General features: G+C 43.5%; 1 protein-coding gene across 1 annotated transcript; it reads left to right on the top strand.

Annotated features, from left to right (window-relative positions):
• Positions 1–35,439: 35,439 nt before the first annotated feature.
• LOC126204147 (uncharacterized) lies at positions 35,440–132,076 on the top strand. The gene is made up of 7 exons (XM_049938556.1): positions 35,440–35,489; positions 64,746–65,009; positions 75,392–75,532; positions 98,985–99,463; positions 105,982–106,081; positions 115,226–115,339; positions 131,894–132,076. The coding sequence occupies exons 2-7, from the start codon at positions 64,758–64,760 to the stop codon at positions 132,074–132,076; spliced, it is 1,269 nt and encodes a 422-aa protein (XP_049794513.1). The 5' UTR covers positions 35,440–35,489; positions 64,746–64,757.
• Positions 132,077–144,179: the final 12,103 nt, after the last annotated feature.

Genomic DNA, 144,179 nt, shown 5'->3' with positions numbered 1-144,179 from the left:
AAGCTGCATAAATATGCAGTCAGATCTCGATAAGATTTCAACCTTCTGCAGAGATTGACAGCTTGCTCTAAATGTTCAGGAATGTTAAATTTTGCACTTCAGGAAACGAAAAAAAAAAAAAAACATAGTATCCCATGACTATGAAATCAATGTTGAAATCAGCCAACTTATACAAATATCTGGTAGGGATACGAAATGGTATGATCCACATAGTTTCAGTCGTGTGTAAAGCAGGTGCTGGATTCGAACACTCAGGAAGTCCAATCAGTCTGTAAAAGAGGTTGCTTACGGATCACATGTTCGACCCATGCCAGAATATTGCTCAAGTGTGTGGGACCCCTACCAGATAGGACTAACAGAGGATCTTGAACGGTTACAGAGAAGGGCAGCACGAATGCTCACAGGTTTGTTTAATCCGTGGGAGAGTGTCACAGAGATACTAAAGGAAATGACTTGACAGATTCTTGAAGAGAGATGTAAACTATCCAGAGAAAGCCTATTAACAAAGTTTCAAAAACCGGCTTTAAATGATTACTCTAGGGATATACTACAACCCCCGACGTATCGCTCACATAGGGACCGTGAGGATAAGATTAGAATGATTGCTGTCTTCCCTCGCTCCATATATGAATGAAACAGGAAGAAACTTTAACAACTGGTACAATGAGACGTACCTTCCGCCATGCACCTCATGGTGGTTTATTAAGTAAAAATGTAGATGTAGATATACATACGTCAATATCAGTAAAATTACAGTACACGAATCTCTCCTGCAGGTAGGAAAAGAAATCCGCACTGCCTGTGCCGGGGATGAGTAACTTAATCATATTAATAGCATGTGAATTAATTTCACTTGCAAATCTCTACCAGTCGCCACCCACCTAATCGATTCCTCCTCCTCCGACCACCGCTTTACCTCTCCTTGACCCGCGGCTTCAGAATATCACGTCAGAAATCTTAGCTGAATTTCCTATGACCGATGTTTTTGGAATCCAAGCTGGTTTGTATGGAGCTCTCTGCGTTGAAGATATTATCACGGTTGGGTTCAGAATATACTCTAAGATTCTATAACAGGTGGATAATCAGTGGACGTCAGAGAAACACCACTAAATTTAGATCTGTTTTTACTTATGTTCGGGTGATTAAGGTACAAGGAGAACTCGTAAAGACAAAGCCTTGAGACGAGTTAGTCATAATTAATATTTTCTTTTATAAAGTTTGCCTTGGCTTAGAAGTATGTCGGAAACTTTTTTTTGACGCGCTAAGTATTGATTTTTGCATTAAGATATACTCTAAAACATTAATATTTTTCTCACTGTTAAAGACCAATAGACGACCTAAGTTCGCATTGCACATTATTATGACTTGTTGTAAGGATAGAACAGAAATGATTCAAAACAGGAACTTGCTTCAGAAAACGCAGCATTTCGGTACTACGAAACTAACGGATACAGAGATGTAAACTCTGCGGAGCCTGTTGGATGAGTGCACGACATTAAGTCGCTGTGAGTTTGGTACTTGTTATGTTTTCCAGCCGGCTAGCTTGTGAACAGGGTGGTTATAATTAAACTTTCGCTACTTGAGAGGGCCCCATGAAATACGAGTGGTCGTATGACGATGAAACTTTGTAGGAACACTTGTAAGGACGTGCGGAAGAGAAATAAACAATAAACCACTGAAAAAAACACATTTTATTATCCACGTGAGAGGGTAACATTTGTCAGTTACTTACGACGTTTACGTACCAGATTACAAACGTTGTGCAGACCACGATCTGCATCCACGACAGCCTAGAACCGCTGTAGAACGTTTCGAACGGTTGACCATGGAATGCTCAGCTACCAGTGACACAGCTCGTGCACTGTTTGAAGCTTGCACATTGCATCCAGCATTCTCAGCCATGGCGACAGTAATTTTTTCAACGTTTGGTGACGCAATTGCCCTCGGCCTGTCCCAGAAGTAATTCCCAAACCGCCAATTTATTCGAACTTCGGAATCGTGTTCAACCCCAGCGAGGAAAGCGGGCCTTCCCATACTCCTTTAATGCGTCGACACTCTCGAAGAGCAACTGCACTATTGCTGTTTTGGTAAAACAGCTTTACAAGCAAAGCCCTACTGTGTCCAGACCCATGTTGACTATTTGCAGCAGTAGTTCATGCTGATGCTTGCGTTGCAACCCTACATCACCGTACCAGTACTGGCCCATAACAGCAATTCCTGGCAGTAACACTACTAACAACGCAAACCCTGCAGCACACAATCTGAACGTCATTGCTATAGAGTTGGGTAACTACGAGGGTTATTCGGAAAGTAAGGAACGATCGGTCGCGAAATGTAAAATTCAGTGAAAACGTGATGAAGCTTTGCACAGATGCATTGGGCACTGTGTCTAGTACACGTCATGTCGCTCTTTTCAATTCTGAGGTCACAGTGAGAACATAAGGATGGCTAGAAATTAGCATCTCCCGCCAAGTTTGAGGGCCTGGCGAAAGATTTCGCCTGAAGCTATGCAATCCACATAACATAACTGTCATGCGGTTATTTCTACACGACAGTTCTCGGCCACACACTGCAGGGACAATCAAGATGCTCCTGCAGCGTTTTCGATGGGAGGTGTTTAATCACGCACAATACAACCCGTAATTGGGCACCCCTGAGGTTAATCTCTGCTCAAATGAACCACTGGCTATGAAGACAGTATTTTGACATAGACAACGAGCTGCAGTCCAGAGAAGAAAATTTTCGAAAAGCATTGGCGGCTGTCTTCTATAATGAGGGAATTGAAAAGTTGGTACAATGCTACGACAGATGTCTAAGTCGGAGTGGCGACTGGGTGGAGAAGTAGATGGAAGGTATAGCTAACCATTGCAAATAAAACAGTTTTGATTTTCACTGTGGTTTCCCTAGAACGTAGAACTACTTAAACGTAACTAACCTAAGGACATCACACACAGCCGGCCGGTGTGGCCGAGCGGTTCTAGGCGCATCAGTCTGGAACCGCGCGACCGCTGCGGTCGCAGGTTCGAATCCTACCTCGGGCATGTGTGTGTGTGATGTCCTTAGGTTAGTTAGGTTTAAGTAGTTCTAAGTTCTAGGGGACTGATGACCTCAGATATTAAGTCCCATAGTGCCCAGAGCCATTTGAACATTCACACATCCATGCCCGAGGCAGGATTCGAACCTGCGACTGTAGCGGTCACGCGGTTTCAGACTGTAGCGCCTAGAAGCGCTCAGCACGCTTAACCTTGGGCACAACCGAAGTTACTTCTACATCTGACGACGACTCTCCATCGAAGATAACGTGCTGTGTCCTCCCTGCCAAAACGTCCTCAGTCCAGTCACAAATTTCACTTGATGCCCCATGTGATGGTACTTTTGACAATAAGCCTAGGTACGGAACTCAGTTAAATGCTTTTCGGAAATCAAGACACATTGCATCTACCTTGTTGGTTTGATCCAAAGCTTTTAGTATGACATGTGAGAAGGGGCGAGTTGGGTCTCACATGATCATTGTTTTCGAAAGGAAGGAAAAAGGTAACTCCTCCCTACACAATAGTAAGATATATCTGTGGCTAAAAAAAGTGTACCAGAAGTTTACTACGGACTTTAGGAAAGAGTACATCACTGGACTACCAGAACCATATTCAGTATTATTAAGTAAACACCTAGCTGTGGGTAAAGGGTGCCCTGATCTTTAGTGAAACAAAAGAAAAGGAGCACACACACACACACACACACACACACACACACACACACACACACACACACACACACACACATGCTACAAAAGAAACCTAGCTACGTCATATTGCTTTACTGCAGCTAGTCACCCGAGGAGTCTCTTTACTCCTTAGGAACAGCTTAATCCGAGTGGAAATGATATAGTATGCAGCAAGTGACAGCACATCTCGTGGAAGCATGGATGCAGCTTACATGTCGATGCGGCTGTTGAGACGGATTGCAGACGGCCATGTAACTCAACTAAGAACTGCGAAAAATTAAGAGAAAATCAGGAAAAGCAAAGGGACTCTGGTGCTTTTATGGCCCCACCATCTGGCCCACTGCCAAAACATACGGAGACGACCCGAAAGGGCTCCCCCCTCCCCCTCCCCCCAGACTTTTCTCTGGCTAAGCCAATAGCGGACTAACTCTACAGTCTGCAAAACGTGGCCCTCGCGCCAGTCTGTCGAGACTGTAGAATATTCTTCCTCCCGACAGCCGAAATTGGTGCCCTTTTTGCCAGCCTGAAGCTTTTGAGGCAGCTTTCCTGTCCTTATTAACACATTACCGTTTATTCATTTAACTGTACTATCGTTATCACACTTCATGGGATGTTAGAAGTAGTGAGGGAAAATTTAGAGGCAGTTTATAATAAGTCTGTTTAATATGCCAGTTAGTTTCGATATTTAAGCAATAACTTCGAGACCAACTGCTCTTTCGCATCCATTTTAGAAGCTAAGTGGTACAAATAAATAGGGTAGACGAAATAATTGTTGTCTCCAGAAAATCATTTAACACCGTACCACGCCAACGCCTATTAACAGAGTATTAGACGAAATTTGTGACTGGTAGGGCGGATGCATCATGTTATCTTTTTAGATGGAGAGTCATCAACAAAAGTAGAAGTATCGTCTGGCACGCCCCAGGCAAGTGTGTACGGACTTCCGCTATTCAGGTTCTGTATTAGTGACTTGTCTGATGACATTAACAGTAGCATCACTTTTTAGAGCTGATGCATTTATCTACAACTAGCTGTGGACCCAGCTTTGCCCAGGTATGTATTTATTCCTATCTCCGAATAGTCCATCTCCTCCACCCCATCTCTCCGTCCACCTCCTTCAGCCCAACTCTTTTTCCATCTCCTCCTGCCCCTCTCTCCATTCATCTGCTCCTTGCCCATCTATCTATTTCCTCCCTCCTCTAATTCCATCTCCTCTACCCCCCTCCCCCCCCCCCCCCCCCCATCCGTGTCCATCTTCTCTTTTCCACTCTCTACCTGTCCATCTCATCCTCAGCACTCCTCTCGCCATAATACAACCCCCACCCCCACCCCCACCCCTCACCACCCCACTCCTCCAGTAGAAGGCTGATGGTTCATACCACCACAGTATTTCTTTCCTGGTTGTAACTAAAATGTGTACCAAATTTGATTGAAATCGTTCCAAAGATTTAGGATGAACTTTTTACCCGTTGCTTTGGCCATGTCTGCACATGTCAAATACAGGGTGCATCAAAAAAATCTATACACACTTTGAAGCGTCATAGAAAATTTATTTCCCGTTCTACAATGTTAAATTTCTGGAAATGGAAAGCTTAAAGTCCAATTGGAAAAATAAATGTACTTTGCAAATGTGATTAATGTTCAAACTGGTGACCTTCAGCATCAATACATTTCTGAGTACGAGTCACCACTGATTCTGTACATCATACCGAAGTGTCCAATGAGATTTCTGTGCACGCCGCCTGAATCTCATTCCAAAGTGTGTCCAGGTTACGTGGTTTACTTTTGTACATCTCATCTTTTACTGTGTCCCACAAGAAGAAATCCAGCGGCGTGAGGTCTGGAGAGCGTGCAGGAAACTCGATTGGTCCCCTGTGTCCTATCCACTGGCCTGGCACATTGTGATCCAGGTATGCTCGTACGTCCCTATGATAGTGCGGCGGGGCGCCATCTTGTTGGAAACAAAACTCATCATTACCGTATAATGCACGAATGCCAAGTAATATGGGTCAGCAAGCATTGTTAGGTACGTTTCTCCAGTAACAGTACCCTCAAAGCGGAAAGGCCCAGTACACACAATTGTGCCTATTGACGTTCCGACCAAATTACGCTTCCCATAAATCCCGGTTCACGTCTCACCATCTCCTGAACCCATTCACAAAATTCTAACCTTCGATCTGGATCGTCGTCACTTAGCTGTTGCACCAGCCTTGGAATGTACACACAAAACTTGCCTTTCTTCAGAATGCGTAGCACACTACTAGTACTTACGTTACTCTCATGTGCCGCTTGCCTTGAAGATTTTTGAGGCGAACGCTGAAACAGTTCCAAGACCACAGATGTGGAAACGTCACTTGTAGCTTGTACGAGGTCGTCTTGATCGACCTTTATGCACATCACACACTGTTCCATGAATTTCGAATTTGTCTCGTAGACATGTAATTGTTAACCTTGGAGGTGGTTCTGTACCATACTCACTTCTCCACTGTCTTCGAACCGCAGCTACATTCTCAAACTTCCAGTACCACTTAATTATCTGCTTCCGCGCTTCAAAGCTCAAACGCACGTCCGTCATGTTTCAGTTACTTCCTTGCCACTGCTGCCACCTGTTGAAGAAACATAACATTACTTTCTCACAGATATTTAACCTTGTAGAACGGGAAATAAATTGTTTATGACAGTGTGTATACATTTTTTGACGCACCCTGTATATTTCAGATATAATAAAAATATTTCACACGTGTTTCTACTCATATTTCACCCGAATCTCCAGCGAATTTCGCGCTGCAGTTTCATTTTCACGCAGCCCAGCGTTTATGGCGTCGTATCCCCTGAACTATGTGTCGTGCAATGATATACCGTAATTATGCAGGTACATCCAGTGGTACATATCTCTACTGTCTTGGAAGTGTGTTGTGAACAGAGTCAGTAGTAAAAAAGTAATAAATTAACACGTCATGCATGATGCGGTAGCGGTTCACGCTTCTCTCTGTTTCTGACGTCATAACACGTGAACTATTCGTCGTACAATGGTATATTTTTGTAAGTACATTCGGCGATATATGTGGATACTGACTGGAACGTATTGTGCGTAGAGTTAGTAGTAAAGAAGACCAAACTAAAGTGTCATGCATAATGTGGCATTTTTTCACATATCTCTGTGTGTATGACGTCATATCTCTTGAACTATACGTCGTACAATGATATATTGTTGTAGGTACATCGGCGTCATATTTGAGTACGGTCTGCGAATAGAAATAGCAGCAAAGAGGTAATAAATTTGAATATCATGCGTGATGCGGCAGTTTTTTTACGCATCTCAATGTTTATGACGTCATATCTCCTATACTATGTATCGTACAATTTTGCTGATACATGCAGTGACATATGTGAATACTGATGAAGAATGAGTCGCAAATATGGTTAGTAGTAAAGAAGTAATAAATTAAAACGTTACGCTTCAAGCGGCAGTTTTTCTGCGTGAAGAGAGAAAATGTACTAAGCGATAAACTTTTTCCCTTTCATGATTTTTCGGGGCTGTCGACGAGAAAAAGTTTAGTAAATGTTTCAAATTATATGTAAATTTTGTTTTAGATCATTAACTTCTCTCATTCTCAAATAGTGGATGAGTAAAGAATGGTTATTCGCGCATTATACAGGGTGATTCAAAAAGAATACCACAACTTTAGGAATTTAAAACTCTGCAACGACAAAAGGCAGAGCTAAGCACTATCTGTCGGCGAATTAAGGGAGCTATAAAGTTTCATTTAGTTGTACATTTGTTCGCTTGAGGCGCTGTTGACTAGGCGTCAGCGTCAGTTGATGCTAAGATGGCGACCGCTCAACAGAAAGCTTTTTGTGTTATTGGGTACAGCAGAAGTGAATCGACGACAGTTGTTCAGCGTGCATTTCGAACCAAGTATGGTGTTAAACCTCCTGATAGGTGGTGTATTAAACGCTGGTATAAACAGTTTACAGAGAATGGGTGTTTGTGCAAAGGGAAAAGTTCTGGACGGCCGAGAACGAGTGATGAAAATGTAGCACGCATCCAGCAAGCATTTGTTCGCAGCCCAGGAAAATCGACTCGCAGAGCTAGCAGAGAGCTGCAAATTCCACAATCAACTGTATGGAGAGTCCTACGAAAAAGGTTAGTTATGAAACCTTATCGTCTGAAATTGGTTCAAGCACTGTCTGCAGCTGATAAGATTAAAAGAATCGATTTCTGTGATTTTATCCTTGCTCAAATGGAAACAGATGAATCTTTCGTTTCAAAGATTGTGTTTAGTGATGAAGCAACTTTCCACACTAACGGGAAAGTCAACCGTCACAATGTCTGTATATGGGGCACTGAGAATCCGCGGGAAACAACTCAGTATGAACGTGACTCGCCTAAGGTGAACGTTTTCTGTGCCATTTCAGCCAATAAAGTTTTTGGTCCCTTTTTCTTCGAAGGTGCTACTGTAACTGGACTACAGTATCTGGAGATGTTAGAGAATTGGCTGTTCCCTCAGCTCGAACAAGAAGCACAACAATTCATATTGCAGCAGGATGGAGCGCCACCACATTGGCACTTATCTGTCCGTAACTACCTGAACGTCAACTACCCGAGGCGATGGATCGGCCGCCAGGCAGCCCGTGACAGAGCACTTCATCACTGGCCTCCAAGAAGCCCTGATCTTACCCCCTGCGATTTTTTCTTGTGGGGGTGTGTTAAGGATATGGTGTTTCGGCCACCTCTCCCAGCCACCATTGATGATTTGAAACGAGAAATAACAGCAGCTATCCAAACTGTTACGCCTGATATGCTACAGAGAGTGTGGAACGAGTTGGAGTATCGGGTTGATATTGCTCGAGTGTCTGGAGGGGGCCATATTGAACATCTCTGAACTTGTTTTTGAGTGAAAAAAAAACCTTTTTAAATACTCTTTGTAATGATGTATAACAGAAGGTTATATTATGTTTCTTTCATTAAATACACATTTTTAAAGTTGTATTCTTTTTGAATCACCCTGTATATATATTAAGTTTGGATGAAATCGGTCCAGTGGTTTAGGAGGAAATGTGGAACATACATACATACATACAAGGTTTGAAATTATGTGTAATATTTGTTGTAAGTCACTAACCGCTCTCACTCCAAATACTTGATGAATAAAGAATAGGTATTCGCACGTGATATGTGCATCAAGCTTGGATGAAATCGGTCCAGTGGTTTAGGAGGTGATGTGGGACATACATATGCACATCTTTTTTGTAATATGTGTAAACGACGTATTATCTGAAAACATCTGCTCAAAACATGCAGTCAGTTTTTGATAAGATTTAAAATTCGTGCAAAGACAGGAAAAGTGCTATAAATTTCTAGTAATATAAAATTGCGCACTTCACAAAACGCAATAAATTAGTGTTGTAGGACTGCAACAGCAGTGACTCACAACTGTAGTCACTCGACTCAGAACAAATACCTGGATGTAACAACCTGTAGGCTTATGAAATAGAATGGTCAACTAGGATCAGTCGTAGTCAAAGTGGACGGCAGACTTTGGTACATTGGTAACCGTTTTTGTGTCTTCAGTCCCAAGACTAGTTTGATGCTGTTCTTTGCGCTAGTCTGGTCCGTGCAAGCGTCTTCATCTCTGCATAAGTTCTGCAGTCTAGACCCATTTAAAACGTCTTATAGTACTCCCCCCATGAACCATGGACCTTGCCGTTGGTGGGGAGGCTTGCGTGCCTCAGCGATACAGATAGCCGTACCGTAGGTACAACCACAACGGAGGGGTATCTGTTGAGAGGCCAGACAAACGTGTGGTTCCTGAAGAGGGGCAGCAGCCTTTTCAGTAGTTGCAAGGGCAACAGTCTGGATGATTGACTGATCTGGCCTTGTAACAATAACCAAAACGGCCTTGCTGTGCTGGTACTGCGAACGGCTGAAAGCAAGGGGAAACTACGGCCGTAATTTTTCCCGAGGGCATGCAGCTTTACTGTATGATTAAATGATGATGGCGTCCTCTTGGGTAAAATATTCCGGAGGTAAAATAGTCCCCCATTCGGATCTCCGGGCGGGGACTACACAAGAGGATGTCGTTATCAGGAGAAAGAAAACTGGCGTTCTACGGATCGGAGCGTGGAATGTCAGATCCCTTAATCGGGCAGGTAGGTTAGAAAATTTAAAAAGGGAAATGGATAGGTTAAAGTTAGATATAGTGGGAATTAGTGAAGTTCGGTGGCAGGAGGAACAAGACTTCTGGTCAGGTGACTACAGGGTTATCAACACAAAGTCAAATAGGGTAATGCAGGAGTAGGTTTAATAATGAATAGGAAAATAGGAATGCGGGTAAGCTACTACAAACAGCATAGTGAACGCATTATTGTGGCCAAGATAGATATGAAGCCCACACCTACTACAGTCGTACAAGTTTATATGCCAACTAGCTCTGCAGATGATGAAGAAATTGAAGAAATGTACGATGAAATAAAAGAAATTATTCAGATAGTGAAGGGAGACGAAAATTTAATAGTCATGGGTGACTGGAATTCGAGTGTAGGAAAAGGGAGAGAAGGAAACGTAGTAGGTGAATATGGATTGGGACTAAGAAATGAAAGAGGAAGCCGCCTGGTAGAATTTTGCACAGAGCACAACTTAATCATAGCTAACACTTGGTTTAAGAATCACGATAGAAGGCTGTATACATGGAAGAACCCTGGAGATACTAAAAGGTATCAGATAGATTATATAATGGTAAGACAGAGATTTAGGAACCAGGTTTTAAATTGTAAGACATTTCCAGGGGCAGATGTGGACTCTGACCACAATCTATTGGTTATGACCTGTAGACTAAAACTGAAGAAACTGCAAAAAGGTGGGAATTTAAGGAGATGGGACCTGGATAAACTGAAAGAACCAGAGGTTGTAGAGAGTTTCAGGGAGAGCATAAGGGAACAATTGACGGGAATGGGGGAAAGATATACAGTAGAAGAGGAATGGGTAGCTTTGAGGGATGAAGTAGTGAAAACAGCAGAGGATCAAATAGGTAAAAAGACGAGGGCTAGTAGAAATCCTTGGGTAACAGAAGAAATATTGAATTTAATTGATGAAAGGAGAAAATATAAAAATGCAGTAAATGAAGCAGGCAAAAAGGAATACAAACGTCTCAAAAATGAGATCGACAGGAAGTGCAAAATGGCTAAGCAGGGATGGCTAGAGGACAAATGTAAGGATGTAGAGGCTTGTCTCACTAGGGGTAAGATAGATACTGCCTACAGGAAAATTAAAGAGACCTTTGGAGAGAAGAGAATCACTTGTATGAATATCAAGAGCTCAGATGGCAACCCAGTTCTAAGCAAAGAAGGGAAGGCAGAAAGGTGGAAGGAGTATATAGAGGGTCTATACAAGGGCGATGTACTTGAGGACAATATTATGGAAATGGAAGAGGATGTAGATGAAGATGAAATGGGAGATACGATACTGCGTGAAGAGTTCGACAGAGCACTGAAAGACCTGAGTCGAAACAAGGCCCCCGGAGTAGACAACATTCCATTGGAACTACTGACGGCCTTGGGAGAGCCAGTCCTGACAAAACTCTACCATCTGGTGAGCAAGATGTATGAAACAGGTGAAATACCCTCAGACTTCAAGAAGAATATAATAATTACAATCCCAAAGAAAGCAGGTGTTGACAGATGTGAAAATTACCGGATAATCAGTTTAATAAGCCACAGCTGCAAAATACTAACACGAATTCTTTACAGACGAATGGAAAAACTAGTAGAAGCCGGCCTCGGGGAAGATCAGTTTGGATTCCGTAGAAATACTGGAACACGTGAGGCAATACTGACCTTACGACTTATCTTAGAAGAAAGATTAAGGAAAGGCAAACCTACGTTTCTAGCATTTGTAGACTTAGAGAAAGCTTTTGACAATGTTGACTGGAATACTCTCTTTCAAATTCTAAAGGTGGCAGGGGTAAAATACAGGGAGCGAAACGCTATTTACAATTTGTACAGAAACCAGATGGCAGTTATAAGAGTTGAGGGACATGAAAGGGAAGCAGCGGTTGGGAAGGGAGTAAGACAGGGTTGTAGCCTCTCCCCGATGTTATTCAATCTGTATATTGAGCAAGCAGTAAAGGAAATAAAAGAAAAATTTGGAGTAGGTATTAAAATCCATGGAGAAAAAATAAAAACTTTGAGGTTCGCCGATGACATTGTAATTCTGTCAGAGACAGCAAAGGACTTGGAAGAGCTGTTGAACGGAATGGATGGTGTCTTGAAGGGAGGATATAAGATGAACATCAACAAAAGCAAAACGAGGATAATGGAATGTAGTCGAATTAAGTCGGGTGATGTTGAGGGGATTAGATTAGGAAATGAGACACTTAAAGTAGTAAAGGAGTTTTGCTATTTGGGGAGCAAAATAACTGATGATGGTCGAAGTAGAGAGGATATAAAATGTAGACTGGCCATGGCAAGGAAAGCGTTTCTGAAGAAGAGAAATTTGTTAACATCGAGTATAGATTTAAGTGTCAGGAAGTCATTTCTGAAAGTATTTGTATGGAGTGTAGCCATGTATGGAAGTGAAACATGGACGGTAAATAGTTTGGACAAGAAGAGAATAGAAGCTTTCGAAATGTGGTGCTACAGAAGAATGCTCAAGATTAGATGGGTAGATCACATAACTAATGAGGAGGTACTGAATAGGATTGGGGAGAAGAGGAGTTTGTGGCACAACTTGACCAGAAGAAGGGATCGGTTGGTAGGACATGTTCTGAGGCATCAAGGGATCACCAATTTAGTATTGGAGGGCAGCGTGGAGGGTAAAAATCGTAGGGGGAGACCAAGAGATGAATACACTAAGCAGATTCAGAAGGATGTAGGTTGCAGTAGGTACTGGGAGATGAAGAAGCTTGCACAGGATAGAGTAGCATGGAGAGCTGCATCAAACCAGTCTCAGGACTGAAGACCACAACAACAACAACAGTACTCAAGCCTTTTTCCTCCTCTACAGTTTTTACCCCACACTACCTTCAAATTACCAAACTGACGATTTATTAATGCCACAGGATGTGTCATATCATCCGAGCCCTTCTTTTAGTCAGGTCGTACTAAAAATGTAGTTTTTCACAAATTCTGTCCAGTACTTCTTCAACAGTTATTCGAGCTACTCACCTAATTTTTAGTATACTTCTATAGCACCATATTTCAGAACTATTTCTTGTCTAAACGGTTTATCGTTCTCATTTCATTTCTGTATAAGGCTACGCTGTATAGAAATATATTCGGAAAAGACTTCCTAACACTTTGACTGATGATACACCGAGAAAATACAGCCAGTCGACACAGCACACTGCTTACAAAACAATCTCTTCTCTTCTTGTCTGAAATGCTTGTCTTGCAAGTTTCACTTTAATACATGGCTACACTACGTACATAGATATTCAGTCACGACTTCCTGACTTTCATTGGTAGAATACTGATAAAATGCAGTGAATCTAGGAGTAAAACGTGCACTATTTACAAAAGTTCGTGCGTCCCGAACTTAAATATTGCTCAATGTATGGGTCCCAAATCAAACAGAACTGACAGAGGATATGGAACATGTGCAAACAATGCTAGCACGAATGTCCACAGGTTTGTTTTGCTCAGGAGAGAGGGTCACAGAAATACTGAAAAATCTGAGTTGTTAAACGCTTAAAAATAGCCTCCAATTAGTCCGCAAGAGCCTACTTACAAAGTACCAAAAACCAGTAGTAGTTAATTAATCTGCGAACATATTCTGGACTACCTCATATCGCTCCCGGAGAGACCGTAAAGACGACATGAGACCAAGTACAACTGGTGAAGAGCCATTTAAACAGACATTTTCGCCATTCTCCAGCGCGGATGAAACGGGAAGAAATCCGAATATGTGGTACGACAGGAAGTACTCAGTGCTGCGGCCTTTACAGTTGTTTGTGCAGTGTTGTTAGTTAGTTTCATGTCCCATGGATCATTTGCACGATAAATCGTAATGATGTGGAAAGAATCATTTTACATAGACATCACAACTTAATTTTTGAAATATGGCTATATGATGAAAGTTTATAAAGTAGATTTTTTAAATATCTACAGATATGAGTTAGTATTTCCTATCCAACACCCTTTACACTTTACGATAATAGAGATTCTTCTGTGGAATAGAAGAAGTTGTCAAGGAGAAACTTTTTAGTTTGTTAGCAGATTTTACTTTGCTATCTGTCAGACATTTTATATCCCTGGGTAAGTAATCAAAAATTTTTGCTGCAGCATTGTGCACCTTTTGTGCTAAAGACAACCTTAATGCATGTCTTTTTTCCGTTTGGGATTGTAATTATGTTCATCATCGTTCCTTCTGAACTGCAATAAATTACCTAAATCAAACTTCACGAGGGAATAAATATACTGTGAAGCAGTAGTCAGAATGCTCAAGTCCTTAAACGGAATTCTAAAGGATGATCGTGGGTGTGCACCACATATTTCTCTTACAGCACGTATTTGAGGAATGAAGACTTTCATTCTTAAAGATGAGTTACCCCAGAACATTATTCCATACCTCATTACTGAATGAAAATACACTCCTGGAAATGGAAAAAAGAACACATTGACACCGGTGTGTCAGACCCACCATACTTGCTCCGGACACTGCGAGAGGGCTGTACAAGCAATGATCACACGCACGGCACAGCGGACACACCAGGAACCGCGGTGTTGGCCGTCGAATGGCGCTAGCTGCGCAGCATTTGTGCACCGCCGCCGTCAGTGTCAGCCAGTTTGCCGTGGCATACGGAGCTCCATCGCAGTCTTTAACACTGGTAGCATGCCGCGACAGCGTGGACGTGAACCGTATGTGCAGTTGACGGACTTTGAGCGAGGGCGTATAGTGGGCATGCGGGAGGCCGGGTGGACGTACCGCCGAATTGCTCAACACGTGGGGCGTGAGGTCTCCACAGTACATCGATGTTGTCGCCAGTGGTCGGCGGAAGGTGCACGTGCCCGTCGACCTGGGACCGGACCGCAGCGACGCACGGATGCACGCCAAGACCGTAGGATCCTACGCAGTGCCGTAGGGGACCGCACCGCCACTTCCCAGCAAATTAGGGACACTGTTGCTCCTGGGGTATCGGCGAGGACCATTCGCAACCGTCTCCATGAAGCTGGGCTACGGTCCCGCACACCGTTAGGCCGTCTTCCGCTCACGCCCCAACATCGTGCAGCCCGCCTCCAGTGGTGTCGCGACAGGCGTGAATGGAGGGACGAATGGAGACGTGTCGTCTTCAGCGATGAGAGTCGCTTCTGCCTTGGTGCCAATGATGGTCGTATGCGTGTTTGGCGCCGTGCAGGTGAGCGCCACAATCAGGAATGCATACGACCGAGGCACATAGGGCCAACACCCGGCATCATGGTGTGGGGAGCGATCTCCTACACTGGCCATACACCACTGGTGATCGTCGAGGGGACACTGAATAGTGCACGGTACATCCAAACCGTCATCGAACCCATCGTTCTACCATTCCTAGACCGGCAAGGGAACTTGCTGTTCCAACAGGACAATGCACGTCCGCATGTATCCCGTGCCACCCAACGTGCTCTAGAAGGTGTAAGTCAATTACCCTGGCCAGCAAGATCTCCGGATCTGTCCCCCATTGAGCATGTTTGGGACTGGATGAAGCGTCGTCTCACACGGTCTGCACGTCCAGCACGAATGCTGGTCCAACTGAGGCGCGAGGTGGAAATGGCATGGCAAGCCGTTCCACAGGACTACATCCAGCATCTCTACGATCGTCTCCATGGGAGAATAGCAGCCTGCATTGCTGCGAAAGGTGGATATACACTGTACTAGTGCCGACATTGTGCATGCTCTGTTGCCTGTGTCTATGTGCCTGTGGTTCTGTCAGTGTGATCATGTGATGTATCTGACCCCAGGAATGTGTCAATAAAGTTTCCCCTTCCTGGGACAATGAATTCACGGTGTTCTTATTTCAATTTCCAGGAGTGTATGTAAAATATGTCAACTTACTGATTCCTCGCTCCCCAAGATTTGGAACGATGTTGAGTGCAAATGTGGCTGTACTAAGCTGTTTTCTTCTGCTTCTGTATGGATGCAAGGATTGGTTACAATGTTGGTGTCTTCTGCAAAAAGAACTAAGTATATACGTGGGTGTAGATGTATATTATTAAGCTATGTTATAACTAGACCACGGATTTTTAGGTCGTAAAAAAATGTGTTTTAGGCACCTAAAATAGGCTCCTTCAGTAGTTCATTTAGGCTATATAAAACCTAAAATAGGCTCTAGAAAAAATGATGCAGAGAAAATAAAAATAAATTGAAATGCACAGTGTTGACAGTATGAACATCTTATTAGTCATTAAAACAAGGAGAATCAATATTTACACAGTTACAGAGCACAGCAATCTACAACATTAATGTTGAACATAACTCCAAATATTTTTTAGTTGCTGCAAGATAAAGATCTCCGTATAAAAGATGTGGCAATGGTTTAATTAATACATTCGTAGTTTCACATATTCTAACCATATTTGGCTTCACAATAAATAACCAAAATCTTTTCTAGGTTTTCTAGTGAAAAACTGTGGCGCTTGTCAGTCAGAATCAACTTATACGCTGAAAAAGAACGTTCTACATCAACAGATGTGACAGGGGCGTATGTCGGCAGGTACACACAACTCCTTCAGGCCAGTGTTCCTCTGCAAAACCGTTTGCATTTTTGCCCGTACTTTTTCCCCTACTTCACCTGGCGCTTCATTAATTTTCATTTTGACTTCTTCAAGCAAAGAAATCTTGTCGTAGATAGGTCTCCCTGAGCCTTCTAATTGTGAAATTATTCTTGCCATAAATGTGTAGTGGGCCCTAATGTAAGATAAGTCCCATTTTAAAGAAGAATCTTTGAGTAACTCCATTGCTGCAGTTACGGATGCAGCATCCTCCGATATATTTTCAACCACCTTCTGGACAGCTGAGAGATGCCTACTATAGTATTCTGCTGCTATCAGCCACGTACGCCAGCGGGTGACAACAGGCTCTGGCGGCAATGGGATATCTGGAAGCTGTTCTTTGAATGCCTGTATTCTTGATGGTGCCTTAACAAAAAGTTTCTTCACCATAGATAGTACTTTATTTACTTTAGGAAATTGTAGCCTTACTTGCTCTGCTATGCGGTTGATCCCATGCACTACACAAGTTACGTGTAGCATCAATGGGCAGAATACTTTTAATAGTTGAAACGCTGCTATCATATATGCAGCAGCATCAGTGACGGCCAGAAGCACCTTATTCTCATCCACCTTACGCCCATTGTTCACAAACTGTGCTATTGTTTGTTGGTTAGTTTTTTGCAAGCTGTTTTGAGTAAATCAAATGAGCTCTGGATGGAGCATCTGGATCTAGCTTGCCAATAATCAGGTTTACAATGTAACGGCCAAGACTGTCAGTAGTTTCATCCACAGAAATCCATATACAAGATTCTCCAACATCTTCTCGGATTCTGTGCAATGCAGCATTGTAAGCTAAATCCACATAATTCTTACGTAAAGTTGACTCTCCAGGAATAGACTGATGGCAGTACTTCTCATGAAGACCTCTGAAAATAGGGTTTTCTAGTTTCCGAAAGGGGATGTTTGTTGCCACAAGTGCATGACACAAATCACTGCAGAACTTGTTTTTTTCGGAGGATTCACCAGATTTATTGGTTAAAAGAGTTTCCTTCAATTTTGACTTTCGTTCAACATTAGCTTTATGTGCGATTCCATCTGCATGCTGAGTTAAGTGAGATTTCTTGACACTCGAAACCTAATACGAGAGAAAAGGGAAATGCAGTTTAGAATAGCATATAAAGAGTATTTCGTATTACTAAAGGATAGCGATAAAAAATGACCCTAAGTGGCAGGAAAATAAGAAGTCTAAGAAAAAAGATCAACTAACCTCCTAGTTGCATGCTTGGCAGAAAATAATTTTCCCATCTGTTGTATAATGAGGAAAATCTTGCAGCCGCTGCCTTATATGAGTAGACTTTGAACCAGCTGTTTTCGGCATGGCGTAGTATTCTCACACAGGAACTAGAATTTATTTTGCACTTAGAACGTCGGTAACACTTAACACGTCGGTCGCTACACAATGTACTGATTTGTTTTCGCTGGGAAAAAGTGAACGATGACATGGTTTTTTTTTCTTTTTTTTTACTGCGGTGCATGGGAGCGCTACGGGAAGTACCGTACTCGTTGCTGGACATAAGGCACCTGACAGATGGCCGCCCCTTCTGAACAAACGAATGGAATCTACCGGTGCTTCAGATGAAAACATCTCACTACTGGCAAATTATTTTTCGAATCGGAAAATTCACGTATAATACCTTTCACGAAACAGAGTAGTTTGATAGGACTGCCTGTAGACAGCAGCGAGAAAATGCGCGTAGGGCAGTAATTTAGCTATAGAAGGGGTCTACGATTAACATTGTGGTCTTTTAATCCGTGCTCAGCTTAAGGCCTATGAAACCGTTTCTTTGCGAAAATACACAGCTGGCCAGAATCCTACGAACGAAATATTTTCAAATATAACATTTAGTACTCCCACGTTCGATTCTAATGTGTAACTCAAATCTTTGACCGGTTCCCATTCGCTCACCGAAGTTAAGCACTGTCGCGCGCGGCGCGTACGTCCGCAGCTCGTGGTCGTGCGGTAGCGTTCTCGCTTCCCACGCCCGGGTTCCCGGGTTCGATTTCCGGCGTGGTCAGGTATTTTCTCTACCTCGTGATGACTGGGTGTTTTGTGATGTCCTTAGGTTAGTTAGGTTTAAGTAGTTCTAAGTTCTAGGGGACTGATGACCATAGCTGTTAAGTCCCATAGAGCTCAGAGCCATTTGAACCAATGGGCGCGTACTTGGATGGATGACCATTCAACCGTGCCGAGTGCTGTTGTTGGTAGTAAGGCAAGCAAAGGAAGTGTAAACAGTCTCTAACGACCTTCGCCTTCGACGAGACGTAAAGCCCTAAGCTTACTTCCTTTTTCTAATCTTTGAAAACACAAGGACTCTATGTCTGATTAACGAAAGAGGTACTTTTTAGGATTTTGATGCCGAAATACGCAAAATCAGGCGTCAACGTCAAAATGCGCAATTTTAGGTCCTATAGAACTAACTATTCAGTTTAGTTAGTCATGAAACGCATAAGTACCAACTTATATGCAAATTGGAGCTTAGGAAAAAATAGGTTTTAACCTAAAGATCCGTGATCTATTTTTTACATATGAATAATGAAACACCTATAAAGAGTATTTGGTATTAACAGGGTTCAAATGGTTCAAATGGCTCTGAGCACAATGGGACTTAACATCTTAGGTCATCAGTCCCCTAGAACTTAGAACTACTTAAACCTAACTAACCTAAGGACGTCACACACATCCATGCCTGAGGCAGGATTCGAACCTGCGACCGTAGCAGTCCCGCGGTTCCGGACTGCAGCGCCTAGAACCGCACGGCCTATTAACAGGGATAGCGATATAAAAAAATTAAAAAAGACCGAAGTGTTAGGCAAATACGAAGCATGAGCGCATATCAACTAGCCACCTTGCTGCACGCTGGGCAGAAATTTTTTTTTTCCATCTGTCGTATGGTGTGGAAAAACTTGGAGCCACTGTCTTATATGATGAAATAGGCACTTTTTAGGATATTAAAGCCGAAATAGGCAAAAATAGGCACTAACGTCGAAATAGGCTTTTTTAGGTCCTATAGAATTAACGCTATTAAGTGTAAATAGTTAATGAAACGCATAAGTACAAATTTTTATGCAAATAGGAACTCAGGAACAAAATAGGTTTTTACCTAAAATCCGCGGTCTAGTTGGTATGTCCGTCTATGGAATAAGTGGGAAAACCAGTACATAATGTTACGCTATGCGTCACATGGGATTTCTTAAAATACGCTGCCACGTGGAAAGTTAGTTCTGAGGTTGGCCGACGTCACTTCTCTGTTGGCTTCTCCACAAGAAACAGTGGCAAAGACGTGTATGGTGTTGTCACACTGACAACTTTATTATGCAGGGCTCCTGTGACTAATGTCCTACTCGTGTAACGACACACTTGTTTCCAGACCTTTGACTTCCGACACGCATCGCTGCTAACCTCCAAAGTCTCTTTTGTGTGTTTCTAATCACGCACTCCGAAAGAATATTGGTTGTTGTTTGTTCAGCGCTCATCACTCGGAATACGGAACTCGACAGTCAGCGATACGTTGCGTCGAATCCAGCCAATGACGCAAGATTCTCCCCCTCTGACGGTCGGTAGCTCAAGGAATTAAAATCGATTGACGAGGACGTTCCGCTCATTGTGGAAGCATTAAACAAGGCAACGCGACACTCTGGTACCGCATGAGTGAGAGACAGTGAAGGGAAATTCTGGACCAATACATCTCAAGCGGAAAATATCTTCGACATTCCTGAGCAGTTGCCAGTAGAACACGCAAACAGGTATATGGAAATTCTTGTTTTAGAGCTACTTTATAGGATTCTCACACTGACCTTCAGTTATGTTTTTCTTACAACTCTCACACTGAACTTTGGTTATGTTTTCCTCACTGAAGCTATAAAATGCATCTCAGGGAAAACAGAAATTGCCGGAACCTGAAAAACATTCTTATTCAATCTATAACAAATTTAAAGGGAAAAACAAACAAACTTGTTCTATTTGCCTTTGTAATCGAAAATTCGAAATACGGTTGTACGGTATTCCATAAATAGCAGTTAATTTGTTCAGAAAACTAAATTACTGTTTATTTTACCCATAGTTTAGCAGAGTGATGAGAATCAGCAACAGTATGGAGGCTCCGCCAAAATGTACTTGGACGGAAAGACCATGTGGCAAGTGAAATCTTTTAGGTACTTATGAGGAGTGGTGACATAAACTGGAAGCTGTCTGGAGGAAGTATTACCTAGGTGTAAAAGAGACTTTGAGCAGGTGAAGCGTTTATTGAAGATTATGATAGAACTAACGCAGAGATTCGCCAATTGTTTTTTTCTACAAAATAGTATTGCACCATAACAAATCACGAACAGTCAAAAAGAAACACGTAAAATATCTCTATTGAAACTTCCTAGCGGATGAAAAGTGTGTGCTGGACCGGATCTCGAACTCGGTGCCACTGCCTTTTGCAGGCAACTTCCTTTTTTCCTAAATAAGGATGGCCGTACGAGGCTTTTTTTTCTTGTGGAACATGAAAGGGAATATAAACTTCGTTTACAAACATACAACACTCCAGATCAGCAGATAACGGCACAAAATACGAATGAGCAAAAGTGAAAGGTCCTTACAAAATGGTTCAAATGGCTCTGAGCACTATGGGACTCAAGTGCTGAGGTCATTAGTCCCCAAGAACTTAGAACTAGTTAAACCTAACTAACCTAAGGACATCACAAACATCCATGCCCGAGGCAGGATTCGAACCTTTGACCGTAGCGGTCTTGCGGTTCCAGACTGCAGCGCCTTTAACCGCACGGACACTTCGGCCGGCAAGGTCCTTGCAAGCAGACGGAAGACGAGAATGACGGGATATGAGTACGTGTAGGTTTCCTCCAGCTCGATGGCAGAACGGAGTGAGCATGGGTCGACCACACGAACTCTGGCCTCGGCGTCCAACCGGATGTCGACACGACGGAACGGTCAAGGAAGGCGACACTTAAATATAATCATAAAATTTCATCGTGTGACACAGCAGTGGTACGTAGGGAGGACGGGAATGCAAAACACCAACTCAGCAGTGCGAGTACTACTCCCGATCCATCCTTGCAGCGTTACTTGTGCCACTACATCATCTACTACCTTCTAAACTTCATAGAAATTCTCCTGCACACGTTGAGGGCATTGCACTCCTGGAAGAATGGATATTGTGGCGACATGGCTTAGCCACAGACCAGGGGTCTGTTTCCAGAAAGAATTTTCACTCTGCAGAATTTCTGTGTAATTTGGAAGATAGGAGACGAGGTACTGGTGGAACTAAAGCTGTGAGGACGCAGCATGAGCAATGCGCGGCTGGCTCATTTGGTAGAGCAGTTGTCAGCGAAAGGCAAAGCTCCTGGGTCCGGCACACAGTTTTAATCTGTCAGGAAATTTCATATCAGCGCACACTCCGCTGCAGTCAAAAGTTCATTCTCGAAACAATCTCCCAGGCTGTGGTTAAGCCATACTCTTCCTTCCAGAGGGGCTACTCCCGCAAGGAAAGCAGGAGAAATTTTGGACGGTAGGAGATTAGAAACTGGAGGAAGAAATGCTGTCAGGACAGGTCGTGAGTCATACTAGGGTAGGATCACTTGCCCACAAGAGACAAAGGTCCCGGGTTGGAGTCCCAGTCCGGCACACAGTTTTAACATGCCAGGTAGCTTCTTGTCAGCTCACACTCTGCTGCAGAGTGAAAAATTCTTTCTGCAAATTCTTTTGTGTGTGAAATCTAATGGGACTTACCTGCTAAGGTCATCAGTCCCTAAGCTTACACGCTACTTAACCGAAATTATCCTAAGGACAAACACACACCCATGCCCGAGGGAGGACGAACCTCCGCCGGGACCTGCAAATTCTTATATTGTTTTCAAATGTGGCAGGGACGAAAAACGCTTGAAGTGAAATGGACTGACAGAATGATGAAATTAAGAAGTACTCCTAAGAAAATGAGGGGAAAAAAACGAGTGGAAATAATAAGAATGAGGAAAACATCTCGGGTAGGACATATTTTTATTATAAATTGCCTGCAATTGAGTCGTGAAGGGAAAAATTGCAGGGGAGGGAGAGAGAGGAGGAGGAAGACATGGAACACTGGATGGCGTTAAAAACGGACGACGTTGCCAGCAGCTTAAGGAAGGAGCACAGAACAGAGCGTCCAGACGATATCTGTCAAGATAGATGCACCAAAAATGGAGCTTCAGAGGTATTCCATTGGGTTGAGGTCGGGATTTTGGGCATGCTAGTCCATTTCAAAAAAGTAGGAATAGACAACGAAGATATAAAAATGATATGGAACCTGTACAAAAACGAGGCAGCAGTTATCCGTGGACGGACAAAACAAGAAGAGGTGCAGATACGGAAAGGTGTCCGACAAGGTTGCGCACTATCTCCTGTTATCTTTAACCTATACATTGAAGAGGCGCTGAAAAAAGTAAGGGAAAATTCACAGACAGGTGTAGTAATTCATGGCCACCGAATAGATATGATAAGATATGCCGATGATGTAGCTGTCCTAGCTGAAAGTGAAGATCTTGTGGTCCTACTGAATAGAATGGATAAAGTTATGGGGGAAGAATATAAAAATGGTTCAAATGGCTCTGAGCACTATGCGACTTAACTGCTGAGGTCATCAGTCGCCTAGAACTTAGAACTAATTAATCCTAACTAACCTAAGGACATCACACACATCCATGCCCGAGGCAGGATTCGAACCTGCGACCGTAGCGGTCACGCGGTTCCAGACTGAAGCGCCTTTAACCGCACGGCCACACCGGCCGGCTGGAAGAATATAATATGAGGATTAATAAAGCAAAAACAAAAGTAATGGCATGCGACAAAAAAGATCAAGTGAAAGTCCGAGTTCATGTAGGCAATGAACTGCTTGAACAAGTTGATAAATTTACTGATCTGGACAGTAATATTACCAGGGATGGAAGGAGTAAGGCAGAAGTGAGAAGTAGAATTGCTCAAGCAAAGGCTGCTTTTAACAAGAAGAAAAACATCTTAACATCTAAGAGCATCAGCCTTGAAATCAGGAAAAGATTTTTGAAATCATACGTGTGGAGTGTGGCATGCTATGGGTGTGAAACATGGACTCTCGGGACAGAGGAAGACCAGAAGCTAAATTCTTTTGAAATGTGGTGGTATAGAGGCATGTTCAAAATAAAATGTATCGACAAGGTCACAAACGAAGTGGTTCTGGAAAGAGCAGGTGAGAAGAGAAACTTCTGGAGTTTCATTATTAAAAGAAGAGTGCAATTTACAGGCCATCTATAAAGACATAAAGGACTCCTGAACACAATCATAGAGGGATATGTCGAGGGAAAAAGACCAAGAGGAAGACCACGGCTGAGGTACATGGATCAAACCGTGAAAGATGTGGGATGTAACACCTATAAAGAAATGAAGATAAAAGCTGAAAGACGCACAGAATGGAGACAAGCTGCCATTGTAGCTGTTGCAAACCAATCCTTGGATTGACCATTACAGAAGAAGAAGAAAGTCCATTTCAGGAATCTTATTGTCCACGATCCACTGCTTCACAGCTGTTGCTTTGTGAAAGAGTGCATTATCATGCTGATACAAACAGTCACCATCTGCGAGCTATACCTCTACATTACGTAGTACACAATGCTGAAAAATGTATTAATATCCTTGAGCAGTTAGCGCAATAAAGGACCACATCCTAGCCACGTAAAACATCCCCAAACTGTAACACCACCGCGTCCGTACTTCACTGTTGTAAAACCACCTAGTCCAGACCTTCCCAACCTTTTCAGATGGCGGACCCCTTCTTCAGCCGAAAATGTATGGCGGAGCAAGAGCACAGTAACTTTAAATTTCAGAGCGAAACCCATGGGAACTGGAAGCTTCTTAATGCAAGTGCCATGTTCCCAATGACACCTCCTCCCCCCCCCCCCCCCCAGTTTCAATAGTGTTTGGTTTAGAGATGAATGAAAACAACTTGAAATTAACGATCCAATTTGAATTCCCACTGTATCCAGACACTTACTAGTGGATTTACTCCCTTTTGTTCAACACACTATAGCCTGATTAAAATTACTTGGTAATTTACATTTCACACGTTGGAGCTGCCTTCCTCCATGAGCAATCAACGTCACGTCCAAACTGTTCGCTGTTGACAAGCTGCCGTTTGTCCTCTGTTCACTTTCACTGTTTGGGTACGGTTGTGTAAGGAGCATGCATATTTCGTAACAGTCGTGTGTGTGTGTGGTTTTTCGTGAAATCCGAATAAAAATGTTCAAATTTATGTAAAGTCTATGGGACTTAACTGCTGAGGTCATCAGTCCCTAGTCTTACACACTATTAACCTAACTTCCGCTATGGACGACACACACACACACACACACACACACACACACACACACAGACACACACACACACACACACACACACACATATATATATATATATATATATATATATATATATATATATATATATATATATATATGCCCGAGGGAGGACGCGAACCTCCGGCGGGAGCGGCCGCGCAATCCACGACGACATGGCACCCTAGACTGCGCGGCCATTCCGCGCGGCTGTGAAGAAAAGAGGCAGACCCATGATTCGGGATACAAACACATCTCGAACGAAAAGAGGCCAAGTAATTGCCTTTAAAGGACTACTGTGACGTCTGTTGTGAAAAGTGTGGGAATACATTCACCCGGTTTACATGCGTTTCCAAAACCGGATTTCGTAAGCCGATGTCCCAGTTCCGCTTTTGGTTGGTCAGGTAAAAACTTCAAAATTTATTCTGGACATCTGCTTTCATAAAGCCGTTTTCTAGTTACACAATCGATTTTCGTGCCCATGTAAACTGCTCGGAAAGTCTAGTTATTTTTACGTCTTTGCGTATCTACTGAACGGCAGCTGTCAGTAAATAGCCGGCAGCTAGCAGGCGGCGTTGTTAACAGTGTACTGTCAGTTGGTAGCTGGCAACTGGCAGGCGACATGGCAACAGTTTAGCCACAGCTGACAACTTCAACTACTATTTGGACACTATATCGTGGCAGTCAGCCTCGACTGTGAACAAATTAGGAAAACAAACAAACAAACAGACTTTCTTATTTCTATACAGGGTGAGTCACCTAACGTTACCGCTGGATATATTTCGTAAACCACATCAAATACTGACGAATCGATTCCACAGACCGAACGTGAGCAGAGGGGCTAGTGTAATTGTTTAATACAAACCATACAAAAATGCACGGAAGTATGTTTTTTAACACAAACCTACGTTTTTTTAAATGGAACCACGTTAGTTTTGTTGGCACATCTGAACATATAAACAAATACGTAATCAGTGCCGTTTGTTGCATTGTAAAATGTTAATTACATCCGGAGATATTGTAACCTAAAGTTGACGCTTGACAGGATGTTCGACGGGCGTTTCATAGGACGTGGAGGACGCATAAATTGGCCAGCCCGTTCTCCTGATCTTAGACCTCTGGACTTCTTTCTGTGGGGTACGTTAAAGGAGAATGTGTACCGTGATGTGCCTACAACCCCAGAGGATATGAAACAACGTATTGTGGCAGCCTGCGGCGACATTACACCAGATGTACTGCGGCGTGTACAACATTCATTACACCAGAGATTGCAATTGTGTGCAGCAAATGATGGCCACCACATTGAACATCTATTGGTCTGACATGTCGGGACACACTCTATTCCACTCCGTAATTGAAAACGGAAACCACGTGTGTACGTGTACCTCACCCCTCATGGTAATGTACATGTGCGTCAGTGAAAAAGACCAATAAAAAGGTGTTAGCACGTGGACGTAATGTGCTGTTCCAGTCTCTTCTGTACCTAAGGTGCATCACCGTTCCCTTTGGATCTCTACGTAATTCGGTGCTCTCCGATACACACGATCGAACAGCGGAGGAGTGGTACTCAAGCGTCAACTTTAGGTTACAATATCTCCGGATGTAATTTACATTTTACAATGCAACAAACGGCACTGATTACGTATTTGTTTATATGTTCAGATGTGCTAACAAAACTAACGGGGTTCCATTTAAAAAAACGTAGGTTTGTGTTAAAAAACATTCTTCCGTGCATTTTTTTATGGTTTGTATTAAACAATTACACTAGCCCCTCTCCTCATGTTCGGTCTGTGGAATCGATTCGTCAGTATTTGATGTGGTTTACGAAATATATCCAGCGGTAATGTTAGGTGACTCACCCTGTATAAGACAAAGCATTTCGCAGAATGTAAGACTTTTTTTCACAAAAGAAAGAATTCTGCCAGAGGAAGTTTACCTTTTACAAGGTGGCACGTGAAAAGTCCTCATTTGTTTACGCTCGCAGCCAGTTGCCACAATATAGTGTCAGAGTAATAGCAAGTAATTGTTCAAAAATGGCTCTGAGCACTATGGGACTTAACAGCTATGGTCATCAGTCCCCTAGAACTTAGAACTACTTAAACCTAACTAACCTAAGGACATCACACAACACCCAGCCATCACGAGGCAGAGAAAATCCCTGACCCCGCCGGGAATCGAACCCGGGCGTGGGAAGCGAGAACGCTACCACACGACCACGAGCTGCGGGCAGCAAGTAATTGTAATTGAAGTATAGGCAGGTCATATTTTTAACTGAGAGGACGGAATATATTATAAAGAAAAGAAATTAGCTTTACAGATCATTTTAATTTTCGTAACAAAAATATCAATGCTAACAGAATTCAATTAATAATTATTTTGTAAATGATAAAAGACAGAAACAAAATTCCTACAGAGTTATAGTTCAGGTACGTTCACTGAGCATCTACGAAGAAAAATGCTTTCTTATTTACTATAGATGAGTCTGTAGGAATAATAATTGAAACCTAATGTGATGGTTGAGGGCGCTTCTGCTGACACAGTTTTGAAAAGTGGGGTTCAATTCTTGACAACTGGATACGGATGTCTGGATCTAGACAGCTTCGGTACGTAATTTTGTGGGCAGCATAGATCGAGAATACAGATTCACACATGTATGTTGTGGCAAACGGAAGAAGTACACATTTTGCCTTTTCAACAAGGGGTAGTATTTCTTGATATCCAAACGGATCCAAAAGTGTGAGTAACCGTCAATGTCAAATCTTGATTTCAAGGTAGCGTCTGTGGCAATCTCTATCAACAACTCATATTCATTTGATGATAGAATGTTCGGCTTTTTGGATACAGTGAATGGGTTGTCTACCCATTCGTATTTCTGCAGCTTCTCAACTTCAGCTGCTGGGAAATAATGCTCCAACAATGACATCAAGCTTTGGAGATGTTCCAGGATTTGATGAAACAAGTTCTTCCCAAGCGCCAATGTTTCGTTTTTCAAAAACTCCTTGAGAAGAGGAAAACACTCGACCCCCCCCCCCCTCGACACTCTATGACCAAAAATTGATGTTACTCTTGAATGCTCGAACTTTGTCGATAGCAGACCTTTGTTTCACTTTGCCCTTAGAGTGAAATATTCATTTCGTTCATTTTGGAGAAAATATCTGACAAATAGGCAAGTATACACTACCAATTTTCGTCATTAATAAGGTCTGCTAATTTGGTGTTATGCTCCAAAAGGAGAGCTAAGACTTACAATCTTAATTCGTACAACCGAGAGAGTGCATTCCCATGTGAGAGCCACCTCACTTCTGTGTGAAGAAGCAGGGAACGATGAAGGCTTCCCATATCTTCACGCAGTATTGTGAAAAGTCTTGACTTCAACGGCCTTGATTTTATGTCGTTAATAATTTGAATGGATTCGTCTAAAACTTTATTGAACGAAACAGGCATTTGTTTCGTAGCTAAAGCGTATCTGTGGAGAGCACAATGACTACTGCTGCAATTCTTGGCGTTTTCTTTTATTTTTGTTACTGCTCCGACTGTAGGACCCGTTATAGTTTTTGCACCATCTGTGCACACATCTATGCAATTAGACCATGAAACTTCGTTAGTCATTAAAAAATCATCCAGAAGACAGAATATTTCAGCACCTGTTGCGCTGGCAGGTAGTGGTCTGCACAATTCGAGGTCTTCCTCAAAACATCCAGAATATTCATAACGGACAAAAGCCAATAAAACTGCTAATCCTGCAACATCAGTGGATTCATCTATCTGCAGAGAAAATGAATTGTGTTGGATGCGAGAAACAAGAGTGTCTTTCACATCATTTGACATGTCAAGAATGTGTCTCTTGACAGTATTGTTTGACAGTGGCACCGAAGATACAAGCTTTACTGCCTTTTCGTCTAGCATGCAAGAAACAATATCATTAACACGCGGCTTTATGAGATTTTCTGCAACGATGTGAGCTTTGCCTGTTTTTGTCACTCGATAACTAACCAAGAAAGAAGCTTTTAATGAAATTTTCATTAATTGTTTTTGCATGAGTTTTCATGCAATTCTGAGAAGCAGCTAGTTCAGTACACTTCCTTTTGAAAAAATCGATGTCTTTAGCCTGGAAATCCGGGTGAGTACCTTCAAAATGACGGCGCAATTTCACTAGAACCAGTGAACTGTTCGGAAGGACTCGCGCACAAATTACACACTGAGCTTTACCCCCCTTTGTCTCCATAAAGCCCATTTCTAAATAGCTTTTTTTGTACTTACGCATCTTGGTTATTCCACTTCCATAGGATACTGCAACCAATGTAGTACTTGCAGCGTTTTCACATAATAAATCCGGCTGTGGAGCTTCTCGTGATTGTTCTTCCTTTGGTCGCCCTTCGTCCTCATTCATTTCAACTGGAAACTTCCCTTGTTGTGAAGCCGATGGAGAAACTGCACCCTTCTTCAATGATCCTGATTTCAGCCACCGATCCATGTGAGAAGTACTAAATTGGTCAAAAATCGACTTATGAAATAGGTAGTGCACTGACAAAGCAAGTCTAACATTTAATGATGCCTGGGGCCGCATACGTGCCAGCGAGCGCTGTGATTGGTCGACAAAGCTCGCTCCCCGTATGTGTAAAAGGTTTCAGCGCATCTACCGCCGTGAGCCGGCGCACCAACGACCCCCGTATTGTTGCGAAACAATCGATCAGAGAAGCCGCATTCTCCGGCACTAAACTGTGTATGCGTTCTCACATAAAGTACACATGTTTTTCACAGGTAAAATAATAGTGATGTATTTGATTTTCAAATTTTTATTCAATAATTTTACTCGTTATTTTACACGAATTGGTGTAAGGTGGCCGCGGACCGCCTAGAAAGAGCCGGCGGACCCCTAAGGGGTCCGCGGACCACACGTTGGGAAGCCCTCACCTAGTCCGTACTTCACTGTTGGCACTACAAATGAAATGAAATGATTGTATGGCATTGTTGACCGGGAGGCCCCACTCGGGTGAGTTCGGCCGCCGTATTGCAAGTCCTTTTCAGGTGACGCCACATCGGCGACTTGCGAGTCAATAATGATGAAGATGATGATGAAGCACACACAACACCCAGTCCACTGCCGGGAATCGAATCTGGGCCCCCTGCGTGGTAGGCTGTAACGCTACCACTACGCTACGGAGGCGGACTGCTGGCGCTACACATGATGGCAGGTAACGTTCTCCATGCAGTCGCCAAACCCACATCCTTCCATCGGGATTTCGACAGGGTATGGCGTGAGTCACGTCTCTAGATCACTCGTTTCTAGTCATCCACTGTCCAACGTCACCTCGCTCAGACTGAATACATAAATATGTGGCTTATGAGAAGCTTCTCGACTAATGTTCGCCAATCTATTTAACTACTTACGCGCAGTCATTCTACTAGCTGGACTCCTGGTAGCACTTCGGAACTCGCAAGTGATTCCTTTCGCTGATTTCATGCGGTTTCAGCCCCTTCAATGTATGATGGTCCCTGTCTCTCAGTACATGAGGTCTACCTGGTCACTGGTGTAGCTACGTTTGTTCCTTCGCGTTTCCACTTCACAGTCACATAACCACCAGTCGACTTCGGCAGCTTTAGAAGGGTTGAAATGTCCCTGGTGGATTTGTTACTGAGGTGACATCCAATGACTAATCGGCATTCGAAGTCACTGAACTGTCGTGATCGACCAATCCTGCGACCGTAGCAGCCGCGAGGTTCCGGACTGAAGCGAGTCTAGGCGCTTCAGTCCGGAACCGCGCTGCTGCTACGGTCGCAGGTTAGAATCCTGCCATGGGCATGGATGTGTGTGATGTCCTTAGGTTAGTTAGGTTTACTTAGTTCTAAGTCTAGGGGACTGATGTCGCCAGATGTTAAGTCCCATAGTGCTTAGAGGAATTTTTGATCAATCCTGCTGTTACTGCTTATCTGATGACTGCACAATATTCCCCGCCTCCTCTTACACTGGTGGGTCCACCTCTCGTGGCATCTAGTGGTCAATTCCGCATTATACTGGGGTGTCCGGATTCTTTTGTTGATCAGAGAGTGTAGGTTTAGACTCTATCCGTCACAGCACTGAGGATCGCAACTTAAGACATCCTTGCCCCATGACCAACCCACTTGATTCGCTTGCGTCTCTCGAAATCAGCAATCCAATATCCAGCCCTCGTGTCACATACTTCTTTGTTATTCCGGTGTCCATTGTCATCTGTTTTTAACAGGCCTACGTGTTGTCGTCATTGTTTACGAGCTCATACTGTTGACTGGTAAAAAGGTCCCATTCTGCCTTGTCCGTTTCGGTGCAACAGTTTTGGGGCCATGCTACGGTCAGAACTATAAATGTTGTTCTAAAACAGGGAAAGTTGCAAGAGGAAGAGTCCATTGCCTCATTGATATTTAGGCAACGAACAGTATGCCGAAAGGTTGTAAACGTACAATCGTACAACCGCTCCGTAAGAAAGGGAACTACACAGTTGTAATTATAGAGGCATGGCTGGTTCAAATGGCTCTGAGCACTATGGGACTTAATATCTGAGGTCATCAGTCCCCTAGAAATTAGAACGACTTAAACCTAACTAACTAACCTAAGGACATCACAAACATCCATGCCCGGGGCAGGATTCGAACCGGCTGAAGCGCCTAGAACTTCGGCCGGCTATAGAGGCATGTCTCTATTTCAAATCATTTACAAGATATCGCCAAAAGTGCTACAAGATAGTCAAAACTGAGGAAGAATAAACTGATCGGAACCACCAAGTCAGCTTCAGGTTGGGGAGATCACGCACACGATAGGTAACATAGCCTTACGAGTATCCTAAGCAATAAAAAGTCATAGTAGTGTAGCCATTTTTCTTGACTGTGGAAGGCATATGGCTCAACCGACCTTAAGAAGCTATTGAGCAACGTAGTGGAGTTTGGGATAGACAAGCGAGCGAAAGGTCTGGCAGCTCATAGGTTCAGGAAGATCCGAATGGAATACTTGAAGTAGTCACGAGCGCACTGAGGGATGCAGTATCTGCGGTGCCAAGTGTACCATCGATAATGGGAGATGAAAAATCGATGGAGTACGCTTATCATTAAAATACTAGCTAACGCTAGTTTTCATATTAAAATGAATTTCAAAGAGCGGTTCCTAGAATGGCCGTAGCTATTAACAGAGCAGCAATGAAACCCACCAACCATCAAAAACAATGAGAACCATCTTACACATTTTGCACACAGGCAAAAGGTAACTATTGCTGCCATTTATGAGATTTGGGTAACAAGAAACGAGCACTTCATAATCCTGTGTCACAACATAATTCGTGCTGATAGAAACAGTGGCAGTGCGGGTAGGACAGTTTTAATACGAAGTGCAGTCTGCTGCATTAGTCTTGTACTCAATCAGATTTTCCTGTACAGGTGTTGGGATAGGTTTATGTCTGGCAATCGGAAATTACCGCAGAGAGAAGCTGTCGTGAACTACCAGTTGAGAGTTGCTATCAACACGGAAAGATATCATGAAATGTTACTAGCCGTTTTTAATGTTTATCACTCACAGTGGGGTACAAGGATGGAATAAGACTGAACAATGAAGCGAAATTAAAAATGAAGAGAACCCAGTTTTGCTCAACGAAGAAAAATTTGGAAATTTGTGCTAAGGACTATGGGACAAACTGCTGAGGTCATCAGTCCCTAGACTTACATACTAATTAAACTAAGTTAACCTAACTTACGCTAAGGACAACACACACACCCATGCCCGAGGGAGGACTCGAACCTTCGACGGGAGGAGCAGCCCTACACCGCGCGGCTACCCCGTGCGGCGCTCAACGAAGAGTCGTGTGCCCAGATCACTGCGATTGAGCAGCGACTGGCTCTAGATTTTCCTTAATATGCGATCTGAAGTTTTCCTGGCGTATTTCCAATTTGAATAGTTCTCGGGTATCCGACCGGGTATCGTCGTAATTTCTCCACAATATTGCGGCAGACGTACCCGCTGCCAACTTCAGGTGGTTCCTGACGATTGCTGTGCTGTTCCTCTCGGCGCCCTATATATACTAACCGTTACCTCCTCCACCGTTCCTCTCCTGGTGTCTTCGGTGCGGTCGGCGCGGCGGCTGCTGGAGGTGGTGGGGGAAGCGGCGCCTGGGTCTGAACTGGGGTTTGCAGTCTCCCTGATACCGCCGTCGGGGGCGGTCCACGATTTCTGGGACCGCCTCTCCAGGCTGCGTGCAGGGTTCCAAGCCGGACTAAGTTGAAGGCCACTGTCTTTATTAATTAGATCGTCCTGTAGTCGGATTTCGATGGCCTCTTTAGTAACGAAGTCCCAGAAGTAGGAGGATTGACAGTCCTCCTACTTCTGCAGCCACAGGACGTCATGTTACGACTGAAACTGTGAGCAGTAAGCTGCATGATGGAACTTCACGATCGAAGTCCATGGAGAGATCCATCTTTGCAACACAAAGCCACACAGCACGATATAGATGGGCCCAACAACATGCCGAATGAACCGCTAAGGATTGGCATCACGTTCTCTTCACCTATGCTTGTCGCATATGCCTTCAACTAGAGAATCGTCGGAGATGTGTTTGGAGGCAACCCGGTCAGGTTGAACGCCTTAGACGAGGCGAGGCATTCGTCTTCATGGGCGACAATTCGCGCCCCCATCGTGCACATCTTGTGAATGACTTCCTTCAGGATAACGACATCGCTCGACTAGAGTGGCCAGTATGTTCTCTAGACATATTCCCTATCGAACATACCTGGGGCAGATTGAAAAGGTCTGTTTATGGACGACGTGACCCACCAACCACTCTGAGGGATGCACGCTGTATCTCCATTGAGGAGTGGGACAATCTGGACCAACAGTGGCTTGGTTCAAATGGCTCTGAGCACTAAGGGACTTAACTTATAAGGTCATCAGTCCCCTAGAACTTAGAACTACTTAAACCTAACTAACCTAAGGACATTACACACATCCATGCCCGAGTCAGGATTCGAACCTGCGACCGCAGCGGTCGCGCGGTTCCAGACTGTAGCGCCTAGAACCGCTCGGCCACCCCGGCCGGCGGACCAACAGTGCCTTGATGAACTTGTGGATAGAATGCCACGACGAATACAGGCATGCATCAATGCAAGAGGACATGTTATTGGGTATTAGAGGTACCGGTGTTTAGAGCAATATGGACCACCACATTTGAAGGTCTCGCTGTATGGTAGTACAACACGCAATGTGTGGTTTTCATGAACAATAAAAAGTGCGGAAATGATGTTTGTTTTGATCTATATTCCAATTTTCTGTACAGGTTCCGGAACTCTCGGAACTGAGGTGATGCAAAACTTCTTTTGATGTGTGTATTAATCACGGAACGAGATACAAGGCCTATATAATCGTGCAGCCCCCACGTGCTTGGAACGGCGTAATTAAACAGTCTACCAAAATAAGGACGTCACGAGACGTTACGCACAAGTGTCAACTGAAGCAACGCTTGGAATCCAGCACTCACATCATTAACATGTGTGTCATACATCAGAGATGGAAAACATGGAGGCGGTGATCAAATGCTTCAAATGGCTCTGAGCACTACGGGATTTAACATCTGAGGTCACCAATCCCCTAGAACTTAGAACTACTTAAACCTAACTAACCTAAGGACATCACACACATCCATGCCCGAGGCAGGACTCGAACCTGCGACCGTAGCGGTCGCACATTTCCAGACTGTAGCGCCTAGAACCGCTCAGCCACTTCGGCCGTCGGAGGCGGTGATTTGGCGGAATATTGGTATGTGTACAGAAAAACAAATGCAGATTAAAGGTCGTATTAGGCGTTGCGATACCAGCTCAATTATAACTAAGTGAGCGGCAACAACTGTATCTCACATTCTGCTTGCAATTCAGACAGGGAACTCAAATAAGAGTGCCAATCACAGCTCCTCGTGAAGACGAATGTCATCGTGCAAATGTTGTGTGCAAATGTGGAATCTGCAACTACGGTGGAAGCTTCCAAAATGATCATTCATCTACCAAGCTAGCTTTTCATAGAACTCTTGAAAGCTGAACTCAGCATTTTTCCTTTGGGTGAATAATGGTGTAACCGGGCTGCTTTCTATGTATATCTCCCTTTGCGCACTCACAGCAGTATTGCTTTTCGAATGGATGTTAAGTAACCTGCCGCCACCCGTAGCAGGCATTTTTCACGCCGTTTCGGCGTATCATGTTGCGCCCCATCGTCGCTTCATGCTGAACAAGAAACAACAGGCAGAATTTCAGAAGTGATTAGAAAGTTACAAAAGACCTTACAGTCGTTGATACATTGGGCTTGAAACCTGTGAGAGCAGGGATGAGAGACAAATGAATAGACCACACAACAGAGTCGTGAATAATTGACTGCGGCGGTGGGAATGCCAAAGGAAGTGCTTCTGATGTCCCAGCTCAGTGGTGACAAAATCCACAGTAAATTCTTAAGAACACGAGGTAGCTGGCAAGCGACTGGGGCTTTGTAAACGGACTCTGGAATTCGTGGCGTGTTTTAACGAGCCTCCACGACACGACAGGACGCCAGTAGGACGTGATGCAATGACCGGCCACTTAAAAGCCGCGAGCCCTCTGGGCAACTTCGCGACTGACGGCTGGTCGTGGAGCAAGGGAAGGGCCAACAGCAGAGTCTAGTGGAGGCGGCGGGCGTACACTCGCGGTAAGAAAGTTATCCCTTTTCTTTACATCATCACCTAAGTGCTATAATGACGTAATTTTCAGCAAAGAGTCGTAATCTAATAAAACAACTAATTTTTTGCATAAAAATAAATTTTTGGAATACTACGTTTTTAAATAGGACTAAAAAATACAAAATAATTTCTCCTAGCTCTTACAGATTCCTACCGCCATACAGATCGCCCAGAAAATTCGTGATTGTTAATTGTTAATAGTCATCAAAATACTTGTAAATTTAAAGCGAAAAACTTGGGTACATGCAGCAGACAATAGTAAGGTGATGACTTATTCATGCATCAGTGATCTACTGCATGCGCCCCACGTTTTTCGTTTTTAATCTCAAAGTATTTTCATTAATATTAGAAAAGCACAATCACAAGTATTCAGAACTACGTGTAGAGGGTTAGGGAAAATTATTTTGTATTTTTAATCTAATTTAGCAGGTATAACAAAGATTTGTTTTTATTTAAACAGTTATTTTCTTATTTGTGGTCTTGTGTGTGTGAAGTTTTACAATTGTTTTCCAACATTTTGATCAGATCACAACAGACATACAGGGTGGTGCACGGAATGTGTTACCATTTTGTTTTTGAATATAAACTTTATTGTCAATACAATCTGAAAGGAACATATATTACAATGAAGAGCCGTCCATGGAGAGTTGTTCGAACTCAGCACATGCTCAATATGTCCACCATTTCGTTTCCTAACTTCCTTCAAACGAACACTGAAGTTAGTGATTTCCCTACGGCACATGTCTTCCTTAATTTCACTGCAAGCTTGAAGAATAAGTCTTCTGAACTCCATTAAATCACGTGGACGTTTCGGGAAAATTCTTTCCTTTAGGTACCCCCAAAGAAAAAAGTCACATGGATTGAGGTCTGGGCTATTGGGAGGCCAAGTTTGTCCGTCATTGAAGCGACCTGGAAACCTGAGTGAAAGGATCCGCATCTCGAAATGCTCGTGTAAAAACTCCAATGCAGTGTTTGCATTATGTGGCCTTGCTCCATCTTGCATGAACCACTGCGCGTTGAAGGGCAAGGCAGTAGCAAGAAGCTGTGGAATGAAGCTATTGGGAAGCATGCTCAAATAACGCTCACTGTTCACAGTTTCTTCAAAGAAAAAGGGTCCTGGAAATTGCTGCCCACGACGTAATCCTCGGAGCATAATGTTATCGTTCATGAAGCACTTGTGGGTTTTCAGTTGCCCAAAAGCGTACATTTTGTTTGTTAACCACACCGTCTAAATGAAAATGCGCCTCGTCTGAAAACCAAACGTTGTTGAGAGTTTCTTCCCTATTCTCCGCCCACTGAGCAAACAGTAATCTCTACTGCTTGTGTTCTTCAGTGAGCTTCTGTGCGCAGGTCATCTTGTATGAGTACATATGGAGGTCACTTTTAAGAATGCGTGGAACGGAGTGTCTGGATATTCCCAGTTGCACTGCTGCCTCTCTACACGATTTCCCGGAACTTCTCTGTACAGCAGCTCGTACCACTTCAATATTCTCCGGCGAACAAACAGGCTTAGGCCGAGGTCGCTTCGCTTCCAATACTGTTCCTTCCTGTACAAATTTATCGTACAACCTGTGGATGGTCTTCTTGCAAGGGACCTATCGTGTGTTAAACTGTTGTCGAAAACGCCTCTGAGTCACAACAAGGCTTTTCGTTTCATGAAAAAGTAACACAACTGCCGATCGTTGCTGTGTCGTCAGTCTTCCATTGTCAGCCGTTGCTGCTAACTAGCCTCCTAGCGGCAGTATTGTGAATTACACGTCATTTCGTAACTCATTTGTTTTTCCAAGCTGTGCGTCGTAACTTGTGAAAGAAACAATTGGTAGCACATTTAGTGCGCCACCCTGTATGTAATGAGTTTCAGGTTTACTTCAGTTTCTCTTCACCTGACGCAACCAAAATACACTGAGGTGCTAACAGTCATGGACTAGCAATATGCACATGTACAGCTGGCGGTAGTATCGCGTACACAAGGTATATAAGGGCAGCGCATTGGCGAAGCTGTCATTTGTACTCAGGCGATTCATGTAAAAAGGTTTCCGACATGACTGTGGCCGCCCGATGGGAATTAACAGACTTTGAGCGCGGAGTAGTTGTTGGAGCTACACGCATGGGATATTTCATTTTGGAAATAGTTAGAAAATTCATTACTCCGAGGTCCAAAGTGTCAAGGGTCTGCCGAGAATACGAGATTTCAGGCATTACCTCTAACCACAGTGGCCGCCGCCCTTCACTTAACGACCGAGAGCAGTGGTGTTTGCATAGAGTAGTCAGTGCTAAGAGACGATCAGCACTGCGTGAAATAACCACAGAAATCAATATGGGACTTACGAGGAACGTATCGGTTAGGACAGTTCGGCGAAATTTGACGCTAATGGGCTATGGCAGCAGAAGAGCGACGCGAGTAACTTAACAGCACGACCTTGCCTGCAACACCTCTCCAGGGCTCGTGACCATATCGGTTGGGCTCTAGACGACTGGAAAACCGTAGCCTGGTCAGACGAGTCTCGATTGCATTTGGTAAGAGCTGGCGGTAGCGTTCGAGTGTGGCGTAGACCCCACACCCAGGTTGTCCACAAGGCACTGTGCAAAATGACGATGGCTTCATAATGGCGTGGGGCGTTTACCTGTAATGGACTTGGTCCTTGTAATGTTCGGATGCTTGGAGAGCATTTGCGGCCATTCATGGACGTCATCTTCCCACACGAAGATGGAATTTTTATGGATGTCACTGCGCCATGTCACCGGGCCACAAGTGTTCGCGTTTGGTTTGAAGAACATTCTAGACAAGTTGAGTTAATGATTTGGCCACCCAGATCGACCGATATGAATCCCATCGATCATTTATAGGATATAATCGACAGCTCAGTTTGTGCACAAAATCCTGCACCGGCAACACTTTCGCACTTATGGACGGCTATAGAGCCAGCATGGCTCAGTATTTATGCAGGGGACTTCCAACGACTTTTGACTCCATGCCAGGTCGAGCAGCTGCACTACGCCGGGATAAAGGAGGTCCGACACAATATTAGGAATTATCCTATGACTCTTGTTACTTTAGTGTATTGTATCCTCCTATGTATATCTCTCGAAAAGACCATGGCAGTAAAAGTTAGACACGAAGGACGTTCCATATTGATTTACAGTGTATTTTTTCCCATTATTCATGGTACACCATTTGACTCATCATTGCAGTAGCATGCATGTAGAACTTTGGTGTTACCATAATCACTAGCAGTGTAATCCCAGGACAGTACAATCCATTTTCCCAACTGGTGTCGTTATGTGAGCGGACACCATGGAGTGTGATCATCAAGGACAGCGCTCGACAATTTGCTTTTTGTGGAAGAGGGGTATAAACATTGCGGATATTTACTTGGTGGCAGTGTGTGGAGAGTGCGCACCATCGCAACACAACAATGCTCATCCCCACGAATAGGAAGACCACGACTGCCATTGTTCAACTAGAGTTCCAGGTAATGCCAGACCCACCGTATGCTCCTGACTTGACTCTTCTGATTATCAACTATCAGGGACTATGAAGAATACTCCTTGGGGCTGCATTTTACAGACCTCCAAGAACTATGAGCAGCTGTCCTGCTGGGGGTGCAATACACTCGAAAAAAGAAAAAAGGGCGGTTCAAAAAGGACCCACCGAAGTCAAAGGGCCAACTCGGGAGAATACGGTGGGTGTGGCAGTACCTGGAGCCGCATTTTAGCGATGGCAGCCGTGGTTTCCCGACACGTAGCGATGATCATTGCCATCTTGCAAGAGCTCTTTTCGTGAAGGTGGCCACTTTCCACACACTGCCACCAAGTGGACAGCCGCAGTGTTTACAACCTCCTTCCTCAGAAACCACGTCGTCCAGTGCTGTTCTTGATGATCATACTCCATGTTTAACCGTAATGACACCAGTTGGGGAGTTGGGAAAATGAGCTGTACTGTGCAGCGATTAAACTTTTATTATGTAAACTGAAGGAGAAGGGGGAGAAAGGAAAGGGAAGGAACTAATAAAATCAGCTGCATCGGGACTTTGTGCGGAATCAGCAGCGGCGAGTGAAAATGTGTACCGGATCGGGACTCGAACCCGCATTCATATATGGTTAGACTTCTAGTGATTGTCCTGCCACCTACGATTACACTAAAGTACTACATACTAGCAATTGTAACGATGAATCAAACGACGCACCATGAATGATGGGAAAATTAAAGTGTAAGTCAATAGGGAACGCCCTTAATAGATGGGTGCTCACACGGAGGCTTACTAACAATAGTTCTTCCCCCAAATCATTCGCGACTGGAAAAGGAGAAGCGGGAAATGGCAGACAAGAGAGCGAGTTAATATCGCATTGCCATTCACTGCTGAGCTATGTTGAATGTTTCAAGTGTCTAGCTCAGCAGGAAATGATAGTCGTCAACAAAGTACCCTCCATCAACCACTAGACACGAAAGAAGGTTAATATCATATTGACATCCAGTTCCGATCTGGTTTGAAAGTTTCAAGTCTCTAGCTTATCAGGAACTTAGTTTAAAATCAACTACAAAATTTGTAACGAACAGACAAGCAAGAAAGCGACCTAATAAAAACGCTTTAAAGTAGTGTCAAATATTTTATAGTAGTAGAAAGTACACAATTTTGAAATAAAAACGATTGTGACGGTGAATTTATTAGTTAAATTTTAAGTGGTACGTCTTACCTGAAGTTTTAGAGTGTAACAATTAAGTAATATTAGAGGACTCCAGTCAAGAGTGTACCCAAGATCTGAGGTAGGAGGAGGGCTACTCATGTCCATGACGAAACTGTTTCGAGATTTCACTACAGTTGCTTAAGGGTGCTCTTCCTACTAGTTAACATCCATTATAAGTTCTGGCTTTCTTGCAGTTGATGCTGAATCGATACATCTGTTTGACACGGCAGGCTGAAAGTTCTGTTTGATAAGATGGTGGAAAGAGGGGAGTGTAGGGGTGGTGGGAAGAGGTGTCCAGCTGTCCCCTCTGCTCCTCGGGGATACGTCGTTGATTCCAGTGACAGATGAAGACTGGTGATTTGTTGAATTCATAAGCCTGCTGTCTCCCATGCTATCAAATATAAAAGACCCCTCATTTCTTCCTCATCATCAGGACCGTCTAAATTCCATTTCTAACCACATGACGTATGAGGGGATATGAAGAGCATGAAATAGTTGATGGATGTAGTTAAATTAATTGGAATATGTACGTGAATAAACAACATTTTTGGTTGCTGGTGCGGAGGGGATAGTTTAGGTATGGACTCAGTGCATTTAGGATATGGAGGGTTGATAGCTCTGAGGTACAACGGGTAAACAAGCATCTCGTCTATCTAATAGCATTAGTTGACGCCAGGATGAGTTTGGTTGTCTAGAACCCCAAATTAGTTGCAATTGTAGTAGTAGTAATGTTGTTTATCGTGGATTTCTTTTTCAACGAAACTGGACATGTCAGAATATTACAGTTCAAGAGCAAAAAAAAAAAAAAAAAAAAAAAAAAAAAAAGTTTGCTAAAGGTGGAAAATGTCGACCATCCAGGGATTTGCCTGGAGTAAGATAGCGAAACCACAAAACATCTAAATCAGGGTGATCAGATGGTGATTACAGGACCAGTCTGTTTAAAACAGCACAACCTCACCCCTGGAGTACAATATCGTTGCCGGCCGGTGTGTCCGTGCGGTTCCAGGCGCTTCAGTCTGGAACCGCGTGACTGCTACGGTCGCAGGTTCGAATCCTGACTCGGGCATGGATGTGTGTGATGTCCTTAGGTTAGTTAGGTTTAAGTACTAAGTTCTATGGGACTGATGACCACAGATGTTAAGTCCCATAGTGCTCAGAGCCATTTGAACCATACATTATCGTTTTGGAAAGAAGTTGTTTAATAATGTAGAAAAGTTTGAAACTTTCTGGTAGATTAAAATTGTCTGCCTGACCGGGACTTTTGCCTTTCGAAGAAAGGTGCTCTATCGACCATTTTTTTTTTTTTAACTGACTGGGCTATGCGAGCGCGACTCACGAACTGCCTTCGCAGTTGAACTACCATCTGTATCTCCTCTCTGGTCTTCCAGATTGCGGCTGTGAGGGCGTGTCATGAGATGTACTTGGATAGCTCAGTTAAGAGAGCACTTGCGCATGAAAGACAAAGGTTCCAGGATCAAGTCCTGGTCCAGCATAAAATTTTAATCTGCTAGGAAGTATAAAATCTGTATACTCTCTACTGCAGAGTGAAAATTCATTAACTAAAAAGCTAGTGCCACACTGCTCATTCATTTCTCAGTACTGGGCACTGCACATATTACATACACTGTACAGTCTTAGACATAAAACCCGACCGCTCGCCAGCCGCCGCAGACGCTAAGTCCAAGACGTTCACTTAAGGCGTGAATAAAACTGGTCGCTCCTCAGAATAAGCGCTCAAGCACTGAAGCACGACCTAGCAACACTGTGACATCTGGTGTTCCGCAAAGTAGTGTCATAGGTCCTCTGCTGTTCCTGATTTACATAAATGATCTAGGTGATAATCTGAGCAGCCCCCTTAGATTTATTTGTAGATGACGCTGTAATATACCGTCTTGTAAAATCATCAGACGGTCAATTCCAATTAAAAAATGATCTAGAGAGAATCTCGTTATGGTGCGTAAAGTGGCAATTGGTACTAAACAAAGGAAATTGCGAGTTCATCCACGCGGGTACTAAAAGAAATCCGATAAATTTTGGGTATACGATAAATCGCACAAATCTAAGGGCTGTCAATTCGACTACATACCTAGGAATTACAATTACGAGCAACTTAAATTGGAAAGACCACATTGATAATATTGTGGGGAAGGAGAAACAAAGGCCGCGCTTTGTTGGCAGAACACTTAGAAGATGCGACAGACCCACTAAAGAGACAGCCTACATTACACTTGTCCGTCCTCTGCTGGAATATTGCTGCTCGGTGTGGGATCCTTACTAGGTAGGATTGACGGACGACACCGAAAAAGTGCAAAGAAGGGCAGCTCGTTTCGTGTTATCGCGCAATAGGGGTGAGAGAGTCACTGATATGATACGCGAGTTGGGGTGGCAGTCACTGAAACAAAGTCGGTTTTCTTTACGGTGGGGTCTATTTACGAAATTTGAATCACCAGCTTTCTCTTCCGAATGCGAAAATATTTTGTTGAGACCCACCTACGTAGGGAGAAATGATCGTCATAATAAAATAAGAGAAATCAGAGCTCGAACGAAAGATTTAGGTGTTCCTTTTTCCCACGCGTCATTCGAGAGTGGAATAGTAGAGAAGTAGTATGAAAATGGATCGATGAACCCTCTGCGAGGTACTTAAGTGTGAATTGCAGAGTAACCATGTTGATGTAGATGTATAATGCAGAAGTGTCTGGAAGCAGTGTTGTTGTTTTCTCGAGGTTTTCCAGTGATGTGTCAGCTAGTGGTAAACATCGTGCAGTGTAGACACGAAGTCGCGAGGTCGAATCGACTCCTAAAATTACTTTTTAACCTTATTTCGGCTGCCTGCTAAAGGTATCAGGCTCATGGAACCTCAATGATAACTCGCTTCACATTCTAATCCATCAGTAATATCAAAAACTTACAGAAACAGTACCGCAAAACAGCTCGTGGCTGCATCAAGGCTATCAATTTACGCTTGAGAGTTTCCTCGCCCTACAGCGGCCATCTGCTACGCCTACCGGTCACAGGCCACGCACAGCCTGCCGTCAGGCGCCGTCCAATCAGGAGAACGCAGCGCGACGCGACTCTTGAGTGTATTTAACAACTGTCATTTTCTTCTTTGAACTTTTAGTATTTGTCTTGTAGTTATGTACTGGATTTTACATGCTTGAAACTTATGAACTTTGTGTAAGCGTTGTAAAATAGGGTGCAAGTGGGAAAAGGTCTAATGTTTGCGATACATTGTTCGCTTTGGGTTTAATAGAAGGTTGAAGGCAGCGGAGGCAGTTCGAAACCTCTGTGTTGTGTATGAGCCTAGTCTGAAAATGGTTTTCTTGTTTCAAAAGCGATCGTACTGGCATTCCATGCACTATTGCTAGAGATCATGAGAGTTATGATGCGTTAATTTCTTAAAAAGAAATTAATGTCTGAGCCGCAACAGAACACTACTCGAGCAAAGCGCAGTATGAACATAATGTTTTGCATCTGGTGACTGAAGGAAAGGTGTTGTGCACTACAAACTCCTACCCAGGGGTGTGCCCATCGCAGCTGGCATTTATTGCCAACAGCTGAAACAACTGTCAGTCGCAGTGTAGAAGAACCAACCACCAAACTGCATCAAGTGCTCCTACTGCACGATAACGCACCCTCCTTAATTCACAAACAATATAATCTAGGAGTCTGTTTCGGAAGTCATCACTCATGCAATTATTCTATTGATCTTGTGTCGTAAAATGCTTACCTTTCCTGCCCCATATCGAAAAACCGTCAAGAAAATTCCTTTTAGTGCGAAAATGAACTGACAACATCTTTAGGTCACGAGGAAAACACGTCGAATGTCACAGCTCGATCTCCCATAAACTTGGCACAGTGGAATAGGAGTCAAAATAAATGAACAGATGTCTCGGCTTAACCGTAGATACTCGACCGCATCTGAGAAAACGGGTCAAAGATTTCGGTGCGTTTTAGATTCCTTTTGCGCGCTATAATCTCAGCCGAAACGATGGCAAAGCGGATAGCGTCGCGACCTTTCACTTTGTGCCCCGTGTTCGAAACCGAATTATTGTTTTTATTTATTTTTATTTTTTATTTATCTATCCCTGTTGATATGAAATTATTACACGAATGTTTCTTATAACGTCATGGGATACATGGGCATTATGTTAATTGTAAGACCACAACTGGGTTTCACAATGTGTGTCACACATTTATTACGCACTGTATGCGTGTATCATATTTTGAAGGGTTACCATTTCTTTAAAGTCTGTTATTCTTGTATCCTTCAGGAAAATTTGCTGCATACCATTGGATGATACAGACTGTGGAAACATTCTAAACATAGAAATTGCAAACATAGCGAGCATCGCGCGAGAAGGCAAGTTTGCCACAGCGACATTTTTTCGTAAAAATCTCACTCGGGAAAGAAACGTCGTTAACAGTACTGAAGATTTCACGCCTTGACAATAATTTCGTTTAACCAAAAACTGGTGCTTTCAATTGATTTTGAATCAAGATACATAACAGGAGTTTCACCGAAAACAATTGCAAATAATTTTCTCATTAATTTTTTTATATTTTTCAATTCATTCACCAGACATACGCTCAGTAGACGAATGAGGACAACGCTATTTGAATACACAATAGAAAACGTTCGTGTAGTAATGTTCTCTTCCCCCATGAACCATGGACCTTGCCGTTGGTGGGGAGGCTTGCGTGCCTCAGCGATACAGATGGCCGTACCGTAGGTGCAACCACAACGGAGGGGTATCTGTTGAGAGGCCAGACAAAATGTGGTTCCTGAAGAGGGGCAGCAGCCTTTTCAGTAGTTGCAGGAGCAACAGTCTGGATGATTGACTGATCTGGCCTTGTAACATTAACCAAAACGGCCTTGCTGTGCTGATACTGCGAACGGCTGAAAGCAAGGGGAAACTACAGCCGTAATTTTTCCCGAGGACATGCAGCTTTAATGTATGATTAAATGATGATGGCGTCCTCTTGGGTAAAATATTCCGGAGGTAAAATAGTCCCCCATTCGGATCTCCGGACGGGGACTACTCAAGAGGAAGTCGTTATCAGGAGAAAGAAAACTGGCATTCTACGGATCGGAGCGTGGAATGTCAGATCCCTTAATCGGGCAGGTAGGTTAGAAAATTTAAAAAGGGAAATGGATAGGTTAAAGTTAGATATAGTGGGAATTAGTGAAGTTCGGTGGCAGGAGGAACAAGACTTTTGGTCAGGTGATTACAGGGTTATAAATACAAAATCAAATAGGGGTAATGCAGGAGTAGGTTTAATAATGAATAAAAAAATAGGAGTGCGGGTTAGCTACTACAAACAGCATAGTGAACGCATTATTGTGGCCAAGATAGACACAAAGCCCATGCCTACTACAGTAGTACACGTTTATATGCCAACTAGCTCTGCAGATGATGAAGAAATTGATGAAATGTATGACGAGATAAAAGAAATTATTCAGGTAGTGAAGGGAGACGAAAATTTAATAGTCATGGGTGACTGGCATTCGAGTGTAGGAAAAGGGAGAGAAGGAAACATAGTAGGTGAATATGGATTGGGGGGAAGAAATGAAAGAGGAAGCCGCCTTGTAGAATTTTGCACAGAGCATAACTTAATCATAGGTAACACTTGGTTCAAGAATCATAAAAGAAGGTTGAATTCCTGGAAGAATCGTGGAGATACTAAAAGGTATCAGATAGATTATATAATGGTAAGACAGAGATTTAGGAACCAGGTTTTAAACTGTAAGACATTTCCAGGGGCAGATGTGGATTCTGACCACAATCTATTGGTTATGAACTGCAGATTGAAACTGAAGAAACTGCAAAAAGGTGGGAATTTAAGGAGATGGGACCTGGATAAACTGAAACAACCAGAGGTTGTAGAGAGTTTCAGGGAGAGCATAAGGGAACAATTGACAGGAATGGGGGAAAGAAATACAGTAGAAGAAGAATGGGTAGCTCTGAGGGATGAAGTAGTGAAGGCAGCAGAGGATCAAGTAGGTAAAAAGACGAGGGCTAATAGAAATCCTTGGGTAACAGAAAAAATATTGAATTTAATTGATGAAAGGAGAAAATATAAAAATGCAGTAAATGAAGCAGGCAAAAAGGAATACAAACGTCTCAAAAATGAGATCGACAGGAAGTGCAAAATTGCTAAGCAGGGATGGCTAGAGGACAAATGTAAGGATGTAGAGGCTGGTCTCACTAGGGGTAAGATAGTTACTGCCTACAGGAAAATTAAAGAGACCTTTGGAGAGAAGAGAACTACTTGTATGAATATCAAGAGCTCAGATAGCAACCCAGTTCTAAGCAAAGAAGGGAAGGCAGAAAGGTGGAAGGAGTATATAGAGGGTCTATACAAGAGCGATGTACTTGAGGACAATATTATGGAAATGGAAGAGGATGTAGATGAAGATGAAATGGGAGATAAGATACTGCGTGAAGATTTTGACAGAGCACTGAAAGACCTGAGTCGAAACAAGGCTCCGGGAGTAGACAACATTCCATTAGAACTACTGATGGCCTTGGGAGAGCCAGTCATGACAAAACTCTACCATCTGGTGAGCAAGATGTATGAAACAGGCGAAATACCCACAGACTTCAAGAAGAATATAATAATTCCAATACCAAAGAAAGCAGGTGATGACAGATGTGAAAATTACCGAACTATCAGTTTAATAAGTCACAGCTGCAAAATACTAACGCGAATTCTTTACAGATGAATGGAAAAACTGGTAGAAGCGGACCTCGGGGAAGATCAGTTTGGATTCCGTAGAAATGTTGGAACACGTGAGGCAATACTAACCTTACGACTTATCTTAGAAGAAAGATTAAGAAAAGGCAAACCTACGTTTCTAGCATTTGTAGACTTAGAGAAAGCTTTTGACAACGTTAAGTGGAATACTCTCTTCCAAATTCTGAAGGTGGCAGGGGTAAAATACAGGGAGCGAAAGGCTATTTACAATTTGTACAGAAACCAGATAGCAGTTATAAGAGTCGAGGGGCATGAAAGGGAAGCAGTGGTTGGGAAAGGAGTGAGACAGGGTTGTAGCCTCTCCCCGATGTTATTCAATCTGTATATTGAGCAAGCAGTAAAGGAAACAAAAGAAAAGTTCGGAGCAGGCATTAAAGTCCATGGAGAAGAAATAAAAACTTTGAAGTTCGCCGATGACATTGTAATTCTGTCAGAGACAGCAAAGGACTTGGAAGAGCAGTTGAACGGAACGGACAGTGTCTTGAAAGGAGGGTATAAGATGAACATCAACAAAAGCAAAACGAGGATAATGGAATGTAGTCGACTTAAGTCGGGTGATGCTGAGGGAATTAGATTAGGAAATGAGACACTTAAAGTAGTAAAGGCGTTTTTCTATTTAGGGAGTAAAATAACTTATGATGGTCGAAGTAGAGAGGATATAAAATGTAGACTGGCAATGGCAAGGAAAGTGTTTCTGAAGAAGAGAAATTTGTTAACATTGAGTATAGATTTAAGTATCAGGAAGTCGTTTCTGAAAGTATTTGTATGGAGTGTAGCTATGTATGGAAGTGAAACATGGACGATAACCAGTTTGGACAAGAAGAGAATAGAAGTTTTCGAAATGTGGTGCTACAGAAGAATGCTGAAGATAAGGTGGGTAGATCACGTAACTGATGAGGAGGTATTGAATAGGATTGGGGAGAAGAGAAGTTTGTGGCACAACTTGACTAGAAGAAGGGATCGGTTGGTAGGACATGTTTTGAGGCATCAAGGGACCACAAATTTAGCATTGGAGGGCAGCGTGGAGGGTAAAAATCGTAGAGGGAGACCAAGTGATGAATACATTAGGCAGATTCAGAAGGATGTAGGTTGCAGTAGGTACTGGGAGATGAAGAAGCTTGCACAGGATAGAGTAGCATGGAGAGCTGCATCAAACCAGTCTCTGGACTGAAAACCACAACAACAACAACACAGTAATGTTCTACAGACACGGGTAAATAAATGAAAAACAAAAATAAAAATATTAATCGGGTTCCGAATTCGGGGCCCAAAAGTGTGAATTCACGATCACTAGCCCTGTGCCACTGTTTTGGCTCAACTGTTTACACGCTAGAAGGCACGTAAAGTACCTCGAAAACTTCGACATCATTTTGTCAGTATCTATGGATAAGCCGAGACACGTGTTTCGTTATTTTGACCCCTCTTCCACTGAGGGAAGTTTATGGAAACCTGGTTAGTGCACTTGCCGTTACGGCACATCCTCGTCAGAACCAGTGAGATTCTGCAGAGATGAAATCGGTAATCTACCTGAGCATTGTCAGATTGTTTCAGCTAATGTGGGAGAATATACTGTTGATAATGGTATTCTATAAACTAATGGAAAACGCTATTAACTATGCACTGCACTAGTACAAATCTATTACAAGTTACTGTGGTAAACGGACAGCGAAAGTCTATTGTTAACAAGAGTTAAAGTATCTATAACACAAGCAGTCCTATATTGGCACGAATTAGGAAGCAATTATTCACTTTAAGTTTTCAAGTGGTCTCTGTTTACTTCCTGACCTGCGTCATATACAAGCAGCATGGAAATGTGGAATTTCATAAATAAAATTGTGTATTCACAGAAACCAAAAATTATGTAAGCAGAAGCGGAAAGAGACAATATCAAGTGTGTAATATGATACGTTTCTCGCCCTTACACTGTGGGATACTGGAAGTAGCGAGACGATTTTTGATGGACAAATTTTCTTAAGATTTTCTTACTGATTTTCGATATGGCTGCTTGTAGTTGTGTCACTAAGGGAATAAAAATCTGGCCTTCGGCGAGACTGGAATCGCAATCCAATCAGTCTTCACTTTACATGCTACTCTGTTGCTTCAGGTCTAGCGAAAAGCTGCAGCAGTCATCTCTCATTCGTTGGCCCATTGATGACCAAGAAATGTCATGTTCCTTGCTGTATTCGTCCAGAATACAAAAATACGTCCGATCATATCAGAGGCATGCTTACTACTACCTCACTCTACGGTAATAACAATATTCCAAAGGGTTTACGATTTTTCTTAACAAATGAATTTCTATTACTTTAGATTATTATTTTTTAAATGAATCCAAAAATAAACATAACAAACACTTCAAGAAGACTAACCAAAGACTGCGTTTAATTGGTAGGACACTTAGAAAATGTAACAGACCTACTAAGGAGACTGTCTACACTACGCTTGTCCGTACTCTTTTAGAATACTGCTGCGCGGTGTGGGATCTTTACCAGATAGGACTGACGGAGTACATCGAAAAAGTTCAAAGAAGGGCAGCACGTTTTGTATTATCGCGAAATATGGGAGAGAGTGTCACTAAAATGATACAGGATTTGGACTAGCCATCATTAAAAGAAAGGTGTTTTTCGTTGTGGGGAATCTTCTCATGAAATTCCAATCACCAACTTTCTCCTCCCAATGCGAAAATATTTTGTTGACACCGACCTACATAGGGAGAAACGATCACAACGATAAAAGAAGGGAAATCAGAGCTCGTACGGAAAGACATAGGTGTTCGTTCTTTCCGCGCGATATGCGAGATTGAAATAATAGAGATTTGTGAAAGTGGTCCCATGAACCCTCTGCCAGGCACTTAAATGTGATTTGTAGAGTATCCATGTCGATGTAGCTGTAGAAGAAATACGGTTCCGTGTGCTTACATGGTGGTGATAGAACTCTTAATGCACGAACCATAAGTAACAGTCACTCAACACCGAATATACGGATCTATATTCACTATCTTGCAGGTGCTTCTGTCATCACCGTCTGGAATGCAAACAGTCCTATCATCAGATACGTATGAGTGCAAAAGATGTGTAAAAGGCAGCATTCACCACACCTTTCGGCTTATTTGAATACCTTTTTACGCGTTATGGCCCCAAAAACACAGCCCAGACCTGGCAACGGTTTTTGGGCAGCATCCTATTTAAGCTACTCTTTTGCTACACTTATCTTGACGACATCTTAATTTTTTCTCAGGATAGTGACATGCACGACTCTGACCGCAAACAAGTTTCCAATATACTTACTGCAAATGGCGACGTAATTAATGAGGAAAAGCTCCAACTCTGACAGCGTGAGGTTACTTTTCTCAGTCACACTGTCAATGCTGCAGGCATCCACCCTACACCACAACGAAAAGAACTCATTCACCTATTACCACCCCCTCAAGACTACCAGGAATTACATCGATTTCTAGGGATGATCAACATTTAGTGCCGCTACCTCCCACAGGAATCTACAATTCAGGCCCCACTCACCGAGGCCCTCAGAGTGAAAAACATTAACAATAAATGGAAGATGAAATGGACCACTGACATGCAGGAAGCCTTCGACCACTTCAGGGACTATCTGACTCAGGCGATGACTCTGGAACACCCACTTCCCTAGATTTAGCAGAAAGCCTGCTGTAGTTCGCATCTGGTGTGATAGCGTAGTGGTCCAGTCGAATGGCAGCCGTAACAACGAGTGGACGTGCGGCAGCAGTCTTTCGTCCACCACCACAGCTGCTACGTGTTTACGCTTCCCGTGAGGTTCACGATTTAGTGCGTGCCGTAACGACGTTGTAAGCAACATGTAGAACTTAAGTATAACAGATTGTGTCCAGCGCATTTTCGATCGAAACTCTCCACATCCTCTTGCTTTAGACGTTCACAAACTGGTACGTATGGAACATAAGATTGCTCATGAAGATATTATTGGTTTTCAATTGGATTTGATTTTGAACTATATTTTTATGAGACTCAAAACTTCCCAATTATATGAAAGTATTGTAACTTCCGCTGGTGGCAATCGAAGTTTTAAACGTTTTGATGGCTCGGTTAGTGACGTAGAAATCGTACATGCTGGATATGGGATCCGTAACGTACGTGCATTCAATCGACGATTCGAATTTTCGAATGGCGTTATCCCGAGATGGCTACGTTCCTACGGAATCGTACTCAGCATCACTGATGAAATGTGGTTGTCTGCTTACATCTGACAAGTATTTTAGGTTGTCTGCAGATGGTGCTGTCGTTTATCGTCTAGTAAAGTCACCAGAAGATCAAAACCAGTGGCAAGTCGATTTAGATAACCTATCTGTATGGTGCGAAAATTGGCAATTGACCCTAAAAAAGAAAAGTGTGAAGTCATGCAGATAAGTGCTAAAAGGAATCGGTTAAACTTCGGATACATGATAAATCCATCAAATCTAAAGGGCGTAAATTCAACTAAATATCTAGGAATTACAATTACGAACAGCTTAAATTGGAAAGAACGCTGGAAAATGTTGTGGGGAAGGCGAACTAAAGAGACTGACTGCACTAAGCCTTTCCGTCCTCTTTTCGAGTACTGCTACGCGATGTGGGATGCATACCAGATAGTATTAATGGAGTACGTCGAGAAAGTTCAAACAAGGGCAGCACGTTTTATATTATCGAGAAATAGGGGGGAGAGTGTCACGGACACGATACAGGATGTGAAGTGGACATCGCTACAATAAAGGCGTTTCTCGTTGCGACGGGGTCTTCTCAGGAAATGTCAATCACCAACTTTCTCCTCCGAATGCGAAAATATTTTGTTGACACCGATCTACATAGGGAGAAACGATCGTCGTAATAAAATAAGGCAAATCAGAGCTCGCACGGAAAAATAAAAGTGTACGTTTTTTTCCGCGCGCTGTTCGAGAGTGGGATAAAAGGGAATTATTGTGAAGATGGTTCCTCTGTCAGGTACTTGAGTATGATTTGCACGGTAGCCAAGTAGATTTAGATGAGAGACACCGCCATCCCGACGCTTTGACATGGTGGATTCGGCATGTAATGCCTAGGCTTCAGTCAATAGTAGAACAGAACGCTAGGCGGAAAAGCTTCTGGCAAAAGTCGAGCATAAAGTTTTACTAACAATGACCAGGCACCTTTACCGAGAGAACTACTATCACAGACGCTGCATCATATGCAAAGCTCAAAGATTTTAAAGCTAAAATCACTGACATATAGCGAGAGCAGCTGGATCCGTCAGAGAATCACTTGGAAGATTGAATGATGCACCGTGGTCTTCAGTGATGAAAGCGGACTCTGCCTGCCCGCAAATGATGTTCGTTTGCATGTACGACGGAGACGTACCCCCAAGGCCTCACGATCTGGGGTGAGATAAGCTACACTATGTGATCAAAAGTATCCAGAAACGTGGCTGAAAATGACTTACAAGTTCTGGTGCCCTCCATCGGTAACGCTGGAATTCAATATGGTGTTGGCCCACCCTTAGTCTTGATGACAGCTTCCACTCTAGCAGCCGGCCGTGGTGGCCGAGCGGTTCTAGGCGCTACAGTCTGGAACCGCGCGACCGCTACAGCCGCAGGTTCGAATCATGCCTCGGGCATGGATATGTGTGATGTCCTTAAGTTAGTTAGGTTTAATTAGTTCTAAGCTCTAGGGGACTGATGACCTCAGAAGTTAAGTCTGATAGTGCTCAGAGCCATTTGAACCACTCTAGCAGGCATACGTTCAGTCAGATGCTGGAAAGTTTCATGGGGAATGGCAGACCATTCTTCACGGAGTGCTGCACTGAGGAGAGGTATGGATGTCGGTCGGTGAGGCCTGGCACGAAGTCGGCGTTCAAAATCATTCCAAAGGTGCTCTATAGGATTCAGGTCAGGACTCTGTGCAGTCCAGTCCATTACAGGGACGCTATTGTCGTGTAACCACTCCACCACAGGCCGTGCAATATGAACACGTGCTCAATCGTGTTGAAAGATGCAATCGCCATCCACGAATTGCTCTTCAACAGTGGGAAGCAAGAAGATGCATAAAACATCAATGTAGGCCTGTGCAGTGATAGTGCCACTCAAAACAACAAGGGGTGAAAGACCCTTCCATGAAAAACACGACCACACCGTAACACCACGGCTTCCGAATTTTACTTTTGGCACTACACACGTTGCCAGATGACATTCACCGTGCATTCGCCACACCCACACCCTGCCATTGGATCGCCACATTGTGCAGCGGGGTTCGGCAGTCCACCCAACGTTTCTCCACTGTTCAGTTGTCCAATGTGTACGCTCCTTACACCAAGCGAGGCGACGTTTGGCATTTACTGGCGTGATGTTTGGCTTATGAGCAGCCGCTTTACCATGAAATCCAAGTTTTCTCATCTCCCGCCAAACTGTCGTAATACTTGCAGTGGATCCTGGTGCAGTTTGAAATTCCTGTGTGATGGTTTGGATAGATGTCTGCCTATTACACATTACGACCGTCTCTAACTGTCGGTTGTCTCTGTCAGTCAACAGACGAGGTCGGCCTGTACGCTTTTGTGTGGTACGTCTCCCTTCATGTTTCCACTTGACTATCACATCGGAAACAGTGGACCTAGGGATGTTTAGGACCGTGAAAATCTCGCTTACAGACGTATGACACAAGTGGCACCCAGTCACCTGACCATCTTCGAAGTCCGCGAGTTTCGCGGAGCGTCCCATTCTATTCTCTCACGATGTCTAATGACCACCGAGGTAACTGATACGGAGTACCTGGTAGTAGGTGGCAGCACATTGTATCTAATGTGAAAAACGTATATTTTTGGGTGTATCCGGATACTTTTGAACATATAGTGTATATCTCTCGTACACCTTTGGTGTTTCTGGATGGGACACTAACGAACGCTCAGTACGTGATGAATGTTGTTAGACCCACTTTTCTGCCGTCTGCAACAGGATGGTGATGTCTTGCTCCGCCAGAATAATGCTCGCTCACACACTGCTGTGGAACTCAAAGTGCGCTGCAAGAAGGGCAACAACTTCCCTGGCCAGTACGATCACCGGATTTGGCTCCAATCGAGCGCGTGTGGGATATTTTTGGTCGAGAAGTGATTCGCACGACTCGCCAACCAACAACATTTACAGAACTACGTGAACAGGTCGAGCAGTCGTGGCATAACGTAGGCCAGGACAGTATTCGCCATCTGTACGTTCGACTGGATGCCACAGTCAGCGCCTGCATTGCTGTTCGTTGACGCTACGCCACGTACTTAATAATAGGTGTGCTGCAGCATGTGTCGATCGATATCTGGTACCTCACATCCGCTTGTGCTATTGATGTGTAAATGTAATCATTTCATGTACTACATATGCGCTATTCAATAATAAATCTTGAGTGAACTGGAGACCTGCAGAAGTGTGTACTGATTTTTTTCTGGCAGTGTATAACACACAAAGGGATACCGTTGTTAGCAAAGAGCTCAAACAGTTTTTGTTCGAGTTACTTGACAGTTTTACGCGATACTGTAATAAATTTTCGGAAGGACATTTTTATGTGAAACATAAATATGTATGCAATACGTAAAGGGGAAACATTGTTTCTCTAATGAAATTCGGATACAGATAGGCAACGTATTAGAACATATATTTTTTATACAACAAAGTACAGATTTTTTGTTAAATCCGACTGCGAGAACGAAAATGCTGTGCTATGGATGTGTGTGGTTTCGTTTTAAAATTATATAGCACGGCATTTAAATCATTAGACAAATTCTTTCCTACACAAATATTTTTTTCTCTTCATATACAATTCTGAACAAAAACCGTATACTGAACAATACGCTATTATAGTTTCTTCCTGGCAGTCAGTTTTAAGAGGAAAGAGGAAATTTGTATTTATGGCTTATCGACTTATGACTGAAGTACTGCTATGGAATACGTATCATCCGGAACTTTGTAATCCTACCCAGTCACAGAAAAAAATTCGAGAAATATGGTCACTGGACCTAATGTCTTCAGATACCCAGAAGTTGGAGAGATCTTTCCTGCACCTCTTACACTAATGATCCCTTCCGAGTTACCCATTCATTTTAAGTGATTTCATTTCTCAATCAGGATTTCATTAGCGATAACAATAAACAAGGCTTAAGGTCATCGATAGAGAGGGTAAGAGGAGATGGACAGAGAAACCAGTGAGGAGGAGATGGAGAGAGATTTTGGGGCGGGGGGGGGGGGGAGGAGACGGACCTTGAGACAGAGAAGGAGGAGGAGAAGATGCTCTAAGAGGGGAGAAGAGGATGAGATGGACAAAGAAATTGGGCAAGAGTGGATTGAAACAGACGGAGGAGAAGGAGATTAAGATATATACAGGGTGGTCCATTGATCGTGACCGGGCCTAATATCTCACGAAATAAGCGTCAAACGAAAAAAACTACAAAGAACGAAATTTGTCTAGCTTGAAGGGGGAAACCAGATGGCGCTATGGTTGGCCCGCTAGATGGCGCTGCCATTAGTCAAACGGATATCAACTGCGTTTTTTTAAATAGGAACCCCCAATTTTTTGTCACATATTCGTGCAGTACGTAAAGAAATATGAATGTTTTAGTTGGACCACTTTTTTCGCTTTGTGATAGATGGCGCTGTAATAGTCACAAACGTATAAGTACGTGGTATCACGTAACATTCCGCCAGTGCGGACGGTATTTGCTTCGTGATACATTACCCGTGTTAAAATGGACCTTTTACCAATTGCTGAAAAGGTCGATATCGTGTTGATGTATGGCTATTGTGATCAAAATGCCCAACGGGCGTTTGCTATGTACCTGTATGCTGCTCGGTATCCTGGACAACATCATCAAAGTACCCCGACCGTTCGCCGGATAGTTACGTTATTTAAGGAAACAGGAAGTGTTCAGCCACATGTGAAACGTCAACCACGACCTGCAACAAATGATGATGCCCAAGTAGGTATTCTAGCTGCTGTCGCGGCTAATCCGCTCATCGGTAGCAGACAAATTGCGCGAGAATCGGGAATCTCAAAAACGTCGGTGTTGAGAATGCTACATCAACATCGATTGCACCCGTACCATATTTGTACGCACCAGGAATTGCATGGCGACGACTTTGAACGTCGTGTACAGTTCTGCCACTGGGCACAAGGAAAATTACGGGACGATGACAGTTTTTTTGCAAGCGTTCTATTTAGCGACGAAGCGTCATTCACCAACAGCGGTAACGTAAACCGGCATAATATGCACTATTGGATAACCGAAAATCCACGATGGCTTCGACAAGTGGAACATCAGCGACCTTGGCGGGTTAACGTATGGTGCGGCATTATGGGAGGAAGGATAATTGGCCACCATTTTATCGATGGCAATCTAAATGGTGCAGTGAATGCTGATTTCCTACGTAATGTTCTACCGATGTTACTACAAGTCGTTTCACTGCTTGACAGAATGGCGATGTACTTCCAACCTGATGGATGTCCGACACATAGCTCGCGTGCGGTTGAAGCGGTTCTGAATATTTCATGACAGGTGTATTGGTCGTCGAAGCACCATACCATGGCCCGCACATTCACCGGATCTGATCCACCGACAACGCCTGACAACATGCGTCAGCGCACTGTCAATGCATGTGCGAACATTACGGAAGGCGAACTACTCGCTGTTGAGAGGAATGTCGTTACACGTATTTCCAAATGTATTGAGGTTGACGGACATCAAATGGTTCAAATGGCTCTGAGCACTATGGGACTTAACATCTGTGGTCATCAGTCCCCTAGAACTTAGAACTACTTAAACCTAACTAACCTAAGGACATCACACACATCCATGCCCGAGAGAGGATTCGAACCTGCGACCGTAGCAGTTGCGCGGTTCCGGACTGAGCGCCTAGAACCGCGAGACCACCGCGGCCGGCTGACGGACATCATTTTGAGCATTTATTGCATTAATGTGGTATTTACAGGTAATCACACTTTAACAGCATGCGTTCTCAGAAATGATAAGTTCACAAAGGTACACGTACCACATTGGAACAATCGAAATAAAATGTTGAAACGTACCTACGTTCTGTATTTTAATTTAAAAAACCTACCTGTTACCAACTGTTCGTCTAAAATTGTGAGCCATATGTTTGTGAGTATTACAGCGCCATCTATCACAAAGCGAAAAAAGTGGTCCAACCAAAACATTCATATTTCTTTACGTACTACACGAATATGTAACAAAAATGGGGGTTCCTATTTTAAAAGACACAGTTGATATCCATTTGACCTATGGCAGCGCCATCTAGCGGGCCAACCATAGAGCCATCTGGTTTCCCCCTTCAAGTTAGACAAGTTTCGTTCTCTGTAGCTTTTTAATTTGACGCTTATTTTGTGAGATATTTGGCCCGGTCACGATCAATGGACCACCCTGTATACAATTCCCATACATTCTTTTGCAACTGCGAAGCATCACCGGTTTCGATAGTTGATCAGAAACAGTACACACACTGCATTAAAAATATCAAAATAATCGTTAAATGTATGTATATGCGAGTGGTGTCTGTTCTGTCGGGGATGTCCAATAGATCAAACATCACACTTGGTGATGCGGCTGGTTTTTTTTTTTTTTTTGGTCATCAGTCTACTGACTGGTATGATGCGGCCCGCCACGAATTCCTTTTCTGTGCTAACCTCTTCATCTCAGAGTAGCACTTGCAACCTACGTCCTCAATTATTTGCTTGACGTATTCCAATCTCTGTCTTCCTCCACAGTTTTTGCCCTCTACAGCTCCCTCTAGTACCGTGGAAGTCATTCCCTCATGTCTTAGCAGATGTCCTATCATCCTGTCCCTTCTCCTTATCAGTGTTTTCCACATATTCCTTTCCTCTCCGATTCTGCATAGAACCTCCTCATTCCTTACCTTATCAGTCCACCTAATTTTCAACATTCGTCTATAGCACCACATCTCAAATGCTTCAATTCTCTTCTGTTCCGGTTTTCCCACAGTCCATGTTTCACTACCATACAATGCTGTACTCCAGACGTACATCCTCAGAAATTTCTTCCTCAAATTAAGGCAGGTATTTGATATTAGTAGACTTCTCTTGGCCAGAAATGCCTTTTTTGCCATAGCGAGTCTGCTTTTGATGTCCTCCTTGCTCCGTCCGTCATTGATTATTTTACTGCCTAGGTAGCAGAATTCCTTAACTTCATTGACTTCGTGACCATCAATCCTGATGTTAAGTTTCTCGCTGTTCTCATTTCTACTACTTCTCATTACCTTCGTCTTTCTCCGATTTACTCTCAAACCATACTGTGTACTCATTAGACTGTTCATTCCGTTCAGCAGATCATTTAATTCTTCTTCACTTTCACTCAGGATAGCAATGTCATCAGCGAATCGTATCATTGATATCCTTTCACCTTGTATTTTAATTCCACTCCTGAACCTTTCTTTTATTTCCATCATTGCTTCCTCGGTGTACAGATTGAAGAGTAGGGGCGAAAGGCTACAGCCTTGTCTTACACCCTTCTTAATACGAGCACTTCGTTCTTGATCGTCCACTCTTATTATTCCCTCTTGGTTGTTGTACATATTGTATATGACCCGCCTCTCCCTATAGCTTACCCCTACTTTTTTCAGAATCTCGAACAGCTTGCGCGATTTTATACTGTCGAACGCTTTTTCCAGGTCGACAAATCCTATGAAAGTCTCTTGATTTTTCTTTAGCCTTGCTTCCATTACTAGCCGTAACGTCAGAATTGCCTCTCTCGTCCATTTACTTTTCCTAAAGCCAAACTGATCGTCACCTGGCGCATTCTCAATTTTCTTTTCCATTCTTCTGTATATTATTCTTGTAAGCAGCTTCGATGCATGAGCTGTTAAGCTGATTGTGCGATAATTCTCTCACTTGTCAGCTCTTGCCGTCTTTGGAATTGTGTGGATGATGCTTTTCCGAAAGTCAGATGGTATGTCGCCAGACTCATATATTCTACACACCAACGTGAATAGTCGTTTTGTTGCCACTTCCCCCAATGATTTTAGAAATTCTGATGGAATGTTATCTATCCCTTCTGCCTTATTTGATCGTAAGTCCTCCAAAGCTCTTTTAAATTCCGATTCTAATACTGGATCCCCTATCTCTTCTAAATCGACTCCTGTTTCTTCTTCTATCACATCAGACAAATCTTCACCCTCATAGAGGCTTTCAATGTATTCTTTCCATCTATCTGCTCTCTCCTCTGCATTTAACAGTGGAATTCCCGTTGCACTCTTAATGTTACCACCGTTGCTTTTAATGTCACCAAAGGTTGTTTTGACTTTCCTGTATGCTGAGTCTGTCCTTCCGACAATCATATCTTTTTCGATGTCTTCACATTTTTCCTGCAGCCATTTCGTCTTAGCTTCCCTGCACTTCCTATTTATTTCATTCTTCAGCGACTTGTATTTCTGTATTCCTGATTTTCCCGGAACATGTTTGTACTTCCTCCTTTCATCAATCAACTGAAGTATTTCTTCTGTTACCCATGGTTTCTTCGCTGCTACCTGCTTTGTACCTATGGTTTCCTTCCCAACTTCTGTGATGGCCCTTTTTAGAGATGTCCATTCCTCTTCAACTGTACTGCCTACTGCGCTATTCCTTATTGCTGTATCTATAGCGTTAGAGAACTTCAAACGTATCTCGTCATTCCTTAGTACTTCCGTATCCCACTTCTTTGCGTATTGATTCTTCCTGACTAATGTCTTGAACTTCAGCCTACTCTTCATCACTACTATATTGTGATCTGAGACTATATCTGCTCCTGGGTACGCCTTACAGTCCAGTATCTGATTTCGGAATCTCTGTCTGACCATGATGTAATCTAATTGAAATCTTCCCGTATCTCCCGGCCTTTTCCAAGTATACCTCCTCCTCTTGTGATTCTTGAACAGGGTATTCGCTATTACTAGCTGAAACTTGTTACAGAACTCAATTAGTCTTTCTCCTCTTTCATTCCTTGTCCCAAGCCCATATTCTCCTGTAACCTTTTCTTCTACTCCTTCCCCTACAACTGCATTCCAGTCGCCCATGACTATTAGATTTTCCTCCCCTTTTACATACTTCATTACCCTTTCAATATCCTCATACACTTTCTCTATCTGTTCATCTTCAGCTTGCGACGTCGGCATGTATACCTGAACTATCGTTGTCGGTGTTGGTCTGCTGTCGATTCTGATTAGAACAACCCGGTTACTAAATTGTTCACAGTAACACACCCTCTGCCCTACCTTCCTGTTCATAACGAATCCTACACCTGTTATACCATTTTCTGCTGCTGTTGATATTACCCGATACTCATCTGACCAGAAATCCTTGTCTTCCTTCCACTTCACTTCACTGACCCCTACTATATCTAGATTGAGCCTTTGCACTTCCCTTTTCAGATTTTCTAGTTTCCCTACCACGTTCAAGCTTCTGACATTCCACGCCCCGACTCGTAGAACGTTATCCTTTCGTTGATTATTCAATCTTTTTCTCATGGTAACCTCCCCCTTGGCAGTCCCCTCCCGGAGATCCGAACGGGGGACTATTCCGGAATCTTTTGCCAATGGAGAGATCATCATAACACTTCTTCAATTACAAGCCACATGTCCCGTGGATACACGTTACGTGTCTTTAATGCAGTGGTTTCCATTGCCTTCTGCATCCTCATGTCGTTGATCATTGCTGATTCTTCCGTCTTTAGGGGCAATTTCTCACCCCTAGGACAAGAGAGTGCCCTGAACCTCTATCCGCTCCTCCGCCCTCTTTGACAAGGCCGTTGGCAGAATGAGGCTGACTTCTTATGCCGGAAGTCTTCGGCCGCCAATGCTGATTATTTATCAAAATTTAGGCAGTGGCGGGGATCGAACCCGGGACCGAAGACATTTTGCTTATGAATCAAAGACGCTACCCCTCTTTTTTTTTAAAAAATATCTCATTTTGTTCTTTTTTGTTCGTCGCAACTGTTCAGGGCGGACGTCGTAAGACACCCTTTTAAGTTCGTTGTTGATCGATTAACTCAGTATTTTTATTACAGAGGGCAGCTGCCCCTCTGACCAAACACGCTGAGCTACCGCGCCGGCTTCCTAGACCACGGCTGGTACATACATGAAAACACGAAATGTAAGAAGGGAAATAAAAGGGAACAGATTGGTGCGAAATCGCGAAGGGCATCCGCGCAGGGCGTTGTGGTAATGCAATGGCAAACGTGGAAAATTTGTGCCACATCGAGCTTTGAACCCGGATTCCCTGCTTCAGAGGAGCAGTTGCCTTAACCGCTTCGATCATCAGGAGACAGTTCCTGACCGACTGATCACACGCTCCAACGCAGCGTCCCCTGTTCATTAATCTCACTACTCGCAAATTTTGATTCCTGCAGGAGTTTGTACGATGTTTGTGCGTTCTACTGAAGCGAACGTTGAGGAGCGTCCGCTCTTTCTCAGAAATGTACAAACACACACGCGAGCGTGAACGTTAATAAATCGACAAACTGCAGGAATGGATTCCTGCTGACTGGAAATGGAGTATAAAAGGTCCTATGAACATGCATAGTTGTCACGGTAGATGGCACTGACGAATGAAAGTTCCTCTGACGACGTGCTTTGGGTTCTTTGTGTGCTGCAGTCTGTGTGATTGACGCAGTATAATGTAAGCAGCAGAATGGTCCGGCATTCATGTCGGGAACAAGCCGAGATGGTGTTTGTGTGCGGCGAAGCATATATTAACGGTCAAGACGCAGCATGTCGATAACAAAACAAGTACACTCACAGACACCAGCCACATCACACATTTCAAGGGGTTTATGTGATCATGGGTCCTTTCAGACAAACGAATGTGCAGGGAGGCGACAGACACTGCGTACATCAGATCAGGAGGTCCAGATTCTACAGTATATTGAGATGAAGCATAATGCAGACTACAGGCAAGTGGCCCAACAACACTGTGTGGGCCAAAGTACCATTACGTGTACCTTGTATGACAACCGCTACCATCCCTGTTGAATCCTCATTAGCCGCTTTTACGGTGTCACATTGTCTCTGTAGAGCTGTACCATGGGAAGATGGGAGAGGATGTTGGTTGGTGGCCGGTATCCGTTTTCTGTAACACAAACTGCACCCAGTTATTAACTGGGTTCTTTATTCATAAACAAAGAGCTACTTAACTTAAGCTTCCATGTGCTGTGGTACAAGCTCTCCTATATAGTCCACTTTAGCCTCACGGCTGATGCAGTACAAAGTCAGCTTCATAGCGGACTTTGTACTTCAAGGGCAGTGTACTAATAGGATCATGTTCGCTACAGCCTGCCTGATTCTAAACTAGAGACTGAGAGAGCAGCTCTGTCTCGGTGACATGCTAGAACTCACACGACGTACAGACTCGAACTATTTCGAGCTAACTGGAACTAACTGGACTAAGTGGCACTCCGGTCCGCGGCGGCGACCCCAAATACTGGTGGCCGACAGGGTGTTGGCGGCGCGTTTCCAGCAAGTCTGTCGTTGGCCTCAGGTGATCTTGTGAACTCTACGTCGCTTGGTGTGCTGGCGCCAGCTTAACGACAGTGCAGTTGCTGTCCCATGGAGGTCTGTTTTAACATCTGTTGTGACGTGGACGCACTGCAGGTCTGTTTTGTGTTCTGGGATTATTTGTTGTTGTTGCACACACAATGTCCATTTCCAGACACATCTACATCTACATACATCGCAATCCACCATATGGTGCGTGGCGGAGGGTACCTCGTCCCACAACTAGCATCTTCTCTCCCTGTTCCACTCCCAAACAGAACGAGGGAAAAATGACTGCCTATATGCCTCTGTACGAGCCCTAATCTCTCTTATCTTATCTTTGTGGTCTTTCCGCGAAATGTAAGTTGGCGGCAGTAAAATTGTACTGCAGACAGCCTCAAATGTTGGTTCTCTCAATTTCCTCAGTAGCGATTCACGAAAACAGCGCCTCCTTTCCTCTAGAGACTCCCACCCGAGTTCCTGAAGCATTTCCATAACACTCGCGTGATGATCAAACCTACCACTAACAAATCCAGCAGCCCGCCTTTGAATTGCTTCTATGTCCTCCCTCAATCCGACCTGATAGGGATCCCAAACGCTCGAACAGTACTCAAGAATAGGTCGTATTAGTGTTTTATAAGCGGTCTCCTTTACAGATGAACCACATCTTCCCAAAATTCTACCAATGAACCGAAGACGACTATCGGCCTTCCCCACAACTGCCATTACATGCTTGTCCCACTTCATATCGCTCTGCAATGTTACACCCAGATATTTAATCGACGTGACTGTGTCAAGCGCTACACTACTAATGGAGTATTCAAACGTTACAGGATTCTTTTTCCTATTCATCTGCATTAATTTACATTTACCTATCTTTAGAGTTAGCTGCCATTCTTTACACCAATCACAAATCCTGTCCAAGTCATCTTGTATTCTCTTACAGTCACTGAACGACGACACCTTCCAGTACACCACAGCATCATCAGCAAACAGCCACACATTGCTATCCACCCTATCCAAAAGATCATTTATGTAGATAGAAAACAACAGCGGACCTACCAAACTTCCCTGGGGCACTCTAGATGATACCCTCACCTCTGATGAACACTCACCAACGAGGACAACGTACTGGATTCTATTACTTAAGAAGTCTTCGAGCCACTCAGATACTTGGGAACCAATCCCATATGCTCGTACCTTAGTTAGGAGTCTGCAGTGGAGCACCGAGTAAAACGCTTTCCGGAAGTCGAGGAATAGAGCATCCGTCTGATACCCTTCATCCATGGTTCACAAGATATCATGTGAAAAAAGGGCGAGTTACGTTTCGCAGGAGCGATGCTTTCTAAAGCCGTGCTGATGCATGGGCAGCAACTTCTCTGTCTCAAGGAAATTCATTATATTCGAACTGAGAATATGTTCGAGAATCCTGCAACAAACCGATGTTAAGGATATTGGTCTGTAATTTTGAGGATCCGTCCTTCTACCCTTCTTATATACAGGCGTCACCTGTGCTTTTTTCCAGTCACTCGGGACTTTACGTTGGGCAAGAGATTCGCCATAAATGCAAGCTAAGTAAGGAGCCAATGCAGTAGAGTACTTTCTGTAAAACCGAATTGGAATCCCATCAGGACTTGGCGATTTATTTACTTTCAACCCATTCAGCTGCTTTTCTACCCCAGGGATGTTTATCACCATGTCCTCCATACTGGAATCTGTACGAGAATCAAACGGCGGTATGTTTGTACGATCCTCTTGCTTGAAAGATTTCCCAAATGCTACATTTAAAATTTCAGCTTTCGTTTTGCTGTCTTCCGTTGCCAGGCCAGACTGATCAGTAAGTGACTGGATGGAAGCCTTCACAGAACATTTTTTCCTCCATTTCCAGTCATGAGTCTGTATCTACCATTGTCAGTTTCTTTAATTTTCACCTTCTCTGGAGGACATCTAACATCGCTATCAGTCAGTGATGAGCCGAATAACTGCTCGCATAAGGGCTATAGGGGGACGAAAGCGTTATTGACTTGCTCTACTCGTGAAGCTCTTTCTCTCAAACAAATCATCCAATTTTTTTTAAACTGTAATCGTTTGTTTGTCTGTACATATACATCACATCTACCAAATTCCGTCCCATTTGGAATAGCTCTTCGTGGTGCGTCGTTTCTTTATCTTAGGGTGTATTTATGAGTTCCGGTCGTCTCTGACGTGAACCTCCTTCCCATTCTGCCCACACGCCACCCCGCTCCCTGCGCTCAGCTACTCATGTTCCCAGAGACGCTGCCAGATGGAGTGCAGCCAGAAGGACGCAGTCTGGCCACTGAGCGCCGTCCAGCGAGGCCTGCGGCTTCTGGGTCTCTGGTCCCCGTCCCAGACCCGGCGGCTCCCCCAGCTGCTGGCGCTGTGCTGTGTGCTGGCCGCCCACGCCTTTCTGCTGCTCACCAACAACGGCAGCCTCATCATGGACACGCCGTCGGACCTGCCACAGCTCTCCTTCACTGCCTACAACTCGCTCACCGTCATCGGTCTCACGGCAAAGGTCGGCCACTGGAGCACTGCTACCTGCAGCACGCCACTCACCTCCAAAGCAAAACTCTGCACTGGCGCCTGGAAATTTCTGCAGTCTTGTCAGTTCTGTCAGTCTAATCTTAGAAAACTATACTCCGATGCACGTGTTCTTACTCTGAGTGTCAAGTAAGGCGCCAACAAGAAAACAAACTGAAGAGCCAAAGAAACTGGTACAGCTGCTTAATATCATGTAGCACACCCGCGAGCAGGCAGAAGTGCCACAACACGTCGTGGCATGACTCTACTAATGTCTGAAGTAGTGCTGGAGGGAACTGACACCATGAATCCTGAAGAGCTTCCAGAAATCCGAAAGAGTACGAGGGGGTGGAGATCTCTTCTGAACAGAACGTTGCTAGGCATCCCAGATATACTCAATAATTTTCATGACTAGGGAATTTGGTGGCCAGAGGAAGTGTTTAAACACAGAATAGTGTTCCTGGAGCCACTCTGTAGCAATTCTGGACGCTTGGGGCGTCGCATTGTCCTGCACACGTCCCACACCATTACATAGCCTCCACCAGCTGGAAACGTCCTCTGCTGAGACGCAGTGTCCATGGATTTATGAGGTTTTCTCCATACCCATACACGTCCATTCGCTCGATACAATTTGAAACGAGACTCGTCCGACCAGGCAACACGTTTCCAATCACCAACAGTCCAGTGTCAGTGTTGACGGGTCCAGGCGATGGGTAAAGCTTTGTGTCGTGCTGTTATCAATGGTACACGAGTGGGCCTTCGGCTCCGAAAGCTCATATCGATTATGTTTCTTTGAATGATTCGCACGCTGACACTTGCTGATGGCCCAACATTGAAATCTGCAGCAATTTGCGGAAGCATAGCACTCCTGTCATGTTGACGATTCTCTTTAGTCGTCGTTGGTCCCGTTCTTGCACGATCTTTTTCCGGCCGCAGCGATGTCGGGGGTTTGATGTTTACCCGGTACCCTCATATTCATGGTACGCTCGTGAAATGGTCGAACGGGAAGGTCCTAACTTCATCGCTACCTCGGAGATGCTGTGTCCAATCGCTCCTGTGCGGACTATAACACCGCGTCCAGACTCACTTAGATCTCGACAACCTGCGATTATAGCAGCAGTAACCGATCTAACAACTGCGCCAAACACATGTTGTCTTTTATAGGGGTTGCCGACAGTAACGCCGTATTCTACCTGTTTTCATATCCATATATTTGAATAAGCATGCCTATACCAGTTCCTTTGGCGCTTCAGTGTATATGATTTCTCTTTCCTTTTTACTCACATATTTGCAGACAAATGTCACGAAGTGTGCGAAAGGCTTAACGCTTCTGATAAAAGTGATAAACATATGTCATCCAAAGCAGACATCACGCAGTATCACGCATGTGTAAACTTAGAAATCGTTACCAGTGTCAGAGACTATCTAGACTCCGACACACCTCTTATAACCCAATGCTGATGCACTTAACACTATGGAAATAAGCCATCTTAAATTCGGCCATAACATGAGATCCCAAGGTGGGGAATTGCTATAAAATTAATTAACACCTACATCTTTAAAGCAACTGATGACGAAAATACGACGAAGGGAACACTACCCACTTTACATGGAATCCAAATCGCAATAAACTGATGATTTATTGCAAATGTTCGACTTCATACACAAGAAAACCAACAGATTAACAATAAACATCTAACATGACAGACTATTAATCAATACAAGTATGTTGTCCAGGGAACAATAAAGGATTCAAGCTGCACATTCCCTCAATGTTCTGAATAAACCTCTCGAATCTGAATTTTATTATGCGGTGGTTGGTTGTCCGAACTCAAGTGAAAAGAACCTATGTTCTTAACTGCAATCTAACAGCAATGTGGCTTCGCTGTAGCCTTATAAAATCGTAAACTCCAACCTAACGGGGCGGTGCTGCACTATATGCTCACCAGTCTCTACTCGCATCTCAGTGGACGTATAGATGTGGAGTCATCACCAGATCTGCACCAACCAGGAATCTGCGGATCAAGCTAAGTCTTCGGCACGATGTCCCAACGCAGTACATCAGAATGATAGCCCCCTCAGTGATCGAGCACGTGAAGCCGCCTCTAAGACGACCAATTCCAGAGCGTTCACGATCATGCGTTTTTGCATCCGATTCCCCCGTCCGCGGGAGCACTGCAGCAAACACCGATCAGCAAAAATATTATTTACTTCTGTCCAATGACACATCTACATCTACATCTACATACATACTCCGCAATCCACCATACGGTGCGTGGCGGAGGGTACCTCGTACCACAACTAGCATCTTCTCTCCCTGTTCCACTCCCAAACAGAACGGGGGAAAAATGACTGCCTATATGCCTTTGTACGAGCCCTAATCTCTCTTATCTTATCTTTGTGGTATTTCCGCAAAATATAAGTTGGCGGCAGTAAAATTGTACTGCAGTCAGCCTCAAATGCTGGTTCTCCAAATTTCCTCAGTAGCGATTCACGAAAAGAACGCCTCCTTTCCTCTAGAGACTCCCACCCGAATTCCTGAAGCATTTCCGTAACACTCGCGTGATGATCAAACCTACCACTAACAAATCTAGCAGCCCGCCTCTGAATTGCTTCTATGTCCTCCCTCAATCCGACCTGATAGGGATCCCAAACACTCGAGCAGTACTCAAGAATAGGTCGTATTAATGTTTTATAAGCGGTCTCCTTTACAGATGAACCACATCTTCCCAAAAATCTACCAATGAACCGAAGACGACTATCCGCCTTCCCCACAACTGCCATTACATGCTTGTCCCACTTCATATCGCTCTGCAATGTTACGCCCAGATATTTAATCGACGTGACTGTGTCAAGCGCTACACTACTAATGGAGTATTCAAACGTTACAGGATTCTTTTTCCTATTCATCTGCATTAATTTACATTTATCTATCTTTAGAGTTAGCTGCCATTCTTTACACCAATCACAAATCCTGTCCAAGTCATCTTGTATTCTCCTACAGTCACTCAACGACGACACCTTCCCATACACCACAGCGTCATCAGCAAACAGCCGCACATTGCTATCCACCCTATCCAAAAGATCATTTATGTAGATAGAAAACAACAGCGGACCTACCACACTTCCCTGGGGCACTCCAGATGATACCCTCACCTCCGATGAACACTCACCATCGAGGACAACGTACTGGGTTCTATTACGTAAGAAGTCTCCGAGCCGCTCACATATTTGGGAACCAATCCCATATGCTCTTACCTTAGTTAGGAGTCTGCAGTGGGGCACCGAGTCAAACGCTTTCTGGAAGTCAAGGAATATGGCATTCGTCTGATACCCTTCATCCATGGTTCGCAAGATATCATGTGAAAAAATGTCGAGTTGCGTTTCGCAGGAGCGATGCTTTCTAAAGCCGTGCTGATGCATGGGCAGCAACTTCTCTGTCTCAAGGAAATTCATTATATTCGAACTGAGAATATGCTCGAGAAATCTGGAACAAACCGATGTTAAGGATGTTGGTCTGTAATTTTGAGGATTCGTCCTTCTACCCTTCTTATATACAGGCGTCACCTGCGCTTTTTTCCAGTCGCTCGGGACTTCACGTTGGGCAAGAGATTCGCGATAAATGCAAGCTAAGTAAGGAGCCAATGCAGAAGAGTACTCTCTGTAAAACCGAACTGGAATCCCATCAGGACCTGACGATTTATTTGTTTTAACCCATTCGGCTGCTTCACAACCCCAGGGGTGTCTATCACTTTGTCCTCCATACGGGAATCTGTACGAGACTCAAACGGCGGTATGTTTGTACGATCCTCCTGCGTGAAAGATTTCTCAAATGCTAAATTTAAAATTTCAGCTTTCGTTTTGATGTCTTCCGTTGCCAGGCCAGACTGATCAGTGGATGGAAGCCTTCGACCCGCTTACCGATATTACGTAAGACCAGAATTTCCTTGGCTTATCAGCAAGATCTTTTGTTAAGGTATGACGGTGGTAGTGGTTGTATGCTTCGCGCATCGCTCTTTTTACAGCAGCACGAATCTCTACTAACTTTTGCCTGCCCTTATTCTCCCGATCTTTCTTGTACCGCGAGTGCAACTGTCTTTGCTTCCTGAGCATTCTCGGAGTTGCGCTGTTAAACCACGGCGGGTCTTTTCCGTCCGTAACCCACTTTTTCGGCACATACTTCTCTAACGCGTGATTTAAAATGTGTTTAAAATTTGCCCAAAATTCTTCCACGTCCATCGTACCGGAAGTAAATGAAGTCGATTCATTTACTAAGTGGGATGCTAACAACTGCTTATCTGCTCTTCCTAGTAAGAATACTCTCCTAGCCTTCTTGACCAGCTTTTCAACTTTCGTAACCATAGTCGTAATGACAACATCATGATCACTAATCCCTGTCTCAACAGTGACACCGTCGATGAGGTCTGGTCTCTTCGTGGCTACCAGATCTAAAATATTTGCATTACGCGTTGGCTATCGATTTAGCTGCTCACGAAACTGCACTCTTAAATAATTTCCCACCACGGAATATCTGAATCCGGGCACACTCTCCTCACAAAGTTTGTTGCGGAAATTCACGTTCGGCTTCAAGAGACGATAGGCAAATCAGAACGTTGTACAGTTCTGAATTACCAACACGCGAGGGGATGTCTACCAGGTCCTGTTCCCACAGCGGTAGGCCAGGCCTCTTCAAGAATAGTTCAGGTGGAGCAGCCATTAAGACTCAAGCCCGTTGACCGGGAACGGGCAGTACCGTACACCAAAACACCGTAAATGCCGCCCATCTTTGAGTGATGTGCGTATCCAGCAAGCCGCTCTCGAGAGTCTCCACCACTCGCGCAAGCCAGGGACTTACCCCCTGAGTGGCGAGCGGACTGCCCGGTGCTGTGTGCCTCGGCCGTTCCCCAACTCCTGGAGAAACGAACTACAAGGTTCCCACAAATTCTCTCGTCTGAAGCCACATAAGTTCATACAGGAAACCCTTGCACTTTTTATCAAGTACAAAACTCAGAATCAAGTACGGTAATCAGAGTTAAATAAAGATAATCATGTGTCCCACATATCTCCACTCCCGACAACGAGCAGACAGTGGTAGCTTGTTAATGGTAGGAGCCAAGCCAGTCGGCTTGTAACCGTCCACATCGACACTAATCTAAATGATGGCCTCAATTTGGCGACGAAGAGAGTTCACTGGTTCCTCAGGTATGCAATATACATCTAAAACTTTTGATGATTATACACAACCCAATCACCTTAATGTGACCGCCTAAGTTCGACGTCAACGTGCTATAGCCACTCACAGACGACAGGTGGCAGCACTGGCAGTCAACATCATATAAATCGTGTCTCGGAGACACGTAAAACAGTGCAGTCGTTGTCGTAATGTGGAAATGGAGCGATTTATCTGGCGTCCAAAAGGACACGATCATTTGCCTTCTCGCCAAGGATGGAAGAATTTCCGAAACGGTTAAGTTTTTAAACTGGTCATATGTCGCCGTGCTCAAAGTATACCGTGCATGGCAAAATGACACGACCTAAAATTGGTGCTAAGGCAACTGTGGTTCACCACAGACCATAGATGACAGGGCTGAATAACGGCTATGGAAATGTGTATGGGCCAACAGACAGTTGAACAACTGACTGCCCGGATGTACCAATGGGCTATCAAAACTGTCTTCTCAACGACTGCTCAGAGAATTTTGCTGCAAATGGGCCTCTGCAGCAGGCGCCTGGTTCACGCACCAATGCTGACAGCTGTTTATCGGCGACAGAGCTTGGAATTTGCACTACTGTTGGACGTCCACTCAGTGGTGACAGCTGGCCTTTTCAGATGAAATAGCTTTATTCTTCATCGGTCTGAAAACATCTGAAAGCAAACACCTTGCAAGAATTGTCGGAATGTTCCAAGCTGGAGGAGCGAGCGCTATGATCTGGTGAATGTCTGTGTGGCATTCCCTGGGTGACCTCGTCGTACTGGAAGGCACAATGGATCTACACAAGTGTGCATCTAACCATGAGGACCAATCCACCCTACATGAAGTTTGTTTTTCCTTGGAACAAATGCATCTGCCAGCAGGACAATGGAACGCGTCACACAGCTCGCATTGTATGTGCTAGGTTAGAAGAGACCGAGGATGAGTTCACCGTACTCCCCTGGCCGACAAACTCACTGGATTTAAACCCAGTCGAGAATCCGTGTAACCACCTCAACTGCCATGGATTCTCAGCTGGAAATCTAGCACAGCTGGCCTCGAAACTGGAGTTTGCACAGCTCCAAATCCCTGTCGGTATTTCCAGAACCTCACTGACTGTCTTCCTGTACGTCCGCACTGCAAAAGTTGGTTATTCAGGTTTCAGAGAGATGGTCATATTAACGTGAATGGGTGGTGCATCTCATAGATCTACCACACTGTGGGGTTGTCGATTTCTATGAGGGAGAGCTCACAATAATGGCTCCCAATGTTTTTTGTGAAAACTGTGAAAGATTTATAAATAAAACGAAGTTAAATCTATATTTGGTGTCAACTAATATCTCTTATTCAGAAACGCTTTTCTTGCCATTACTAGTCTACGTTTTATATCCTGTCAATTTCGGCCTACATCAGTTATTATGGCGTCGAAATAGCAAAACTTATCTATTACTTCAAGTGCCTCGTTTCCTAATCTAATTCCTTCAGCATCACCTGATTGAATTAGACTACGTTCCATTACCTTTCTTTTGCTTTTGTTGATGTTCATCTCATATCCTCCTTTCAAGACAGTATCTATTCCGTTCAACTGCTCTTCCACGTCCTTTGCAGTTTTTGAGAGAATTACAATGTCATCGGCAAACCTCAAAGTATTTATACCCTGACTTTTAATTCCTACTCCAAATTTTTCTTGGTTTCCTTTACTGCTCGTTCAGTATACAGACAGAATAACATCGGCGGTAGACTACAACCCTGTCTCAATCCCTTCTCAACTACTAATTCCTTTCATGTCCTTCGACTCTTATAACTGTTGTCTGGTTTCTGTATAAGTTGTAAATAGCCTTTCGCTCCCTGTACTTTACCTCTGCTAATTTCAGAATTTCGAACCGAGTATTACAGTCAACATCGTGAAAAGCTTTCTCTTAGGTTACGCATGCTATAAACGTAGGTTTACTGATCCTTAACCCATTTTCCAAGAGAAGTTGTCGGGACAGTATTGTGCCGCGTGTTCCTACATTTCTCCGGAATCCGAAATGTTCTTCTCCAAGGTTGGCTTCTATCAGTTTTTGCATTCTTCTGAAAAAAATTAGTGACATCATTTTGTAGCCATGACTTATTAAACTGATAGTTCGGTAATATTCAAGTCTGTTAGCACCTACTTTCCTTGTAATTAGAATTATTATATTCTTCGTATAGTCTGAGGGTATTTCGCTTGTCTCCTCCATCTTGCACACCGGATGGAAGAGTTTCGTCTTGGCTGGCTCTCCCAAGCCTACGAGTAGTTCTGTTTTCCATTCCCGGGACCGTATTTCGACTTGCTCTGTCAAATTCTTCTCGCAGTATCATATGTCCCATCTCATCTTCGTCTACGTCCTCATCCACTTCTATGATACTGCCTAGCCATTTTGCACCTCCTATCAATTTCATTTGTGAGATGCTTGTATTGCCTTCGCCTGCTTGATTTAATGCATTTTTATATTTTCTCCTTTCTTCAGTTAAATTCAATACCTCCTGTCTTATCCAAGGATTTCTACTAGGCCTTGCCTGTAACCAATTTGATCCTCCGCTGCTTTCACTATTTCATCTCCTAAAACTACGTATTCGTGTTCTACTGTATTCCTTTCCTCTGCTCTTGTCAATCGTTGCTTAATTCTCCCCCTGGAACTGTCAACAACCTCTGGTTCTTTCAACTTATCCAAATCCCATCTCCATAATTTCCTACCTTTTTGCATTTCCGTCAGTTTTAATCAATAGTTCATGACGAATTCATTATGATCAGAGTCCACATATGTCTCTGGAAACGTCTTACAACTTAAAATCTAGTTCCGAAATCTGTGTCTTACCATCATATAATCAATATGAAACCTTCCTGTCTCTCCAATCTCTTCCACGTATATAGCCGGCCGAAGTGGCCGCGCGGTTCTGGCGCTGCAGTCTGGAACCGCGAGACCGCTACGGTCGCAGGTTCGAATCCTGCCTCGGGCATGGATGTGTGTGATGTCCTTAGGTTAGTTAGGTTTAACTAGTTCTAAGTTCTAGGGGACTAATGACCTCAGCAGTTGAGTCCCATAGTGCTCAGAGCCATTTCTTCCACGTATACAACCGCCTTTAAAGATTTTCAAACCAAGCGTTAGGATGATTAAACTATGCTCTGTACAAAATTCTACCAGGCAGCGTCCTCTTTCATTCCGTTTCCCTAGTCCACATTCACCTACTATTTCTCCTTCTCTTCCTTTTCCTAACATCGGATTCCAACCCACCATCACAGTTAAATTTTCGCCTCCCTTAACTATCTGAATAATTTCTTTTATCTCGCCATACATTTCTGCACTGTCATAATGTTTTATGTAAACTTAACTTTTGTGTTCTGCCTGACGGCAGGTCTTGTCATGGGGGAAGCCTCGTCAGAGAGGTCCACCGCATGAGCGTCTAGGGAAGTGATTCCAGTGGTGGTTTCCCCTTACCTTCCACTGATGATGATGAAATGATAACGAGGACAACACAACACCCAGTACCTGAGCGGAGATAGTCTCCGACCCAGCCGGGAATCGAACCCGTGGCCCTTGGCGTGACAGACCGCCGCGCTGACCACTCAGCTGTTTTATGTAATGTTGCGGCCACATGTAGTAAGCGTTGCTTCACGCAGTGGAGAATGGCAAAACAAAGGCAGCCGGCGATCGTGGCATTGCGAAGTACGCGCGGCACAGATAGCCTTGCTGACAGTTGCAGTCTACCAACCGGCTGACGCAAGGACGCATGCAGACCGAGCGCCGAGCGAAGCCTGGAGAGTGCTGAGTAAGGGAAGTGAGACCAGCACGCTAAAATACGCTGCAATATACTGCGGTACTAATGACAAGAAGTTGCCACTGAAGGTAAGAAACGTCCTCCTGACGGATATAAATAGTGGAGCGCAGGCAGCAAAGGACAGAAGCCATTACGAAGCAGTTCGGATCTGAGGACGGACGTGGTCCGTGTCCGAATGTTCAATCTTCGTTGGTGACGATTCCGGAAATCTGTTCCTGCTTGCAGGACTCATCCGTTCGCCGCCAGATGTCTACTTCAGCTCTGGGGGTCGGCCCGGGTCCGGTCGGCGCCATGGCTGACTAACTATAGCGAGAACTTCCAGCAGGACCAGCCGCAGCGCGGTCTTGGGCACAGGCGCCGCCGGGGACTGACGCCCGGATTCCACGGCAACCCGGTCCCACAGCGCGTGGTCCGTCCATGACGGGAGCTCGCGGACATCGCGACTGACGACTTCCCAGCCGCCGGTGCAGCAGGCGGCGGCAGCTGACCTCATGGCGACGCGACTCCGTGGGGGTGCCATACCGGGCTGCCGAGCGGCGACGAGTTCATCTCAACCACAGGGTATCCTGACTTCAGCGGAGCACTGGTGGCGCGCGTTGCACGCATTGTCGGAGAATCTACACAGCAGCAGGCAGGCGGAAGGATCCGCAGGACTGGGCAGCGACGACGAGGGAGAAATTGTAAAAAAAGCTCAATAAATAATTGCAAACTCCACGCCGTCTCAGTCTTTGGCGCAGCCACTGTGTCTGCTGCTAACAAGTACTGCAGAAGTCGTAACAAGTAGCAAACGGCCATAACAAGTACTGCAGAAGTTGTAACAAGTAGCCATCTGTCATGACAGTAATTAGCTAATAAACATCAAATGCTGCGTTACAGGCTTTTAACTCGAAAACTGCTGTGAAATGCTGTTTTTAGGGACAATTATCACAAAGTTCTCCACTGGGGCCCCCTCTACATGCTCAGCCTACGTTCCCACAGTTCCTAAAACCGAGCGAAGTGGCGCAGTGCACACTTAACTTGCATTCGGGAGTACGACGGTTCAAATCACCAACCGGCCATCTACGTTTAGGTTTGCCATGTTTTCACTAAATCGTTTCGGTAAATGCCGGGACAGTTCCCTCGCAAAGGATACGGCCAATTTCCTTCCCCATCCTTCCCCGATCCGAACTTGTGCTCCGTCTCTAATGACCTTGGTGTCGACGGGAGGTTAAACCCTAACCTTGTTGTCCGGTTTTTACAGATCCCAAATACAGCTCTGCGTTTAAAGTGTCCATCAGACTTGGCGTTCCATCGAAAAATGTCACACGGCTGATGTTGTAAACGCGTGCTACCACGTTAAGGTGTTGGCCAGCGACGCGCTGAATGGGAGCCCTCGGCTGTGCAGGTGGTGTCTTTCCCGCTGGAAGGCGCCCGGCTGTCGCGGATGCTGCAGCTGCTGGCCGAGGCTCGCCGGCGCTTCCCCGACTCCGAGGGTCGCCGCGACCACCACCACCACATGGCCCTCAGGCTGCATCGTTTCCTGCAGGTATTCCTGTCTCCTGCAGGAGCAGCTCAGTGACTGAGCTGGTTATACCCGTCAGTGCGGCTGTGGAGGAGCCGTACAGCTGCTGCATCTCTTTGGCGTTCATCTACATCTACATCTACATTTATACTCCACAAGCCACCCAATGGTGTGTGGCGGAGGGCACTTTACGTGCCACTGTCGTTACCTCCCTTTCCTGTTCCAGTCGCGAATGGTTCGCGGGAAGAACGTCTGCCGGAAAGCCTCCGTGCGCACTCGAATCTCTCTAATTTTACATGTGTGACCTCCTCGGGAGGTATAAGTAGGGGGAAGCAATATATTTGATACCTCATCCAGAAACGCACCCTCTCGAAACAGGGACAGCAAGCTACACCGCGATGCAGAGCGCCTCTCTTGCAGAGTCTACCACTTGAGTTTGCTAAACATCTCCGTAACGCTATCACGCTTACCAAATAACCCTGTGACGAAACGCACCGCTCTTCTTGGGATCTTCTCTATCTCCTCTGTCAACCCGACCTGGTACGGATCGCACACTGATGAGCAATACTCAAGTATAGGTCGAACGAGCGTTTTGTAAGCCGCCTCCTTTGTTGATGGAATACATTTTCTAAGGACTCTCCCAATGAATCTCAACCTGGCACCCGCCTTACCTACAATTAATTTTATATGATCATTCCACTACAAATCGTTCCGTACGCTTACTTCCAGATATTTTACAGAAGTAACTGCTACCAGTGTTTGTTCCGCTATCATATAATCATACAATAAAGGATCCTTCTTTATATGTATTCGGAATTCATTACATTTGTCTATGTTAAGGGTCAGTTGCCACTCTCTGCACCAAGTGCCTATCCGCTGCAAATCTTCTTGCATTTCACTGCAGTTTTCTAATGCTGCAACTTCTCTGTATACTACAGCATCATCCGCGAAAAGCCGCATGGAACTTCCGACACTATCTACTAGGTCATTTATATATATTGTGAAAAGCAATGGTCCCATAACACTCCCCTGTGGCACGCCAGAGGTTACTTTAACGTCTGTAGACGTCTCTCCATTGAGAACAAAATGCTGTGTTCTGTTTGCTAAAAACTCTTCAATCCAGCCACACAGCTGGCCTGATATTCCGTAGGCTCCTACTTTGTTCATCAGGCGACAGTGCGGAACTGTATCGAACGCCTTCCGGAAGTCAAGGAAAATGGCATCTACCTGGGAGCCTGTATCTAATATTTTCTGGGTCTCATGAACAAATAAAGCGAGTTGGGTCTCACACGATCGCTGTTTCCGGAATCCATGTTGATTCCTAAAGAGTAGATTCTCGGTTTCCGGAAATGACATGATACGCGAGCAAAAAACAGTTCTAATATTCTACAACAGATCGATGTCATATAGGCCTATAGTTTTGCGCATCTGCTCGACAACCCTTCTTGAAAACTGAAACTACCTGTGCTCTTTTCCAATCATTTGGAAACATCCTTTCCTCTAGAGACTTGTGGTACACGGCTATTAGAAGGGGGGTAAGTTCTTTCGCGTACTCTGTGTAGAATCGACTTGGTATCCTGTCAGGTCCAGTGGACTTTCCTCTGTTGAGTGATTTCAGTTGCTTTTCTATTCCTTGGACACTTATTTCGATGTCAGCCATTTTTTCGTTCCTGACACCTGGCAACTTTTTTTTTTCTCGGAAATGTCTTGTAGCCCATTTCATCCTAACCAAAACGATTATGCGTATTCGGTTTTTACTTTCTTTCTGCTGGGCTGACTCACAGTTGCTTGCAACCGACCTACAACGATTGCACACATTCAGCGCTATTTGCTTCTCTTGTTTACTACCACCCAGCGCCAATAGATCGCAGAATCTGTAATCGAGTTTCAGCAAGGTGAAAGTATCCACGCCCTTGTCAGGTCAGCAGCTCGTAAGTAAATTAAACTGAGCTGTGTCAGCGATGATGACACGGAAAAGCCTGAAACACTAAACGTCTTTTTCCAAACTGTTTCACAGGGGAAAACTGCACTATAATTCCTGCTATAAATCGCCACACGAACGACGAAATGCCCAAGGGATAGAAAAGAAACCGAAATCGCTCAACAGGGGAAAGGCCACTGAACCTGATAGGACATTAATTCAATTCTGCACAGAGTATCCGAAAGAACTTTCTCCTTTTCTAGCAGCAGTGTACCGTAGGTCTCTTGCGGAGCGAAGGGCTCCTACTGATTGGAAAAAAGGACAGGTAATTCCCGTTGTCAAAAAGGCTAGTCGTACAAACGCACGAAAGTCTGATGTCGGCCTATTGTCGAATTCTGGAACATCTTTTGTGCTTACGTATTACCACAAATCTCCTCTGTAGGAATCAACATGTATTCCGGAAACAACGTGCAACCCAGCTCGCTCCGTTCTTTCACGAGAGCCAGACAGCAGCAGATGCAAGCACAGAGCTAAATGCCATCCTTCTTGACTTCCGGAAGACGTTCGATACTGTTCGTCGCTGTCGCCTGATGAACAAATTTCATGCGCACGGAGTATCAGACCAATTGAGTGTATTGAAGTTTTTCTAACAAACAGAACACAGCAAGTCATTCTGAACGAAGAGAAGTCTTCAGACGTAAAAGTATAAGGGGCAGTCAAATGATAACGAGACAGGTCGAAAAAAGTGAGTAAACTGTTTGTGATCTGAAAAGTAAACGGCATACTTGTTGATACGTTAACTCCACTATGAGACAAGCTGTTCCAATGCCCTCATGTAAAAATGTTTGCGGTTGGCTATAGAAACATGATTGAACCCAGGTGTGCATCTCTTCGTCCGGTACCTGCATAGTTTGCGAAAGCTGAAGCGCGCCAAGTCGAAACGCGCAGGAAAGTTGACGGACGGCATCATTCCGTCGCAGGACAGTGCCCGCCCGCGTCTTGCCAAGATTTATTCGACTACGCTGACGAAGTTGCGTTGACAAGTTCTTACACATCCTCCATACAGTCCCGATCTCTCCCCATACGATTTCCATATCTCTGGACCCCTGAAGGAAGATACTCGTGGCCGTCAATTTGCTTCGGACGAAGAGGTGCACATTTGGGTATAATCATGGTTCCGTAGGCAACCTCAGACATTTTTCGAGGAAAGCACTGGCCGTCTTGTATAGCAATAGGATAAATTATTAACAGTTATGACGATTACTTTTGAAATAATAAACAGACAAATTACTTTTTTTCATTTCTCTCATTTTCACTTGACCGGCCCTTGTAACTTTGGGTGAGCCCCAAGTAAGTCTTCTAGGACCATTACTTTTCAAAATGTATGTAAATGACCTAGTAGATAACGACAGAAGTTCCGCGAGGCTTTTATCGAATGATGCAGGTGTATACAGAGAAGTCGCAATGCTAGATAACGATAGCGAAATGCAGGAAGATCTGTAGATAATCGACGATTGGTTAAGAGAATGGCCACTGATCCTCAGCATAAACAGATGTAACGCATTGTGAATACGTAGACAGAAAGACCGTTAATTGGATGATAACGGCCCCAGCACGTGGTCTTGCGGTAGCGTTCTCGCTTCCCGCGCACGATGTCCCGGGTTCGATTCTCCGCGGGGTCAGGGATTTTCTCTTGCTCGTGATGACTGGGTGTTGTGTCTCCTTCATCACTATTGACTCGCAAGTCGCCGAAGTGGCGTCAACTAAATAGGACTTACAATACGGCGGCCGAACTTCCCCGCATGGGGAATCCCGGCCAACAATGCCATACGATCACTTCATTTCATTTTCTATAATAACACGATTGCAGGACAAACACTGGTCACAGTTACTTACATAAAATATCTAGGAGTAGGCTTATGGAGCGATTTGAAACGGAACGACCATATCAAATTAGTTGCGGGTAAGGTAGATGCCAGACTGAGAATCGTTGGAAAAATCCTCGGGGAACGTTGTCGGTCTACAGACGAAGTAACTTACAAAATATTCGTTCAACCAATACTTGCAAATTTCTCGTCAGTCTGGAATACGTACGAGATAGAAGAGCAGGCCTTTTCGTTACCGGTTCATTCAGGAAGCGCGAAAGCGCCAAGAAGATGCTGAACGAACTTCAATGGTTCCACATTATAAGGGTCACATTATAACTCCAGTGACAGATGCTGCAAGAAAGCCGTTCAGCATCATGTTATAGTCTCTTTCTCCTACTTACATATCGCGGAAAGACCATTATGATTATATCGGAGAGATTCGAGCGCTCTTTGAGGTTTACCTGCAAACTTCCCGCAAACCGTACGTGACTGGAACAGAAAAATAGGAAGGCAGACTGGTACACAAAGTAACTTCCGCCACACACCGTGAGATGGTTTCTGGTGCATACAGAGTGCGTTCCATAAGTAATGCGACCAATTTTTTTCTGACGCAACGGTACATCACAACGTGTTGTAAGCGGCTGGGCTAACTGCAGGGGGGTGTTAGCTTCAAAACGCTCTTTGTCTCATTCGGCTGCGAACTGCCGGAGAGTCAGGACGTGCGTTTCCGTCAACCCCGTTTTGAGTTTATGTAACACGGCACAATGGATCATTCTGTAGAGCAACGGTACGCTATCAAATATTGGGTTAAACTTGGGAAGTACGCCACCGAAACGTTTCCATTACTTCAGCATGCCTTTGGGACTGATTGCTTGTCCAAATCACAAGTTGTCTGATGGCCCAAGTCATTCATGGAGGGCCGAAAGGAGATCACCGACGAACCTTGCAGTGGATGGCCATCAATCGCACGAGTCGACGAAAATGTGACGCGTGTGCGCGATTGTTTGAACTGTGACAGACGACTGAGCCTTCAATTGATAGCACAAACTCTAAACATGTCAAAAACAACCGTTTCCCGAATTGTGACCGAAGATTTGAACATGAGAAATGTGTGTACCAAACTCGTCTTAAAAGTGTTGACCGACGAACACAAGCACAAGCGAGTGCTTCGGTGCCGAGAAATGTTGGTAATGTGTGAAAATGATCCTCATTTTTTAAACTCAATTATCACTGGTGATGAGTTGTGGATTTTTGAGTACGACCCTGAGACAAAAAGACAGAGTTCAGAGTGGCACACCCCACCGTCGCCCCGTCCCAAGAAGGAACGTATGAGTAAGTCTAGGATCAAAACCATGCTCAGTGTCTTCTTTGACGTCAGAGGCATTGTCCACCACGAATTCGTACCTACCATGACTACAGTGAAGTCAGCTTTCTACTTGGAAGTGCTCAAAAGACTGAAACGGATGGTCTCGCGCTGCCGAAGTGACATCAAGGACACGTGGAAAGTTCACCACGACAATGCACCGAGTCACAGCGCCTTCATTGTCAACGACTTCCTGGCCAGGACCAAGACCCCATTGGTTCCCCAGCCTCCCTACAGTCCTGACCTGTCTCCCGCTGACTTTTTTTTGTTTCCTCGGTTAAAAGGAGTCATGAAAGAAAAATATTGGGACACGATTGAAAGCATCCAGGCGCATGTTACATCGGCTCTAAAGGACATTCCGGGAAAGGCATTCCAGGATGCCTTCCAGGTATGGAAACACCGCCTCCAGAAGTGTATCGACGCAAGAGGGTGCTATTTTGAAAATTTTTTATTATTTGTACGAATATATTCAATAAATGATTATTTATGAATTTGGTCGCATTACTCATGGAATGCACCTTGTAGATGTAGATCTACTGGGTATTGTTGTTTCGAAAGTATTAAATACTGTTATACAATCGATAATTATCAATAATCTCACGTCTATGCTAAGCAGTTTTTCGCCAAACATGTACTAGCACGATTGTGCTGGTGCGCAAAGTTGTGTGCTCTCTCTATCCCGCTGCTTTTTGTACAACTTTTTATGGGAAGGCCTTGATACTCATTAGCATAGTTGTATGCGGTTTTAACAGAAGACATATTCGTTCTCTCTTAGAAGGTTCTGATTTGAATGATTTTCGTTAGACACATTTCTCCCTTCTTCGTCAAATAATCGCCAAATAGGCAAAGCAATAGATGATGATCTGCACTCCGAGGAAGTTCTGACGCGCAGTGATTTCACTCGGTGTCACAGAAATCGCCAGACAAAAGGCCAGAAAGTATATTCATCAGTGTTGACGTTGAGCCAAAAAGTAAAGTTATCTGGTAGTGTTAGGAAGGGAATCGATTCCACAGATGTACAATGTCCTTCTCTTATTCAAAATTACAGTGGCAACATGGTTGGAGTAGACATTCATGAGCATCAGCTTAAATGTTGCCGAAGGTGGTTCAAAACCAGCAAACAGGCACACAAATGTTTGTTGCACTTCACTGATCTTTCAATTGTCAACTGCTGGTTTCTGTTCAAGGAGCACATTCGTGAGCCAGTCCAAAAAAATAATAAAAAGTAAATATATTATGGATCTTCTGAAATTTAGGATGTATTTGGCAGAGGTTCTTTTGTTTTGTGCAGTAGAAAGAGAAGGGCAGAAGAGTTTAAGTCACTATTATTAGGCACCTCAAAAAAAGGCAAATATACAGGGTGTTAAAAAAAAGTACGGACAAACTTTCAGGAAACATTCCTCACACACAAAGAAAGAAAATATGTTATGTGGACATGCGTCCGGAAACGCTTACTTTCCATGTTAGAGCTCATTTTATTACTTCTCTTCAAATCTCATTAATCATGGAATGGAAACACACAGCAACAGAATGTACCAGCGTGACTTCAAACACTTTGTTACAGGAAATGTTCAAAATGTCCTCCGTTAGCGAGGATACATGCATCCACCCTCCGTCGCATGGAATCCCTGATGCGCTGATGCAGCCCTGGAGATTGGCGTATTGTATCACAGCCGTCCACAATATGAGCACGAAGAGTCTCTACATTTGGTACCGGGGTTGCGTAGACAAGAGCTTTCAAATGCCCCCATAAATGAAAGTCAAGAGGATTGAGGTCAGGAGAGCGTGGAGGCCATGGAATTGGTCCGCCTCTACCAATCCATCGGTCACCGAATCTGTTGTTGAGAAGCGTAGGAACACTTCGACTGAAATGTGCAGGATCTCCATCGTGCATGAACCACGTGTTGTGTCGTACTTGTAAAGGCACTTGTTCTAGCAGCACAGGTAGAGTATCCCGTATGAAATCATGATAACGTGCTCCATTGAGCGTAGGTGGAAGAACATGGGGCCCAATCAAGACATCACCAACAATGCCTGCCCAAACGTTCACAGAAAATCTGTGTTGATGACGTGATTGCACAATTGCGTGCGGATTCTCGTCAGCCCACACATATTGATTGTGAAAATTTACAATTTGATCACGTTGGAATGAAGCCTCATCCGTAAAGAGAACATTTGCACTGAAATGAGGATTGACACATGGTTGGATGAACCATTCGCAGAAGTGTACCCGTGGAGGCCAATCAGCTGCTGATGGTGCCTGCACACTCTGTACATGGTACGGAAACAACTGGTTCTCCCGTAGCACTCTCCATACAGTGACGTGGTCAACGTTACCTTGTACAGCAGCAATTTCTCTGACGCTGACATTAGGGTTATCGTTAATTGCACGAAGAATTGCCTCGTCCATTGCAGGTGTCCTCGTCGTTCTAGGTCTTCCCCAGTCGCGAGTCATAGGCTGGAATGTTCCGTGCGCCCTAAGACGCCGATCAATTGCTTCGAATGTCTTCCTGTCGGGACACCTTCGTTCTGGAAATCTGTCTCGATACAAACGTACCGCGCCACGGCTATTGCCCGTGCTAATCCATACATCAATCGCATACATGAATCGCATGTCAACACAAGTACCGAAGTCAACATTACCTTCCTTCAATTGGGCCAACTGCTGGTGAATCGAGGAAGTACAGTACATACTTGCGAAACTAAAATGAACTCTAACATGGAAATTAAGCATTTCCGGACACATGTTCACATAACATCTTTTCTTTATTTGTGTGTGAGGAATGTTTCCTGAAAGTTTGGCCGTACCTTTTTGTGACACCCTGTATACAAGCCTCATCCAAAATCAGGCTTGGACTAGCAATATGCTGGGTACGATGTGCAGCCCACAGCAGAAAAGATCTTCTCACAGGTATGTCAACATGAGCACTGCATGAGGTGAACTAAAATACAGTGCATAAAGTGCGACCACTACCTTTATCTTGGAAAGGGAAAGGATTCTTTCAAACTATTTCACAAAAAGTGAAGTAGTCTGCACCATATCTTTGTGATTAATAGATTTTTATGATATAGAACATGAGACCTAAATGGTGTAACACTCTGCTAGCATTCGTAGTAAATAAAAATAAAATCAGAACAAGGTTTTATCTATTACTGTTACTCATAATATCAGATATGTTACTAAGTTAGAGTACAAATAAACTGAAATAAACTCTGACCCACATAATTTTATTAGATGCTTTTCCATTAAATTTTTAGTGAAAGAATTTTTTATATATTTTCCATCATCCAATACGCCAAAGTATCTAGACAATACAACTTAAAGTCAGCATTGTCTAGAAAAAAAAATCAGAGTGATAAGGGCTTGCACCTGGGGATATTCGTAGCCACCGTAGTACCTCTTCCTTGTGTCACCCAAGTTTTCACTTCCGGAACAACGCAATCATGATGGACAGCAGTGGAGCTACAGAAAAAGATACTGACGCACTTTGAAGCTAGCTGTACAATTTGTTAGACTTTTGTCGATTGCTTGCAGGGAATCGAGGAAGCAAGATCGGCACAGCCGCCTAACACACACAGTGCTGCGGGGAAAACAGAAGGCAGAGGCAAGAACTTCATCCTGTAGCCTGCCGTTGTGGCCGAGCGGTTTTAGACGCTTCAGTTCGGAACCGCGCTGCTGCTACGGTCGCAGGGTCGAATCCTGCGTCGGGCTTGGATGTGTGTGATGTCCTTAGGTTACTTAGATTTAAGTAGTTCTAAGTCCAAGCGACTGATGACCTCAGATGTTAAGTCTCATAGTGCTTAGAGCCATTCACCCTGTAGTGCCGGTACTACATCCGTGCTTCGTAACGAGCAATTATGAAAGTAAAAGTGGTTCGTTTTACTATTTACTACATATTTCGTGCACTGTTTGTGGCATATGTCATTTAAAACTCGCAAATGTTTTTACTGAAACTATCTTGATCGCAAAAAATAGTAATAATGTTGACCGCTTTCAAATGCTAAGCATCAGAACTAACAAAGGACAGAAGAAACAGAATGTGAATAACTACCGCAAGAATGAGATAAGAAGAGTAAATGAAGGGCTTATTTCAATAGTGGCACAAGTCCATTACCTCCACTTTTCTGCCTGTAATGCTTCTGAAATTAATGATCCAAACAAACAGAAAGAAAGGTTCATCTCTAGCAACAAGCCATGTGCTTGAATATTTCTGGTATCTCAACTGCAGAATTTTGAGCGCCCATTTAACTTTAGGACTCTGTATCTCAATATGAACAAAAATGGACTTGTACCACTATTTAAATAAGCCCTTCAAATATATTAGGGAAAACGTCTACATCTACAGATACTCCGGAAGCCTCCCTACGGTGCATGGCGAAGGGTAGTCTGTACCACTATTTGTCATTACCTTTCCCGTTCCACTCGCAAACAGAGCGACGGAAAAACGATTGTGTATATGCCTCCGCACGAGCCCTAATTTGTTCAATCTTATCTTCTCGATCATTACGCGAAATGTAAATTGACGGCAGTAAAACCGTTCAGCAGTCAGCTTTCAATCCAAGTTCTCTAAATTTTCTCAATAGTGTTCCTCGAAAAGCACGTCGCCTTTCCTCCAGGGATTTACATTTCAGTTCCCGAGACATCTTCGTCATACTTGCGTGTTGTTCGAACCTACCAGTAATAAATCTAGTAGCCCGGATATATTCCTTTAATCCGACCTGGTGGCAACATACTCATCCACCTTATTGCAGAGTCACGTGGCACAGTAGTATCGTGTCACAGTAATTGTCACGAAACACAAACTGCCTTTCGTGCTTGAGAGCTACGCTTATAACAGAGCGAGACACGCCTCATCAGTAGAGGTCGCACGAACATTTTTCCTATTCTCTGTATACCTACTTGACTATGATAGTTTCAGTACCGTGTCACATGTCCTCAACATGGCCCAGGTGAAGGGGAGCGCTCCGATCGTAAACTACAGTTTCATCGGCAGTTTTTGGCAAGACAGAAAGAAATATGTGATGGGTTACAGTTCTTGATCACCACAAATTTGCGCCAACGTTGTGGATTGAGTTCTACAGGTCTTTGCAGCGTTTCCTGGTGTGGGAGAATAAGACATGCCATTCCCCAACGATATAAAAAAGCGCTCTTCAACTCAATGATCCACCGGTTCTTTCGTTTACCTTTGTCCATCTATGAAATACATAAAGGACCCAGTATTTTAAATCTGAGTGCAATAGCCAATGGTTTTTCCGTAAATTATGTTAAGCGCCCGCAATAGTCTGGAGAAACAAAAAGAAAATGGTAAGCAAGTCACACTCAGCCAGAAAACAGCAATAGTAAAGAAAGAATGAAGACCATCCCAATGCAGTTTCAGGAAATATGTCTCAGCAAATACACACATGTTTCAGTAAATCTAAAGTTAGATGTGGTTTTCAAATCAACAACACTCTAAAACTTCGCATAAAAAATACGTTGAGAACTGCGCGTGACAAATTTGTTGGTTGTGGTGTACACAAGAACGAATGTAATAATTGTGATAAGTATTAGATCGACCAGATCGGCCGCTCTTTTAATGCTAGTTTTAAGGAGCATTTACAGCCTTTGGATTGCATTTATCAAATACTAACCATACTATAGAACACGTTGAAAAAAGTGTGCGTGTTCTCCACAGAGCGCAAAAGGCCGTACTCTCGAGTTATTGGAAGAGTCTGAAATTTATGAGGCCAGAAAAAAGAGCCAGCAAAACTAGTCAACAGGCAACCCGATTTTGTACCCAATGCCTTCTTTGCTTTGATAATGTTTTACAGTATTTTTTTTCTTTAGTGTTATTTCATCCCGCCCTCGCGGGGTACTGGGAGGGAGGGTTGCGAGATTGGGCTAGCAGCGGTACAAATAACCCGCTCTTCAGGCAGTAGACATTAGTTTCAAACTTAGACGCTAAAAGGAAAAACAAGGAGAGATATGTACTAAGAATGTAAATTATTTGAAAAGGTGATGTGAATGGGAGATATATAAATAATATAATGCTGTCTTAATGACTTGGTTAAAAACAGTGACAAAAATGTGGACAGACAGCACGGTTAAAAACACTTGAGAAACACTAGAAAAAACACTTGAAAAACATGGATCACGACAGAAGATACACTGACCATTAAAAACGGGACCGAGCGAGGTGGTGCAGTGGTTAGCACATTGGACTCGCAGTCGGTCGACGGTTAAAATCTGCGTCTGGCCATTCTGATTTAGATTTTCCGTGATTTCCCTAAATCGCTTCAGGCAAATGAGAGGATGATTCCTTTGAAAGGTTACAGCCGACTTCCTTCCCCATCCTTCCCTAATCGATGGGACCGATGACCTGCTGTTTGGTCCCCTTCCCCAAATCAACCAACTAACCTAAAAAACGGAACATCATGCACTTTCACCAGGGATGGAAAAGGAACTGCCCTGGGACGGTAGATTCTTAGATTCTAGATGGTCAGTATGGAAGGAGATAGGAGAGTGGTGGTGATGAGGACTGGTAAGAGTTGGTGACGGGTGAGGGTTGACTGTGAGGGATGAGGAGAGAGGATTAACTGGTATTGGCATCTATAGACCGCCGGCCGGGGTGGCCGAGCGGTTCTAGGCGCTACAGTCTGAAAGCGCGCGACCGCTAAGGTCGCAGGTTCGAATCCTGCCTCGGGCATGGATGTGTGTAATGTCCTTAGGTTAGTTAGGTTTAAGTAGTTCTAAGTTCTTGGGGACGGATGACCTCAGAAGTTAAGTCCCATAGTGCTCAGAGCCACTTGAACCATTTTTGAACTATCTATAGATAGCAGAGGAAAGTGGGGTGGGGGGCGATAGCAAAGGGGAAAAGGTGGAGGTGTGGTTGGAGGAGAGGAGGTGGAGGAGGGAGCCTTTGGTAGGGCTTGGTAGGGTAGGGTGGATTCAGTGCTGATAGGTCGGGTATGTGTGGGGCAGAGTTCACGGTCCAGGAGAGGGAGGCAGTTGAAATTTCTTTGGTAAAGGACTTGGAGGGTGTGAGGTGAAGGGTTGATGGAATATGTAGGTAGAGACAGGGCAGCGCACTAGGATTGGAAAGGAGAGGGGGCACAATATGATTGTTGAGTCGAGTTCACGAATGGTGTAAGTTATTCGGAGGTGTTCAGCGTGAGTGAACAGGGGTGGGAATTTGACGAGTTGGTAAAGGATCCTTGTGGGGGAAGGTAAGCGGGTGTGGAAAGCGAGGCGGAGAGCATGGCATTCAAGGATCTGAAGGGACTCATAGAACTTAGGAGGGGTGGCTATCCATGCAATGTATGGGTGGCAAAGAATAGTGTGGATCAGAGATTTGTACGTGTGAAGGATGTAACCCCCATGTTCAGCCAGTTAGTAGTTTTAGTTTACAGCACATTGTATTAACAATACTTAACTTTGCCTTTTCACAATAAAGTGTCGCAAGCAATTGTCGACATGCAAATAATCACTGTCCTTTGATATATACAATTTCCAAGCAAGCAAAACATAAGTCACGAATAAAGAGTTAGGATAACGGCTCGTCTTCTAGTGTGGCTCTGCTAGTGCGGCCGAGGCTATCTGGAGCGGCGCCTAAATTCTCTTCGTATAAGTGCCGCTCCTATCGTGGTGTCGTCCTAGTCAGCGTTCTATTGGCTGATGCCGTCTCACAGCCTTCTCTGCTGTATCGTTCCGGCCCGACGTACTGGCACTTGATGTTACGCCGGAACAGAATATGAGGGTAGTGCATCTTATAATTATTGTCTCGGTTTTGGAGCGGTTAATCTTAAGGAGCAATTGGTCACAACACGAGGTAAACTGATTGAGGCTGATTTGGAGGGATCGTTGGGATTTCTGGAGCGTAGAACAGAAAGCAAGGAAAGCGGTATCATCAGTATATTGGAGGAGATGGACGGGAGGAGGTGGTTTGGGGATATCAGTAGTGTGTAAGAGGTAAAGGTGGAGGGAGAGAATGGGGTAAAGACGGAGGGAGAGAATGGAACCTTGGAGCAAACCTGCAGTGGGGTGGAAGATTTGGGAATTGTTGTCGTTAACAGTGACATAGGATGGGCGGTGGGAGAGGAGAGATACAATAAGGTGGACGTAGTTGATTAGAAGTACATAAGTCTGGAGACTGAAAAGGAGACCGGAATGCCTTATGCACTTGTATGCTTTCTCTAGGTCAAGGGAGACAAAGATGGTGGATTTACGGTTGTTGAGCTGTTGGGAAAGGAGATGGGTGATGTTCAGGAACTGATCATCAGCAGAGGAGGGACAGAAGCCACACTGGGTAACAGGGAGCCGATCGTGCTGGCAAATGGCGATAGATGCAATGGGAGAGGATAGATTCAAAGACCTTGCTAAACAATGAGGTGAGGCAGATGAGATGGTACAAAGAGGTAACAGTGGAGTGTTTGTTTGGTTTGAGGAAAAGTAGGATTTTGGAGGTTTTCCACAGGTCGGGATAGTAGACTGTGGAGAGGATAGTGGTATACAGAGTCGCACAGGTGATGATAACGGAGATAGGGCATTCTTTGAGGTGGTGACAGGTAATATGGTCATGACCATGAGATGTATTGTGTTGTCTTTGAAGTATTTGTTTAATGTAATATGATGTGATTGGGGCGTTTAATTCTGTTTCTGCTATGTTGTTCAAGTACCAGAAGCTGGGATACAGGTGTGGGACTGTGGTATCTGTGCATTTATGGACAGTATGGAATGGGGAGTAGTCAAAGTGAGGGTCGTCAGGGATGGAGAAGACGTTGGAGAGATAGGATGCAAAGTGACTGGCTTTGCTCAGGTCGTCAGGTGAGGGAAGGTTGTTGTGAACGATCGGGTATTGAGTGATGGGATGGGTGCAAGTAAGTGGGAGTGTAGCATTGGGTCTGGTGCATGTATGGTGCCAGTCCCAGCGTTTTGATTGGCAGTGAGTAAATTTCAAATGTGTCACTGTATGTGCTACGGTGTGTGAATGTATCATGGTCACAAGTTCGGAGGAAGGAGCGATATAAACGATAGGATTCACCGAAAAGGAGTACAGCTTGTGGTGGGAGAGTGGGGCGATGTGGATATAAGGCTACAGAAGGGGTTTGTGTGTTGTGCTTAGCATAAGTTAGTTTAAGTTAGTGTAAGTAGTGTGTAAGTCTAGGGACCTATGACCTAAGCAGTTTGGTCTCTTAGGAATTCACACACATTTGAACATTTTTGAGGGATACGGGTGGAGATAATATGGGAGGTCTGTTGCAGGAAGGCTGTGGCTTGGGGCATATCATCACGTTGCTGGAAGATTAGGGGTTGGCTTCCAGTCTGGAAGGCATTCCAGTTGGTACAGTAGTAGTCCTGTACAGAGATTGGGATGTGGTGCATGGGGACAGGATACTGTGCAGGATATGGTGAAGAGGACAGGTAGGTGGCCACTTTCAGTAGGATCGAGGAGTTCTACAGTGAGGCATCCAAGGAGGGTGGGAGATGCCAGGACAAAAATGAGAGCAGTGTTACTTTAAGATCAGGTGTGCTGTGGGATGCAGATGACATCACCTTGGAGGTATTTGGTAACTGACTACCACCACCGGAGGTTTGCAGCGGATCAACTATGAATGTTGAGGTCAGAGGCAATAATGTAGGTGGAAAGGTATTGGAATGTGGGTGATAAAATCATAGGGGATGGGATTGTTAGGTCAGATGTAGATAGCAGCACTGGTAACAATGGGGGTTTTGAAGAAGAGGCTAAGGATAAGGTATTTGGTGGGACTGTTGAGTAAGAGTTCTGAATGAGCAGGGATGTTCCTGTGATGGCCAGCTGCTACTCTATCTCTGGCCAGGGGTTAGGATTATCAGTATGGTGGAGGATATAGGGAGAGGCATGGATGGTGTGGTTTATGGAACATTTTATTGAGAGTGAAAGTATCGATGTTGTGTTGGGACAGGGTATACATAAAAAGGGACTTGTTGATGGGTAGGGGGCGGATGTTGCTGTATAGGATGCTATAGTGCTGTTGTGCCTCGATGAGAGGCTAGGAAGCAGGTTGTGGGCGTTGGTTTTATACAAGGGTGTCGAGACAGGTGAAAACAAAATGTACCTGGTTTCAGGAGTATGTGGCTTGGGTGTTCAGATGAAATACTGAGCAAGCAGCAAGGGAGATTTGCTAAAGTTATGTAGGCTGGTTGGAAGGGGTGGATATTTTGGAGGATGATGGTAAGGAAACGGATGATGTCCTAAGCAGGTTAGTGGAGGGAGTTGTTGGGATGGATCAGATGATCTAGAGGATGGACAGGGACAGCTAATTCCTGTATAATGGATGGGGGTTGACCTTGCACTTCGTGGAGTAAGTAGGATGAGCATCAATGCATGTGTTGCAGGTGGGGAGGGGGTACCAAGGTTGGGACATTGCTTAGGGAAGTGGGATTGTTTACAGTTGGAGCAGGTTGGAGGATTCTTACTATCAGCATTAAGGTGATCGTTTTATAGGAGGCATTCTTGGCATCTGTCGAGGGTAGGGAAGGTGTTGCAGGGAGGAGAGTTCAAATGGTTCAAATGGCTCTGAGCACTATGGGACTTAACTGCTCAGGTCATCAGTCCCCTAGAACTTAGAACTACGTAAACCTAACTAACCTAAGGACATCACACACATCCATGCCCGAGGCAGGATTCGAACCTGCGACCGTAGCGGCCGCGCGGTTCCAGACTGTAGCGCCTAGAACCGCTCGGCCACTCCGGCCAGCTGCAGGGAGGAGAGTGTAAACAGCTGATGTGACTGCAGGTGGGAAGAAATTTTTGGGAGGGGGTGGGTGGACATATGGTAGTGGGCTAGAGGTAGCGCTCCATGTAGTGATGGTGGTGGCAGAAGGAGGGTGGTATAAATGATGGAGGTGGCTGGAATACCCTTTGCGGGTCGAGAGAAGCAGGAAACAGAAGTTCGATGATAATTACCGGCGGCAGAGCGTCTCCGAGATGGTGGGGGATGACAGCAGCGACGTCCGTTGTGATGCGATGACTGCACATGAGGATGGCGACGACTGCGGCGATGAAGACGAAGACGGATACGGAGGCGACGGCAGCAGCGAGTAGAATGCGGCGGTGGCGGTGGCAATGACGACGACGACGATAGCGATGGCGATGAAAGAGGCGGCTGTGACGATGGAAAGTCGGCTCAAAACGACGGCGACGGCGACAAGAAAACGATAACACGCAAGGAGACCATGTACATGCACAGAAGACAGTCTCGACGACACATGCAAACTACGTAGATAAACAGACACAGACACAAAGCACAGGGGATTGGTCCCTGCCAGTCTACGCACAACAAGAGCAGCAACATCCGAAAATTAGAGGCAGAGACGTCTAGTCGGTTGGTGCTGACGTGTACAGTAATCACTGAACGCCTCTCGTATGTATATCTTGACCTGCTGTTAACCGGTATTGACTGAATCACGTATTTGCTCCGTTTTTTTTTACATTAATCGTATTACTCTCATGTTTGATTGTCCCTTCTCTGTTTATGTAATATATTTCATTAAGAAATAATCTTGTCAAGTGGCTGCTTCAATATTTTATTATACTGTGCCTTGGATGATGCTGATGACGTTTGGTTTGTGGGGTGCTCAACTGCGCTGTCATCAGCGCCAGTAAAAAAACCAATTTTTACACAGTCCAATCTAGCAACTATCACGAATGATGATGATAATGATGAAATAATGAGGACAACTCAAATACCCAATCCCCGGGCAGAGAAAATACCCAAACCGGCCGGGAATCAAACCCGGGACCGCGAGATCCAGAGGCAGCAACGCTAGCCCCTAGACCCTTTTCTTGGAACGGTATATCGCAGGTTGCGAGAGGCCCTCTGACGGTTAAGTTTTTCCGACTTCTAGCCTTTGTTGCATTATGGCGGTCTCGCCGACAGAGGGCACATACTTTAGTCTTTGCTTTCTAGCCATTTCGCTTCTTGCCTATTTATATTATTTTATTAGCTCCATTACCTTGTTGTAGTATATGTTACTATTTTTATATAAAATGATCACAAGAATGTCTCAGAATCACACTTCGTCACTTAGCCAATTTTCGTAACAGTTTCAAATTTAATTTTACTCGTGTTTTTAATTATTACATTTTATCGTGTTAATCATAGCTAACACTTGGTTCAAGAATCATAAAAGAAGGTTGTATACATGGAAGAAGCCTGGAGATAATAGAACGTTTCAGACCGATTATATAACGGTAAGACAGAGAGGAACCAGGTTTTAAGTTGTAAGACATTTCCAGGGGCAGATGTGGACTCTGATCACAATCTATTGGTTATGAACTGTAGATTAAAACTGAAGAAACTGCAAAAAGATGGGAATTTGAGGAAATGGGACCTGGATAAACTGAAAGAACCAGAGGTTATAGAGAGTTTCAGGGAGAGCATTAGGGAACGAATGACAAGAATGGGGGAAAGAAATACAGAAGGAGAATGGGTAGCTTTGAGGGATGAAGTAGTGAAGGCAGCAGAGGATCACGTAGGTAAAAAGACGAGGGCTAACAGAAATCTTTGGGTAACAGAAGAGATACTGAATTTAATTGATGAAAGGAGAAAATATAAATATGCAGTAAATGAAGCAGGCAAAAAGGAATACAAACGTCTCAAAAATGAGATCGACAGGAAGTGAACTGCATAAAACACACTGAGGATCTGCTGAAACATTTGAGGTCAGCTACTTATGCTATTAGGGTCATTGCAAATTTTGGCGATATACATCTGAGTAAATTAGCTTACCACGCCTGTTTTCATTCTCTGCTTTCGTATGGCATCATATTTGGGGTAACTCATCAATGAGTAAAATAGTGTTCATTACACACAAGTGTGTAATCAGAATAATTGCTGGAGCTCATCCAAGATCATCCTGCAGACACTTATTTAAAGAGCTAGAGATCTTCACTGTAGCCTCACAATATATACATTCACTTATGAAATTTGTTTTTAACAATCCGAACGAATTCAAAAGTAATAGCAGTGTACATGGCTACAACACTAGGAGAAAGGATGATCTTCACTACTCAAGGTTAAATCTAACATTGGCTCACAAGGGGGTAAATTATGCTGCCACAAAAGTCTTTGGTCACTTACCTAATAGCATCAAAAGTCTGATAGATAGCCATATAGCATTGAAAAGGAAATTAAAAGAATTTCTTAATGGCAACTCCTTCTACTCATTAGATGAATTTTTGAATGTAGTAAGTGGGTAATTTCCTCTACCACCAAAAAAAATTAAAAATTTTAAGTGTCATGTAATATTTTGTGTAATGTAATATCATGTATAGACTGCTTTTATTAACCTGACACGTTCGACATCATTACGAAGTGACGTATTCATGATCTATGGAACAAGTACTAATCTAATCTAATCTAAGTGCAAAATGGCTAAGCAGGGATGGCTAGAGGACAAATGTAAGGATGTAGAGGCGCATATCACTAGGGGTAAGATAGATACTGCCTAAAGGAAAATTAAAGAGACCTTTGGAGAAAAGAGAAATACTTGCATGAATATCAAGAGCTCAGATGGAAACCCAGTTCCAAGCAAAGAAGAGAAAGCAGATAGCCGGAAGGAATTAGCCGAGCGGTCTAAGGCGCTGCAGTCACGGACTGTGCGGCTGGTCCCGGCGGAGGTACGAGTCCTCCCTCGGGCATGAGTGTGTGTGTTTGTCCTTAGGATAATTTAGGTTAAGTAGTGAGTAAGCTTGGGGACTGATGACCTTAGCAGTTAAGTCCCATAAGATTTCACACACATTTGAACTTTTTTTTTTTTTTTGGAAAGCAGATAGGTGGAAGGAGCATACAGACGATCTATACAAGGGCGATGTTATTGAGGATAGTATTATAGAAATGGAAGAGAATGTAGATGAAGATGAAATGGGAGATATGATATTGCGTGAAGAGATTGACAGAGCACTGAGAGACCTAAGTCGAAACAAGGCCCCGGGAGTAGACAACATTCCATTAGAACTACTGACAGCCTTGGGAGAGCCAGGCCTAACAAAACTCTTACCACCTAGTGAGCAAGATATATGAGAGAGGCGAAATACCTTCAGATTTCAAGAAGAATATAATAATTCCAATCCCAAAGAAAAAAGATGTAGACAGATGTGAAAATTACCGAACTATCAGTTTAATAAACCATGGCTGCAAAATACTAACGCGAATTCTTTACAGACGAATGGAAAAACTGGTAGAAGCCGACTTCGGGGAAGATCAGTCTGGATTCCGTAGAAATGTTGGAACACTTGAGGCAATACTGACCCTACGACTTATCTTAGAAAATAGATTAAGGATAGAAAAACCTACGTTTCTAGCATTTGTAGATTTAAAGAAAGCTTTTGACAATGTTGACTGGAATACTCTCTTTCAAATTCTGAAGATGGCAGGGGTAAAATACAGGGAGCGGAAGGCTATTTACAATTTGTACAGAAACCAGATGGCAGTTATAAAAGTCGAGGGACATGAAAGGGAAGCAGTGGTTGGGAAGGGAATGAGACACGGTTGTAGCATATCCCCGATGTTATTCAATCTGTATATTGAGCAAGCAGTAAAGGAAACAAAAGAAAAATTCGGAGTAGGAATTAAAATCCATGGAGAAGAAATGAAAACTTTGGGGTTCGCCGATGACATTGTAATTCTGTCAGAGACAGCAAAGGACCTGGAAGAGCAGCTGAATGGAATGGACAGTGTTTTGAAAGGAGGATATAAGATGAACATCAACAAAAGCAAAATGAAGATAATGGAATGTAGTTGAATTAATTCGGGTGATGCTGCGGGAATTAGATTAGGAAATGAGACGCTTAAAGTAGTAAATGAGTTTTGCTATTTGGGGAGCAAAATAACTGATGATGGTCGAAGTGAGAGGATATAAAATGTAGACTGGCAGTGGCAAGGAAATCGTTTCTGAAGAAGAGAAATTTGTTAACATCGAGTATAGATTTAAGTGTCAGGAAGTCGTTTCTGAAAGTATTTGTATGGAGTGTAGCCATGTATGGAAGTGAAACGTGGACGATAAATAGTTCAGGCAAGAAGAGAATAGAAGCTTTCGAAATGTGGTGCTATAGAAGAATGCTGAAGATTAGATGGGTAGATCACATAACTAATGAGGAGGTATTGAATAGAATTGGAGAGAAGAGAAATTTGTGGCACAACTTGACTAGAAGAAGGGATCGCTTGGTAGGACATATTCTGAGGCATCAAGGGATCACCAATTTAGTATTGGAGGGGAGCGTGGAGGGTAAAAATTGTAGAGGGAGACCAAGAGATGAATACACTAAACAGATTCAGAAGGATGTAGGTTGCAGTAGGTACTGGGAGATGAAGAAGCTTGCACAGGATAGAGTAGCATTGAGAGCTGCATCAAACCTGTCTCTGGACTGAAAACCACAACAACAACAATTCTGTAATAACTTATACACTTGGTAAGCCCACTGTAGACTTTATCTATTCTGTTCTTCATTTTATTGCATTCTGTACAATTTCATAATCGACAAATATGCGCACGATTACAGTAAGCGTTATCTAACGAGTTTACTACACAAACACATGTTGTGACAACTGTACTGTTGTTTGTTATGAACAGTAGTGCTATATATGAGTAATACTTTTCATTATTGCCAATTTTGTTGCTTTAATATGAAAACTGTAGAATAGTTTTGTTTCTTCATTTTGCGGTGTTTTGCTGCAGATCTGAAGCTAGTCATTGCTGACAGAAACCGGTAATCTCAGACCAGAAGTTTTGTGATCATTGACGGAAATAAAAAATAAATTCATTCTACATTTTTTTCATCCGTGACCTTGTTACGCTTGTTAATGAGACGCTCCTGATGGCGATCCGTCCGTCGAGTGGGAATGTAAAGCTCGGAGGCCCTCTCAGCGTTATTCGAGAGAAGTAAGCTACCCACGGGTACTGGTTACTCCCTCTCTACACTCTTTATCGCCGTCAACAACACAAACACAACACTACATTATACACATACGCATTACAGTCACCATCATGAAACGACTACACTCGATACACCTGCTATGAAACCGCCTAAATGGCATAATTAGAAAAGACTTACACCAGACCTTGTGACACTGGAGTTCATTATCACACAGCCCACAGTTGGCACCGAATGTTGTCAATGAAGAGAAGACTGGAAAACAGTTAAGTGTAGGATCTGACTCAATGATGAGCTCAGTCGTAAATTCGTCGTAATTTAGCATCATAGCCACCAGCGTTAATGTGGCAGAAGCCAAAAGGCGAAACCAGAAGCGCAAACTGATACGGATGAACAAATAGTAGAAAAGGAAACGCTGTTTCTCTTAAGTCTCACCGGGTACAGTTTCATGCCTCCTGGTATCCCGGTTAGGGATGCTGTAGACAGTTGTTACCTTAAATGATGGGCGTCTGTTGGTCACGACGAGATTTCCAGTAACGCAGTTGTCTCACGTCAGCTGTCACAAACGGTTGCTTGCCACCACTCGCGCGAACTCATATCCCAGTAGTCTTCTACACATGGGAAAGCTGAACAAAGATACTTAAGCATGGGGTACGCGTTTCGGCAAAGGATAAGTAACAGCTGTCAGCGCCTCCTGTACGAAATACCGTACAGTCAACAGTTGTTAACATTATTTATCCAAAAACCGCAAGGAAACCTCCCTCGCAAAGACACACGAAGGGAGAAGACCAACGAGCACAACTGCGGACTGTCCCGTTGAAACCCGTTCGTATCTCCTCCCACGAATTATAAGCATATCAGTTCTCAACTATCTGACTGCGAGATTTAAACTATCCTTTAAAGTCTCCTAACAACTGTTCTGCAATGTGCCTGTACGCAACTGACAACTTACCTCGTCTTGCCGCTGCAACTGTGTGATCAGCAACATGCCAACATATTTCAAAAAGCAGTACTGCAATCCATGCAGATTGCAATGCATGGCCTAATTGTTACATTTATTGCCATACTTTTATACATAGAAATCGAATGATCAGGAGGGTTTAGTCAACTAACCTTAATTGATGTACAGAAAAATGAAAGAAAGCAATACAAACTTTTAATTGACTATATTTAGAAAACTGATGATTTAAACACTCACCAACTTTAGACAGATTTTTAATTATTCCGCAATATCTATACTCAATAAACACGTTTCTGAACACAACAAAGATACGACTATTGCTCTGAGTGTATCATACACAAATCTGACAGAATTCCTCCGGTGCGTAAGCAACCAACAACTAAGTGCAGAAAAAAAAGGTTGAAATGCCTCTGAGCACTATGGGACTTAACATCTGTGGTCATCAGTCCCCTAGAACTTACAACTGCTTAAACCTAACTAACCTAAGGACATCACACACATCCATGCCCGAGGCAGAATTCGAACCTGCGACCACAGCGGTCACGCGGTTCCAGACTGAAGCGCCTAGAACCGCACGGCCACAACGGCCGGCTTAAGTGCAGCAAAAAGGCAGAAATCCACAATTAATACCAAAGTCTCCTCCGACGCTACTAGCACGATCACGACAGGCTGCGACCTCTCACGTCGCGCGCCTTTCTCCACTACGACCTGCGTTCGACCACTTCCGACTCCCCTCGACAACTCCTCGTTCGCTACTACTCGCGACAATATCTCAGACTCAGAGTCTGTGTATGTACACAGTAGAATCAGAGGCGTCCCACTTTCACCAGGATACTCCCAGAAATGCCTCACGTGGAACTGGCCGCCTGCCCCCATCTCAGGGAAAAGTGAAAAAGAGAGATTCTAGCCAATAAAACTGCATTTTTAATAGACAGTTCCCTTGGCGTCAGTCATAGGTGCTCCGAACCTGTGATCGTCGATTGCAGTGCTGTAGAAATTTCATTGTGGTGCCTCATGTCTCCATAGTTAGTACTGGCAGTACTACACCTCTGTACTACTGTAAGTTTTTGTGCAGTTCCTTTACAGGAGCTGTGTATTTTTTGTATAGCTGTTTATGCTCAAAGATGGATAATACGTAACTATCGAACTTTAGTGTTCGTTGCTTTGAATTTCCTTTTTTTCTGAAGATTTTTTTCGATTAGCAGAGTCCAATGCAAGCGTCCCTATGTAGGGCACACAGCCACCTCAAGTTTCAGCGTTAAGCTTGCAGCAGATAGGTGCTGAAAACTTGCAACGAGTAAAGGTGACTCACAAACTTTATGGCTACAACAACTTGGACACAATTACGAATAACCCAAACTAGCACCACAGGCCGGATTTCTATTATAGTACCAATGCGCTTAGGTGTGTCTTTCACGTTTTGTCACCATAAGCTCGGCACTGTTACGGTCCTTGTGTACCGCGTTGCAGGTGTCGTACAGGATGAACTCGGCCATGTGGACCGTCGCTCCTATCGTAGCCGGCGCCATCGCCTCGGCGCGATCAGAGGGACGCCCGGTAAAGCGGGGCTTCATGATGCCGCTGTGGCTGCCGTTGGACACGCAGTCCTCGCCCACGTACGAGATCCTGCTGGGCGTGCAGGTGCCGTGCTGCTGGATCTGCTCGGAGACGTCGGTGCTGCTGGACTGCGCCATGCTGGCGCTGATGCTGCAGGCCGCCGCCGAGCTGGCCGTCCTCAACGACAGGCTCTCCGGCGTCGGAGCTGGCGGGGCCCCGAGTGCCGCGCTCCCCGCCTGCTACAAGGACACGTCTCCAGCAAAAGCTTCGTACTACTCTAAAGAAAAATCTGCCGCCGCAGCTGAGGCTGAGGCCCAAAGTCCTCTGTATTCACACGATGAGATGTTCCGCAGCCTCGTGGAGAACATAAATCACCATCAGATCATTATAAAGTGAGTCTCCTTCCACGTGTACAGAATAGCCAAAGAAACTGGTACACCTGCCTAATATCGTGTAGGGCCCCCGTGAGCACACAGAAGTGCCGCAACAGGAAGTGGCATGGACTCGACTAATGTCTGAAGCACTGGGTGATCAAAAAGTCAGTATAAATTTGAAAACTGAATAAATCACGGAATAATGTAGATAGAGAGGTGCAAATTGACACACATGCTTGGAATGACATGCGGTTTTGTTATAACAACAACAACAAAAAAAAATACAAAAGTTCAAAAAATGTCCGACAGATGGCGCTTCATCTCATCAGAACACCAATAATTAGCATAACAAAGTAAGACAAAGTAAAGATGATGTTCTTTACAGGAAATGCTCAATATGTCCACCATCATTCCTCAACAATAGCTGTAGTCGAGGAATAATGTTGTGAACAGCACTGTAAAGCATGCCCAGAGTTATGGTGAGGCATTGGCGTCGGATGTTGTCTTTCAGCACCCCTAGAGATGTCGGTCGATCACGATACACTTGCGACTTCAGGTAACCCCAAAGCCAATAATCGCACGGACTGAGGTCTGGGGACCTGAGAGGCCAAGCATGACGAAAGTGGCGGCTGAGCACACGATCATCACCAAACGACGCGCCAAGAGATCTTTCATGCTTCTAGCAACATGGGGTGGAGCGCCATCCTGCATAAACATCGTACGTTCCAGCAGGTGTTTGTCAGCCAGGCTGGGGATGATGCGATTCTGTAACATATCGGCGTACCTCTCACCCGTCACGGTAGCAGTTAAAAAACCAGAATCACGCATTTCTTCGAAGAAAAAAAGCCCGATAACGGTAGATGTGGTAAATCCAACCCATACCGTGAGTTCCTCGTCGTGCAATGGAGTTTCCAGCACAGTTCTAGGATTTTCGGTAGCCCAAATTCTGCAGTTATGGGCGTTGACAGACCCTCGGAGCGTGAAATGAGCTTCGTCGGTCCACAACACGTTACTCAACCAATCGTCATCTTCCGCCATCTTTCGAAACGCCTACACCGAAAATGCCCTTCGCTTCACTAAATCGCCAGGTAAAAAACAGTTCATGATGCCGATGGATTTCGTACGGATAGCATCGGAGGGTACGCCTCAGTGCCAACCAAACAGTAGTGTATGGAATGCCGGTGCGACGTGCGACTGCACGAGCGCTGACTTCCCCGTGCATAGACGGACCCGCTACAGTCTCCATTTCTTCCTGAACAGTCTCAGCAGCATCACGCCTTGTGCTCGGTCGGCCACTACGGGGTCTATCGCCTAAACAACCAGTGGCTTCGATCTTCGAAATCATTCTCGCCACAGCTGCATTTGTCAACGGACCTTTACCCGTTCGAATCCCCTTTCAATGGCTATAGGATCGTAACGCTGAACTAGCACATTCCCCATTCTGATAATACAGCTTCACCAAAAGCGCCTTTTCAGGTAACGTCAACATGCTGCTACCGCTGGTGCATCTGATTCTCTCTCTCATTACAGCTCCTTTTATACACGATTGTCGTGCGCAGTCACTGACGTTTTGCTGTCCAGCGCCATCTGTCGGACATTTTGTGAACTTCGTTTTTTTGTTCTAATAAAACCCCATGTCATTCCAAGCATGTGTGTCAATTTGTACCTCTCTATCTACATTATTTCGTGGTTTATTAAGTTTTCAAATTTATACTGACTTTTTGATCACCCGGTGTATACTTATATGGATATGTTGGCTGTTCTTTCGGACATGTCCGAAAGAACAGACACCATTGATGACCTGCAGCCGTTTATAACGAAATTAGAATAAAATATTAATACCTTCAGCTGCTGACGGGCGTGATATATATCAACCGGGACAGGTGAAAATTTGTGCTTCGACCAGAACTCGAACCCGGGATCTCCTGCTTACATGACAGACACTCTATCCATCTGAGCCACCGAGGGCACAGTGGATAGTGTGAGTGCAGGGACTATCTCGACCACGCCTCCCGCGAGACCTACATTCTCACCTTATACGTCCACACACTACATTCGTAGTGACCCTACCCAATACACTCATTTCTCGTGGAAGACATTCTTACCAAGTCCCGCAAGAGTTCGGGTAATATGTGTGCATCCGCACAGAAGAAGACGGTCATGGGCGGTATTGCCAGAACTATATACTTATATCGATATGCTGTCTGTTCTTTCGGGACTTGGTAAAAATGTCTTCCACGAGTAATGAGTGTGTTGGGTAGGGACACTACGAATGTAGTGTGTGGACATATAAGGTGAGAATGTAGGTCTCGCGGGAGGCGTGCGCAAGATCGTCCCTGCAGTCGCACTATCCTCTGTGCCCTCCGGGGCTCAGATGGATAGAGCGTCTGCCATGTAAGCAGGAGATCCTGGGTTCGACTCCCAGTCGGGGCACACATTTTCACCTGTCCCCGTTGACATATATCAACGCCCATCAGCAGCTGAAGGTATTAACATATAATTCTAATATCATAATGTCTGTAGTAGTGCTGGAGGGAACTGACACCATGTATCCTGCAGGGCTGTCGACAAATCCGTAAGAGTACGAAGGGGTTGAGATCTTTTCTGAGCAGCACGTTGCAATGTATCCCAAATACGGTGAATAATGTTCATATCTGTGGAGTTTGGTGGCCAGCAGCAGTGTCTAAAATCAGAAGAGTGTTCGTGGAAGCACACTGTAGCAATTCTGGACGTGTGTAGTGTCGCATTAAAAAATGGTTCAAATGGCTCTGAGCACGATGGGACTTAACTTCTAAGGTCATCAATCCCCTAGAACTTAGAACTACTTAAACCTAACTAACCTAAGGACATCACACACATCCATGCCCGAGGCAGGATTCGGACCTGCGACCGTAACGGCCGGTGTCGCATTGTCCTGCTGGAATTGCCCGTGTCCGTTGGAATGCATAATGGACATGAATTGAGGAAAGTGATCAGACAGGATGCGTACTTATGTGTACGTATGTCACCTGCCAGAGTCGTATCTAGACGTATGAGGGGTCCCATATCACTCCAATTGCAAGCGCCCCACGCCCTCACAGAACATCCAGCAGCTTGAACACTCCCCTGCTGACATGCAGGGTCCATGGATTCATGAGGTCGTCTCCCTACCCCTATATGTCCATCTGTTCGATACAATTTGCAACGAGACGCGTCCGACCAGGCAACATGTGTAAGTTGGCTATAATTTCGCACCTTGCAAGCACTCACCTACATACTTTGCCGTTATTTACAACCGCAATTTGGTATCATTTGATAGGTTGTGTATCGTATATATGAATATTTAAAGAAGACTGACATTGTCACGTAAACCTTGTAAATAGTTGTTAACGCTTATTGTATGAAAGATGACGGAGGGTCTTTATTATGAAAACGGCGTAATGAATGATTGCCTATACTAGTAGAGGTTGGAACGCCAGTGGAAATGAAACGGTAGGCGTAACTCAAGCCCTGGGTGAAAAGCTCACACAGGTGTGCTTCAGACTGGAAATGTCAAGACGGACGGTCTGGACACCTGAGTGCGGAAGCACAATACAGCGGCGGCCGGGCCGTATTGTAGAGGAGGCTAAAAAAAAAAAAAGTATAATACTTCGGAAACTCTGAAAATCTTGGACGTAGCAGAGAGAAACGAGAAAGCGTTACCTAGGAAATCGCAGGCTGGGTTATTTCCGAGGATTTTTACTCTGAGAAGCGTACCATTGTATGAGTATAGGTATTTCCTCGCAAACGTTCCGTGCTGGACGACAAAAGACTAAAATATGGTTGGTCAGCGTTCGGAAGAATCTGTAGAGAGGGAAAATATTCCGTGGTTTCGAGAATATGGTTCGCCTTCTGAGTTACGAGGCCGGGGAGCCGAGTTTTGATGGGAAGCCAGCGGTGGTGAGAAGAGGTCTTCCGTTTTGAGTGCCCGGGTTTGGCGGTCGCTCAGTATCAATTTTTGTTGGTACAGACGAACTTGCTGTCTTTGCTCTCAGAGATTTTATAGTTAAAACGGTTAGGCACTGTGCTGTTGCGAACTTATACGATTCTGGACTTCACCTCTGTGTAGGGAGTCGTCGTTGAGTACGCAGCGTTCAGTGATTGAGAGCACTTTTTCTGCCTATAATCACATTGAGACGTTACCTGAACTCCGCCCTTGTGGCTGGGAGTTCGCGTTTCTCGTCTGTAGAACACAGAGAGGAGAAGACAGTTTTAGAGTATACTAGTCAGAGGACCGCCTTCTGCAATTCTAGTGTTTGAAAGAGTTTATTTTGTGGCTGCAGTTCTTCCATCGTCGCAGACGTATACGAGAACCGTCACTCCGACACACCGGGTGCAGTACATACGGTGATATTGCTAATTGTTTCGGCTTATTAGGGCTATAAGGCTGTGATCATGTAAGTTTTATTTTCACTGAGGTTACACACCATTGTACGAGGCGCGTTCAGAAAGTAAGCTCCGATCGGTCGCGAAATGGAAACGACTATGAAAATCCGATAAAGCTTTGCACAGATGTGTTGGGTAGTGTCTCTAGTATAACCCCAGTTAGCATCACGTCGCTCTTCTCATTTCTGAGCTCGCAGTGAGTGCGTAAAGGTGTCTAGAAAATAGTGTCTGCCGTCAAGTACGAGGGCCTGGTGAGAAATTTCGCCTGAAGCTATGCAGCTAACATTACATAACTGTCGTGCTGTTTCTTCTTCAAGACAATTCTCAGCCGCATTCTGCAGGGGCAATGAAGATGCTCCTGCATCGTTTTCAAATGGAAATGTGAGATTACCCACAATACAGTCCGCAATTGTCTCCCCCTGAGTTTCATCTCTGGTCACATGAACCGCTGTCTTTGAAGACAACATTTTGACACAGACAACGAGGTGTAGGCCAGCGTGGAGAATTGGTGGAAAGCACTGGCGGCTGCCTTCTATGATGAGGCTATTGAAAAGTTGGTACAACGCTATGACAAAAGTCTAAGTCAGAACGGCGACTACGTAGAGAAGTAGCTGAAAGGTGTAGCTAATTGTTACAAGTAAAACATTTCTGATGTTCACTGTGGTTTCAATTTGGCAATCAATCGGAGCTTACTTTCTGAACAGGCCTCGTAGATCATCTTTGAAAGTAGTGTCTTCTAGTGTTTGGTACTTAGATGATGACAGTTATGTCGCGTTGTTTATATTAGATCGCGTAGCCATAAAAAGGGGCAGATTTGGGCAATTGATCACTGATATTGACTAGGAAATTCATTTGTGTCTCTTTATGTCTATTAGACATTGCTATATTAACATTTGTAGTATATAAAGGGGCTTTAATCTACAATAAATGTACAAGAGGAAACAGCATTTATCATTTTATAGTTACTAGTTCCTTTAATCATTCATTTATGTTTATGTTGTAATTTTTATGTTAAAGAGCAAGGAGGAGATATCACCATTAAGAGATCCTAAGATCTGCTTCAAGGGGTAGTCAGACAGGGCCAAATCTCCATTTTTGCGTTCAGTTTTTCCGTTGCGCACATTCATTTTACACCCGCCTGGAGTAGCATCTTGGACATGTTTCAAGTCATCAACAGTTTAATATCGGAATTGACGGGCCCAGGCGAGGCAGTCATCAAGGGTACACGACTAAGCCTTCGGCTCCGAAAGCCCATAGCGATGATGTATTGTTGAATGGTTCGCACGCTGACACTTGTTCATGGCCCAGCGTAGGAATTCTCAGCAATCTGCGGGAGGGTTGCACTTCCGTCACGTTGAACGATTCTCTTCAGTCGCCGTTGGTCCCGTTCTTGCAGCATCTTTTTCCGGCCGCAGTGATGTTGGAGATGTGATGTGTTACTGGATTCCTGATATTCACGGTACACTCACGAAATGGTCGTACGGGAAAATCCCCACTTCATCGCTACCTCGGAGATGCTGCGTCCCATCGCTCGTGCGCCGGCTATTACACCACGTTCAAACTCATTTGAATCTTGATAACCTGTCATTATAGCACCTGTAACCGATGTAACAACTGTGCCAGACACTTGTCTTATATAGACATTGCCGACCTCAGCACCGTATTCTGCCTGTTTACACATCTCTACATTTGAATATGCATACCTATACCAGTTTCTTTGGCGGTTCAGGGTATTTCCGATGTAGTATGTATCTTTCGTATGTCAAGATGACTAGTCGGAATCCGAAACCGGTCGTGAAAATATTTGATATTGCGAATGAAATATACTTCTAAAATTATGGAACGCACTTGATTTTTACAAAACTCGTGGGCAATACCATTTGTCTAGTTATCATTTTATGAATCTTTACTGTTTTAAAAAGGGGTTAGATTCTTTTTGGTGGACAGAAACAGAACAGGTAAATGATACAGAAACTAACTGAACATGAGAAGTTATGTAGCCCGTATGGATTAATAGATTATACATGTTTAGTTCATCAAACAGTTTTTGTGAATTGATAAACAAGTGTTTAGAGCATCTACATCCTGACGTCAATGAGACTGAAAGGCGTGTGGTTTTGGTTTGTTTCCAGTTACATGCACCTGCTGCAGATGCTTCTCAGTCGCGGGATATCTGTGTTACTCATCTGCAACACCATCTCCATTTGCTTCCACATCGTAGCGACAGTGGCAGTAAGTAGAGAGGGATTAGAAATTGCAACACAATTACAAGTGCACATAAAATACGTTTACCAGGAGAAAATTTCTTTGCCAGGAAGTGGAAAACCACTCCTTTCAGGTCAAAAAACACGTACTTCTCTAATTTATCCCCCGTCGGGTCAGTGAACTTAGTGCAACAATTTTCAGTAAGTATACTCCCCGCCCCAAAGTGGGCTTTCCCAGGTTTACAAGCCACCCTCTTTTGTACTTCGTCCATCCGACTCCTGCTTGCCTGTGGTAGACGCGGGCAGCCTACACATCAAATTGCACCATCCGTGTAAGTGAACTGTCCAGAGTAGGGGGTACCCTCGTAATGTCGTAATGCAGGAATTGGCTGCAATGAGAAGAATTTCATATGTAGAGGCCAAGACAGACTACAAGCTCATGTCAGTATCTATCTCCTCAATATCGTTTGCTTAATCAAGAAGAATACAGATTTTTGTATACATTTTTCTATACTTATTTTCTACTCAGAGGCAGCAGTATTGGATTCTGCAAGTGTACCTGCAGAAGGGCACCCACGGAAAAGTCCACAGTTCTACTAAACCAGAAAACATTGCAAGATCATGCCGAGAATGTTCTATAGAATCAGTTAGTCTCCAGACAAGTTGCAAGCAAAACTAACACGCCTACACATAGAACCATAACTGTAACCCCTCACCGAAGGAGGCTGAAACCAAGTCTAAAAACAGAAGAGGAGGTGGCTGTTCGCTATCGGACTCAGATCATTCATACAGTCAGGTTCTGATAATCCTTCACCAATAGCGCAAAGTATGAAACTTGATCCAGACCAATGTTCCTGACAGCCAGAAAATCTTACAGCCACTCCATAAATGATCACAGTCACTCCACCTGAATGAAAATAAAAGAGAAATTTAAAAATTTAGTCCACTTCTGAGATGGGTCCATTCTACCTTTGTACTAGAACCAATCTATCTGTGCACTGCTTTGGAGTGACTTAAATCATCGATCAATAAAAATGTTGTAGTGTTTCAATGGGTAGTGCTAGACGACTTTGAGTCTGTTATTTAAAAGTCAGGGTCACTTGGTGTTTGAATGTAAGTCAACCATATTAGTTCCACCTAAGTACACAACGTAAAAACGAAGTTACCTCCACTGCACTTCAAGTTCTCTCAGCCGAGATACCTTTTCCCACAGGAGCATAGAGGTTGTATCTTGCAATATTTCCACATCTAAATACGTCAGAAACAAAAACACATACACGCATACACACAGATATATCTATCAACATTACTGCGTAAAACATGACCGTGAACTCTCAAAGCAAATCCCCAACGCTGTTTTCATGCCTAAATAGGTACAAATAACATGCTAAACAGATAGTTGACATTTCAGGTTGAGCCTAACTGGAGTGATGTGGCAAAACTAACTTGACCAAGCTTGTAACTGAAGAGAGCACATGTCGGCTAAGAAGGCAATCACACAAACACACAGACAGTCTGAATTACTGACAGTTACTTGAGGAATGTAATTAGTTCCATTTTTAGGACTACACTTGGCGTAAACCACAATTTACCCTCAAATATTTCCACATCTAAATTTTTCTGTGATGCTTGTCAAATGCTTCAAATCATATCCACGTCTAAAATACATAAACTATATTGGCATTTCAGTCTGAGTCTATGTTATTGGTGGTTCACAGAATAAATGCTATCAGCTGTTTTTTTTACAAGTTTTTCAGTAATGTTTCACGTTATCAGTCACCATTTTAGGGGGAAGAAGATAATGCCAGATGTTTCACTCTAAAAAGATTATAGTCAATGATACTGATTGGCAATTATTGCTTTTTATAAGAAATGATTCAGGCGCACTCGCGGTTATGTACGAAAATAACTTTTAAACAAGCTTGCAATATTCACCGATCGGAACTTTAGTGCCAAGTCCCGTTAAAACGTTCACAGACCAACTTTGCTATAAGCAACCACTAAATAGTATCAAAAATCTAACCAAAGAAAGCGATTTAAAAACACACAATATAGCCAGAGGCATACAAACTCACCAAACAGCGTTTTAGGAAGAAACAAGCTGTTTTGACGAGATCTTTATTCCAATGTAACACTTAAATTGCATATTTTTGTAATACACAAAGAGGACTTCATAATACTACTTTCTGTAGGCCTATAAGAAGTGACCCTTGCTCTACCAATGACCTTGTCAAAGAGTGTAGAGAAGCAGACAGAATTTCACAGCGACCTCTTGCCTTTGACGTGGGAAACTGCCCCTAAAAGGCGGAAGAATCAGGGATGATCAATGATATAAAGCTGTAGACGACAATGGAAATTTGTTTCATGTCAGGAATGAGCATTCGAGGCACCTACTGTGCACACAGTTTTCTGTATATCTGAGTTCTGCAATGATGGCCTGTGCTCGCTCACGTGATATGTCAAACTTACTTGAGAGATGTATCTGCGCCATCTGTCGATTTTTCTCAGTAGAACCTAGTTTATCTGGACCAGATCGAACCGTAGGTCATTCGGATCATCGAAAATCTGGATAATCCGAAAATTCAGAAACATTATAATAACACTGTTTAAATACCATAAACACAGACCCTGTATTTGTTTTCAGATAAATACACAAATTAGGCGTTACTTTCACTCAAATTTTGATAAGATATTGAAAAATCACGGCGATATTTATACACTGAAACAATCAAGTTTCTTTTCAGCCAGATTCGTGTGTCGTTTATGTGCACTACTGTCAGGCAGGCGTATCGTCAGCTTGTTGTTGTTGTTGTTTTTGCCTGGCATTCCAAATAAACTACTATTTTGTCCAGCTGCGTTGCTGCCTCTATATGTGTCATAATGTCTTCAGATAGAAAGCCATCCTCGTCAGTCACTGACAGCTGACGTATTTCATGTCGATCTCTCTACGTAACCCTGGCTGCCTGGTAAGTTTGGATCTTGTTTAAATGTATCGAGTTTTCCTGCAATATCTGGCCGAAATTCGGCATGCCATTCTCGCTATTTGCACTAAACCACACGAAAATTGCGCCATCTAGAAGATAAGTCTTTGTTTTTTTTTTGTTCGTCCTGCGACTGCCTAACGTCTAAACTGTCCTTTTTCGCTATTTTGAAACAAAGCTCATCAAATTTTATCCATTTTCTTCCAAATCACACACCGTTAAAGATCAAACTCCAAATTTGGCAGCAATGTTTCTCATCAGTTCCTCTTTATTCATCATATGCAGTGCATCCAACTTTTTGTCCACGGACATCTCTTTGACGTTATTTGCCACTACAAAAAACTGGAGCGTTTTTATGCAATTCCATATTAGCGTGTTAACAACCACCTAAAGTACACTATGTGATCAAAACTATCCGGACACCTGGCTGAAATTGACTTAAAGTTCGTGACGCCCTCCATCGGTAATGCTGGAATTCAATATGGTGTTGGCCCACCCTTAGCCTTGATGACAGCTTCCACTCTCGCAGGCATACGTTCAGTCAGGCGTTGGAAGGTTTCTTGGGAAATGAAAGCCCATTCTCCACGGGATGTTGCACTGAGGATTAAAGGCACATAATGTGTATCTACAGGAAATATGGTCTGTAATTGAAGAAGTGTCATGATAATCTCTCCCCTGACAAAAGGTTCCAGATTAGTCTCCCTTTCGGATATCCGGGAGGGAATGCCAAGAGGTAGGTGAGGACGAGAAAAAGACTGAATAACTAACGACGGGATAACATTCTACTAGTCGGAGCTTCCATGATCAGAAGCCTGGACTTAGTAGAAAAGCTAGAATATCTGTAAAGGAAAATGCAAAGGCTGAATAGACGTACAGTGGGTGTCAGTGAAGTGAAACGGAAAGAAGGTAACGGTTTCTGGTCATACGAATAAGGGTAATATCAAAAATAGCAAAAAATAGTAAATCATGAGTAGGATTTGTTGTACAAAAGAAGGTAGCGCACAAAGAGAGAGAGAGAGTTACTGTGAACAGATAAAGTACATAAATATGTGGAAGGGATGATTCGGGATGTATAGGAAAATGATCAACTAACAATTATGGGGGATTTGAACGTGGTAGTAGGGGAAGGAATTGCAGAGAGATTTAAGGGAGAATATGAGCTTGACAACAGGAATGAGAGAGGAGAAAGCCTAACTGAGTTCCACAATTAATTTCAGATGATAATAGTGAATAAACATTTAAAAATCACAGGGATTTTTCCTCGAAAAGGCCTGGAGACACAGGAAGGTTCCAACTGGATTTCATTAGAGTCAGACAGATATTCCAAAATCGGATATTATATTTTAAGGTGAACCCGGAGCAACTTAAGACTTGGCTTACAATTTGTAATAATGAAGAGTAGACTGATGTTTAAGAGAATCGTTCGGAGAAATAAGCGTGTAAAGAAAAAGGATACTGAATTACTGATGAATCACGTGATGCATTTGATGCTCTTTTACGATGTGGATAATGCGATAGCGAATACCACAGTAGGCAGTTCGACTGAAGAGGAATGGACACTGTTACAAACGGCAATCACAGCAACTGTACAAATATATGTTGGTGCAAGAAAGGTTATTGCGAAGAAATCGTGGATAACAAAAGAAATACTTTAGCTAACCGGCGAAAGAAGGGATTACAAAACTGTGCAGATAATGATAACAAAACAACTATGTAAGTCACTTAGGAATAAATTAAAAAGCAAGTGCAGGAAAAACAAGGCAAAATGGCTGCTGGAAAAAGTGAATCAATCAAAAAAAATTAATGATTGTAGAAGGGACTGATTCAGTACATAGAAAGTTAAAGCAAGCTTCGATTAAGTTAAAAACAAGGGAATCAACTTTACAAGTGCAACTGGAATTCCACTGTTAAGCACAGAGGAGAGAGCGGATAGTTAGAAAGAGCACACCGAAGAATTATACGAGTGGGAGGACTTATCTGATGAAGTGATAGAAGAAGATGTAGAATATGTAGGGAATCCAACAGTAGAGTCCGAGTTTAATAGAGTTTAACTTTGGATCAAATAAAGCAGAAGAAATAGATAGCATACCTTCGAAATTTCTAAAAGTTATTGGGGTAAGAGAAAACCGAACTACTATTCAATTTAGTCTTGCAACGGTCCGCCCATTTCGACCGTTCATATGGTTATCTTGCTCCTCTAATTTACAGTAGAGCTAGAAGAACGTTAAAATAAAAATTCCAGAGCAACAAGAATAAGTCACATATGAAGCATAAACCATATATTAATTTGTTCTAAACATGTTCGAGAACCAACTGTTACGACGCCACGTAGTTGTCGGAAGCGCTTGGGAGTGAAACACTAGGCCATATATGCGTGTGTGACAACAGCAGGTCGACAATGCACTTGCCACCAAGAAGCACTGTGGCACCATAGCTGCTGTTAATGAAACTACGTAAAACACCAGTCGTTGTTCTGTATAATTTGCTGACTGATGTAACAGTCTTATGGTGCGCCATGCCAGCTCATTTACTGAAGATAATGTTTAAAACTGATTGAATATTTAAAAGGATGGATAGGAAAAAGGCAAGGACGTTACATGTATAATGAAAAGTTTCAGAATATATTTAAAATATGTTCTAGTAGTTCTCTGTTGTTACTAGTAGATTGAGTTTGGTTGTGTGTCCGCCCCCGGTAGCTGAGTGGTCAGCGCGACAGAATGTCAACCCTAAGAGCCCGGGTTCGATTCCCGGCTGGGTCGGAGATTTTCTCCGCTCAGGGACTGGGTGTTGTGTTGTCCTAATCATTAACATAATTTCATCCCCATCGACGCGCAAGTCGCCGAGGTGGCGTCAATTCGAAAGACTTGCAACAGGCGAACGGTCTACCCGACTGGAGGCCCTAGTCACACGACATTTACATTTACAGTTTAGTTGCGTGATAGTAATGGACAGTCATAATCCGTTTGAAAAATGATACGAAGTGAAGTTTTTGATTAATTTGAAATATATTTACGAAAACTAAAGATCCTAGTAATTCTTTGGAACTGGCAGAAACTCTGAGAATGCTCAAGTTTACATTTCATGTTGTCTAAGCACGCAGTCAGACACAGATACAGGGCCAAAACATTGGCAGTTCTAATTAAATATCCATTGGCTTATTCGGCGATTTGACTGACAAGATCCTGTCGAAATTTGTTTCACCTGAGTCTTGCTCTTTGTGCGCTTAGTATCGGGAGTGTCGAACCAGACCGACACAGCCACATAGTTTAAAATTTATTTGCATCCCCAAACAAAAGAAACGCACAGTCTGTAGAATATGAGACTGGAGAATCAGACTTTTAATACATAATGGGGAATTTATCGAGATGGAGATGAGATATTGCAATATGTTTGGATAAAAGTTGTAGGCGGCAAAAAAGGGTCGATTTTGAAGGGTTATGTAGGTGGGACACATCTTGTGGCATCAATGAATAAATTTGCTAATGGAGGTAAGTGTGGAGACTAAAAATTGTACAACAATGGCAAGATTTAAATGTAGTGAGCAGGTTCAATGAACGTACACCACACCTCTCTTCAGACCGTAGACTATAACAATGTCAATCCTGTCAATACTATGACGGAGATGCTGAGCCACAGAAAGGCACAACAGATAAGACGGTTAGCATGTAATCTTTCGGCTAAAAGGCCTTCTTCCGAATTAGACAATATAAACACACACATTCACGAAAACGCAACTCATACACCTGACAATGGCTGCTGAGACCAGACCCAGAGACAGCACCCATGTGTGTGTGAGTTCAGTTTGCGTGAATGTACTTGTGTGTGTGCGTGTGTGTGTGTGTGTGTGTGTGTGCGTGCGTTTTGTCTAACTCGGAAGGCCTTTTGGCCGAAAGCTTACTTGTTAACAATCCTTTTGTTCTGTCAACTCTCATCTGGTCCTCGCACGATGGTAGTCCTGCATTGCTAGTCCTGTCTTTGACTTTTGGCACTTAACATTAATGGCTTACACTGATTAGCCAGAACATTACGACCACTGACCTACTATCGATATAGACCGAACCAAGCGATTGCAGTGTCACCTGGTTAGGAATGACTGCTAGTCAGAGACACGAACGGTGCATGTAGCATCAGTGAGCGTGCTGTCTGAGGTTAGAATAGGGTAGGCGCGCGATCTATTCGAGTTTCACCGAGAGCAGATTGTGATGGCCCGTAGACTCGACACTAGCATTTCGGAAACTGCACGACTTGGGTGTTCGAGGAGCACCGTGGTGTGTCTCTTCAACACGTGGCGAAAACAAGGTGAAACCACGTCCAGGCCGGCTGCGGTGGCCAAGCGGTTTTAGGCGCTTCAGTCCGGAACCACGCGGCTGCTACGGTCGCAGTTTCGAATCCTGCCTTGGGCATGGATGTGTGTGATGTCCTCAGATGTTAAGTCACATAGGGCTTAGAGCCATTTGAACCATTTTCAGCCACGTCCAGGTGCCGTGAGGTTGGATGGCTGCGCTTCATTACAGATGTCAGACGTCACAGGCTGGACAGACTAGTAAAATAGGACAGGCGGCCAACTGTGGCGGAACTAACATCAGACTTTAATGCTGGGCAGAGTAAAAGCGTGACTGAACACACAGTGCACCAAACACTCCTAATAATGGGCCTCAGCAGCCGACTACCCAAACATGTGGCAATGTTAATACCATGACGTCGGCAACTACGATTGAAATGGGCGCGTGACCATCGGCACTAAAAGTTGGCGCAGTGGCAGAACGTTGCATGGTCTGATGAATCCCGATACCTTCTTCATCATGCCTGTGGGAGGGCGCGAATCGGTTGTCTTCCAGAGGAATAGGTCCTTGACACCTGTACTGAGGGACGGACACAAGCTGGCGACGGCTCCATTATGCTCTGGGGAAAATTCAAGCCGGCATCCATGGTTCCAGTGGAGCTCTTGCAAGGCACTGTGATGGCCAAGGAGTATCGTAAAACTGCTTGCAAACCACGTACGGCACTTCATGATGATCATGTTTCCCGACGGCAGTGGCATTTTTCAGCAAGATAATGCGCGATGTCAGAAGACCAGGAGTATAATGAAGTGATTCGAGGAACACAGTAGCAAGTTCCAAATTATGTGCTGACCCCTCAACTCGCCAGATCTGAACCTGATCGAGCACATCTGGGATGTGATAGAGCTCGTCAGCCCCCTCCTCTAAATTTACAGGAATTAGGTGACTTGTGTGTGCAGAGGTAGCACCAACTTCCTCCAGCGACCTACCAAGTCCTTACTGCTTCACTGCAACGACCGGGTCGCCGCTATTATCCGTGCCAAAGGTGGACATACCGGCTGGTAGGTAGGTGGTCATAATGTTCGAGCCGATCAGTGTACTTAGTTGAACAGGAAAGCAAATTTGTTCTGATGCCTCGTCCTTTTATGTCTACCAATATAGCATGCTTTCCTGCTTATTCTCATAGCCTGAGATAGCTCCTTCTACCTACTTCATCGACATCACTGTGTAGCATATAAACCTGCTGACACGATGAAGTAAATGTTTGTTGCACTTCAACAATTAGAAAAGCGTTTCCCCATGGAAAGCAGAAAGATTCGTTGTATGGACAAATTAATATAAATGCCATAAAAATATGAACTTTCTGATTAGCAATTGCATTAAAATACCTATACGAAATGAAACGTAAAAAATTAGCACGCGTAAATTATGCAGATTCATTCACTTCGGATATTGTTTGGGACTGCATCAGTGCAACATGTTTGTGCCAGTCTTTCAATGTAACAATACATTTTAAAATAATTTATACAGAAAATGTTTTATAATTCTAAAAGGGACCTTTGATGGTGAGGTAACACTCGTATGTGATACGGTTGTAATATTAACGTAATGGCGAAGACAGTTAAATGTCTTCTTGGTTTATTTACCGAAAAAACTCCTCAAAACTACATCAGATACGAACAGATGTGAAACTTTTCTTCATACTCTAATCACAAAGACAAGTATACTACGTCGTTGCACTTCCAAGCCATTCATTGATGACGGGATGCGTAACGTACAAGCTTATTTGCTGAGCAATTTGTACATCATAACACACGTACAGAGTACTGAAATGTATAGTTTTAAAGTCTGGCGTTAGAAACCAATTTTATACTTTTCAGATAAAATTGCCACATGCGGTAATTGTTTCAGTTGCTGCAGGAAGATATTGAGCCTGTCGGGATGACAAAGATGGTGCTGGGGTCGACCCTCTACGCTTACCAGACAGCGATTTTGTGTCTGTTGGGGCAAAGGATCACTACACAGGTCAGTGCGAAGCATACGAAATCTGCTACAGCCGTGCGATGCCTGAAGCGAAGCACACTATTTCATCCCTCAATGCATACTAGCTTCAACGTTATTCGAGTGCTTATTGCCGTGAGACAGCTGGAGAAAGGTCTGGGCTCGTTATTCATCTAGTACATGCTTTTGATCTGCGCCACTGAGCTGCGTGGGTAACGCCGTTTGTTTAGTTTGTGAAACTTCCTTGCAGATTAAAACTGTGTGCCGGACCGAGACTGGATTTCAGGACCTTTGCCTTTCGCGGGCAAGTCCTCTACCAACTGCGATATCCAAGCACGACTCACGCCCCGTCCTCACAGTTTTACTTCTGTCAGTACCTCGTCTCCTACCTTCCAAACTTTACAGAAGCTCTCCTGCGTTTGTTGGTGGCGGTTGTGAGAATTATGTTCTGACTAGGCTGATACGTAACAACTGGAGTGAAGCTTTTATGGACGATCTCACTAGCTGACATCTGTATTCATACTGCAGAGTCATCGTGCCATCATCGTTCTTTGTCATTTACGTTTTTTTTCTCGAAAGGTTCTAATGTTTTAATGTCTGTGAATATTCTATTCTATTTGGCATTTATCACGAGGAAAAAATCTCTATCCTCTTATATATCGTTATTGATCACCTGTGAAAAGTTCTTCGGCCTATTAAAGTGACGGACAGAAGTTTTGCTGTTGCGGTTGTATTCAGTTAAAAGTTATGGTTGTGTGTACAGTATTATGAGCATAGTATAAATGCGGTATTCTCTGAAAAGGAGATTGGTTTGATGAAAGATGTAACAAGGCAGATATATTGAGAAAGTTCGTTCAATTCCTCTGGAGTTTCATGAGACGACATGCTAGATTAAAACATTCAACGGAATTCTACGATAGATGTAAGGGCGCGCTTAAACTAGGCCTCTAATGCCTAGAACAACCGGAAAGAATCAAATAGCATCTGTTTACAAGATTAATGGTGAACTCGTTGAGCACGTCTTTCCGTAGAAGCCAAAGAAGTTTCGTACTCGAGGAATGAGCGTAGGGTATCAAGTGCAGGAATCGTGCATTGCTGTTCTAGGCAAACCGCTCGTGGAGATGGTTTGCTGTTGCCTTCCTTCGACATGTCACTCAGTGTCAGATGTGTATCTGTGTCGTGTGGATGACTGCGACGAGTGCTTTACAGTGTAGTGTTGGAATTGTGTTGTTATGGGTGAAGGAAGCGAGAGGGTGAAACTCGGTGCCAGCAAGGAGCCCACTCCTCTTGGATAACACCAATGGAGCCACTAAGCTTAACGTCCCCATCCGAAGGACAGATCATCATCAGGAGTGTCAGATGCTCTAATTTCGCTGTGGAGAGGTTTGAAATTTAATCCAGGAGTATTAGCGTAAGGACTGGTGATCAGGAACTTCACATTACCACCTGTTCTCTCCTTGCGACCAAATACTGGCAGGGAAAATTTTCGACGACCAGGATTCGTATTGCTTACATCCGCGTCGAGCGCCACAGTGCAAGTGTGCGTCAGCGACGTCGGCTACGTATCAGGTTACCATAGGACATATATACGAGGGCGGTTCAGAAAGTAACCTCCGATTGGTCACAGTGCGGGTTGTGGGGGGAGTAGCGACGCCATCTGTGCGTTCACGCACTCAACAGGTCAGTCGGCATCAAGCCGTGGTCGAGTGAACGTCGTACCTGCGCTAGTTTAGTTTTTGTGGCAGTTTGAAATGTGTGCTGCAATAGAAAACCCCGCCAAATGTGAAGTGCGTGCTGTCATAAGGTTTTTTACAGCCAAAGGATATTCTGCAGCAGCTATTCATCGTGAGCTTTGTGCCGTGTACGGACCAAGAGTTATGAGTGAAGGAGTTGTCCGTGAATGGGTACGTTTATTTAAAAGTGGACGAGAAAACGTTCATGATGAAGAGAGGAGTGGTAGACCATCATTGGTGACTGACGAACTCGTTCAGACAGTTGATGCAAAAGTTCGTGAAAATCGACGTTTCTCAATGTCGGAGTTGTCTACTGGTTTTCCACAGATTTCTAAGACTCTCTTGTACGAGATAGTGACAGCAAGATTGGGTTACCGTAAGTTCTGTGCACGATGGGTGCCCAAAATTCTTACCGACCACCACAAAACTCAAAGAATGGCCTCTGCATTAGACTTTCTGTCACGTTATAAGGACGAAGGAGAACCATTGTTAAACAGAATCGTGACCGGTGACGAAACCTGGATTAAGTACGTGAACCCTGAGACAAAAGAACAATCAAAGATGTGGGCACATTCAAATTCGCCTACCAAACCAAGAAAAGCCTCGCAAGATTTTTCTACCAGAAAACTGATGGCAACGGTGTTTTGGGATGCCAAAGGGGTGTTGTTGGTTGAATTCATGGAACGTGGTACGACCATTAATCAAGACGTGTACTGTGAAACAATAAAAAAGTTACGACGGGCTATACAGAACAAACGCCGTGGTATGCTGACTTCCGGTATCGTTTTTTTGCACGATAACGCCCGTCCTCACTCTGCTCGCAGAACAACGGCCCTTCTTGAGTCCTTCAAGTGGGACGTTATCAACCATCCACCTTACAGCCCAGACCTGGCGCCAAGTGATTATCACCTCTTCATGCATTTGAAGAAATGGCTCGGGTCACAGCGGTTTGATGACGACGAAGAGCTCAAAGATGCGGTCACAGGCTGGCTCCAGGCACAAGCGGGTGATTTTTATGCAGAAGGAATTTCAAAGCTTGTGAAGAGATACGATAAGTGCCTCAATCGCTATGGGGACTATGTAGAAAAATAGTGCAAAGATGTAGTTGTAAGATGTATATATTAAAATATTTTTATTTAACTTGGTGTATTTTTTTAAATCAACCGGAGGTTACTTTCTGAACGGCCCTCGTATATAGGCGGAATACTATGGCTGTATGAAATGGGACAAATAAGGAAATCAGTATAATGGAAGGCGAATAGAAGGCCAAGTTTTATTGGAAAAGTTCTGAGGGACTGCAATGCATTTGTAAGGGGAATTGCGTACAGTATGTAGTATCAATAATTCTTGTCCCAAACAGATGCAGCAATACTGCTCCACTGTTATGGTAGTTTTTAAGTAGGCATGATAACACACACCGAACAAATTCAGAGACGGGCTGCTGGGACTGTAGCTTGTTGGAATAGCCTACATGAAAAAGTAAAACAAATGCAATGTATCCGGTCCTCATAAATCCGGATCTCCTCATCTGGCTTTTATTTTTTTAGCATAGCAATTGTACATTATTTGATACCCCAGAAGTAATAGCAACAACAGTCGACGACGTCGATCATTAAATTTAAATTTAGCCAACCGCCATACACGGAACATACATTATGTGATCAAAAGTGTCCGGACACCCCCAAAAACCTACGTTTTTCATATAAGGTGCATTGTGCTGTCACCTACTGCCACGTAACTAGTGCTACTTAAACATCGATAAACTACCGATTAATTGATAGCATATGCACTATCGTCTCCATCGGTAGTTTGGTTTAACTATCGATAGTCCTATCGTTCATAATGTAATTCTTTTTGAATTGGCGCCTGAAAAATTGTCGGTTCGTAGTAACTCCATGCGTTTGCAGTGCAGAAGGTTGGTTGGTTGGTTGGTTGGTTTGGGGAAGGAGACCAGACAGCGAGGTCAGCGGTCTCATCGGATTAGGGAAGGACGAGGAAGGAAGTCGGCCGTGCCCTTTGAAAGGAACCGTCCCGGCATTTGCCTGGAGTGATTTAGGGAAATCACGGAAAACCTAAATCAGGATGGCCGGACGCGGGATTGAACCGTCGTCCTCCCGAATGCGAGTCCAGTGTCTAACCACTGCGCCACCTCGCTCGATAGTGCAGAAGGAAAGTAGCTTGTATGGAGGTATTTAATCAACAACAAATATGGTGGCACCTTAACCAGTTTAAATTGTTTATAAACTATGTTGTTAATAGATTGGTCGCTGTGGGGGAGGGTTCGTGAAAGAGGGAATTTTTTTGTTTGTCTTCCAGTGATGACAACCCACGGTCGCGCACATCTCGTACCGATCAGATGCTTATGGTAAAAACTACACACGCAAATAACATGGGTTCATGAATGTGCATTACACAGATTTTCATCTTCAAATGTATGAGCTTGCTCACCTGTAGCATGGAATACAAATGTAAATAAGGGTGTTGTAATACAACGCTGTTTGTAGAGGTAAAAATGACATTTTAAATATTTGTTCAGTGTTTCTGATTGTACTGTATAATGCATCCTAAAATAAATACAATCATTTTCGTTATTAATTAAACACAGCTGCTACTGTCCTCTTCTGTTTCTGAGTCCTCATTGTACTTACAAGTGTTTATAGTTGAACATGTTAATGTGTAAAGCGATTCGAAAACACTGACGCAATCCTAATGCCCCTGCGTCACTTCTGATTTTGCAGAAGCACAAATATCATTCGTATGTTGGTTGCCCGTGTTGTGGTCGATTAGCGGAGCTTGTTCCTGCAAGTACACACCAGCTCCCGCAAAACTTAATATAGCAAAAGTACAACCCGTCAAATGTCAAACTTTTTTATTTGTATGGTGGCTGGACATAATCTTTAAAATATACAGCTGTATTTACATGCTATCTGCTTTCGCAGTATTGCAGTGCATATTCATAAGTAATTCGGGCGAAATGTTAATGTTTCACTGGATGTGAGAGAAAACTAATCTCTTCTTGCCAAGAGTTAACTGTGAATGTCCAGGAATGTTTTTGCAAAACTCAGTGTCCTGTAGATATTTCTTAAGCTCTTGCCCGTTAATACTGAAACCCCTTGTTTGAAACTTTTGCACCGGGTGAATATGATCACCATCATTTTTTTCATTTTTTCGAGTTTACATCATTCTGCAACCTGATTAATAATTTTTCGAGCGTCAAGAGGAAGAATTCTGCGTCTACAGCTTCTAGCTCTACGGGGTATCGTAGGAGGTGACTTCAATGAGCCAACAGTGTCTTCTTCGTCACTCAGTTCGTTATTTAAATGGCAGACAACAACAGGATTATTCTCCATCACGCAAATATAGTGCCACAACTGTTGAATCGATGTTGTTCGCAGCAGTGAGACAAACAGCAAAGTAGCGAAGAAGTGTTCCGAATGGTGCCGACAAGAAGCTATCATGCCACCGATAGTCTCTGTTGGCTGAGTAAAATCCGCCCTTCCAAGATTATTTTGTTTATGTAAGAGGTGCGTAAATAGAAGTTTTTTATTATTGTTTTGAAAATGAATTGTAAAAATCAATCATCTGTTGAACTTTTTCAAGAATGTGGTTGATAGTAGTCATTTCGTAAGGTGTACCATCTGCATTAAAGATTACAAACATTGCCGGGAATAGGAGTTATTTAAGAGACCACTAAAATGAGCATGGTAAAGAACTAGGAATTAGTAATAGAATTGAAAGGCGAGGAATCAGTTTGTGAGATAGAACAAGTGCAAGAGTTGCAACCAAAAGAGTCGAGAAGCTCTATAAAAATTATTTTAACACAAGTCAGTTCAAATGTAAGAAAAGAACTTGATTCTCTTTATGCACAAATGATTGCTATCGATATGCTAATGTACAGAACTTCCGAACATCGAGGTTTGAAAAATTTGTTTTTGCCTTAGACAGCAGATACGAATTGCCAGGTAAAACCACTCTTAAATGTTTACGGATCTCAAAACTATAGGAAGAGATAAAAAATATGTTAGAGAAAGCGCCAGAAAATGTAATTTTTTTAGTGTTATAACGTGCGTGAGGTAAAGCAACGCGAATGAAGGCATACTGCCACTGACTTGCCGCTTTATTAAAGACGAAAAATTAGTTTCACCCGTGTTAAAACTGACAAAAACTTTAGGTCATCACAACGCAGAATCCAGGCACATGTAACTAACGTTTTTTTAAATGTTTCTTTCTTTAACTCTTCAATGCATGCTGAGTTTCGTTTCGTCCTTGTGATCGGTACATGTCGGTTTAAGTCAAGTCGGCGTAACTTGTAAGGTATCATGGTTGCTACATAAGGTATTACTTGTCAGTTTCGTCCCTCCCCTCCCCGCCCCCACTGCCCCTCACCCATCTTATCGATAGAAATCTGAAGCCATCGTGTCATTTGCGTTCTGTTTACGAACACTGCCAACCATAACAAATCATTGAATAATTGCGTTACAGCAGGCTTAATATATTTTCTTATTCATTACTATAAATAAACAACACATTTGTACATAGATGTCTCTATGATGTGCTTCCTCAAAACATTGTTACTTCCGCGACCAAAGCTTTCATTTGTTTGTGCTATAGCAGACTAGCAAGTGAGAAACGAACGCGAACCCCAGTACCGTTTGAACCAAAATTAATACAGCACAGCAAAATCAGGTGCCAGTGGCATTACAATTACTGTCTACCGAGTATGTAAACGACTTGCTTTTGTGGCGATTTTTGCGGAAGTGCTTCCATTGTGTTAGCGAATCGGAACAGAATTAAAACTTTCGGTGCTTATAGAACAGAGTCAATATTAATGCATATATTTGCCAAAAAAGATTAACGATAGCAAGTTGTAAATATATGCCTTAGTAACCAAATCGGAACTTTCCAGTGGTAATGGAAAACTCTCAGCTATTGTGTAATGTAAGTTGTTGTATCGCCACTGCAGTGAAGACGACGAAACGCCATCTATCAGTTTCTGTCAAGTGCAAACTTGAGCGGCGCGGGCATATTACAGGAATATATTGATATGATGGTATGCTGTCCCTCGCCGCACCTTTCCTTATACTTCATTAATACCATATTGTGTTCTTTATACCGCTTCGCGCGCTTCCCCCGACGAATGGGAAACACCCAACACAACTTCTACAAGCTACACACTTAATGTCGACTGCACTAAGATAACAAGTGCTGCCGGTCTCAGCGATGTCGGACTAAGGCGCTGCAGTCATAGGCTGTGCGGCTGGTCCCGGTGGAGATTCGAGTCCTCCCTCGAGCATGGGTGTGTGTGTTCGTCCTTGGGATAATTTAAGTTAAGCCGTGTGTAAGCTTAGGGACTGATGTCCTTGGCAGTTAAGTCCCATAAGATTTCACATAAGTTTGAACATTTTTTTCTCAGCGATGTAGCACCTGTCGCACTGCAGTAGAGTGATGGCCCTTTTGTTTTGTACTGAGTGTCAACTCAACTGAGAAAAAACATAATGCGTGAAAAAGCCACCCTTGATCTCTCCAATGCAGTCTCAATCTTGTTATTGCCATGTGCAGTTTATACCGTATCTGCGGCAGTTCTTCAGCAAGCTTGCACGCCTGAAGGTAGCAGCATTGCGTGGCAGACCAATAAACACTTTGCCTCTCGCATCCCTATTCCTTATGGTACCTTCCTCTTTTCTTCTTCTTCTTCTTCTTCTTCTTCTTCCTGCTTTTCCCATGCTACTAAGACGCTGAAGCTCAACGTAACATCGACGAGTAACATATTGGCCCAATTTTTATGAGAATTATTTTTTTATATGTGAAAGTAATTTTTCAGGTTACAAGACGTTGAAAAAGGGAATTTTTTGACAATATTGTGCAAAATTTCGGATATATTGGCAGGTTACTTTAACGTTGCATTTTTTCAGCTCGTCAATCAAATCTTATTAGAATACAATATCTGTGATAAGACAGTAGTAGTGGGTTACAGACAATGCTGCAGTTACAAAAAACCTGCCTAAATCTTAAGAATTCGACATTCACCCTGATTAGCCCACTGCATCAACTTAACAGTACAAAATTGTTTCAAAGCAGAAACATTTTTCAAAATTTTATTGAAAAGAAAGACTATTGTGACTTTCCAGAATGAGATTTTCACTCTGCAGCGGAGTGTGCGCTGATATGAAACTTCGCAGGAGAGCTTCTGTAAAGTTTGGAAGGTAGGAGACGAGGTACTGGCAGAAGTAAAGCTGTGAGTACCGGGCGTGAGTCGTGCTTCGGTAACTCAGTTGGTAGAGCACTTGCCCGCGAAAGGCAAAGGTCCCGAGTTCGAGTTTCGGTCGGGCACACAGTTTTAATCTGCCAGGAAGTTTTATTGTGACTTTCTTTCCTAACTCTACACTAGCCAGTGACATACTGAGCAATGTTCAAAAAGAACAAACAAAAAAGAACTGAGACTGATAAAAGAGGGGCCGGCTCGGTGGAACAGCTCATTCCACACACTCAAAAGAATTTTGGAAGTATGAAGTGAGCTTAAGATTGCGATCAATGGAAGTTCAAAAGCACTACCTACCCTCACAGCAGAAAATTACTTAGCTACACAAGAGATAATAGATCTTCTTGAACCGTTCGAAGTAGCAACGATCTCAGGGGAGTCATACATCACCACTTCTTTAATTAGCTCTTATACAAAGTATTTCTGCAAAGTTTTCAGACTCGTAAAGCACCGTAACAACTAATGAAGGACGAAGTGCTCTGAATTCCTTGATTAAATCAGTCAATGAAAGAGTGAAACAATTTAACACATTGACTGTTAATATGCTTGTGACGTTATTAGATCCTAGCTTTAAAAACTTGTTTACGATATTTCAAGAGGCAGAGAACGCTGCAAGGATATTTCACAAAGAGTATCCTACTATCATCGCATCAACTACAAGAATAATACCTGAAACAAAAGCATCCATTAGCTGTGATTATACGTTTACTGATACGTCTAACAGTTTTAAACCGGATGATCTACTTTTTTTTGCCCAATTAGTAACAGCGTAACGTCGATGCCGTTTCACCAGTCAGTGATCCATAATTGCCCTGCATCAAGATTTTGAAAAACTTGTAATAGACAAGCATGCTTTTGTATTAGAATATTGTACAAAATCTATAGTATGTTGCGTGTAATGGCCTTTAAATTTCTGCGGTGTCCAGCGACTTCAGTTTCTGCAGAGAGGGTTTTCTCCATGGCAGTACAAACAATTACTTAGAGACACAATAGACTAAAGGAAGGAATTTAAACACCTTAAGTGTATCTTTTAATGACGTATTTTAAACAACAGACTGAAGGACAATAATTTAAATGCCTGACCTTTTATTAAACAAAATTTGCATATTTTCTATTGTTGTATTTTAAGCAATAAAAATCCGTAGAAAGGTATTTTTCATTTCAAATACCTGCTCGTCGCTATCGATAGTTAATCGATACATCTTTAGTTTTTAAACATATTATCGATAATATCGGATGCGTCAATCATTGACGTTTAAGTAACATTACAGGTAACCAAAGAAATCAGGGCTCATTGTTCCCGCGCGCCGTTCGAGAGTGGAACGGTAGAGAAACACTTGAAAGTGGTTCATTGAACTTTCTGCCAGGCACTTCGTTGTGAATAACAGAGTAATCACGTAGATGTAGAAGTAGATGTACTCCATAGCAGCGACCTCAGTAGCCATTAGTCATTCAGAAAGAGCAGAATGGGGAGCTCCGCGGAACTCACAGACTTCAAACGTGGTCAGGTGATTGGGTGTCACTTCTGTCATACGTCTGTAACCGAGATTTCGAGACTCCTAAACATCCCTAGGTCCACTGTTTCCGATGTGACAGTGAAGTGGAAACGTGAAGGACACGTACAGCCCAAAAGCGTACGGACCGAACTCGTCTGTTGGCTGACAGAGACCGCAGACATCTATTCAGACCATTACACAGGAATTCCAAAGTGCATCACGATCCACAGCAAGTACTACGACAGTTAGGCGGAGGGTGAGAAAACTTGGATTTCATGGTCGAGCGGCTACTCATAAGCCGCACATAACGCCGGTAAATGCCAAACGACGCCTCGCTTGGTGTAAAGAGCGTACACATTGGACGATTGAACAGTGAAAAAACGTTATGTGGTCTGACGAACCATGGTACACAATGTGGCGATCCGATGGCATAGTGTGGGTTGGCGAATGCCCGATGAACGTCATCTGCCAGGGTGTATAGTGCCAACAGCAAAATTCGGAGGCGGTGGTGTTATGGTGTGGTCGCTTTTTCATGGAGGGGGCTTGCACCCCTTGTTGTTTTGTGCGGCACTATCACAGCACAGGCCTACATTCATGTTTTAAGCACCTTCTTGCTTCCCACTGTTGAAGAGCAATTCCGGGATGGCGATTGGATCCTTCAAAACGATCGAGCACCTGTTCATAATGCATGTCCTGTGGCGGAGTGGTTGCACGACAGTAACATCCCTGTAATGAACTGGCCTGCACAGAGTCCTGACCTGAATCTCATAGAATACCTTTGGGGTGTGCCAGGCCTCACCAACCGACATCGATACCTCTCCTCAGTGCAACATTCCGTGGAGAATGGGCTTTCATTTCCCAAGAAACCTTCCAACGCCTGACTGAACGTATGCCTGCGAGAGTGGAAGCTGTCATCAAGGCTAAGTGTGGGCCAACACCATATTGAATTCCAGCATTACCGATGGAGGGCGTCACGAACTTTAAGTCAATTTCAGCCAGGTGTCCGGATAGTTTTGCTCACATAGTGTACTTTAGGTGGTTGTTAACACGCTAATATGGAATTGCATAACAACGCTGCAGTTTTTTGTAGTGGCAAATAACGTCAAAGAGATGTCCGTGGACAAAAAGTTAGATGCACTGCATATGATGAATAAAGAGGAACTGATGAGAAACATTGCTGCCGAATTTGGAGTTTGATCTTTAACGGTGTGTGATTTGGAAGAAAATGGATAAAATTTGATGAGCTTTGTTTCAAAATAGCGAAAAAGGACAGTTTAGACGTTAGGCAGTCGCAGGACGAACAAAAAAAAAAAAAAAAAACAAAGACTTATCTTCTAGATGGCGCAATTTTCGTGTGGTTTAGTGCAAATAGCGAGAATGGCATGCCGAATTTCGGCCAGATATTGCAGGAAAACTCGATACGTTTAAACAAGATCCAAACTTACCAGGCAGCCAGGGTTACATAGAAAGATCGACATGAAATACGTCAGCTGTCAGTGACTGACGAGGATGGCTTTCTATCTGAAGACATTATGACACACATAGAGGCAGCAACGCAGCTGGACAAAATAGTAGTTTATTTGGAATGCCAGGCAAAAACAACAACAACAACAAGCTGACGATTCGCCTGCCTGACAGTAGTGCACATAAACGACACACGAATCTGGCTGAAAAGAAACTTGATTGTTTCAGTATATAAAAATCGCCGTGATTTTTCAATATCTTATCAAAATTTGAGTGAAAGTAACGCCTAATTTGTGTATTTATCTGAAAACAAATACAGGGTCTGTGTTTATGGTATTTAAACAGTGTTATTATAATGTTTCTGAATTTTCGGATTATCCAGATTTTCGATGATCCGAATGACCTACGGTTCGATCTGGTCCAGATAAACTAGGTTCTACTGAGAAAAATCGACAGATGGCGCAGATACATCTCTCAAGTAAGTTTGACATATCACGTGAGCGTGCACAGGCCATCATTGCAGAACTCAGATACAGAAAACTGTGTGCACAGTAGGTGCCTCGAATGCTCATTCCTGACATGAAACAAAGGAGGCTGGGCGTCTGTCAACAATTCCTTTTGTGTTGTGATCCAGAGAGTGATGGGTTCCTTAAGAATACTGTGACAGGTGATGAAAGCTGGGTTCACCATTTTCATCCCGAAAACAGAAAGTATTAATGGAGTTCCGCCACAATGGGTTACCGACGCCAAGAAAGTTCACGCCCATGCCATCAGCAGGCAAAGTCGTGCTTATAGTATTCTGGGATATTCAAGGTGCTGTGTATTTGGAATTCGTGCCTAAAGGCACCTGCTACGCTACACAAGGTACTGCGAGGCACTCAGAAAACAGAAAGCACGAATTCGAAGAGTTCATCCACACATAGAGGGCCGTCTTCTTCAGCATGACAGTTCCAGACCACAAACGACCGCTGCGACATTCGCAACAATCCCACGCCTTAGGTTAACTGTCATCGATCATCCTCTATATTCCAGAATGAGATTTTCACTCTGCAGCGGAGTGTGCGCTGATATGAAACTTCCTGGCAGATTAAAACTGTGTGCCCGACCGAGACTCGAACTCGGGACCTTTGCCTTTCGCGGGCAAGTGCTCTACCAACTGAGCAAGGTTCGCAGGAGATCTTCTGTAAAGTTTGGAAGGTAGGAGACTAGATACTGACAGAAGTAAAGCTGTGAGTACCGGGCGTGAGTCGTGCTTCGGTAGCTCAGATGGTAGAGCACTTGCCCGCGAAAGGCAAAGGTCCCGAGTTCGAGTCTCGGTCGGGCACACAGTTTTAATCTGCCAGGAAGTTTCATATCAGCGCACACTCCGCTGTGAGTGAAAATCTCATTCTGGAAACATCCCCCAGCCTGTGGCTAAGCCATGTCTCCGCAGTATCCTTTCTTTCAGGAGTGCTAGTTCTGCAAGGTTCGCAGGAGAGCTTCTGTAAAGTTTGGAAGGTAGGAGACGAGATACTGGCAGAAGTAAAGCTGTGAGTACCGGGCGTGAGTCGTGCTTCGGTAGCTCAGATGGTAGAGCACTTGACCGCGAAAGGCAAAGGTCCCGAGTTCGAGTCTCGGTCGGGCACACAGTTTTAATCTGCCAGGAAGTTTCATCCTCTATATTGTCCTGACTTAGCCCAGTCCGATTTTCATCTCTTTCTAAAACTTAAAGAAAACCTTTGAGGACTTCACTTTGATAATGATGAAGCGGTGGAAGCAAGATGAGATTGGGGCTCTGTCAACAAAGTCAGAGATTCTGCAGTAACAGTATCAACAAACTTATCTCCTGTTTGGAGAAATGTTCTCGTTGCCAGCGTTACTTGTTAAGAAATAAACGTGTGGACATGAAGAATAAAGATGCAGAATGTTGATAACGTTTGTTTTACACTGAAGCACCAAAGAAACTGGTATAAGCATGCGTAATCAAATACAGAGATATGTAAACAGGCAGAATATGGCACCGAGGTCGGCAACTCCTATACAAGTATCTGGCGCAGCTTTTAGATCGGTCACTACTGCTACAATGGCAGGAGACATAGCATCTCCGTGGCAGCAATGAAGTGGGGATTTTTACGTACGACAGTAGTAAGTGGGTACATTGGGTGCACTCTTAAACAATTTTTGCACAGACAATTTAGCGAGCAAACCAACCCACCCGCAAAATAAAATATAAAAAATTAAATAAAAAAAGAATCATACAACAAATTTTTAGTTTTCTTCATTCATTTATATTTTAGTTTAATATAATCATCTTTTAAAAAATTGAAAGTCCCAGTTAGTTATTATTTTATTAAACCTTCTTGGCAAAATAATTCTAAATTTATTATCGAGCTCAATAGAAATTTTCTCTCCATATCTAGCTTTTAAAAGTTCACAATCAGTAATGTAATACAATTCATTTACTTCTAGCTCACTAATCTTTTTAAACAAATTATAATTACTTGCATTACTTAGTTTCTTCAGTAGAGTACCCATTTATATAGAATAAAAAATAATTATATTAAAAATTTTCAACCATAATTCTGTTGAGAATCGTATGTCAAATTTTTCTTACCATACATTACTAAATATGCAATTGTGTGTTTCGGAATTTTGTCATTAAAAGGGGAAACTAATTTGATTGTAGTTTTCTGTGTAACTAACACATTCGTTCTCCTATACATATTTATAACATATTAGGATAATTTTCAATAAAATTGAACGGACTCGCATTAACAGCGCCATTCAATTGCGTAGTTCTCTAGAAATCTAGGAAAGCGTCATACGCTTTTAGATAATTATTTGGTGGATCAGGATTCCACATTTCTTGTGGAAAAACTTCATTTCTCCCTTTTTTAACATAGTTATTCTGTAATTTAACATTATCGAATAAAGAAGAGTCAACTAACTGATTATTTTTCCTTTTAGTATAGAAAACAATTAAGATGAAATGAGGCGTATCAAATTCTGCATAATTATAGAAATTTGTAATATCTAATTCAAAATTTCTCTTTTCATCCAATCCAGCAATCTCTACAGTATATTGTTCAAAGAAAGTTATGGGAATTTTCGGATTTTTAAGTCTATCTTACTGTAATTCAAGCAAATATTCTGATTCAAATTTAACCACAGAAACACGAATTTCCATCGATTCTACGACAATTTTTCCTTCTTTTGGAAGTGTTGTCACATCTTCAACTCCAGCTTGGGGACGGTTTGCCCAACAAAGAATAGAATCTCCAACACTTGACGACCATGTAAAAATTACTGTTAATTCTCCTTCCCACGTTGTTTCTTTATAATCTTAAAAAAAATCCCCCAAACAGTTCTATTGATAAAGCACTTCATTTTACTTATTTTTTTATCTTTCCATTATTAAGAATATGTCCTTCCATGGTTAGCTCATTGGCTGGAGTCGAAGTCAATCGAATAAGAGCTGATGAAGAAATAAATGGAAATTCTAATCTAGACACAATATTGTTTCCTTTATTTATGGTGATAACATCGAACAGTTTTGCTACATAATTATCAATTAATTTTTTTATTGGATTTACTATCATAATTTGGATAATCTGTACCATGAGTTCCAATAATAGTGAAGTTCATGTATAATTGTGCATGATTAGGATGAACCCAACGATCTCCAATATTTATATTAATCTCTATGTTCTTGTTGGAGAGATTGATTTTTTTATTTTTGTTTTCTCATCCATAGGGAATGAGTAAAACTGATAACTCTTGACTCTGTCCATAGCTGTCACTGATTTATTAAAGAATAAAAAACATTAAGAAATTTCTAAAATAACTGTTACACAAGCACCATTAAAGTCAATCAAATTATCATTTTCATCGGTTATAGTAATTTCTAAATCTTGAATTGGATCAAAAATGGGAATATTTACAGGGTACCGTGGTTCGTGAATTATTGGCCCACCAAATCCATCACTAGGCTTGAATGAGGCAATAATATTAGTTTCTTGATGAAAATGATCACTATGCTTTACAAACACCCCATAAACCAAATTACAATTTATATTTATTAATTCGAAGGGCATAATTTTAGGAACATCTTAAGCAACAGCCTTTTCATTAGCTTCAATAATTTGATTATTAAATCTTAGTACACTGCCAATACTACCTTTTATATGCATATAAAATTTTACATCACTCGCAGTGACAACTCTATTTAAAATTTCATCTGCTTTCATGTGAATATTAGGCTTTTTCGAATGAATAAATTTTTCTAAGTTTTCCAAATTATACTGACCTGTTGGAATCTCTATTGTTTCTCCATTGCAGTAAAGTTTATTATTTTTTAGTGTGATGTTTAGAGTTAAAAAAGTTTAATAAAAACCGACTAATGCAACGTTACTATAGCTGTCCCGTATGGGTACAGTAAATTTTCTTTTGAGAACAGATGACTTACCAGTCAATTGAAATACTCTACTCATTTATTATTAAAAATTTATTTAATTAAGTGAAAACTAATTGGGAACCGAAAATAAGAATTTCAGAAAAGAAATCAAATAACAAATATGTTGTATTCTCCAACAGTTCATTGGACGTAACTTCTTCTACAATACAATAGCTGGCTGTACAATAGATGTAGACGTCCGTCGATCTAGTCGGAAATGTGGTTCCTCTCGGTCGGCTGGTACTTCGATCGGCGGTGCAGTACAGCGGCTTCGGTGATACCTTCTCGGAGACTCTGCTATAGCGGTTGACATTAGCAGCGGACGAAGACTGGTCTGCCCCCTTTTTTTTTTCCTTTATTGATTTTCAAATCCCCCCGAAGAGACTGGTCTGCCTGCGACCGGCCGGGCCTATATAGTGAGCTGGAGCCAATAGAAACCTTGCGTATGAATCCGTGGCCGGATATGTCGCGGCGACCTCTGCAAGGAAAGGTTCCTATTAATCGACTGGAATCTTCGGCGTGTTTACCTGATGTCTTCGCCTGTTTGGCTGTTGGTTTGTTTCCCTCATAGCGTGGCTGATATGCGGTGCTGCCTGCCGTTTAGGGGAACCCGATGGCACACAGTACAAAATATGGTAAACTTTTACCAAATTCATTATTAACAACAAACATGTTTTAATGATTATTGGTGAAAACAATGAGCCACGAACACTCTTCTGAATTTACACACTTCTGCTGGCCACCTCTTCGTACTCTTTCGGATTTGTGGACAGCCCTGCAGGATTCATGGTGTCAGTTCCCTCCAGCACTACTTCAGACATTAGTCGAGTCCATTCCACGTCGTGTTAAGGCACTTCTGTTTGGTCACGGGGGCCCTAAACGATACCAGGCAGGTGTACCAGTTTCTTTTTCTCTTCGGTTTTACACACTGTATAATCTTTTAGTTTTGTTGGAACTTTGGTATTCGAATGTCACCGTCCTTTCTCCCGAGGAGCATTCGCGGCTGGAGCAAGAGAACGATTAGGTGACATAGTACATAGTACCCTCCGCCACGGCTGTTAAGATGTAATTGTAAATGTAGTAAAATGATGTACCACACACATGATAATCTTGCAGGTTGGACAAAATATGTGGTAACTCATGTGTGAGTGGCTGAGCTGGTGCATGTGTTACCTGGTACCGCGTTTGCTTCAGAGCGAGCGGCTGCCCGCGTCGGCGTTCAGCTGCGACTGGCCGGCCGCAGACGGCCGCTTCCGCCGGCTGCTGATCGTCTTCTGCGTTCGCTCCTCGCAGGCGCTCGTCATCCGCGTCTGCGGCCTCTACTCGCTGTCCAGGGAGACGCTGCTCCAGGTGGGCGCCACTGTCCCCGTAGCTTAGTTACGTCGCCACTCGTGAACCGTTTATTGTTTCAGCAGCACTGTTCATTTGGGCACGTAATTCAACCACGTAATTATTTAACTTGTGATAATTCTTACTGGTAGAAGCCGACCTTGGGGAAGATTAGTTTGGATTCCGTAGAAATGTTGGAACACGCGAGGCAGTACTGACCCTACGACTTATCTTAGAAAATAGATTAAGGAAAGGCAAACCTACGTATCTAGCATTTGTAGACTTTGAGAAAGTTTTTGACAATGTTGACTGGAATACTCTCTTTCAAATTCTGAAGGTGGCAGGGCTAAAATACAGGGAGCGAAAGGCTATTTGCAATTTGTACAGGAACCAGATTGCAGTTATAAGAGTCGAGGGGAATGAAAGGGAAGCAGTGATTGGGAAGGGAGTTCAAAATGGTTCAAATGACTCTGAGCACTATGGGACTTAACATCTGTGGTCATCAGTCCCCTAGAACTTAGAACTACTTAAACCTAACTAACCTAAGGACATCACACACATCCATGCCCGAGGCAGGATTCGAACCTGCGACCGTAGCGGTCGCGCGGTTTCAGACTATAGCGCCTAGAACGGCTCGGCCATCCCGGCCGGCGGGAAGGGAATGGGACAGGGTTGTAGCCTAGCCCCGATGTTATTCAATCTGTATATTGAGCAAGCAGTAAAGGAACCAAAAGAAAAATTCGGAGTAGGAATCAAAATCCATGAAGAAGAAATGAAAACTTTGAGGATCGCCGATGGTAATGTAATTCTGTCAGAGACAGCAAAGGACCTGGAAGAGCAGCTGAACGAAATGGACAGTGTCTTGAAAGGACGATACAAGATGAACATCAACAAAAGCAACACGAGGATAATGGAATGTAGTCTAATTAAATCGGGCGATGCTGCGGGAATTAGATTAGGAAATGAGACGCTTAAAGTAGTAAATGAGTTTTGCTATTTGGGGAGCAAAATAACTGATGATGGTCGAAGTAAAGAGGATATAAAATGTAGACTGGCAATGGCAAGGAAAGCGTTTCTGAAGAAGAGAAATTTGTTAACATCGAGTATAGATTTAAGTGTCAGGAAGTCGTTTCTGAAAGTATTTGTATGGAGTGTAGCCATGTATGGAAGTGAAACGTGGATGATAAATAGTTTAGACAAGAAGAGAATAGAAGCTTTCGAAATGTGGTGCTACAGAAGAATGCTGAAGAGTAGGTGGGTAGATCACATAACTAATGAGGAGGTATTGAATAGAATTGGAGAGAAGAGAAATTTGTGGCACAACTTGACTAAAAGAAGGGATAGGTTAGTAGGGCATATTCTGAAGCATCAAGGGATCACCAATTTAGTATTGGAGGGCAGCGTGGAGGGTAAAAATCGTAGAGGGAGACCAAGACATGAATACACGAAACACAGTCAGAAGGATGTAGGTTGCAATAGGTACTGGGAGATGAAGAAGCTTGTACAGGACAGAGTAGCATGGAGAGCTGCATCAAACCAGTCTCTGGACTGAAGACCACAACGACAACAACAATTCTTACTGAAGTAAAAACTTAGTTTTTTTTAAATAAATTACTATTAAAGAACTAGTAAAGCACTTTAATGCAGCATGTATTGAAATTGGTATTTGACTTCTCGGTCAGATGTAAAAAAATAAATGTTTCAGTTTCGTTGGGCATTCAACTAGAGGTTGAATGCCCAAAAATGCGAAATAGGGAATGAAACCATTTTTAAAGCTGAATCTATGAAAATTTATAATTGTCTTCTCGGTTGGATATAAGAAAAATACGCGTGTCATCGTTTTTGAAAATCAGTCCTTAAAGGGTGAAAGTTTTTATGGAAATATTTCATTATGGAAGGAGTTTTGAACCTAAATATATGAAAAATCGAATGTTTCTTCACAGCTAAACATTAAACAAAATACGAGTAAATGTTTCATGTTTTTGGAAATTCAGCCTCTGGTGGGGCGTGAAATAGGTGATGAAAATTTTTTTTGAAAATATATTGTTATACTGAATACGTTTTAACGCTAAATCAATGAAAATTGGTATGAGACCTCTCTGTTAGAAATGTGTATTAGGGGACGAAAGTTTCTACAGAAGTGGTTCCACAGGAAGCCAAAAGGCAGGATTAACAAAAAAAAACTCCTATTCCAGCTACCAGAATCACTTTTTGGTGAAAAGTACATTCGGCAAAGACCATGCTTCTATGGCCTTAATTAGCGTGAAACGTTTAGAAGGTGTTGCAGTTCGTGAACTAAGTCAAAGAAAGTCATTTAACAGTCATCACGACAAATTGGCATAGAAAAAGCAACAGTTCTTTAACACATTCATTTTTGAGTGCTCTAATATATTTTTATAAAATTATTTTTGTTGTAATTGCTACCCAGACGCGTGCGAAACAGCGGGCGCCAAGATAGTTTACAATAATATTAGACATGTCATCTACATATGCTGTCCCATCTTGATGCCTCAAAATAGCTTTTTGTCCACCACAGATAAAAAAATTATCAAGCAGATGTCGCTTACTTGCTACCTACCAGGGGACACTGAACACCATGATTGCCCTTCTTGTAGCTTTGTTCGTTATGATGATATAAACAGCACTCCGTCTTTTTTAAATAATGCCCTAGATTTTTATTCGGTAAACCACCTTCTCTCTCAAGATCTATCCAATAACTTTGGAGTTATGCCCCTCTAACCAATCGGGGGTTTTCGCTGGATCAATAATGTGTGTTCTTGGAATTTATCTGTTCTTCGCCTGAGAATGAACATTCACCAGTGAAAAGAACATGGGAGGAAAATTTCTGATTTGCTAATGTGTCCACTGATAAACTGAGGTAAATGTACTTTATAAGGGTGGAACTGGTGATGTATTAGAATGCGATGTGCATAGGTTTTAGGAATGCCAAATTACTGTTCAAGCTGATGTGAGTTCACATGCGGAATCATTGAAACAGAAGCGGTAATAGTAACTTCGGCGGTTTCGTCTGTGTTTCTACGATTGCGTTGATTGGGGCTGAAACTTCCCGTTTCCTGAAGCGTCACAACAGGACAAGAAAGCATCTGTCGGGACGTCGGTTCTTGTCAGTATATCGCTCTCTTGTAGAGTTCCTCTACCTGAGTAGCGTTAAGCCTGCCTTCAGCCACATTAAAAGAAAAGTGATGATACAGTTCTCAGCCAAGGACTGCAGTTACTGCACATAAAATTTCGTTTGAAAGTACTAAAGTACATTACTACAGTCCACCTGCTTAGCTGAGTGGTAACGTGCTTGCCTCCCATGCAGCGGGACTGGGTTCGATTTCCGCCGAGGTTGGAAATTATCTAGTGGATTTGGTGTTGTGTTGTCCTCATCATCATTTCATCCTCATACCCCACACGCACGTCGTCCAATGTGGCGTTGACTGAAATAAAACTTGTACTTGGCGGCCAAGCTTCCCCGATGGAGCATCGCGGCCAAAAATGCCATACGTTAATTTCATTTCATTTTTACTTCACTACATGCGTCAGTCTTGTAAATGGGAAAACATTATTGCAATTACTGTTGTGGTAACTTCCTTTCTCCATAGATGAGTAGCATTTGTACGTTCTCTTCGTCGGTGTACACTGTAAACCTTCAACTGAAGATCGCTAACTGAATAACCTGTGTCCATTTTCCTTGTTTCCATTTGTTTACTGTCAGCTCCAGCAAGTGGACGAGTTACGTTAGGTCGAGTACCTGCAATGAGAGGTGGCGCAGTGGTTAGCACACTGGACACGCATTCGGAGGACGACGGTTCAAGCCCGGATCCGGGTTTTCCATGATTTCCTAAATCGCTTCAGGCAACTGCCGAGATGGTTCCTCTGAAAGAGCTTGTGCTTCGTCTCTAATGACATCCTTGTTGATTAGACGTTAAACAGTAATCTGCTCCTGCAATGCGTTCTAGTAAGTTTTGTGTTATGTTTGTAATAACGTCATGTTTATGTGACTGGCACGATGTGATACTTCTGTGAACAGGTCTCGAGCAGACGAAGTGGATTACCGAGTAAAAAACATGGGCTGTCACTTAAAAGAGAAGTACTACTGTCCATATCTTCGTAAAGAACAAAGTTACAAGAAAGCTAACCATCTGAGTTCATGGCCCCCCTGGTATATTTTTTACTTACTTGTGGACAACAAGTTATTTGGGCCGGCACAGATAAATCTGGCACCCTGTGTATATCTAACATAAAGTGTTTGTGGGTTCTAACAACCCTACCACAACAAAAGGTCAGAATTTAATAACGATTGTGGTGCTGCTCACGCTGCTAAATACTGCATTTTCGGGCAACAACAGTCATGTTATGTGGCAGGTGTCATTAGAGCACAGTTAATAAAGTCATTTCATGTAATAATCAAAAAGCTAGGCACTCATCTTTTTGTGTTTCCCACGCTGGTCTCGTATTATCATGGCTCAATCATTGAAAATCTAGGTGGTTATGATTCCAAGCTCGGATGCAAAGAGGCCTAGGTTTTATTCTGCTATATTCAAAAGTTTTGTAGATGCGCTTCACAAATCATTCTTGAAGATTACACTTTTGCAGGACAATGGTGATGTAAAAAAAGCAATCAGCACTCCGAATTTAAGTTACACTTCCTTTTAATTGCAATATCACGTAAACACAAAACATCACTTCACAATACAAAACATACTTAGAAACATCTTCCTCACAGTCACTGTTAAAGTTCACATTTTATAAGCGGACTACAATACGCGTCTTTCCTACGTGACGTACAAGACTTGACTTTCTCAAGGTCCGACTCTCTAACAAGTTAACAACTAACCTAACTATCGCTTACGCGCCCAAAAATCAGAGTTACAAGTACGTCAAAGATCATAGTGACAAAAGAAAGAATACACATAAGAATAATATCATTGCAATATAAACATATCGATGTATCACAAATGAAATCAAATCTGAATGTTGTCTCAGAAATATGTCAACTACTTTGCAGAAACACAGTAGAATATAGCTGGTATCGAGAGGATCAGGTGAGGTGCCGTAATGGTTGCGTAATTCAAGTACCATTACAGGGTGAAGTTCACGATACCTACTAAACCAGCCACCGCCAATCACTGGTTTTTGTGTCCACTGCTATCCTTGGTTTCCCTCTTGTGCGCTATAGTGGCTCTGTGGTGGTAACTGTTGTGACTGTGGTGATAATAACTGTTTTTTGAAGCGGTCGTCCATCAAATCGTGGTGGTCAGTAGGACATCAACTATCTCTTTCACATCGATGTATGCTTGATGAAAAAAAGTGAAGCGCCCAGAAGACATGGTTGGATGTCAGTGTAGCTTCGTTCACATGCACACCATCGGGGGTACGTAAATGATGCAATCCTCTGTGACAGGTAGAACGGCCAATATAGTGCGTTAATGTTGGTCGTCTTTAATGTTGTTAGGGGGCTTCGTAGGGTTTAATATAAGGGGTGCGAACAGAATCAGATGTTGAGTAATGACTGTGAAGGACACGGAGGTGCCCCATACTCGTGTGAGGTAGCGTTATCAGTACCTGGGAGAGAGTGAAAGTGGCCTCACTGTGTATCTCCATTTGGCCAGCTGGTCGAAACGTACAGTATCCAGATTTGTGGGACATTCGTATGTGACAGTGGCCCACTGCCGAACTGCATGAGAATGTGAGGGCAGGCATACTCGACATCAAGATTCCGGTCAACTACATCTGACACCACAAGGGGGTATAGCCATATAGTGCACCAAGCACATCGTAACCTCTACACATGTGCACCTGCCATCCGAGAACAAGCACTATCGGTTGGAGATTAGCAACAGCCAGACTAGGGAATTACCGTCAGATGTGTCAGCTGCCATCAACACCAGAATACAAACCTCTGCATCTAGAGTGGTGCTGTGACTGGGAAGCATGGACTGCTGATGAATGGCGTCACATCGTGTTCAGAGATGAACTGCGGTTCTGAACTACGCTGGATGGCCATAGTCAGCAAGTATTGCGGGGAACTATGGATAGGTCCCATACTTTCAATGTTTTGGAGAGGCGCAACAGTGTTACTCCCAGTGCCATCGTGAGGTGAGTCATCAGGTACGATTTCAGGTGACGGCTGGCAGTGACTAAGGGAACTATGACGGCACACCGGCACGTCACGGACTTACCGCGTCCTCACGTGTTACCTCTCATACGAGAGTATTGCGGTTTCATTTTTCAATGGGACAATGATCATACACAGGTGACACATATCTCTAAGAAGAACTGTTTGCGTGATGTTGAGGAACTCTCTTTGCTACCAAGATTACCAGATCAGTCCCTGGTAGAACATACACTGAAGAGCCAAAGAAACTGGTACATCTGCCTAATACCGCAAAGGGCCCCCGCGAGCACGCAGAAGTGCCGCAACACGACGTCGTATTGTCTGAAGTAGTGCTGAGGTGAATTGACACTATGAATCCGACAGGGCTGACCATAAATCCGTAAGAGTACGAGGAGGTGGAGATCTCTTCTGAACAGCACGTTACAAAGTGTACCAGATATGTTGGGAAGTTTGGCGGTCAGGGGAAATGTTTAAACTCAGAAGAGTGTTCCTGGAGCCACTCCGCAGCAATTCTGGACGTGTAGTGTATCGCAATGTCCTAATGGAACTGCCCCAGTCCGTCCGAGCGCACAATGGACATGATTGGATGCAGGTGATCATACAGGATGCTTACGTATATGTCACCTGTCAGAGTCGTATCTAGACGTACCAGGGGCCCCATATCACTCCAACTGCACACGCCCCACACCATGACAGAGTCTACACCAGCTTGAACACTCCCCTGCTGACATCATGGTCCATGGATTCTTGAGGTTGTCTCCATACCGCACGCGACCGTACACCGTATACAATTTGAAACGAGACTCATTCGACCAAGCAACACTTTTCCAGTCATCAACAGTCCAATGTCAGTGTTGACGGGTCCAGGCGAGGCGCTGCTACGGTCGCAGGTTCGAATCCTGCCTCGGGCATGGATGTGTGTGATGTCCTTAGGTTAGTTAGGTTTAATAGGTTCTAAGTCTAGGGGACTGATGACCTCAGATGTTAAGTCCCATAGTGCTTAGAGCCATTTGAACCAGGCGAGGCGAAAGCTTTGTGTCGTGCAGCCATCAAGGGTACACAAGTGGGCCTTCGGTTCCGAAAGGTAATATTGATAATGTTTCTTTGAATGGTTCACACGTTGACACTTGTTGATGATCCAACATTGAATTCTGCAGCAATTTGCGGAAGGGTTGCACTTCTGTCACGTCGAACGATTCTCTTCAGTCGTCGTTGGTTCCGTTCTTGCAGATTCTTTTCCCAGCCGCAGCGATGACGGAGATTTGATGTTTTATTGGATTCCTGATATCCACGGTACACTCATGAGATGGTCGTACAGGAAAATCCCCGCTTCACCCCTACCTTGGAGATGCTGTGTTTCATCGCTCGTGCGCCGACTATAACATCATGTTCAGACTCACTTAAATCCTAATAACCTGCTATTGTAGCAGCAGTAACCGATCTAACAACTGCGGCAGACAATTGTTATCTTATATAGGCGTCGCCTATCGCATCGCCCTATTCTGCCTCTTTACAAATCTCTGTATTTGAATACACATGCCTATACCAGTTTCTTTGGCGCTTCAGTGTAGCTCAGACCTCAACCCCGCCGCAGTGCCAGTATCCGGGATTATTGAGGGACCAGTTTCAACAGTTTCGGGCCAGCTTGCCTCAGAAGAGAACACAACGGCTTCCCATCCGAAATCAGTGTATGTATTCAGGCCAGAGGGGGTGCAACGTCATACTGATAAGTGGGCCTAAACGGCCAAGTTCTTTGCAAATCTGACTGTTTTGTAATCTTTGAAATAACATCTCATATCGCCTCTTCGTTCCCTCCTCCTCTTCTGATGCTTTCACTTTTTTTGTTAAGCAGTGTATTTTTCAACTGAAAAATTCGAGTGTGTTCTATAATTTTCTCGAGCTTCTACGAATATTCTCAGTTGTTGTCGAATGTTCAGGAATATTCTCGAATGCTGTAGAATACGATTTGGAAACGGCACTTATGCGTCTTAAATGAAGAGTTGTACAATGTAGAAAAGATTCAGGTACAACATACCCAAAAAAGTGTATCCGCTTACAGAAACGATGTAAAAGAAGAACGGTTGTGTGAATGAATGGTTTTAGAAACAAAAACGAAAGACATAGTTTAACAAAAAAATCAGCGAATATTGAATATGATACCAGAGGAAAAAAATTTAAATCCATTCACACAATGCTGAACCGAGACGAAAGCGTGTATTTCCCAAAATAATTTCTGATTTTGCTCACAGTTCGCTCTATGCTCTCGTACAAAATTCCGAAATACCATCACAGAACCGGGAAGATTAACCGAAAAATAAAAAGACAAGTCAGTTATTCATACCGAGGACATCACTCATTTCAGCTAACTTACCATTCAGCTCTGAAAGGTTCCAATTTCGTACAAGATTAGTGTACATTATGCCTGTCAATAAAATACAAGGACAAGTATTCCAACGTTGCCGAGTGAATTTAAAAAGTAATGTGTTTCTCGAATGGAGCCGGCCGGTGTGACCGAGCGGTTCTAGGCGCTTCAGTCTGGAACCGCGCGACCGCTACAGTCGCAGATTCGAATCTTGCCTCGGGCATGGATGTGTGTGATGTCCTTAGGTTAGTTAGGTTTAAGTAGTTCTAAGTTCTAGGGGATTGATGACCTCAGATGTTGAGTCCCATAGTACTCAGAGCCATTTGAACCGTTTGGTAAGGTCATAAGAAGACAGTTCGGCAGAGCTCCACGGTTTGCAGTCTGGGGGTCCATCCACGGTTCTCACACCGACAGCCTTGACCTAGTCCCCTCGGACTTCCACTTGTTTGGGCCATTAAAGGATGCCATTCGTGGAGGACATTTTGAGGACGATGAGGAGGTGATTCACACAGTGAAGTATTGGCTCCGGCACCAGGACAAGGATTGGTACCGATAGGGCATACACACCCTTGTTTCGCGCCGAAGGAAGGCCTTAGAACGGGATGGAGATTACATGGAAAAACGGTGTGTGTAGATAAAACACCATTCTTTTGTTTGTATATTTCTCATTTTGTTCAGTAAAGAACTGTTGAAGAAAAAAATGCGGCACGTCACTTTCTGGCAACCCTCGTACGTGAGATGCTCACGACTTGCATCACCCGAAAAATTTATTCAGCTACAGCCAGAACAACGATACCGTGAATATAATACATTGCCTGACAAAAGAAATGAAGCAACAAGAAGACACGGTCGTATGTAACGGAATTTCGTACAAGTACACACCATCAGTGGGCATGTAAATCATTATAGAATTGCAATTTTCTGTGACAGGTAGAATGGCTCCAAACTGAATTAGCATTTTTTGGATTTTAGTGTTGTCACCAGGCCTGGAGGGTTATGTAAAGGGCGTGAGCAGCGCCAGATGCTGAGTTACTACTGCAGAGGACATGGAGGTGCCACGCACTTGTGTGAGACAACATTATCAAGATCCGATGGAGTTTGGAAGGAGCCTTGCTGTGGGTCTATGTTTGGCCACCTGTTTGAATCATGATGTGCCCATGTTTGTGGGGAATTTTGATGTGAGAACAGCCTGTTGCAGACTGCACAAGAACATGACAGGCATACTCGTGCTCAAGATCCCGGTCGACCAAGTCTGATCAGCACAAGGAGTATCACTGTATTTTGGACCAAGCGCACCGTAGCTGCCACCCGAGAAAAAATAACAGACTTCTTGCAACATTCTATGGCATCCCACACCATTTGTCCAGAGTCTAGCTGCAACTGGTGTACACGGTTACTGCCCCATGTGTAGGCTGCCATTAACACCACAAATGGCTGTATTTGACTTGGTACCATGTCCAGAAAGCATGCACTGCTGATGAATGGCGTCACATTGTGTTCAGGGATGATTCGTGGTTTTGCACTATTCTGGCTGATCCATCATCACTGTGTATTTATTTATTTATTTATTTATTTAACCTGGCAAGATTAGGGCCATGAGGCCCTCTCTTACATCTAACCAGGCATTCTACTTATTTTACATTCATATGTTTTAGTAGGCATGTTAAACTACATCTAGTACAAAAAGTGAAATAAACAATTAGAAAGGTACACCTGGAAAAATACATACATATAGAGTTTATATTCGTAGATCATAAGTACTGTTATAATTAGACATTATTGAAGAGACAGATTTTATATAGGAGTGCTGGCAGCAGGGAGTATGAGGGAGACTCATGGTGAAGGGAGGAGAAGAATAGAGAGACATGATCAAACATAATTAAGGAAATATAAAGGAAAAGAAGATTGCGTGGCTAATAGAGATAGATGAAGAGGAAGGCATCTCAGGAGCAAGATAGGATACGCTAGCTTTGCTATTTGACAGATGAGAGGATTGGCCTTGTACATTAACTTTGTGGAGAACTTTATGAGGATGATAGTAGGAAATGCTTCAACTTCTTCTTGAAAGCAGCAGGAGATTGAATTTTGCGCAAGGTAAGGGGCAATTTGTTCCAGAGGCGGACAGCGGCAACTGAGAAGGAGTTTGAAAAAGTTTTTGTTTTGTGAGTGGGCACAGTTAGGATACCAAATAAGAGTGACCTCGTGTTTCGATTATGATGGCATGACAGGTTTTTAATCTCTGAAGCAAGGTACTGTGGTGCTTGCGCGACGAGGAGTCGGTGAAGTAGACATAGAGTGTGGTAGTCACGCAATTTGTCCGGCCGCAGCCACCCTAGCTCAGAGTATGAAGCACTAACATGATCATATCGGCGAATGTTGCAGGTGTAACGCACACAGGCATTCATGGTTAGCTCTAGCCGTCTTTTGTTTTCACTACTCATGCCTTGTTGAATCACGTCACAATAGTGGAGGTTCGGTAGAACGAGTGCTTGCACGAGCTGGCGTTTCAAGTCCTGTGGAAACATGTTCCGAAACTTTTTGAGAGCATAGAGACAAGCAGACGTCTTTCGGCACTCTGCGACTGTATTCTCCGCCCAGTTGAGATGCTCATCCAAAGTTACACCCAAGTTCTTCACTGTTTTCTGATATGGTATTGGAGTACCGTCGAGCAGAATAGGAGGTAGCCGTTCGCGGAAATCTGAACTTATTAATTTCTGATGGGCTATTAAGATTACTTGTGTCTTTTTTGCATTTAGTTTAAGCCCCAGGTTTTTCGCCCATGTCACTACTGAAGACAGATCATAATTCATCTGAGCGATTGCAGTGTTTACATCTTCAGGTCTGACGCTAAGCAGTGGCTTGGCGAGGGGCCCCATTCTTCAAACGTTTTCGAAAAGCACAGTGGTGTTATTCACGAAAACATGTGGTAGAGAGCCATCGGGTATAGCTTCAGGTCGCGTCTAGCAGTGATTGAGGGTGACAGTACAAGTGTACATCACCGACATCCTGCGCACTTGTGTGTTATCTCTCATCCGACAGGATCGTGGTACCATTTTTTCGGCAGGACAGTGATCGTCCACACGTGGGATTTAGCTCTATGAAGTGTCTGCATGATGCTGACGTACTCTCGTGGCCTCCAAGAACCCCAAATCTGCCCTCGATAGAAAATCTAGGAGGCCAGTTCGGATGTCATCCTATCCCAGAGCCAGTATACAGGATATCAGGGACCAGTTACAAGTTGTTGTGGGGCAGCTTGCCTCAGGAGAGAACAGAATGACTTTATGACACCCTTCCCAATTGAACCATTGCATGCATTCAGGTCAGAGGGGGTGCTATTCGCGGATGATGCTGTTGTCTTTAAAAAACTGCAAAGCCAGAGGACTGTGGGAAAATGCAGGAAAACCTGCAGACGATAGACGATTGTTGAAGGGACTGACAGTTGACAGACTGACAGTTGACATTAACCATACATAGATGTAATGTATCAAATAGGCGAAGATATTCAATACTGCACTATTACACTATTGGCGACAAGTCATTGGAAACATTAACTATAATAAAAATACCTAGGAGTAACCAAAAGTAACATAAAGTATAAATGGCCACATAAAACTAACTTTAGAAAAAGCAGATGCCAGGCTTAGATTCACTGGGAGAATTTTAAG

This window comes from Schistocerca nitens, chromosome 9, assembly GCF_023898315.1.
Source record: "Schistocerca nitens isolate TAMUIC-IGC-003100 chromosome 9, iqSchNite1.1, whole genome shotgun sequence".
Taxonomy (NCBI): Eukaryota; Metazoa; Arthropoda; class Insecta; order Orthoptera; family Acrididae; genus Schistocerca; species Schistocerca nitens.
The sequence above is the reverse complement of the archived record's forward strand: the minus strand, read 5'-3'. Positions and strand labels throughout refer to the sequence as shown.

Coding starts and splice junctions, on each gene's coding strand:
- LOC126204147 (XM_049938556.1), top strand. CDS start 64,758: ATGGAGTGCAGCCAGAAGGACGCAGTCTGGCCACTGAGCGCCGTCCAG. Junction 99,464..105,981: donor CACCATCAGATCATTATAAA/GTGAGTCTCCTT, acceptor GTTTGTTTCCAG/TTACATGCACCTGCTGCAGA. Junction 115,340..131,893: donor GGCAAAGGATCACTACACAG/GTCAGTGCGAAG, acceptor CGTTTGCTTCAG/AGCGAGCGGCTGCCCGCGTC.